This window comes from Pelodiscus sinensis, chromosome 5 (genome assembly GCF_052426305.1).
Source record: "Pelodiscus sinensis isolate ZL-2025 chromosome 5, ASM5242630v1, whole genome shotgun sequence".
In the NCBI taxonomy this organism is placed as follows: domain Eukaryota; kingdom Metazoa; phylum Chordata; order Testudines; family Trionychidae; genus Pelodiscus; species Pelodiscus sinensis.
Genome location: NC_143056.1, coordinates 132,012,149 through 132,153,816, shown reverse-complemented (window position 1 = coordinate 132,153,816; position 141,668 = coordinate 132,012,149). Strand labels below are relative to the sequence as shown.

General features: G+C 46.9%; 12 protein-coding genes and 1 pseudogene across 14 annotated transcripts; 2 read left to right on the top strand and 11 right to left on the bottom strand.

Moving 5' to 3' along the window:
* Window positions 1–17,826: 17,826 nt before the first annotated feature.
* On the top strand, window positions 17,827–18,807 carry LOC102461112 (olfactory receptor 5V1-like). The gene has a single exon (XM_006111823.3). It carries the CDS (start codon window positions 17,857–17,859, stop codon window positions 18,805–18,807), a length of 951 nt encoding a protein of 316 aa, XP_006111885.3. The 5' UTR covers window positions 17,827–17,856.
* A 10,332-nt stretch (window positions 18,808–29,139) lies between these two features.
* On the top strand, window positions 29,140–30,078 carry LOC102461352 (olfactory receptor 5AR1-like). The gene has a single exon (XM_006111824.3). It carries the CDS (start codon window positions 29,140–29,142, stop codon window positions 30,076–30,078), a length of 939 nt encoding a protein of 312 aa, XP_006111886.3.
* An 8,353-nt stretch (window positions 30,079–38,431) lies between these two features.
* On the bottom strand, window positions 38,432–39,379 carry LOC102461593 (olfactory receptor 5G25-like). The gene has a single exon (XM_006111825.3). The coding sequence runs from the start codon at window positions 39,374–39,376 to the stop codon at window positions 38,432–38,434; it is 945 nt and encodes a 314-aa protein (XP_006111887.3). The 5' UTR covers window positions 39,377–39,379.
* A 6,025-nt stretch (window positions 39,380–45,404) lies between these two features.
* On the bottom strand, window positions 45,405–46,921 carry LOC102461835 (olfactory receptor 5AP2-like). The gene has a single exon (XM_006111826.4). The coding sequence runs from the start codon at window positions 46,901–46,903 to the stop codon at window positions 45,959–45,961; it is 945 nt and encodes a 314-aa protein (XP_006111888.3). The 5' UTR covers window positions 46,904–46,921; the 3' UTR covers window positions 45,405–45,958.
* Window positions 46,922–57,094: 10,173 nt separating this feature from the next.
* Window positions 57,095–58,036, bottom strand: LOC102462054 (olfactory receptor 5G25-like). The gene has a single exon (XM_006111827.4). It carries the CDS (start codon window positions 58,031–58,033, stop codon window positions 57,095–57,097), a length of 939 nt encoding a protein of 312 aa, XP_006111889.4. The 5' UTR covers window positions 58,034–58,036.
* Window positions 58,037–63,885: 5,849 nt separating this feature from the next.
* On the bottom strand, window positions 63,886–64,692 carry LOC102462783 (olfactory receptor 5AP2-like). Its single transcript, XM_025186693.3, has one exon. It carries the CDS (start codon window positions 64,690–64,692, stop codon window positions 63,886–63,888), a length of 807 nt encoding a protein of 268 aa, XP_025042478.3.
* Window positions 64,693–74,965: 10,273 nt separating this feature from the next.
* On the bottom strand, window positions 74,966–76,449 carry LOC102463035 (olfactory receptor 5AP2-like). Its single transcript, XM_006111830.3, has one exon. The coding sequence runs from the start codon at window positions 75,947–75,949 to the stop codon at window positions 74,966–74,968; it is 984 nt and encodes a 327-aa protein (XP_006111892.2). The 5' UTR covers window positions 75,950–76,449.
* Window positions 76,450–85,018: 8,569 nt separating this feature from the next.
* Window positions 85,019–85,954, bottom strand: LOC102463274 (olfactory receptor 5AP2-like). Its single transcript, XM_006111831.2, has one exon. The coding sequence runs from the start codon at window positions 85,952–85,954 to the stop codon at window positions 85,019–85,021; it is 936 nt and encodes a 311-aa protein (XP_006111893.2).
* A 2,873-nt stretch (window positions 85,955–88,827) lies between these two features.
* Window positions 88,828–91,133, bottom strand: LOC102463508 (olfactory receptor 5J3-like). Of its 2 annotated transcripts, none has more exons than XM_014575609.4 (2): window positions 91,127–91,133; window positions 88,828–89,780 (listed from the first exon to the last, which is right to left on the bottom strand). In XM_014575609.4, the coding sequence occupies exons 1-2, from the start codon at window positions 91,131–91,133 to the stop codon at window positions 88,828–88,830; spliced, it is 960 nt and encodes a 319-aa protein (XP_014431095.4). The 2 variants fall into 2 exon arrangements, with proteins under 2 accessions (XP_014431095.4, XP_089634902.1); XM_089778776.1 differs by lacking the exon at window positions 91,127–91,133 and adding an exon at window positions 90,503–90,518 and having other exon boundaries at window positions 88,828–89,747.
* Window positions 91,134–97,732: 6,599 nt separating this feature from the next.
* On the bottom strand, window positions 97,733–98,710 carry LOC102456503 (olfactory receptor 5J3-like). Its single transcript, XM_006111806.4, has one exon. It carries the CDS (start codon window positions 98,708–98,710, stop codon window positions 97,772–97,774), a length of 939 nt encoding a protein of 312 aa, XP_006111868.3. The 3' UTR covers window positions 97,733–97,771.
* Window positions 98,711–105,845: 7,135 nt separating this feature from the next.
* Window positions 105,846–107,145, bottom strand: LOC149524402 (olfactory receptor 5J3-like). The gene is given in 2 exon segments (XM_089778230.1): window positions 105,846–106,383; window positions 106,386–107,145. Coding segments are annotated over 2 exon segments (954 nt in total). The 5' UTR covers window positions 106,807–107,145; the 3' UTR covers window positions 105,846–105,850.
* Window positions 107,146–111,902: 4,757 nt separating this feature from the next.
* Window positions 111,903–113,205, bottom strand: LOC149524401 (olfactory receptor 5G9-like). The gene has a single exon (XM_089778969.1). It carries the CDS (start codon window positions 113,069–113,071, stop codon window positions 112,127–112,129), a length of 945 nt encoding a protein of 314 aa, XP_089635095.1. The 5' UTR covers window positions 113,072–113,205; the 3' UTR covers window positions 111,903–112,126.
* A 5,747-nt stretch (window positions 113,206–118,952) lies between these two features.
* Window positions 118,953–141,190, bottom strand: LOC112544609 (interferon-induced very large GTPase 1-like; annotated as a pseudogene). Its single transcript, XR_016349740.1, has 5 exons — window positions 140,124–141,190; window positions 133,429–133,731; window positions 131,859–131,924; window positions 129,518–129,589; window positions 118,953–126,545 (listed from the first exon to the last, which is right to left on the bottom strand). The product of XR_016349740.1 is annotated as an interferon-induced very large GTPase 1-like (transcript).
* Between the last annotated feature and the right edge of the window lie 478 nt (window positions 141,191–141,668).

Genomic DNA, 141,668 nt, shown 5'->3' with positions numbered 1-141,668 from the left:
ACAATATGTTTCATGGTATTTTTTCTCTTCAGTGTTGCTTGTTACATTTTTTTATCAACGTGTTTTCTTGGTTTCTTCTTTTTTCCCACTCTCTTTCCCTCCCCTCTCCTTTTGTCTTTCTGAAGAGGACAAAAGAAAACAGGAAAGCAGGAGACACAAAAAAAGCTAAAAGAAAATCACCTTGCCAGACATTTAGGGTATGTCTAGACTACAGATTTTTGTCGACCGAAGTTTTGTCGACAGATACTGTCGACAAAACTTCTGTCGACAAAGAGCATCTAGACGACATCGAGTTCTGTCGACAAAGCAAGCCGCTTTGTCGACATAACAGTGTGGACGCAAAGGACAGTGTAGATGCAATAATGCCTTCTATCGACAGAACTCTGTCGATAAAAGGCGTTATTCCTCGTAGAATGAAGTTTACATACGTTGACAAAACTGCTGAGTTTTGTCAACGTTATATCGACATAACTCAAAGGCAGTGTGGACGCAGGTATAGTTTTGTCGAAAAAAGTCCACTTTTGTGGACAAAACCTTGTAGTCTAGACACACCCTTAGAGTGAGTGTGTTTTGAAAGCTACAAGCCAAAACTCTGAAATTTTGAATTTCTTAAAGCTCTGTTTTAACCTGCTCTAGTTCTGACCTGTCTGTTTCTGAGCATTCTGTGCTGTCACAACTGCGCAATATGATGTGCAGAGCCAAACGCCATTGATGCGAATTGGAGTCTTTCCATTGACTTCAGAGGGTGTTGGCCTGAGCCCTTATGATACACAGGGCTACAGGACCACAAAAGCTGCAAGGGAATGCAAAATCTGTCATATTGACAGAGGGATGGGCACGGGGTGGATCACTCAATAATTCCCTGTTCTGTTCATTCCTTCCAAAGCACCTGGCATTGACCACTGTCGGAAGACAGGAGACTGGGCTACATGACCCAGAATGGCTCTTCTGATGTTTGGTCCATTCTTACGGGACTTTGCAGGAAGAAATGTCAGGGGTGAGCCGTTTTTCCCCTGAAAATCTCAAGAACATTTGCTTAAAACATTCCGCATGGGTTTAAAATGAACGAGACCGTCATTCACTTGTTTTCAAAACAAGGAGCTTTGAAGGAAAACACATTCGCGTTCTTTAAACATTGCTGGTTTTCCCCGCTTGGCTGCCAAGGTCTGTAGCAGAATAATGGTATTGACACCAAAGGGCAAGGCCTGTTGCTGGTGTGAATCAGCCCTTGCTTCATGAATGCCATGGACCAAGTGGTCAGCTGGTGTAAATCAGCGTAGCTTCACAGCTGTCAATGGGCCAGATACTCAGCTGGTAATACCTAAGAAATGCTCTAGCCAACGAGAAATGCTCTAGCTACTCTCCAGCTCATGTCAATTGGCCATAAGCGCTATGTAATTCAATGGGGCCAGATACCCAGATGGTATAAATCCAAGATGCCCCTTTGGAGATTTTTTGTTAGTGGAATGGGTATCACTGATTTGGAGCTCCCGAGGGTGTAAACTGGTGCCGCTCCATCAAAATCCACAGGCCAGACCCCAGCTGGTGATTCCTGAACCAATTTGCACCCATCGAGGAGCCAATGGAAGGAGCACCAACAGGGGTGGCCCGTGGCTATAGGCGGACTCGGTTGCTGCCTAGGGTGCCGCCGCCCACGGCACCCAATGATGATGTCACGGGGGTGCCTGCCGATGACATCAGTCCATTGACAGCCCTGCAGGCAGGGGCGCCGATCGCGCATTCTGCCTGGGGTGCCAGCTACCACATTCGGCCTCAGGCCACTCCTGAGCACCGATGTACTGTCTTCTTGGTCTAACCTCTCCTGGATCAGAGTCAGTGGGCAATGGCACCTTTATGTGATGATCTAGGTGTTTGATCCGCTTTGGGCCAGGTGCAGGCTGGATGCCTTTTGCCAGAGCCACAATGAAAGATCCTGGGGCTTGTCTCATTACGGTTGCCACTGGAGCGCTTCCAGGTAGACGTTGCTGATGTTGACAGGAGGTTCTCTTCTTGGGCAGGGGGAATCATAGAATCCCAGGGCTGGCAGAGACCTCAGGAGGCAACAAGTCCAACCCTCTGCCCAAAGCTCCAGCCCCCTCCTCATTTTGGTTGCTCTCCACTGGACTTTCTCCAATATGTCCTGATCCTTTCTGGACTGGGGGGCCCAGAACTGGACACAATACTCCAGATGTGGCCCCACCAGTGCTGGATAAAGGGGAACCATCTCTTCTCTAGATCTGCTGGCAATGCTGCTCCTAATGCAATCTAATGTGCCATTAGCCTTCTTGTCTACAAGGGCGCACTGTTGACTCACATCCCTCTTCTCATCCACTGTCACCCCCAGGCCCTTTTGTGCCATGCATGAACCAGCTCTCTTCCCAGAATGAGCTGTGGCCCAGTTCTTCTCTATAGGGCTTTACTCCTGCCTGAGACTCTGTACTCCACATTCCCTCAGGTGCCCACTCTGTGTGTGTGTGGGGGGGGGGTCTCAGATGCACCAGGGCAGTATGGGAGCAAAGAATTTCAGTAGCCCCAGTCCATGTGGCGCTTCCGTGCTCAGCATTGGGCCCCTGTGAGTGTGGAACCATTGTTCAAACGAAGGCCTCTCCAGGAAATAAATGGTCTTGGGGCCTGGGACTTGCTTTAGGACAGAGATAGCAGGAGGAACCAGTCCCCCTTTGGCACACAAAGCTCACAGCATCTCACCCATCCGGTGCATGGCGTTCCACTGCGTGCTGCCTCGGGTGCCCACGGCTTTATGGGCTGAAAGTCACTCTGGGCCATCACAGGTGGAATGTGTATATGTAGAAGGCTTTAGCAGAGCTGTCTAGGGTGCACGGGGGCAGAGAGTGAGACAGCGGGAGGGTTGTAGCACTGTGGGACTCAGGGGCACCGGCAGAGCTGTGTGGACCGTCTACCACTGGAATGCCAGAGGTTGCAGGCAAAGAATGAGGGGGGTTCTTACAGGTCAGGACTGTCTATCTGAGGATCGTGTGTGGCCCCCATTGGCACAGTCTTGGCACACCCTGCAATACGTATTTGGTGCTGCAGGGGGCAGGAAGCTCTCTGGTGCCCTCTGCTGCTGCCAGCACATACCAGTCAACAACGTATTCGTGTGGCCTGCCCTTTGTAGCTTATGTTGTTCCAGTCAGTCCCCAGCCTCCAACTGTGTCTTCGCCCCACTCCAGCCAGCCCCCCAGCTTGGCCTTTCATTGTCCCTACCTGCCAACCCTCCCCCCCCCCCCCCAGTACCCCAGCTAAACGTCTTCCTTCCTTTCACGGTATCACCCCTCGAGCTAGGCCCATTATCCCCTCTCCAGCCAGGACCCCACAACTATGCTCCTCACAGCCTCTGTGGGCAGCACTCAGAAGACAGACCCCTCGTGTTGGCCAGCCCCCCCTACTTCCAGTGGGGCCCCTCACCCCCAGGCTCTGGTCAGTTCCCCAACCAGGCCCCCAGATGCCCTTGAAAAGTTAGATAACACAGAGAGCTCGGCCTACATTTAGAGCAAACTATGTGACACTCCACTGTATTTAACCTTATAATACCTCCCTGAGGTAGGGAGAAACCGTGGTCGCCCTTTGCAGAGGGGGAACTGAGGCAGCGGGAGACAAAGGCCCAGATTTCTAAGGTATTTAAACATGTTTTGCACTCAGCAGTGCAGTGCCTAATAGATTTAGGAACCTGCCTCACTTTTCCAAAGGGATTTAGGAACTTATAAACTAAAATCTCATTGATAGTCAATCGTACATGCATACGTGCCAAGAAATTACAATTTAGAAATGATATTCAGGCTCCTAAATCAGCTAGGCATTGCAACACGGAGCACGACACCACCAGACGCCCTTTACAGATCTGAGCCTAGGACAATCCCAAGGTTCCCCAGGAAGTCTGTGGCAGGGCAGAAACATGACCCCACATGGGGTGCGTCTGGACTGGCAAGATTTTGCGCAAAAGCAGCCCTCACCATCAGGCTCTGGTCAGCTCCCAGCCAGGCCCCCATATGCCCTTGAAAAGTTAGATAACACAGAGAGCTCGGCCTGCATTTAGAGCAGGGGAGGCGTTTTCAGGCTCCGGACGTCGATTGAGGCATCCGTGGCCCCGGTCGCCGTTTTCGAGCTCAAAAGTCAATTTCGGTCATCGATCCCCGGGGGGGAGCGTTTTCTGGCTCCTGATGTCAATTTCAGCCGTCGCAGCACAGGTCGGCATTTTCGACTTCAAAAGTCGATTTCTGCCATCGCAGCCGGGGGCGGGGGACGATCTAATGTAAGATTGTCAGTGCTCTTGTGCAAGAACTCTGATGCTCCCACTCAGGAAAAAGCCCTCTTACACAAGTGTTCTTGCGCAAGAGGGCCAGTGTAGACAGGGACAGGAATTTTTTGCATAAGAAAGCCCCGATGGCGAAAATGGCCGCCGGAGCTTTCTTGCGCAAAACCGCGTCTATACTGGGCACAGATGCTTTTGTGCAAAAGCAAATCTTTTGCGCAAAGGCACTTGCCTATCTAAACGCTCTTTTGCGGAAATACTTTTAACGGAAAAACTTTTCCGTTAAAAGTATTTCCGCAAAATCATGCCAGTCTAGACACAGCCCTCATCTAACAGTCTAACTCCTAGGCTGTCTATCCTCTCGACTAAAATGTGTTGGTGGAGATGTGTGTGTGTGTGTGTGTGTGTGTGTGTGTGTGTGTGTAGCTACATGTGGAGGTATCTAATATATTTAATTTGATGGAAACCAAGATGATGCAAATTAAGATTTTGATGCATTGACGGAGCTGGGGGCACATGAGGGAGACCTGCAGATTAGAGATGAGATGAACAGGCCTGGCAGACCAAGTGATCCAGGAACAGAAATATAAAAATAGAAATACCAGGTTCGAAATGAAGTGCACTGTCTAGTTGAGGAGTGGGTGGATTTTTGCAAGGTCCATTTCTGTCTTTAGCAACTGGTTTTAATTTTCTTTTTAATCTCGCTCTGAATCCATGCAAACTGTTACAAGCCTAGAAGCTGCTCCTGGCATTATGAAAATGAAGTCAGTGCACAGGCCCATAGATTTGAAGGCCAGAAAAAATCAGGATGATCCGACAGTCCGAGGTCCTGCCTGCCACAGGTCAGAAAATTCCAGTCATTCCTACAGCAAAAGGAATTCCTGTGCCCTATGGGAGAACCTGTTTGGTAACCTGTAGCCATTTCAGTTCAATTGTTCTGTCACTCTTTCACTGCTTTTCCCATGGTATTAAGAGGCATCCAATCAAGATGTGTCTGTCCTGGTTAAAGTGTGGGCAGAGGGTATGTGGAATATACAGAGCTCAATATGTCAGTCTGACATTAAGTGAATTAATAGTAATATATGATTGATTATTAATACAGTCACTAGAACAAAAGTTTTGAAATTCATCTGTATCGTCTGTGCTGATTTGCAGTCACAAATCAAATAATTAGTTTCTTTCTCTGCATGTTCCCTCTTAGGGGACTGGAGGAAATTACCAGCAGAGAATTCCCTATGAGGAATAAGCTAATGCAGTCGGGAGACTAGGTGTGTTGGTCCAAAATAATCACCCTGACTCTGGCACCAAAAGAAAAATGAAAATTCTCAGTAGGTTACACTTTCAGGTGCCTCTGTCTCGGGCCGGAGGGAATCAATTGACTGTAATTGACCCCGATTATTTTAATGAGCTCCCTTGGGCATAATTAGAAAGTTTGTGCCTACCACATGGTGATTACGTCGCTTTTCCAGGAAGTTTGAAAGTGAGATTAAATTGGTTCCTCTGTGCATCGTTAAAATCAGAATGTGCAAACAATTATTGAAACGAGCAGATCTAAGATAAATGACTTGACTTGATTGTTGTCCTAACTTAAGGGACTCTGAAAGGTTTCCTTAAAGCAACAGAGTCCGGTAGAGAGAGAAACAGGATGTATAAAGTGATTATTATTGCAAAAAGAAAGCTAGAAGTCCCTGGCCTATGCTAGCCACTGTGTTAAGCACTCTGTTCATCTAGCTGCTTTCCGCAATGCTACCACTGCAAAGCAGCTGTAAATTAAGGCTTAACTAAAGTAGGTTTCTAGATAACTTTGCTCTGCTAGAACAACACAAAACAACCGCAGCAGGCTGATGAATCTGAGCCACAGTCCCCATACCATGGAGAATAAAGATACCATGGAAGTATGTTTTGCAAATGTAAGACTATCTAACATCTGGCACCACTGCCCAGGCTAATGTCCTTGCTCCCAGCAGTCCTGCTGTGCGCACCTCTTCTTGTTTGTGTCTCAGGCTGCTCACCGCGCCTGACAGAACCATTGACAATATGGTTCTACGGCCGGTTGTGTCAAAAAAATCCACTCGCAAAGAGGAGGCAGCCTGAGACACGCACATAAGGGGCGAGGTTTTAAGCAGACAATGTGAATGGATTTGATTTTACACGGTTCAAAGGTATAGGAAACCTGAACAGAAATGCTTCGGGGTGAAAACCGTAGGCCATAATCAAAATATGCACAGATGTGCAAACGAGAATGAAATGTTGACACCGCTTTTAACGCCAGTACTTTTGCCCCTAATTAGCACTTGAACGAGGACAATTCATTAGGTGAGCAAAACCACCGAGGTACTGTCATCAAGGCCTAAAGGCCTATCCAGTTAGGTGAGCAATGCTTCACGGGTACTGCCGCCCAGTCATGAAATCTCATCATTGTTAGGTGAGCTAGGAGCCACCATCTTGGCTGATGGTCTCCTAACCTTCAACGGTAGCAATACCCGACAGGAGCTGCTTTCCAGGGGTGCAGCCAAATAACATTTACATACGCAGTACCTCACAGGTATTACCGCATAGGTTTGTGAGGCGAGGAGCTTTAGGTTAGCAAGAGGACACAAGTACTTCCGGGCAGGAATGAGGCCTAATTATTGTCAGGCGAGCAATAGCACGCCAGGTACCGATTTCTAGGGCTAAAGCGCAATCATCGTTAGGTTAACACTTGATGTGTAATACTCTGTGGGGATGGCTACATTATGGGTGTGTCTAGACTACACTTCTCTGCCGACAGAGATGTAGATTAGGCACATTGACATTTAAATATCCCATGCTTCATTAGCATAAAAATGGCCGCCGCTTTTTTTTGGCACAGAGCTTTGTCGGAAAAAAGCAGCAGTCTAGAGGCTGATCTTTCGAAAAATAAAGACTTTTTCGAACAATCCTGTAAACTTCATTTCATGAGGAATAAGGGATCTATCAAAAAAAGCTTTCTCTCCGACAAAGCTCCGTGCTGGAAAAAAGCAGCAGCCATTTTTATGCTAATGAAGTGCAAGATATTTAAATCCCTGCTTCATTAGCAATTTCGATGTGCCTAATCTGCATCTCTCTGTCTGCAGAGAAACCCTAAGAGCGGTGCCTGTAATTCACTGCTCACGGAGCCCTTTCCATATCAGGGCTGAGCGAGTGCATGTAGCTGGAGAGGTACGAGCAGCCGGAGGGGCTATCGACCCCCTCCGCCCCTAAGTACATAGACGTCTGAGGTAAATTGCCCAGGGAGGTTGTGGAATCCCCATCTGTGGAGATATTTAAGAGCAGGTTAGACAAATGTCTATCAGGGATGGTCTAGACAGTATTTGGTCCTGCCATGAGGGCAGGGGACTGGACTCGATGACCTTTCGTGGTCCCTTTCAGTCCTAGTATTCTATGATTCTACTAGGCATGCACGCATGGTGGTCAGCCCCTCATGCCATCCGAGCTACGCTCTATATTTAGTGCTCCGGCTGGATCAGAGCCAGTGTGGGTATGTCTCCTAAGCTGGGAATCATACCCCCGGCTAACATAGACACATACCTTGCCAGTGACCAATAACACCCAGGCAATGCCAAGTAGGCCTACGGCCTCATACTCTGGGGCTACGTCTACACTGGCATGATTTTCTGAAAATGCTTTTAACGGAAAATTTTTCCGTTAAAAGCATTTTCGGAAAAGCACGTCTAGATTGGCAGGACGCTTTTCTGCAAAAGCACTTTTTTGCGGAAAAGCATCCGTGGCCAATCTAGACGCGGTTTTCCGCAAAAAAGCCCCGATCGCCATTTTCGCCAGCGGGGCTTTTTTGCGGAAAACAGTACTGTGTTGTCTACACTGGCCCTTTTGCGCAAAAGTCTTTCGGAAAAAGACTTTTGTCCGAACAGGAGCAGCATAGTATTTCTGGAAAAGCACTGATGATTTTACAGGCGAGCGTCAGTGCTTTTCCGGAAATTCAAGCAGCCAGTGTAGCTAGCTGGCAAGTTTTTCCGCAAAATCAGATGATTTTGTGGAAAAACTTGCCAGTCTAGACACAGCCTGGGTGACTAATGCCACACAGATACTGCTGTGCAGACCTACGGTGTCATAATATGTAGATGAGCAATTCCACAGCAATTTTGCTATGTAGGGACAAGTCTCATAATCTTTACAGTAAAACTACCACATACATCCTACCAGAGAGGCTTGAATGCTAATGCAGTAGGGGAGAGAAGTAATACTTAGCTAAAGCCATCTCGGACTGAGGCCTACTAATCTGAGGTAAGCCATACCACAGTCACCAGTCACAGCAACCGCCCTTGTATTTCCCCCTCCCCTGCTCCTTTTCTAGGGTCCCAGCTCCTCGGCCAACATGTCTCATGGACAGAAATCTGCATCCCTCTCCTGCCCAGCTGGGGATTTTCCAGTTCTTTGCCTACAAATTGCCTCAACAGGCCAGCATCCCCACTTTGTTTTCTCAAAGGATTAGGAACAATGTAATTTCCAGCAGTTATAAATGACTTCAGTGGCCCGTATAGCACTTGTATTCTTAAAATTAAATCATTACAGAGAACACATACTAAAAACAACAACAAAATCTACACACCTGCTAATAAATTTAAAAGAAATCACCTCCCACATCCAGCAGGGCTCTGGTAGGAGTCAGTTCTTAGGGTTTTCTCCTGTGACTATTAGTTCATAACCAGGAGAATGGCATTGTGGAGATTGGTCCCCTGAGGATTGATTTAGGGGATCTAGTAAAGACCCACTAAATCAACCACCGATCGCGCAGGGGTCGATTCTGGTACAGCGAGAAGAGTAAGGGGAGTCAACAGGATAGTTTCTCCTGTCAACCTCCTGCAGGAGAGACACCACGGTAACTTGATCTAAGTTACATGGTCTCCAGCCATACAGCTGGAGATGCATACTCTAGTTCAACATTGCTCCCTAGTGGAAGCCTGCCCTCAGCTCAGATCTGGTTTCCCTGTGCTATTTTTGTAAAAAAAAAAAAAATTCTGTTGGGAAATTTCCCATCTGTTCTATCAATAATCTAGAGCAAGTTACCTCCCGCCTTTCTGTGCCTCAGTTTCCCTATCTTTAAAATGGGAACAATGACACCGCTTTCCTCAGTAAAGAGCTTTGAGAGCTCTTGGTGACAAACAGCACCTATGAGCAAGGTATTATTTCTTGTGATACTGCAATTCAGTTAGGTTCAGACCCCAACTTTATAGGCACTGAGCTATTCTGCTGATGCCCTGTGACTACACATGAAGTAGAAGGTGATGTTGACTCAGAAGAATAGGCCATTAGGGAACATTATAATGTGTTAACTCCAAGTCATCCAGCCTACTTCAGTTTAATATCTGCCCCTGGCTGAAAGTAGCTTAACATTTCTTACAGGTGCTGCCTTATTGCAACCCGCGTTCCTGGCAGCTCTTTTAATAGTTCCCGGGTGGCTTTTTCCACAGCTCAGCCACCACTTCACAGAGCTATGCACCACTGCGCACCCGCATACTTTCACCTCTGGCCCCCAACTCTGCTGCCCTGGAGCCCAATGGGACTTTTTGAATTTGATTTGAGAGGACACCTGATTAGATACACGATTATGATGAGGCCATGACGTGGTTCAGTTCCCGGAGCTCGTGGATGTGTCGGGCCCAGTTTATGCTGGGGGGCCAATGACTCCCAGTGTTGTCTGCAAGTCGTCATTGTCATTGTCAAGTCTAAGTCGAGTCTCAAGTCTTAATTTAAAAAATGTCAAGTCACTTTTGTACAAGCCATCGATATCCATAAATAACAATAATCACTATCTGTTTCCATTTATTAACATAAATCGTACTTGCCGTATTTGCTAACTACAAGTAGTCCAACTGGGAGGCGGGGCCATGATCGCCACTGAGGGCAGTTTGTTATTAACAACAGTGGCATTTTCAGACAATTTTTTCACCAAGTCGATTTAATAAAATGAGCAAGTCTCAAGTCGAGTCTCAAGTCACACACAATGAGCCCGAGTCGAGTCTCAAGTCGAGTCACGTAGGCGACTTAAGTCCGACTCGAGTTCAAGTCGTGGGACTCGAGTCAACAGCTCTGGGGACTCCTGCAGCAGGCAGGAGGTTATATCCCAGCTGTGCATCGAGTCTTGTGTTCTGGCTTTGTCACCCACGGGGGGAACCCTGGCCTGCCACCCTTTGGATCCCTGCCATGGGTATCTGACAGCTGGAGGACAGTCTGGCCCCACCCCCATGTAAAACTGGCAGAGGTGACCACATTTTGGAAATGTGGCCTGTTCCGTGGGATGGTTGCAGGCACCTCTACTGTTATAGGCCAGGAGCGGGAAAATTATGATCCATGGAATGCACCCAGCCAGCCCATGGGGATTACCAGTCTCCCAGCACAGTGGGGCTAAGGCATGCTCCCTGCCTGCCCTGGCTCTGTGCTGCTCCCAGAAGTGGCCAGCACATCCCTGCAGCCCCTGGGGGCAGGACGGTGGAAAGTCTTTGTGCCCTGCCCCGCCTGCTGTCACCGCTGTACTCCCATTTGCGGGCTAATGGGGGCTGCGGGCAGTGCCTCCTGTCAGCTGAGCACTTGGGAAGCCACCCAGGAGAGGTTTAAATGCCACCCAGCTGATTTGCAGACCGTGGGGGGGTCTACTGGTGGTGCACATCCACGCATGACTTGGTGCGCAGAACAAAATTTATTCTGCACATGGGTGGGGAAAAATTAGCTGGAACATTGGCTGTAGGGACAATTCCTGCAGATGACAGCAGGGCACAGAGACACCCCCACACACACCTTGCCACCTGGGTCTGCTGCTGGAAATGCCAGCTGCTTCCAGGAGCTACGTGGAACCAGGAGAGGCAGAGAGCCTTCCTTAGGCCTGCCTGACACCCTGCCACAGCCCACACCCTCCTCTTGCACCCTCCCCCCCGACCCAGATCTACATTCATGGCAGACCATACAATTTTCCTATCCAGCTGTGGCCCTCGGAACAAACATGTTTCCCACGCCTGTTATAGGCAGTGATTCTAGAAAGAATCTCCTTTCAGGACGAATGCGCCTGTACCTAACTTTACCAGTGTCAAAAAACTTTAAAAAACAATGAATACTCTAGCAGCACCTTAAAGACCAACAAAACATGTAGATGGTAACATGAGCTTTCGTGGGCACAACACACTTCTTCAGATGACTGGAGTATTAAAAGCCCAGATCCAAGAATAAATAAGGGAAGGTCGTGGGGAGGGAGGAGAAGAAGGGAAAAAAAGAGAAAAAAATAGTGACTAGGATTGTTCAAGTTACAAGAGACTGATAAAAACAATTTGCATCTGCATAAGTATCCATTGGTTGGTTGGTATGGTGTACTGGAATTGGGGTGGAGAACACTTTAACCTGCCTGGGCATTCATTAACGGATCTCAAAGTCAGTTGTTTTGGACCAATTCCACAAGCCAAATACACAGGGAAAAGTTGGCACTTAACTTCATTTACAAGTTTGATTCCTATCAGAGAGGAATGAATAAAGCTATCGCTGGCTCCCACACTACCTTCCACATCCTAACGACTTAACCAACCAACCAAACAATGGCTACTTAGGGACTGTCTACACCAGCCCCTTAGTTCGAACTAGGGTGGCTAATGTAGGCATTCAGAGTTGCAAATGAAGCCCATGATTTAAATATCCCGGGCTTTATTTGCATGTTCCCGTCCGGTCGCCATTTTTAAATTCCACTAGTCTGAAGCAACGGCCCATGGCTTCACGCGGCAGTGAAACGGTAATTCGAACTAAGTCCTTAGTTTGAATTAACTGTTACACCTCATTCCATAAATTTAAAAATGGCGACCGGACAGGAACATGCAAATGAAGCCCAGGATATTTAAATCCCGGGTTTCATTTGCAAGTTCGAATGCCTACAATAGCCTCCCTAGTTCGAACTAGGGGGCTGGTGTAGACATACCCTTATAGAGGTGCAAATTGTTCTTATCAGCCTCTTGTAACTTGACCAATCTAATTCCCAATTTTTTTCTCTTTTTTTCTTTCCTCCCCTCCTTTCTCCTCCTTCCCCCCACATTCCCTTATTTATTCTTGGATCTGGACTTTTAATACTCCGGTCATCTGAAGAAGTGGGCTGTGCCCACGAAAGCTCATGTTACCCTCTACATGTTTTGTTAGTCTTTAAGGTGCTGCTAAACCATTTGTGGTTTTTTTATGTTTTTCCAGTTACAGACTAACTCGGCTGCCCCTCGGAAGCTTTTTTACCAATGTGGCAAATCCCACACAACCTAACTGCTCACCATAACTGCTTATAGATATAGCTATTCTGTGAAAAAGGACATGTGGCTGGCCCAGGTCAACTAACTCAGGCTCACCCGGGGTCGTGGCTGCGGGGCTATAAAATAGGAGGATAGACACAAGGGCTTGGGGTGAGCTCTGGGAATAGAACATTAAAACTTGCAGGGACCTTGAGAGGTCATGGAGTCCAGTTTCTTGCCCTCACAGCAGGACCAAGCACCGTCTAGACCATCCCTGGCAGGTGTCTGTTCAACCTGCTCTGAAATATCTCCAGTGATGGATATTCCACAACCTCCCTAGGCAATGCATTCCAGTGCTTAACCACTCTAACACTGAGGAAGTTTTTCCTAATGTCCGACCTAAACCTCCCTTGCTGCAATTTAAGCCCATTGCTTCTTGTCCGATCCTCAGAGGCCAAGGAGAACAGTTTTTCTCCCTCCTCCTTGTAACACCCTTTTAGATACCTGAAAACTAATATCACGTCCCCTCTCAGTCTTCCCTTTTCCAGTCTAAACAAGCCCATTTCTTTCAGTCTTCCCTCATAGCTCATGTTTTCTAGACCTGTCATTTTTGTTGCTCTTCTCTGGACCTTCTCCAAATCTTTCTTGAAATGAGGTGCCCGGGACTGGACGCAATACTCCATCTGAGGCCTAATCAGTGCAGAGGAGAGCGGAAGAATGACCAGCAAAGGGGCCACAATATTATGAAGACCTTCAATGCACTTCTGCAATTGTGTGTGTGAAAAGAACAAAAGGGTTGTATGTATATGCAAAGGACTGGCCAGAGAACAGAACACTCTGGAAAATGTTTAAATTAAGATGTGTAGGCATATGAGACCACAAGGTAAGTTTCAGAGAGCTTGGGGGTGTTATTGATTTGGTTTTCCTGAAGGGACGCTTAGATTTCAAAAGTTTGGGAAACAAGACCTTATGGGAAAGTCTATTTTGAATCAAATAGACTGGAACCCACAGAGTTCTGGATGACATAACAGGTCAGTTCCATGTTTAGTTTTGTGATTCATTAATAAGACTAAGAAAAGCCTCGTGTGTTTGCCCATGGTAGTAACTGAAGTCCCTTAGGGGCTGTGATCCCTGGATATAGCTGCCAGAAGATATTTATGAAAACCTTTCACACTAAAAAAAAGATGCTGTCCTTTGTTCTCAAGGTAGGCAAACAAAGAAATTGTGATTTGACAACAGAACTAATTTTTATGCCAGTATATTTGACTGTGATTAATATTTCCATCTTGCAAATAAATAATTTGCTCTGTATAATTTGTTAATTTTCTAATTTTCTTTCAATTAATTAACAAAGTAAACTTCAAGCATATTTATTTGTATGTAAATTTGAGAATGGAAAAGCTAACATAATATCTTAAGTAAATTCATAGTGTTTATGCACTTATACCTCAGTATATATGATTGTTTCCAATGATATCTTTACAATCCTTTGAACTTCTATGATGTATTTCATTTGGGTTTATCAACCATGAAATGATTCTTTGGACTAGGTGGATGTCTTATGTAAGGGTGCCTCTTGTTATTGTTAATTGAAATATGTCAAATCTTAATGGGTCTGAAGTGTGTTTCAAGAGGTAATTTTTGTAACACCCTAATATTTTATACAATTTTTATATAAGTTAATATAATATAATGTTCAAGCTGTCTTGTCCTAGAAATTGAAAGAATGAGAAATAAATATGGAAAGCAACTTTCTCCCCTTCTTTGATTTTATTAAATTTATACTGATAGACAACTATAAACAAAATAAATTTCCATAGTTAACCACCCTTTGGACTAAACTCTTCTGTCCTTTTTATCTTGTTATAGAATGAACACTTACATTAGCATTTCTGACTGTGCCAAAGAATATGTTTGTGTGGCAAGTAAATCTACAAATAATTATATGTTTAGCATATTTGGTTTCATTTCTCAAATACATGTACAAAATTAGAGGTCATGTCAATTGTTACACATGCACAGAATGAAAAAAAAATGCACCATCAAAGTTTCTAAATAAACTCTTACAATTCTTGTGGCAACAGATAAATGCATTCATATTAATATTTATTAGTATTTTGTAGTTCTGTGGTTAGATGATTCTTCTAGGTAAAAGTTCCTGCTACTACTGTAATGAAAATATTTATCTTAGTCTGATCATAGTCCCATTTCAGCCAGTAGCAAAGCTTCCACAGAATTTAAATTGGGAAGGCTTGGGTGCCTGTCTTGCATGGTGCTAAATTTGTGTAATATCCCATTGTCTGAGTTTTGTATAATAAAACATCTTATAGTATTTGAACTATCTTGTCCTAATAATTACGATTTGTGATATTAAACAGATAAAAAATAAAATGGCCCCTCTCTGGTTTCTCTACCTGATCGCAAAAAATAATAATAAATGAATAATTAATCACTTGACTGACTGGACCCAAATTTGCCCTTTACTCTTAACTCGCTTTGATTTCCTGAATTATATAGTATGATTGCACTTACAATGTTTTTCAGTTCTATCGGTAATATCAGTTTAAGCAATAATGCCTCATTTAAATTATAGGGAATATCTCCCAAACCATTACCCTCGCTGTAAATGGAACGAATATTTCAAGTGCTCGGTCATGTGAGACTCAGGGCTGATATATTACCCTATGAAAGTTACAATCCTAAGATATTACCGAGGCAGGGTTTAAAAAGAAAGGGACATTGTATGGATAAAAACAACATCCAGATGTACTATGAAGATGGAAAAATGTAGACTTTTTTTGGCACAGATATAAACCTGCATTCGTTAGAGCAGAGATGAACCTCTAACCAGTGGGTGCTAGGAAGAAACTTTCTGCAAACAAGTTATCCCACAGCTACTAACTGCAATCTTTCTTGTACCTTTCTTTAAAGCAGCGGTTCCCAAATTTTTTGGCATCACGCCCCCCTTTTTGATTTTTAAAAAACCCTCACGCGCCCCCCCCCCCCAATAGCAGCAAAACTTGTTGAGCAAAAAAAGGAACTTAACAGGGCAGCAACACTTGATGGGGGGGAGGCTGGGTCGCTTCTCATGCCCCCCCCTCCCGGAATTTCTTCACGCCCCCAAGTTTGGGAACCCATGCTTTAAAGCAACTGGTACTGCCCACTGTGAAAGATTAGCTGAACTAGATTGTAGTAGATGAGAGACCTGATCCAATATGAGATGATCTAGATGGTAATGATCTGATCCAATAGTAGATGGTTTTAGTCCTGCCATGGGGGCAGGGGACTGGACAAACACACTAGGGGCAAACACACGAGGGGACCTCTCAAGAGTCCTCCCAGTTCTAGTGTTCTATGGGTCTATGAATTCTTATCTTTCTATATCTCAATAATACCGTGAGGCAGTGAGCTCACCAGGCAAAGATTTCAGAAACTAAAAAAGTGTTACAAGAAGGAGGGAGAAAAATTGTTCTCCTTGGCCTCTGAGGACAGGACAAGAAGCAATGGGCTTAAACTGCAGCAAGGGGGGGTTAGGTTTGGACATTAGAATAAAACTTCCTACCTGTCAGGGTGGTGAAACACTGGAATAAATTGCCTAGGGAGGTTGTGGTATCTCCATCTCTGGAGATATTTAAGAACAGGTTAGATAGACATTTGTCAGGGATGGTCTTGATGGTGCTGGGTCCTGCCATGAGGGCAGGGGACGGGACTTGATGACCTCTTGAGGTCCCTTCCAGTTCTAGTGTTCTATGATTCTGTCCTATGCAACTACAGGTTGAACATCTCGGCTATGTCTACACTGGCATGATTTTCCAGAAATGCTTTTAACGGAAAAGTTTTCCGTTAAAAGCATTTTCGGAAAAGCACGTCTAGATTGGCAGGATGCTTTTCCGCAAAAGCACTTTTTGCGGAAACGCGTCCGTGGCCAATTTAGACGCGGTTTTCCGCAAAAAAGCCCCGATCGCCATTTTCGCGATCGGGGCTTTTTTGCGGAAAACACTACTGTGCTGTCTACACTGGCCCTTTTGCACAAAAGTCTTCTGGAAAAAGACTTTTGCCCGAACGGGAGCAGCATAGTATTTCTGCAAGAACACTGACGATCTTACATGAGATTGTCAGTGTTCTTGCGGAAATTCAAGCGCCCAGTGTAGACAGCTGGCAAGTTTTTCCACAAAATCAGATGATTTTGTGGAAAACCTTGCCAGTCTAGACACAGCCCTCTAGTCCAGCACTGTCTAATCTGGGAAATTCCATGGTCCGGCATGATATTAGCTCACCAGATATTCACTTCTCATGGGTGTGGCCGTGTTCTCCCTGGTTCTATAAAGTTTGTTTACAGCCACCCATCTTGGATCAAAGGGTACGTCTAGACTACCGCGTTTTGTCGACGGAAGTTTTGTCGACAGATACTGTCGACAAAACTTCCGTCGACAAAGAGCGTCCAGACACATTGAGTTCTGTCGACAAAGCAAGCTGCTTTGTCGACAGAACTCCGTAGTCTGGATGCAACGTTACAGGCAATAACACCTTCTGTCGACAGAGTTCTGTCGATAGAAGGTGTTATGCCTCGTAAAATGAGGTATACCAGCGTCGACAAAACTGCTGAGTTCTGTCGACGTTATGTCGACAGAACTCAGCGGTAGTGTAGACGCTGGTATAGTTTTGTCGACAAAAGTCCACTTTTGTCGACAAAACTAGGTAGTCTAGACACACCCTCAGTGTTCTGTGCTGTTATTTAGCTCTGATTTACCCATAAGAGTCTTTTAAGAGCCCAGTAAACAGTGGAAGTGTTTGTAAAGCTGCGAGGCAATATTGACCTTCTGTGGTTCACCAAATTCTCTGGTTCAGCACAAGTCCAGTCCTGAGGGTGCCAGACTAGAGATATTCATCTTGTACAATATACCAGCTCGTTCACCTCAGCATTCCCCAATCAGTCAGGACCCGCTATAGGAAAGTGTGTGTGTGTGTGTGTGTGTGTGTGTGTGTGTGTGTGTGTGTGTGTGTGTGTGTGTGTGTGAGAGAGAGAGAGAGAGAGAGAGAGAGAGATCCTGAACAAACTAAACCAAAGACACTCTTCCCCCCTTTGGCCTTCATGGTCAACCTCTTGAAACACACATGCAAATAAATGCCATTGATATATTGTTGTTATCATTGGTACGTTTTTTTACTCGTACATAAATAAAAAGGTGTGGTGAAAATTAATTAATTTACAGGCAGGAATGAGTAAGGAGGCATCAAGCTGAGAAAGTTGAGAAGTGCCGATCTAGTTGAATGTGATGGAGCTGTCACGTTGATAGATGTGCATTTCATTCTTTCTTCCATGTCAGCCCCTGCAGTAACATCGTATTGGCAAAGGACAAGATGAAGGGAGCCAACATCACCATGGTGTCCAAATTCATCCTGGTGGGGCTGTCCGACCTGCCGGAGGTGCGCTTCCCTCTCTTTCTGCTGTTCGCTCTCATCTATGCAGCCACCCTGGCAGGGAACATCACCATCCTCGTCGCCATAGCAACGGACCTTCGCCTGCACAACCCCATGTATTTCTTCCTGAGCAACTTGTCCTTGCTGGACATCCTGTGTCCAACCATCACGGTGCCGAAGATGCTGGACATGCTCCTGTCGGAGAACAAGGAGATTTCATTTGTTGGCTGCATGCTGCAGCTGTATTTCCTCATCGACGTGTTGGGCACAGAGATCTTCCTTCTGGCCGTGATGGCCTATGACCGGTACATCGCAATATGCCAACCCCTGCAATACATGGCCATCATGAGTAGAAGAATCTGTGTTCAGATGGCAGCTGGTACCTGGATATCTGGGTTTCTTAACGCCCTGCTGCACACGTCCTTCACCTTTACGCTGTCTTTCTGTGGGTCTAATGAAGTCAATCAATATTTCTGCGACATCTCTCCCGTGATGGCTCTCTCCTGCTCCTCCACCTACACCAGTGAAATGGTGATCCTGGTTGTGGCCGGGGTCTTAGGAAGCAGTGCGTTCGTGATCACCCTAGTCTCCTATGTCTACATTGTCTTTGCCATCTTGCGCATGAACTCCGCCCCGGGCCGGCACAAAGCCTTCTCCACCTGCGCCTCTCACCTGACGGTGGTTGGCCTGTTTTACGGCACCACCATTTTCACCTACGTGCGCCCTTCCTCTCGCTACTCGCCAAATCAGGACCGGGTCATTTCTATGTTCTACGGGATCGTCACTCCCATGTTAAACCCCATGATCTATAGCCTGAGGAATAAGGAAGTGAAACGGGCCCTGATCAGAGTGGTCAGTCAGGAGAGATTTACAGGCAGGAGGGAAGATTAAGTCCTTGACGTCCCGGCACTTACATACTCAACTTTAACTTTGAGAGTCATTCCACTAATGTCCAGGGGACCCCTCTTGTGCTTAAAGCTAATCACAGGCTTAAACACTCTGTTGGATCAGAGACTTCCTATCTGTTGCCACGTGTTGCAATGCCCCAGTCATGGAAACCAATGGGTGTCTTTCCATTGTAGGAGCTGGAAGAAGCCCTGAGAAGGAAAACTCCTTTCCTCTCCTGGCCAACCTAGCAGGGGACAAATCCAGTGCTGACGGCATGAGCTGTCACAGCTTAAACTACACCGCAAAGCTTTTCTAGATGGGGGCTGTAACAGGCTCACGGAGCCCAGTGATTGGCCCAGAGGGGAGCATGTAAAGCCCACATTAGGTTTGCTTGTGGTGGAATTGGCCTGGCTAATGGCATAAGGGCAGCACTTCCAATCAATGGCCACTATAAGAGATGGGCAAGAGGACTTGTTGTCCTTCAGAAAATGTTCCATTTCTTATAGAGTCCCAGATCTCCAGTTGGCGCCTGAGGCGGAATGCCTGTACAGCTGTTTTTCAGGGTAGTGTTTGAATAGACCTGTGGCTCTGCTTATACCGGTTGGGGTGTTAATAAAATTCATAAAAACTCTTTGAATCTCGCCAACCTTTTTCTTCATAAATAATCTCTCAGGAGCCACAAACAAATGAACCTGTTAAACATGGGTGACTGGGAGGTGTAGGTTGGGCCATGCCAAGGAACAGGAAGGGGCGGATGAGGGGGTACCCCATTTAGCAATCAAAATGTTGGGAGGGGGCGGTGTACCTCCTGGATGCTACCATGAGTTGCCTATGCTATTAAAAATGGCAAATGTATTTGACAAGCTGCAGCTGTGCTCTTCACATATGGAGGTGGGCACCTTTATCCTTCTGTTAGAATCATAGAATACTAGAACTGGAAGGGACCTCGAGAGGTCATCGAGTCCAGTCCCCTGCACCCATGGCAGGACCAAATACCATCTAGTCATCCTTGACAGGCATTTATCTAACCTACTCTTAAATATCTCCAGAGATGGAGATTCCACAACCTCCCTGGGCAATTTATTCCAGTGTTTGACCACCCTGACAATTAGGAACTTTTTCCTAATGTCCAACCTAAACCTCCCTTGCTGCAGTTTAAGCCCATTGCTTCTTGTTCTATCCTCAGAGGCAAAGATGAACAAGTTTTCTACCTCCTCCTTATGACACCCTTTTAGATACCTGAAAACCGCTATCATGTCTTCTAAGTCTAAGACCTTAAGTCTTCTCTTTTCTAAACTAAACAAAAAGGGCAAGTTGATGGGAACTAAATGCAGTAGCCTTTGGGAGGAAAGATGACAGGAGGGGGGATCACCCATCTTGTGCTTGTACTTTTCCGCTATCTGTGGTGGGGGCTTTGTGTGGGAGAAGGCATTTGTAGTCATGTCGGAGTGAAGGAAACATTACTCGGGAGAGCTCGGAGAGCCGGCAAAAGGCAAAGAGGTCCCTGAAATCGCCCCCATTCCTCTAAAACCTGGGCCAACCCATCCTGCATGGAACTCAGCTGATCGCAGGATACCCTCCATTGTTCAAATGTGCCACTAGATGGGGGAACAAGAGGTGCCCATTTCAGGGAGATGTCCGGGGTGCACTCGAGGTCTTTCCTTCTTGCTCTGCCAGCTGTAATAAAAGCTCCTTGCTGGGCAACCCTCTAATTTTTCCTTCAGTTTGTATGTGAGGCGCTGTCTCTAAATTTCTGCCTGCCAGGAATGGGGTGCGTGTGTGTGTGTGTTCTTTTGTCCCTTGTATTTTTCTTTTCCTCAGCTTCCCCCAAAGCATTGTCTGGGAGGGTCATTACTGCTCCCTCATCAACTCTTTTTCCTGGAGCGAGACATCTCCTTCTGCATCTCACAGACTTCTCCAGTCCTTTATCTTCTAACCTCGCTGCTCCTGAATCAGAACCTACCAAATTCACATGAGGGGAAACCCTGAGATCAGGGCTGGCCAACCCATTTAACAAAGAGAGCCAAAACAGCAGCGGAAAAAATTTGAACAGCCACACCAGAATTGTCAAACAAAAGCAAAAAAAAAATCAAATTTAAAAAAAAAAAAGGAGGCTGCGCCTTTAAGATGGCCATCGTCTTGGGTGCCATTTTTAAAACCTAGCAGCTCCGACCCGGTAAGCACAGGGAAGCCAGGGATTGGGGGAAAGCTGGCGGGAGGCGGGGACTATTGAGGGGTGTGCAGGAGAGGCTTCACGAGCCTCACTTTTGGGGGCAAGAAGCTGAATGTGGCTCACAAGCCATGGGTTGGTCATGGCTGCCTTCGATCAAGGCCTGTTGAAAAGCAGCCATCTCATACCCCAGGTTACCTGTCACAGTCACAGACTTCCTGCGCCGGCGTCTCCCTGTCACGCTCTTGCTTCTGTGTTGCCGGACCTGTGCGGCCTGAGCCACATGGCTACCCCAGAGAGCATCTGACTCTGTGGTCAGGGTTGCTGCTTCCTTTTCTTTCTTAACGGGTTATTTCTCCACCTCCCCCACTTCTGCCTTCCACTGTCCAGTCTCTTTATCTGAGCCTGTTTCTACCACCCACAACCCCTGCAGCCTCTCTCTTCGCCTTCACATTTGGAACTTTCCATTCGAGGCTGGCCCAGGTTTCCCCGTGATTAGAGAGCTGCAGGAATGCCCTGGGACCAGTGAATCCTAGAATCCTAGAACCATCAGGCTGGAAGAGGCCTCAGGAGTCAGCAAGTCCAGCCCCCTGCCCAAAGAAGGATCAACCCCAACTCAAGCATCCCAGACAGGGCTTGGTCAAGCTGGGACTTAAACACCTCTAGGGATGGAGATTCCACCCCCTCCCTAGGGAACCCATCTCAGAGCTTCCCCACCCTCCTAGGGAAAGAGTTCTTCCTAATATCCAACCTACACCTCCTTCCCCCGTAACTTGAGACCATTGCTCCTTGTTCTGCCATCACTGAGAACAGCCTCTCTCCAGCCTCTTTGGAATCTCCCTTCAGGAAATTGAAGGCTGCTCTCAAATCCCCCCTCACTCTTCTCTTCTGCAGACTAAATAGACCCAACTCCCTCAGCCTCTTCTCATAAGTAATATGTGCTCTAGACCCCTCGTCATTTCTGTTGCCCTCTCCAATGCGTCCACATCCTTTCTGTATTGGGGGCCCCTGAATTGGTCACGACATTCCAGATGTGGCCTCACCAGAGCCGAATTAAGGGGAATAATCTCATCTCTAGATCTGCTGGTGGTGCTCCTCCTAATACACCCTAATATGCCATTAGCCTTCTTGGACTATTCGATTCATCCCGGGTTCATAAACATATTCCTAAAACCATTCCCAACCTTTCGTTCTTTCCCAATGTTCCCTTTCCTCCTGACATATTGCCTCACCCAACCAGGCTACCAGCCTGAGTTCCAGTACCAGAATCTGTCTGTACGTTGACTAGGACATGGGGATTACAGAGTGTGGTTCCACCCCACCTCCCTCTAATCTACACTGCAGCCACCCTGAGTATGTTTCTAGCCCATGTGATGGTGGCGAAAAGCTTGACATGACCTGAGTGTCATCCAAAGGCTGCACACACAGAAGGCACATCAAAAGGACCTCAATTTTTTTAAGCCACTCTCATCATTTTATGGGGCCCATTTTTATTTTGATGAGCGGGGGATATTTAAATCCCCACTTCTTTGACTATGTTGGTATGTCTAATTTACATGCCTCTGTGGGCAGAAGCACGTAGTCTAGATATACCCTAAAAGTGCTGTCATTTGGGTTGGGTTATTAATATTAGCAGAACTGACTAAAATGGGGCGTGTGTGTTATGCAGTCTTGCCTTAATCTTTGTATTTATGCCCATCCGTGTGAAAAACTATTTGCATATATTTGCATATATTTGCATATATATGCTACCACACTTAAGTTGCGGCCCTCAGCATGTTTTGTGAGTATTATTGTGGCTCCTGCGGCTTCCAAAGTTGAGTAGCCCTGGTCTAAGCAATGGGCTAGGAAAATACGCAATTAGTAACAATCTGAGTGGATATGAGGGGGGTAACACTGCTTTTTGCGATGACATGAGGTGAGGGGATTTGCTAGCATGACTGCAACCTGTGCGGCTTTACGGGGATGAACTGGCAGCATGACAGAGACAATTCCTAGATTGGTGGTTCAACGAGAAAACACGTCTGGAAAAGCCATTTTTCCAGGGTGAACCATTCAGAAGTGCCTAAGGGGGTGACAAATACAAGTCCCAGGGAAAATATTAGCTTCATTTCATATACCGAAGAATGGAGGCATATAGGGAAGTACTCACATTTAAAAAAAAATATTCTTTAACTCTGAGTGCCCATATTTAAACACCTAGGCTGATATCAACCAAGCCTTATTGACGTTTTCAGCCATGTATCCATAGCGCTCAAGACACTAATATCAGACAAAAAATGGTATCCACATCCAAACTACAAAAAACATCTGTGGCTATCAAGTGAATAGCCACAAATCGGCAGGGCTTCTAGATACAAAGTTTGTGTCTGTCTCCAGGCTGTGATCCACAAGAATGGTCCATGGATATAACGTGGATAGCCACCGATTTGCAGGGCTCTAATTAAAAGGAACCAAATATGAATCTGTTTCCCAGTATATGTCACTTTTTGCACCTTCTGAGGTGAGTTGCCTCAAGAGCATCTGATCAGGATTCAGGGGACGGGAGTGGAGGAATGGGCCAGTTCTCTTTGGAACAAAGAAAAGGGGAAGAAAAAACAAACGAACTTGGAAGTCTGATAAACTTAAAAAACAACAAACGGTCGGGTAGCACTTTATAGATTAACAAAACATGTAGATGGGACCATGAGCTTTCATGGGCTCAGCCCACTTCTTCAGCAACTGGACACAGCACGTCTTTGTGTGCTGCTCCCTTGGGGACCAGAAGGTTTTAATGACCCCACCTGTGTCTGCCCTGAATTGTGAAATGCTTGGGCTCTCCAAGGAGTCTCTCCCTAAATGCTACAGAAATAAGTATATAAATAAACTCTGTGGCATCCAAACGCAATCCACTTTCCAGCCAATAGCAACGGATGCCTCTCGTCTGCAGGTATGTTGAATTGCTCTGGTTCCCATGGAAGTGGAATAAATATTCTCTTTTGGTTCTGGCAATTCGAAGTAATTCTGATTCCAAGCCAGGTCTTATGGAGATCAGATTTATGGACTTTGGAGTTCTGATTTTTCTCAGAAGGCTACACCCTCAGCTGGGGATACTCCATTAAAGTCTACTTTCCATTTACATTAGGGCTACGTCTAAACTGGCATGATTTTCCGGAAATGCTTTTAACGGAAAAGTTTTCCGTTAAAAGCATTTTCGGAAAAGAGCGTCTAGATTGGCACGGACGCTTTTCCGCAAAAGCACTTTTTGTGGAAAAGCATCCGTGGCCAATCTAGACGCGCTTTTGCGCAAAACAAATCTCAGCTGTCTACACTAGCCCTTTTGCGCAAAAGTTTTGCGCAAAAGGGACTTTTGCTCGAACGAGAGCAGCATAGTATTTCCGCAAAAAGCACTGATTTCTTACAGTAGGAAGTCAGTGCTTTTGCGGAAATTCAAGTGGCCACTGTAGACAGCTGGCAAGTTTTTCCGGAAAAGCGGCTGATTTTCCGGAAAAACTGGCCAGTCTAGACACAGCCTAGTTGAGGATCTGGCTAACTAGCAGAGAGCAGTAACTCTATTGTAGTTGAGATTGAAATTCATTTACTGCTGAACAGATTGTTTTTCATTGTGCTCTAAAATCCACAGCCTTGCGCAGACTCTCGAAAATTGTGGATCCTCATAGGATTAGAGGCTGAAATGTGGGATGTGCAAGGGAGAGCCCCTTGAAAAGTCACTTGACATCAGAACTGTGCTATTCTCATCATGTTATTTTGGGCACATCCTCGGCACATGAGGGCTCTGCTCCTCCCTGGACTGCTCTCACCTCCTCGGGGTTGATCCCACTTAGTGTCTCTCTGAGAAAAGGAAAGTCCTTTGAGGGAAACTGGCCTGGGCAGCAGCGGTAGGACACTGATGAAAGCCAGCAGGTCTCCAGGCCAAGGGAGAGGTCAGAATAGAACTGAGGCGTGTGGGGAAGAAAGGGTGTCAAAGCCCTGCAGAGGGGAGTCTAGGGGAGCTTCCGCTCTCCTGCTACCCCCAAAAACCTCCTCACCTCCACGCTCCCTATTTTTGTCCCTCATCAAACAAGAAGCCTCAATGACGCCGTGTTGACACTCACACTTGCACTCTCGGCCTGCAGGAGGCCAGGGGGTTGGAGGACTGGCCAGTGCCGCACAGACAGAGAAATAGGAGACCAGGAAGCAACGTGGAGATAACAAAGGGACATTCCTCTACTGTGCGCCGAGGCCCAGGGGTCGGTGGGGAAGTCCAGCCGGGCTGTGGAATGTGGAGCTGCTGGAGAATACTCGGAGCAGAGAAAGGGGCGAGGGGGCTTGACTCATGGGCCGGAGACCCTGGGCCCAATCACACTTTCTTTATGCACGTTGAAATCGTTTCAGCAGGCAACCCCAGAACCCAGTGGGCAGAGCGCTCACCTCAGAGGCGGGAGAAACCTATTTCAATCCTTTCTTCCCCCTCTCACAGGCAGGGGGGAATTGAGGCTGGGTCTCACATATATATCTAAGGGAGGTATCGGCACTACAGTCTCCTTCTGCAGGAGGAAGCCCGAGGCTAATTCATTCCCTTGACAAACTACTATGTCAGGAGAGGGGTACCACTTGGTGGAACACTGGGCACCTCCTTTCATGCCTCACTGTATGTGCCTACCTCCGATAAAGGAGCAGCACTTAGCAAATCAGCAGGCCCCGTTGGCTAGCTTAGGGCTCCCCACTTAGCATCATGCTGGCTGTTATGGACTGCAATTTAAGACATCATAGAACACTACAACTGGAAGGGACGTCAAGAGGTCATCAAGTCCAGTCCCCTGCCCTCACGGAAGGACCAAGCACCGTCTAGATCATCCCTGATAAATGTCTAACTGGGAAAAACTTCCTGCCTGTTAGGGTGATTAAACACTAGAATAAATTGCCTACAGGAGATATGTAGGAACAGGTTGGACAGACACCTGTCAGGGAGGCTGTGTCTAGACTGGCAAGTTTTTCCAGAAAATCATCTGATTTTCCGGAAAAACTTGCCAGCTGTCTACACTGGCCGCTTGAATTTCCAGAAAAGCACTAATGTAAAATCATCAGTGCTTTTCCAGAAATACTATGCTGCTCCCATTCGGGCAAAAGTCTTTTTCTGAAAGACTTTTGCCCGAAAGGGCCAGTGTAGACAGCATAGTTCTGTTTTCCACAAAAAAGCCCCGATTGCGAAAATGGCGACTGGGGCTTTTTTGTGGAAAAGCGCATCTAGATTGGCCATGGACACTTTTCCACAAAAAGTGCTTTTCCAGAAAAGCATCCTGCCAATCTAGACGCGCTTTTCCGAAAATGCTTTTAATGGAAAACTTTTCCGTTAAAAGCATTTTTGGAAAATCATGCCAGTGTAGACGTAGCCGGATGGTTTATATGGTGCTTGGTCCTGCTGTGAGGGCAGGGGACTGGACTTGATGACCTCTCGAGGTCCCTTCCAGGTCTAGTGTTCTGTGATTCTATCGTTCTATCCAACCTGCTCTTACATATCTCCAATGACTGAGATTCCACTAAGCAATTTATTCCAGTGTTTAACCACCTTGACAGTTAGGAAGTTTTTTCCTTGTTGGAGTTTAAGCCCATTGCTTAGTCTCCTCTCCTCAGAGGCCAAGGAGAACAATTTTTCTCCTCTTCCTTGTAACAGCCTTTTAGATACTTGAAAGCTGTTATGGCCCCCTCAGTCTTCTCTTTCCAGACTGAACAAACCCAGTTCTTTCGGTCTTCCCTCATATTTCCTAGACCTTTAATCATTTTGTTGCTCTTCTCTGGACCCTCTCCCACTTCTCCATATCTTTCCTGAAGTGCGGTGCCCAGATTGGACACAAGACTCCAGCTGAGGCCTAATCAGTACAGAGTAGAGCGCCAAGGAGTCCTGTGGCACCTTATAGACTAACTGAAGTGTAGGAGCATAAGCTTTCGTGGGCAAAGACCCACTTCGTCAGATGCATGTAGTGGAAATAGCCAGAGGCAGGTATAAATATGCAGGCCAGGATCAGGCTGGAGATGACGAGGTGGATCCAATCAAGGAGGATGAGGCCCACTTCTAGTAGCTGATCTGGAGGTGGAGAGAGTAGAGCGGAAGAATGACTTTGTGTGTCTTGCTCATAGCAATCCTGTTAGAGCATCCCAGAATGTTGCTTGCTCAGCTGAGGGGGAGCTGCCTAAGTTCACTTCGTGGATTTCAGCCGCTGAGTCTCAACACAACAGGTCCATGGACATCACACCCCACCACTGCTCCCATGGAAGTGACTAGCACTACCAGCTAAGGTAAGTTGTTATGCAAGAGAGAAAAGGAATGGGATCAGATTCTCTGACTGAAGGATTCTTCGCCAAAGAATCAACGCACACAAAACAGACATAAGACTCTCTCACAGAGAGAAAGCTGTTGCTTGCCATTTCAGCCAGACTGACCATTCCCTCAATGACCTTAAAACATGCATATTGCTTCAAAAAGACTTTAACTCCAGACTTCAACGAGAAGCTTCAGAATGGTCATTCATGCTTAAATTTGACAGTTTGGCTGTGTCTACACTGCACCCCTTTTCTGGAAAAGGGATGCAGATTAGACACATCGGTATTGCAAATGAAGCAGGGATTTAAATCTCCCACACTTCATTTGTATAAACATGGCTGCCGCTTTTTTACGGCTCGGGGCTTTGCTGGAAAAAAGTGCCAGTCTAGACGGGGATCTTTTGGAAAATAAAGCCTTTTCCAAAAGGTCTCTTATTCCTCTTAAAATCAGGATTAAGGGACCTTTCAGAAAGGCTTTATTTTCTGAAAGATCCCTGTCTAGACTGGCACTCGTTTCCAGCAAAACCCCGAGCCGGAAAAAAGCGGCAGCCATGTTTATACAAATGAAGCGGGGGAGATTTAAATCCCTGCTTCATTTGCAATACCGATGTGTCTAATCTGCATCCCTTTTCCGGAAAAGGGGTGCAGTGTAGACACAGCCTTTATGTATGGGTTTAAACAAAGACTCTAATTATCTCACCCATTACAAAGATCGCTTCCCCAGTTATCACCCTTAATGTCATTACCTCACAGAAACTTCCCCTGTTATCACCCCTATGTCATTACCTCACAGACACTAACCTTCCCCCCTCACTCCCACTCTGTTCTAAAATTTGATTTGTCAATTTCACATGCGTTCATTTTTTTGATTGTATCACTTTGGTATATATGGTTGTGTTGATTTTCTTCCACATATTGATCTGAGGAAGTGGGTCTGGCCCATGAAAGCTCATCACCTAATAAGCCATCTTGTTAGTCTTTGAAGTGCTTCATAGTCCTGTCTCCTTTTTCCCAGAAAGACAGGGCTCTAATACTCTGCTTGGGAGAAACATGGCCTTGCAGCTTGAACGGCAGTGTCACTAGGGTAATGTGAGGTGTGGAACCAGAGGAAGAGAGTTCATTTTCTGGAGGGACCAAGTTCAGTGCGACGTAAGGAGCGCAAGTAGGGGGCCATGCGGCTTGTGCACCAACGCTGGAGGCACTGCCTGGAATGCTAAATGCAGCTCTCTTTCCTGCAGCTCCCAGCCTGCCCTTGTTGCTCTGCCCCCCTTACTTCTGTCCCTGCCCTTCCCCACTCTGCAGAGCTCTGGCCTCAGTCTGGGGCCACAGCTGAGCGCTGCTGCAGAACTCCGGCCTCTGACCAGTCATGTACCCAGTGGCCAGGTCCCTGCGACTAGCAGCCAGGAGTCTGAGTCACAAAGGGGTTCCTATGTGCAGACTGGAAGCCGGTGCCAGGCCACACTGTGCCCAAAGCCAGGAGGTTTTAAATTAAATTAATGGAGATTGCCTATCTCCTAGAACTGAAAGGGACCTTGAAAGGTGATTAAGTCCATCCCCTGCCTTCACAGCAGGACCAAGTACCACCCCTGACAAATTTTTGCCCCAAATGGCCTCCGCAAGGATTGAACTCACAACCCTGGGTTTAGTAAGCCACTGCTCAAACCACTGAGCTACCCCTCCCGCAACACAACAGCCCCAGAGGTGCTGCAGCTGTATCCACCCCTCTGTTTTCCAACCCTATAGCCTAGAGTTTATGCTCTGTGGAAAGTGACAGAGTTTGGGGTGTTTGCATTCAGCCCCTATTTGTCTCCTCCTCCAGTGTCCTCCTCGCATTCTTGTCTGCGGAGGAAAGTGCACCTGGAATAATGGCAGAGAGGAATCACACTGTCATGACCGAGTTCGTCTTGCTGGGATTCACACAAAACCCAAAGCTGCAAGTCGTCCTCCTTGTCATATTTCTGTTCATCTACCTGCTGACCCTTGTGGGGAACCTCACCTTGGCCACTTTAATCAGGATTGACTCCCAGCTTCACACCCCCATGTACTTTTTCATCAGCAACCTGGCCCTCCTAGATGTCGGTTACACCACATTTCTCACATCCAGCACGCTGATGACTTTACAGTCTGCGAGGAAAGCCATTTTGTTCACTGAGTGTGCTCTCCAGTACTGCTTCTTATGCACCGCATTGACCTGTGAATGCTACCTCTTGGGGGTCATGGCCTACGATCGCTTCATTGCCATCTGCAACCCACTGCTCTACACTGTCATCATGTCCACACGATTCTGTATAACACTGGTGCTGGGGTCATACCTAGTGGGCTGTCTGAATGCAGTCATTCAAACTATCTTTATATTCCAGTTGTCCTTCTGCCACTCCAATGTCATCAATCACTTCTTCTGTGACATGCCCCCTCTCCTGAAGCTGTCCTGCTCGGACACCCGCACCACAGAACTTGTGCATTTCACCTGTACCGTTGTGGTGGTAACATCAACTCTCTTGATCATCCTTGTCTCCTATATATACATTGTGGTTGCCATCCTCAAGATCAACTCCGCCAAGGGCCAACGCACAGCTTTCTCTACCTGCGCCTCCCACCTAGCAACCATCTTCATTTACTATGGAACGGGCTCTTCCGTGTATTTACGGCCCAGTTCAAAGTACCTCATGGACCATGACAAAATCATCTCTTTGTTTTATACCTTTGTGATCCCCTTGTTGAACCCCCTGATCTACAGCCTGAGAAACAAGGCAGTGAAAGAGGCCTTTTCAAGGATGTTGGGTCGGAAGATGTGTTCGTGGTGAATTTGAATGTTGGGAATGGGTTTAAAGAAGAAGCGGGAGAGACGAGGGGAGGGAGTTCTCTACATCACTCATTTGATGTTTGTGGATAATCAATCTTGTGCCTCCTACGTCTAAGGGTACGTCTATACTTGCTCCCTTGTTTGAACCATGGATGAAAACGCAGCTGACCAAAATTGCTAATGAAGCAGAGATTTAAATATCCCGCACTTCATTAGCATAATCTCGCCCATGCGCTATTCCGTTTGCCAGCTGATTCGAACCAGGAAGTGCACGCTGGGACGCGTTAGTTCAAACAAAACCCCTTGGTTTGAAATAAGGTTACAGGCAGTCCCCGGGTTATGTACAAGATAGGGACTGTAGGTTTGTTCTTAAGTTGAATCTGTATGTAAGTCGGAAATGGCGTCCAGATTCAGCCGCTGCTGAAACTGACCGCCAGTTCCGACTTACATACTGAATCAACTTAAGAACCCCAAGCGTCCCCAAGTCAGCTGCTGCTGAAACTGATCAGCAGCTGATTCCAGGAAGCCCGGGGCAGAGCAACTCTGCCTCGGGCTTCCTGTAGTCAGCGCTGGTCAGTTTCAGCAGCAGCTGACTTGGGGACGCCTAGGGCAGAGCAGCTGGGGTGCTGCTGGGTTGCTCCAATATCGCCGCTCCTCGGCGCTACTGGACCAACCCAGCAGCACCCCAGCTGCTCTGCCCCTGGCGTCCTGATTCAGCCGATGCTGAAACTGACCAGCAGCAGCTGAATCAGGACGCCTGGGGCAGAGCAGCTGGGGTGCTGCCGGGTTGGTCCAGTAGCACCCAGAGCAGCGCTGCGGGACCAACCGGCAGAGCCCCAGCTGCTCTGCCACAGGCATCCGGAGAAAAGCCTAGTCTGCTGGGGGGGGGGCGTACTAGCTGCGCCCCCCCCCCCCCACCCCAGCAGACCAGGAAGACGCGGGCGGCGGACCGAGACGCACCGCGGTGCTGCCGCCTGGGTCCTCCGCAGCTTTGCTCCCCGTCTCCCTGGTCTGCTGGAGACCAGCAGACCAGGGAGACGGGGAGCAAAGCCGCTGAGGACGCCAGCAGCGGGACAGCCGCAGGGCGCCTGGGCTGCTCCGCTGCCGGCTTCCCCGAGGCTTTGCAAAGCCGCGGAGGGGCTCGGGCAGCGGGGCAGCCCAGGCGCGCTTCCCCGAGGCTTTCCCCACTTCCCGAGCCCCTCCGCGGCTTTACTCCGCATCTTCCTGGTCTGCAGACCAGGGAGACGCGGAGAAAGCCCCGGAGTACACGGGCGGCAGGACCACGAGGTCCCACAGTCCGTGTCCTCCGGGGCGAGCCCCGTTCGTAACTGCGGATCCAACATAAGTCGGATCCGCGTAAGTCGGGGACTGCCTGTACTTCCCTTTTTTTGTCAGCTGTGATTCAAACTAGCACACCGGCGAGTTCATGCTAATGAAGCTTGGGATATCTAAATCCCTGCTTCATTGACTATTTTGAATGCCTGCATTTGCATCCCTAGTTCGAACTAGGGTGTAAGTGTACACATTCCCAAACAGAAAAGAGACAGAATCACCAAATCAAGTATATTCCTCAAAACTGACATATCTGAGCGACTCTTGAAAGAGACTGAGCCAAGGTAAGCAAGAAAAATAGGCTGACCCTGGAACAGGATTGCTTCTCAATAAACCTTACAGAAAAGAGATAAAACAGAGACATTTGGAGTAGCACTTTGCTTTGGCATAGCTAAATCAATGTTTAAGTGTTAGAAACAAGAAGAAAATGTGTCAAATAACATTGACTGTAACAAATTGACTGTCGCTGTTTTTGTTAAAACTTAGCAAATTAAAAGAGTTTATAGGGATGAAGAAAAAAATACACTTGATGAAATTCCCACTTAAAAAAATTACTAAAAAAAAATAAAGGGAAAAGTTTTAGCAATCCCCTTTTTTAAGAAATCCAAAATAAACATTAACTTCATAAAAATAACACTGTATTTTTGAAAAATACAATAATTTAAGTGAAGCATGTACCTTTTCCTTATTTTACAAAAAATTAATTGACTTAATAAAACCACATTCAGTTAGTATTATAAAATACTAGCAGCTCACATCCTTATTTGCCTTTTAGATTTTGAAAATTTGAGACATTCACACCAGTGAATAATTTGGAGGACTCTAGTCATTTTTAGAAGATTCCATTGCAGAGTTATACCTACAGTAAAAGACATGTCTCAATGAGCCATTTTGGAGAATTTCTTCACTGTTTTACACAATGCTAGTCCACTCGTGTACAACTATGTACTTAACCATCAGCAGCCCGTTCTGTTTCATGGATCTGCACATAGAATTTATATCTTCTAGTTGCCTGGTTGTCTCTGCTAAAATGTTTGAATGAGTTTGTTCCTCTAATGATCAGCTGACAAAATTACATACAAACAAAACATCCTCATTAGAAGTAAATGACTTCAATCAAGTTACGTTTACTCAGAATTTGGCCCTGTATGTGCCTCTGGGATAGAAAGGACAAACACAGGCATGGTGTTGAGGCTATTGCATTAGCTTTATCAATGTTTTCTGTATGTTGGTAAGCAAAAACTCAGGAAACATGACAATGTCAGACTGTCATATGAAAAGGTGTGCAGAGACTATGCAAAGCTCTTTGTATCAATACGTGTTATATGCATTTGTGTGTTCTGGTTTCACTGGGTGGGTTTCCAGTGGAATCTGGACTCACTAGAGGGTGAGGCCATGTCTACACTAAAAGGCAAGATCAAATCACGATATGCATGTTAATTACATAGCTGGAGTCAATGTATCTTGTTTTGAGTTTTCCCACCATCCCCACAGCAGGAGGCCAATGGGAGAAAATACTCCTGTCAGCTTCCGTTACTCCTCACAGGCGCAGGAATACTGGCTGCCGATGGGAACACCCTCTGAGTTTGATTTAGGGAGTCTTAACAAGACTTGCTAAATCAAACTGTGGAAGATCAATCGTGGAAGCGTTAATCTTCTGTTTAGTGAAGATCTAACCTAACTAATGCAAAAGCTAGGGTTTGACACTTTGCCTTTTGGGAAAAGTGGCAGTAATTGTTTTTGCCTGTTTGAAGAGACCTGAAAAATAGTCTTTAAAGTATAAAGGTTGGATTGAAACCAAGCTGAGGGGCCTTGATTTTGACAAAATCATAGACTATTAAGCTTTGAAGAGACCTCAGGAATCATCTGGTCCAACCTACCTGCTCAAAGTTGGAACAACCCCAATGAAACTGTCTTGCAAACTCGCACAAACCATTCATCAAGGGGGCAAAAAAAAAAAGGTGGAGGGATTTGAATACTAAAATCTACCAGGTCTCCATATGGAAGATGTTTGGCTCTTCATAAGGCAGATGTGCTTTCCTTAGACCCTTTTATGATCAAATAAGATATATTTTATCAGTAAGGCTTTTTGTCTTTACATAGAGGCAGGTTGCTTTGTGAAAGCTGGTTGGTCACTGAGATTCAATGGCATAGCTTTTGAGAGAGAATGCAAATTCAGGGGTTGACTAAGGTCAGACCTGCTGCGATAGAATCATAGAATCATAGAGCTGGAAGAGACGTCAAGAGGTCATCAGGTCTGGCCCCCTGCACAATGCAGGACCAATCCAAACTAAATCAACCCAGCCAGGGCTTTGTCAAGCCAGGACTTAAAAACCTCTAGGGGTGGAGATTCCACCCCTCCCTAGGGAACCCATTCCAGCGCTTCCCCACCCTCCTAGGGAAAGAGTTTTTCCTAATATCCAACCTAGACCTCCCCCACTATAACTTGAGACCATTCTTCCTTGTTCTGCCATCCATCACTACTGTGAACAGCCTGTCTCCATCGTCTTTGGAACCCCCCCTTCAGGCAGATGAAGGCTGCTATCAAATCCCCCCTCACTCATCTCTTCTGCAGACTAAACAAATCCAAATCCCTCAGTCTCTCATCATAGGTCATTTGCTCCAGCCCCCTAATCATTTTGTTCGCCCTCCACTGAACCCTCTCCAATGCGTCCACATCCTTTCTATAGCGGGGGGCCCAGAACTGGACACAATATTCCAGATGTGGCCTCACCAGAGCCGAATAAAGGGGAATAATCACTTCTCTGGATCTGTTGGCAATGCTCTTCCTAATGCACCCTAATATGCCATTAGCCTTCTTGGCTACAAAAACATAAGAACGGCCGTACTGGGTCAGACCAAAGGTCCATCTAGCCCAGTAGCCTGTCTGCCGACAGTGGCCAGCACCAGGTGCCCCAGAGACGGTGGACCGAAGACAATGATCAAGCGATTTGTCTCCTGCCATCCCTCTCCAGCCTCTGACAAACAGAGGCCAGGGACACCATTTTATCCCCTGGCTAATAGCCTTTTATGGACCTAACTTAAGGACACATGATTGACTCATATCCAGCATCTCATCCACTGTAATCCGCAGGTCCTTTTCTGCTGATCTGCTACTTAGCCATTGAGTCTCCAGCCTGTAACAATGCTTGGGATTCTTCCGTCCCAAGTGCAGGACTCTACACTTGTCCTTGTTGAACCTCATCAGATTTCTTGTGACCCAATCCTCTAATCTGTCAAGATCACTCTGGACCCTATCTCTGTCCTCCAGCAAATCTCTCTCTCCCCTTAGCTTGGTGTCATCTGCAAACTTGCTGGGGGTACAATCCATCTCCTCATCCGGATCATTAATAAAGATGTTGACCAAAACCGGTCCAAGAACTGATCTTTGGGGCCCTTTCAGGGCCTATATCCTAATTCCCAGGCCAAGTGTCTCCCTGCCCTGAGAGAGGTGATGGCTAGACACCTGAGGCATTAAGTCACAGATAATACAATTTCTTGTGGTGCCCTTAGAAATCTTTATGATATGAAGTTCAAAGCTTATGTAGTATTGCGGGCTATGATAGCATATAATATCTCCAGGGAGGAGTTCTGATATGAGGTCTGGGAGTTCAAAGGACTACACTGTACATGTCCCCAGACAAGAATGGACTCTTTTTGGGGACAATAAGTGTGAAGTGGATTTCCTGAGAAATATATAGATAGAGGTTAATGCAAATTCCCCATCTCCAATTATGCAAAAAATAAAAGTCTTTTCATGATATACCCCAAGGAAAGGCTCTTTTCTTTCTGATTAGCTGGTCCTGGAGATCAAAGACTTGAATTGTATAGAGATGCACGTCTCTGCCCAAGAGAAGTGATGGCCAAAGGGCTGGTAGACTAGAATGTGCTGGACCGTGGAAGGGGAAATACAAGTGCAGTTGCCCTGAAATGTGACAAGAGCATCCTCCAAGCAGACCATAGAAATGGTTACTCTGAAAACATCACATCTGTGTCTGATATTGGCGTTGGAAGGGGATAGCCACAGAAAGGGAACGGGCAGATTTGTAAGGGATACTTAGCCCATCCTGTGCAATCAGCTGCTTTGGTAGGAGAGATTTCCACCAGTGTTCCCTTTAATTTTTTCCCTTCCTGTTCACAATAATGTTTGTGATGTGTGGATGTGCACCACCGGTAGAAACTCATGTTGCTGACTATGGGCGCTCTGCTAATCTGTCGGGTGGCTTTAGGCTATGTCTACACTAGCCCCCTAGTTCGAACTAGGGAGGATAATGAAGCATACCAAAATTGTAAATCAAGCCTGGGATTTAAATATCCCACGCTTGATTTGCATGTTCCCAGCTGGTTGCCATTTTCGAATTCCACTAGCCCGGAGTAACTGCCCGCATCTACATGCAGCAGTTAAACGGAAGTCCATTTTAAAGCCCTTACTCGAATTAGCTGGTAATCCTCCTGCAAGGAGGTTTACCAGCTAATTCGAATTAGGGGCTTTAAATCGGACTTCCATTTCACTGCCACATGTAGACGCGGGCAGTTACTCCGGGCTAGTGGAATTCTAAAATGGCGACCAGCCGGGAACATGAAAATCAAGCGTGGGATATTTAAATCCTGGGGTTGATTTGCAATTTCGGTATTCTTCATTAGCCTCCCTAGTTTGAACTAGGGAGCTAGTGTAGACATACCCTTAGAATCTCTCCTGAGTGATTTGCACGAGCGCTCAGCTTACAGGGAACAGTGATTCCCACCTTGGCCAGGAAGGGGTTAAAGAATTTCTCTGGACAAATTCAGCCCCCGCATGGCCCACCTGTGCAGCAGCTTGCCCCCGGAGGAGGGAGGCTCCAAGCCCAGTGCTGCGTGGCGGTAAGAGGGACGTAGAGCTACAGCTCCCTCACCCCACAGAGCTCATGCTTGACCAGCTGGCCCTCTGGCCCTCTGCAGAGATGGAGGAAAACATCTGTAGTTTGCTTGTCACTGGCACCCAAGAGGCTCATCCTCATAGTGTAGACAGAGCCTTGCAGACACTCACAGAGATAGGAACTCAGCTCCCTTCACATGGGGGCTCTCATGGGCCACATCCAGCCAGCAGATTATCTTTCACTAGCCCTGGGGTAGGAGCAAGCTGTGGGCTTGGGAACTTGGCAGGAGGGTGGGGGAAGGGAATGCAGAGGACTGGGGTACAGAGTCTGGGCTTGGAGGGAGCTGCTGACCTAACTCTGTGCCTTCGTGGGTCCCAATATGGTCTCCTGCTGATCCCATTGGCTGTAACTTTGGCCAATGAGAGCAGCAGGGAAAGCCCATCATTATACTGGTGTTCCCCCCAGCAATCTGGGTGGCAGGGAAGTGAGAAATGCAGCATAGAGCCACTTCTTCTGCTTTCTCTTCACACTCTCTCCTGCTTCCCCCTTCCCCACTAAGAAAGCCCTTGATTATATCGCTGTTCCCCCAGCTGATCTGAGAAATGCAGCATGGTTCTGCTCGCTGCCTCTTTTGAGCTGGTTTAGTGGGGTTGGGGCTTGGCCAAAACAAGGCCAGAGTGCTGCGTGCTCCCTGCTCCAAAGGTGTGTGTGTGGGGGCGGGGGGAGACATACTGCACTTTGAGAGCCACTGCCTTAAGCCCGTTGCAAAATCCAGCCTAAATAATTAACTGCAACTTTGTGCTGAATTCAAAGTCGGGGCTCTTTGAGTGTCTGGAGCACTGGCCATCACTCCCTTTGTGAGGTTTCTTACTACCCTGGTGAGGAATCTCAGTGAGACTTTCCTGGAGATTGTCTTAGTCTGGATCAGTTCCTCACTTCTCACTCCAGGGGATTTATTATCCATATTTCTGCCAGACCCCTGGATGCAGGAGACCCAAGACTTCAATGAACCCAAAGTTAAAGCAATTCAACCTGCAATTTTTAGAGTTTCTATCCCACAAAATATATTTGACATCTTCACTTTTTGTCTTGAATTTAATCAAAGGAGGTAGAGAAGAAGACAGAAATTATCTTATTGCCTCTATACAAAACCATGGTACGCCCAGATCTTGAATACTGCATACAAAGGTGGTCGCCTTATCTCAAGAAAGACACATTATCATAGGAAAAAGTTCAGAAAAGGGGAACAAAAATGATGGGTTTAGAACGGCTCCTATATGAAGAGAAATTAAAAAGATTTGGACTTTGCATCTTAGAAAAGAGGAGATGACGGGGGATAGGATAGAGGTTTAAATAATCATGGTTGGTGTGGAAAAAGTGAATAAGGGACAGTTATTCACTTGTTCCCATAACATAAGATCTAGGAGTCATCACATAAAATTAATTGGTAGCACTTTTAAAACAAAGAAAGGGAAGATTTTCTTCATATAGCACACAGCCTGTGGAACTCCTTGCCATAGGATGTTGTGAAGACCAAAACATTAACAGGGCTCAAGAAAGAACTTAATAAATTCAGGGATGTTAGGTCCATCAATGGCTATCAGCCAGCATGGGTGGGAATTGTGTTCCTAATCTCTGTTTGTCAGAGGCTGGAAAACGGTGATAAGGGAGGGATTACTTGATGGTTCCCTATTTTGTTCATTCCCTCTGGGGCATCTGGCATTGGCCACTGTCAGTAGACAGGCCCCTGGGCTAGATGGACTTTTGCACGTTCTTATGATTTTTTTAAAAACGTCAACATTTTCCAAATCGGAAAAATTCCGTTTTCAGGCCAGCTCTTCTCACTTCTGTTCATGATTATATCAAGAAACTTTTTCTATTCATGATTATATCAAGAAACTTTTTGTATGGGAGACAGTTGACCTACGCAACTCCACATATTGCATTCAACATTCCTTCGGTCAAATTTCTGCATCCCCAATGCAAAAAATCAATGGGAGAAACTCTCCCATCAACTTCCCTTGCTCCTCATGACCCTGTGCAGTAATGGGGTCAACAGGAATCACATCAGTAGCTGATTAAGTGAGTCCTTACTAGATACACTAAAAGGAACTCCAGGAGATTGATCTCCAGATCATCGATTTCTGGGTAAGTGAAGACAAGTCCTTAGATCCAGTGAGGAATAATTTTCTGGTATATTGTCCTTCTCAGAGCATCCTTCACCTCCTTGTTCCTCAGGCTGTAGATCAGGGGGTTCAACAAAGGGATCACCAAGGTATAGAAGACAGACACCACTTTGTCGTAATCTGATGGGTTGCCGGAGGTGGGCCGAAAGTATATGAAGAACAGAGCCCCATACAAAATGGACACGGATGACAGGTGAGAGGCGCAGGTGGAGAAGGCTTTACGTCTGCCCTCATTGGAGCGGATGTGCAAGATGGCCAGCATGATAGAAATGTAGGAGACAAGGATGACCAGGGAAGTGCTCATTCCAGCTAAAGCAGTAAAGACACAATGCACAATGTCACCCCTGAGAGTGTCCGAGCAGGAGAGCTTCTGGAGCGGAGCGATGTCACAGAAGAAATGATTGATTATGTTGGGACCACAGAAGGACATGTTGAACAAGGTGCTTGTGTGCACCACAGTATTAATAGAAGCATACAAATAGGATGCTGCTACTAGTCGTATACAGACCTTCTGGGACATAATGAGCGTGTACAGCAGCGGCTTGCAAATGGCTACAAAGCGATCGTACGCCATCACGGCCAGAAGCGAAACCTCAGAGTACGCACAGAAGGAGTGAAAGAAAAACTGTGTGGCACAGCCAGCAAAAGAAATGACTTTATACTCCACTAAGAAGTTCACCAATGTCTTAGGGGCAATAGTGGAAGAATATGTGATGTCCACAAGAGACAAGTTACTGAGGAAAAAATACATGGGAGAGTGTAGCCGCGTCTCCATCCTGATTAAAGTGATCATGCTGAGATTCCCCACGAGGCTCATGGTGTAGATCAGCAGAAACATCCCAAAGAGGACAGCTTGCAGTGACCGACTGCCTGGGAATCCCAGAAGGATGAATACGGACACTCCACTGTCATTGCCTTGTGCCATATAGTCCAGATGTGATCAGCGCTGCTGGGGTAGAGGAGAAACACAGACAAGTTAAAGCTTTCAAATATTTCATGAATCAAGATTAACGATATGGGCCGTGTCCAGACTCAGGGTTTTTTTCGGGAAAAGTAGCCTTTTCCCGAAAAAACTTCCCCTGCGTCCAGACTCAAGCCGGGTTCTTTCGAAATTATTTCGAAAGAACGCGGCTTTTCTTTCGATGGCGGTAAACCTCGTTTCACGAGGAAGAACGCCTTCTTTTGAAAGTTCCTCTTTCGAAAGAAGGCGTTCTTCAATGTAAATAGGGCTTCTTCAAAAGAGAGCATCCAGACCCGCTGGGTGCTCTCTTTCGAAAAAGCGGATTGCTCTTTCGAAAGATCCGCCTGCAGTCTAGACGCGATCTTTCGAAAGAGGCTCTTTCGAAAGATGCTTTCGAAAGAACCTCTTTTGAAAGAAGCCTGCAGTCTAGACATAGCCATGGAGTGGAAGGCAGCTACACCCATTGTGAAATACAGTAGAAAGTCAAGATACAAAAGAAACTTTATGTCTGTTCCAAGATTTCTCTGCTTTTAAAGAACAGACATTTCAAAACAAAACAAAATAGAAAGGACAGTTCCGAATTTTAAAACTCTGCCTCCCTAGTAGGTATTTTCAAATATAGGCTCATGGTATGAGATGGCTTGGCATCATTAGAAAGGATGTAGAGCAACCGGAATGCTCCCAGAGGTCAGTGTCAAGGTTGATCAAAGGGATGGAATGCAAACCATGTGAGCAAAGTTTGGAAAAAGAGATTAAAGAGGAACATGAGAGCAGTGACCAAATACGTGAAACAGTGCCATAAAAAAAAGTGGAGACAAGTCGTTCTGTCTTGCAGCAGACGGCAGAACAAGAGGTGATGGGAGCACACTACGATCCCATGAACGATAGGGCAATGGAAGAGAGCGGCCAAGGGAGGTTGTGGAATCTCCTTCACTGGAGATTTTCAAAAGGAGCCTGGATAAAATCATAGACGATGAGGGTTGGGAGAGAACTCAGGAGGCATCGAGTTCATGAATCCCAACTCAATCATCCCAGACAGGGCTTGGTCAAGCACAGACTTAAAAAAACTTTAGGGGTGGAGATTCCACCCCCTCCCTAGGGAACCCATCCTAGGGCTTCACCACCTTCCTAGGGAAAGAGTTTTTCCTCATATCCAACCTAGGCCTCCCCCACTGCAACCTGTGATCATTGCTCCTTGTTCTGCCATCTGCCCCCACTGAGAACAGCCTCTCTCCATCCTCTTTGGAACCTCGCTTCATGAAGTTGAAGGCTGCTCTCAAATCCCCCCTCACTCTTCGCTTCTTCAGACTGAATAAGACCAGTTCCCTCAGCGTCACCTCCTAGGTCAAATGCCCCCAGCCCACTAATTATTTGTTGCCCTCCAGTTTGTCCACATCCTTTCTGGAAGCGGGTGGGGAGAAGGTGCATAAAACTGGAACAATACTCCAGATGTGGCCACCCAGTGCCAAATCAAGGGGAATCATCACTTCCCTCGATCTGCTGACAGTGCTCCTACAAATGCTCTCCAATCTGCCGTTAGCATTCTTGGCAAGATGTTCATGCTATAGGACTTGGGTGGGTTACACATAACAAGTCTTTGGCAGGCGGCTCGGCTAGAACACACCCCATGTGGTCCTTCTAACCCTGTGATTCTGAGAGTCTGTGTTCTCTGCAACAACCTAATACTCAAGTGAAAGATGGAGGAGGTGTTTGAAAATCAGCCTCATACTGGCATTCTAGCACCTTTCCATCAATCAGGAATCAGTATATCTTCACAATGACACGTCAGCCAAAAGCTCCCATTTGGCATAAAGCCCCGGGGTAAATCCAATAAACAAAATTCTTTTTGAGATAGCGAAAGTAACAGTCACAAAGGGGAGGTGTATATCATTGAAGGGGATATGAAGAAATGGAGGAGTTAAGCAAAGAGAGGCTGTATTTACACCAGGGTTGAAACCCTCCCACCCTTTTTGGCCCCCGGAACTAGCATGGAAGTGTTGTAGCAGAAGTAACAAATAGGTTAGGAAGAAATCCCGCTTCAAGAGAAAAAGAGTTTGGTGTGCAGCGATGTAAAAGAAAATCTCTCCCTCCCTTTCTCTCATGCTCACGTAGGCAATAGCCGATCACACGCCCGCCACGCTGGGTGTCAGACCTGGGCTCCAAACAGAACCTGAATGCCTACACAGCCGTGAATTGACCTGGCCTCTAGAGACTCTCTGACATTGGAGGGTTTTTTTCCTTTCTGCTGTGTTCACATACCTTGTAGCTCTGTTAATCTCTCTCATTTGCCCAAAGGATGTGGAGATAGTGGGAAGACTAACCTTTGTTTCTCAGAAGAGATTTTGAAAGCAGACATGATGCAGCTTTATGGTGACTACATACCTGGTAATGCCCCGGTAGCAGCGAGTGCCAGTCAGAAAGCATCCAGCGAGACTCTTCCTTGAAATCCAAGTGGGTCCAAATATGCTTGTTTTTCCACTGCAAGCTAATGAGAAAATCTGAAATATACACGTCCTACATTCATTGCATGATCTCTGGGTATCCACCCTGAACCTGCGAGCCCTTCTATCAGAGCCGAGAATGGGGCATTGAGGAAAACCAGAGCTGCCCATTCTGTATGGGACCTTCTATCTACATAGAGAAACCAGCTCTCTTTAGGGCTGTCAGTGTGGAATGTTCCCTCCAGTAGAAACCCTGCTTTAAGTTTTCATTCAAAAAATATTTGTTGTTCAATAGCATGAGCCACATTTAAAAAAAAAAAAAAAAAACCCAAGCCTTACATCTTGATTACTGGCAAACAAGAGATATTTTTTCTTTTCTTTTTTTTTCATTGACAGAGTTTATGCCATAACTTAACTCACTAAGTCCCATTAGGGCTAGATTCTTCATTCTTGTATCTTACTACCGCTCTAGTGAAGTCAATGGTGTAATGATAATCGACAACAGCTAATGGTCCCATATATGAGCCCCTCCCAAAAATCACATGTTGTATTCAGGTATTTTAGGCTTTTTATCCCATTTGATTGCAAATATACAGAGATCATCAAAAATCCATCATTTTGGTGCTATAAGAATCACCATGTAGAGAACAGAAAACAATTTCTGTTTCTTAGTGGAAAGAATGGATGTGGGTGTATTTCTCAGGTGTTAGAAGAAATGGAAGCATTTGTTTTACTCACGTTATTCTTTGTCCTGTACTGCCTGTTGCAAGACAGACATCTCTCTTTCTTGGATTCAAAAGCTGTAATAAGAGGTGGGGTGTATTTCTTTGCTCTACTGGCATTTGGAGACTGAATCCCTTAGGGCTTTCAACCTCAGGTCAGGCAGAAACAGCATCATTAAGATGCCCTTTAGGTCACATGGGATCAGGAGATAGTTTGATACCAAAGTCTGATCAAGTTCTTCGAAGTGTTGTGACTTCTCTGTATCCCTTTCCCCTGATTTATCCACTCCACAGATCTGCAGCTCCCCCAGGAAGAACGACTTCCAGTCAGAAATCAAGCTGGCAAAGTTTATTGCAAATGCATTTCCTGGTACAGTTATTTAATTATTTTTAATTGCTGAGAAAACAAGAATTGAGTTCTTCGGGACACTGGTATTTTGAGAGCCCAGAGATGGGATACAGGAGAAGCAAAGACCTGTACAGTGGATCAAGACTGAGGTGTCTCTTCGGGGATGTCTAAAAGCCTTAGATTGGCATAACAAAAATGGCTGAAGATCAGAACTGAGGGGCACTGACCGAGTCAGGGGGTCAGAAAAGGCTGCGATTGCAGAGTGTGAGGTATACCAAGATTGAGGTGTGTTAGCTGAGGTGCAACCGATTTTGAGAGAGGATGCAAATTCAGGGGCTGGACTAAGGTTCAGACCTGCTGGGATAGAATCATAGAGCTGGAAGAGACCTCAAGAGGTCATCAAGTCCAGCCTCCTGCACAAGGCAGGAACAATCCCAACTAAATCAACCCAGCCAGGGCTTTGTCAAGCAGAGACTTAAAATCATCTAAGGATGGAGATTCCACCACCTCCGTAGGTAACCCATCCCAGCGCTTCATCACCCTCCTAATGAAATAGTTTTTCCTAATATCCAACCTAGACCTCTCCCACCGTAACTTGAGACTGTCTCCATCCTCTTTGGAACGTCCCTTCAGGCAGATGAAGGCTGCTATCAATTCCCCCCTCACTCTTCTCTTATGAAGACTAAAGAAACACAAATCCCCGAGACTCTCCTCATAGGTCATGTGCTCCAGCCCCCATCATTTTGGTTGCTCTCCGCTGAACCCTTTCCGATGCGTCCACATCCTTTCTATAGTGGGGGGCCCAGAACTGGACACAGTATTCCAGACATGGCCTCACCAGTGCCAAATAAAGGGGAATAATCACTTCTCTGGATCTGCTGGCAGTGCTCCTCTAAATGCAACCTAATATGTCATTAGCCTTCTTGGCTACAAGGGCACACTGTTGACTCATATCCAGCTTCTCATCCACTGTAACCCCCAGGTCCTTTTCAGCTGAACTACTACTTAGCCAGTCGGTCCCCAGCCTGTAACAATGCTTGAGATTCTTCTGTCCCAAGTGCAGAAATCTACACTTGTCCTTGTTGAACCTCAGCAGATTTCTTTTGGCCCAGTCCTCTAATCTGTCAAGGTCACTCTGGACCCTATTCCTGCCCTTCAGCATATCTACCTCTCCCCCTATCTTAGTGTCATCTGCAAACTTGCTCAGGGTGCAATCCACCTCCTCATCCAGGTCATTAATAAAGATGTTGAACAAAACCAGTCCAAGAACCGATCGTTGGGGCACTCTGCTAGAAACTGTAAATCCCAATAAATTCCAGGGCCTACCTCCTAATTCCCAGGCCAAGTGGGCCCCTGCCCAGAGAGAGGTAATGGCCAGACACCTGAGATATAAGGTGACAGATAATACAATTTCCTGTCGTGTCCTTGGAAAAACTTACGGTATGAAGTTCACAGCTTATGTAGTTTTGCGGGCTATGATAGCATATAATATCTCCGGGAGGAGTTCTGATATGAGGCTTGGGAGTTCAAAGGACTACACTGAACATGTCCCCAGACAAGAATGGACTCTTTTTGGGGACAATAAGTGTGAAGTGGATTTCCTGAGAAATATATAGATAGAGGTTTATGCAAATTCCCATCTCCAATTATGCAAAAAATAAAAGTCTTTTCATGATATACCCCAAGGAGAGGCTCTTTTCTTTCTGATTAGCTGGTCCTGGAGATCAAAGACTTGATCACCATATTTGGGGTCGGGGAGGAATTTTCCTTCAGGGTAGATTGGCAGAGGCCATGTAGCATGGGGCACAGATCACAGCTGGAGGATTCTCTGCATCTTTGGGTCTCCAAAGTATTCGAAGGCTTCAATATCTGATATATAGGTGAGAGGATTATTCTAAGAGGGGTGGGTGAGATTCTGTGGCCTGCACTGTGCAGGGGGTCAGACTAGATGATCATAATGGTCCCTTCTGACCGTAAAGTCTATCAGTCTATGAATTGTATAGAGGTGCACGTCTCTGCCCAGGAGAAGTGATGGCCAAAGGGCTGGTAGACTAGAATGTGCTGGACCGTGGAAGGGGAAATAAAAGTTCAGTTGCCCTGAAATGTGACAAGAGCATCCTCCAAGCAGACCACAGAGATGGTTACTCTGAAAACATCACATCTGTGTCTGATATTGGCGTTGGAAGGGGATATCCACAGAAAGGAAACGGGCAGATTTGTAAGGGATACTTAGCCCATCCTGTGCAATCAGCTGCTTTGGTAGGACAGATTCCCACCAGTGTTCCCTTTAATTTTTTCCCTTCCTGTTCAGAATAAAGTTTGTGATGTGTGGATGTGCACCACCGGTAGAAACTCATGTTGCTGACTGTGGGCGCTCTGTTAATCTGTCGGGTGGCATTAGGCTATGTCTATACTAGCCCCCTAGTTCGAACTAGGGAGGATAATGAAGCATACCAAAATTGTAAATCAAGCCTGGGATTTAAATATTCCACACTTGATTTGCATGTTCCCAGCTGGTTGCCATTTTAGAATTCCACTAGCCCGGAGTAACTGCCCGTGTATACACGCGGCAGTGAAATGGAAGTCCGATTTAAAGCCCTAATTGAATTAGCTGGTAATCCTCCTGCAAGTTTGAAGTAGGGGGCTAGTGTAGACATACCCTAAAAATCTCTCCTGGGTGGCCGCAGGAGCACTCAGCTTAAAGGGAACAGTGATTCCCACCTTGGCCAGGAAGGAGTTAAAGAATTTCTCTGGGCACAATCAGCCCCAGCCTGGCCCACCTGTGCAGCTGGTTGCCCCCAGAGGAGGGAGGCTCCAAGCCCAGTGGTGCGTGGCGGTGAGAGGGAAGTGGAGCTACAGCTCCCTCGCCCCACAGATCTCATGCTTGCCCCCTGGCCCTCTGCAGAGGTGGAGGAAACCTCTGTCGTTGGCCTGTCTCTGGCACCCAAGTGGTTCGCCCTCACAGACCCGCTAAATTGAACTCCAGGAGATCGATCTCCAGAGCATCGATTTCAGGGTAAGTGTAGACAAGCCCTTAGATCCAGTGAGGAATAATTTTCTGGTATATTGTCCTTTTCAGAGCATCCTTCACTTCCTTGTTCCTCAGGCTGTAGATCAGGGGGTTCAACAAGGGGATCACCAAGGTATAGAACACAGACACCACTTTATCGTAATCTGATGGGTTGCCGGAGGTGGGCCGTAAGTACATGAAAAACAGAGCCCCGTACAGAATGGACACAGCTGTCAAGTGAGAGGCGCAGGTGGAGAAGGCTTTACGTCTGCCCTCATTGGAGCGGATCCGCAAGATGGCCAGCATGATAGAAATGTAGGAGACGAGGATGACCAGAACAGTGCTCAGTGCAGTTAGAGCAGCAAAGACGAAATGCACAATGTCACCCCTGTGAGTATCTGAGCAGGAGAGTTTCTGGAGCGGGGGGATGTCACAGAAGAAGTGATCGATGATGTTGGGACCACAGAAGGACAGGCTGAACAAAGAGCTTGTGTGCACCACAGCATTTACAGAGGCACAGAAATACGATGCTGCTACCAGACGTACACAGACCTTTGGGGACATAATGAGTGTGTACAGCAGCGGCTTGCAAATGGCTACAAAGCGATCGTATGCCATCACGGCCAGCAGCAAACCCTCAGAGTTCACAGAAAGGGAGTGAAAGAAAAATTGCGTGGCACAGCCAGCAAAAGAAATGACTTTACACTCTGCGAAGAAGTTCACCAGAGCCTTAGGAGCAATAGTGGAAGAGTATGTGATGTCCACAAGAGACAAGTTGCTGAGGAAAAAATACATGGGAGTGTGTAGCCGCGTCTCGATCCTGATTAAAGTGATCATGCTGAGATTCCCTGCGAGGCTCATGGTGTAGATCAGCAGAAACATCCCGAAGAGGACAGCTTGCAGTGACCGACTGCCTGGGAATCCCAGAAGGATGAATACGGACACTCCAGTGTGATTGCCATGTGCCATATAGTCCAGATGTGATCAGCACTGTTGGGGTAGAAGAAAAAACACAGCCAAGGTTAAGCTTTCAAGATTTCATGATTCCAGATTAACAATATGCAGATATCTGCATTGGAAAAGACAATAGAAAGTCAAGATACAAAAGAAATTATGTTGGTCTGGCTGCAAGAAATTTGCAAACAAACTAATTTTGTGTGAGTCTGTGCCAAGATTTCTTTCATTTTAAAGGACAGACGTTCCAAAATGAATCACAACAAAATAGAAAGAACAGTTCATTATTTTAAAACTCTGCTTCCCTAGCAAGCATTGGCTTTTTCAAATATAGACTCATGGTAGGAGATAGCTAACTATCATTAGAATGGACGTAGAGCAACTAGAAAGGTCCCAGAGGTGAGTGTCAAGGCTGATCAAAGAGATGGAATGCAAACCATGTGAGCAAAGTTTGGAAAAAGAGATTGAAGTGGGTTATGAGAGCTGTGTCCAAATACTTGAAACACTGCCATAAAAAAAGATGGAGAAAAGTTGTTCTGTCTTGCAGCAGATGGCAGAACAAGAGGTAATAGGATCACACTACAGCATTGTGCATTTAGATTCAATCTCATTAAAAGATTCCTAACGGTAAGTAGGCGAGGGCAATGGAAGAGAGCTGCCAAGGGAGGTTGTGGAATCTCCTTCACTGGAGATATTCAAAAGGAGACTGGATAAAATCATAAACAATGAGGCCTGGAAGAGCCCTCAGGAAGCAATGAGTTCTGCCCCGTGCCCAGTTCAGTACCAACCCTAACTCAATCATCCCAGCCAGGGCTTTGTCAAGCCCGGACTTAAAAACTTCTAGGGATGGAGATTCCACCTCTTCCCTACGGAACCCATCCCAGTGCTTTACCCCCTCCTAGGGAAAGAGTTTTTCCTCATATCCAACCCGGACATTCCCCACTGTAACTTGAGACCATTGCTCCTTGTTCTTCCATCAGTCACTACTGAGAACAGCCTCTCTCCATCCTCTTTGGAACCTCGCTTCATGAAGTTGAAGGCTGCTCTCAAATCCCCCCTCGCTCTTCTCTTCTGCAGACTGAGTGAGACCAGCTCTCTCAGCCTCTCCTCATAGGTCATGTGCCCCCAGCCCACTAATTATTTGTTGCCCTCCAATTTGTCTGCATCCTTTCAGTAGTGGATGGGGGTGCACAAAACTGGACGCAATACTCCAGATGTGGCCTCCCCAGTGCCAAATAGAGGGGAATACAGTAATTGCTCGCTTAACATGTGCCCGCTTAACACATTTTCACGATAGCACGATTTATTTTTTAGGGAGCATTTTTTGAAGAAGATGACCGTCCCCACAATAACACGATTTCCCCAACCCGCTGGCTGGTTGCCGGCAGCTGCGCAGGGCTTCCCCCTGCCTCCTTGCATCTGGCAGAGGTTCGCTGCTCACCGCGCTGTTCCCCGGCAACCCCTCCTCGCCGGATGCAAGGAGGCAGGGAGAACCCTTGCACAGCTGCCAGCAACCAGGCAGCTGGGGAAACCCAGCTGCCGGCTGCAAGCCCTCTCCCCTGTCCTTCCCTTTCCTTCCCAAGAGCCAGACACTTCCCCTCCCTGCTATAACCCAGTCCCCTTTCTCCCCAAGCTTATGTCCTGATCCCAGCTGCTAACAAGTGCAGGCTGGAGCCGTGAGCGCAAACACAACCCCCACCTTTTCCATTATTTTCAATGGGAAAATTGACCCCACATAACACGTTTTCACTTAGCATGATCATTTTCTGAAACGTATCTACTGTGTTAAATGAGGAATTCCTGTAATCACTTCCCTCCATCTGCTGGCGATGCTCCTTCTAGTGCAGCCCAATCTGCCGTTAGGCTTCTTGGCAAGAGGTGCATGCTCTCGAAAGCCGTTGGACTTGGGTGGGTTAGACATAACAAGTCCATGGCAGGAGGCTAGGCTAGAACACGCCCCATGTGGTCCTTTCTAACCCTGTGATTCTGGGAGCCTGTGTTCTCTGTAACAACCTAATACACACAGGAAAGATGGAGGAGGTGTTTGAAAATCAGCCTCATATTGGCATTCAAGCACCTTCCATCAGTTAGGAATCAGTATATCTTCATAATGACAAGTCAGCCAAAAGATCCCATTTGGAATAAAGCCCCATGGTAAATCCAACAAACCAAATTCTTTTTGAGATAACCAAGGTAACAGTCACAAAGGGGAGGTTTATATCCCTCAAGGGGATATGAATGAATGGAAGAGTTAAGCAAAGAGAGGTTGTATTTACACCAGGGTTGAAACCCTCCCACCCTTTTTGGCTCCTGGAACTAGCATGGGAGTGTTGTAGCAGAAGCAACAAACGGGTTAGGACAAAATCCCCCTTCAAGAGAAAAAGAGTTTGGTGTGCAGGGATGTAAAGAAAATCTCTCCCTCCCTTTCTCTCACGCTCACTTAGGCAATAGCTGATCACACGCCCGCCACTCTGGGTGTCAGACCCAGAACCCGAGGCTGTGTCTAGACTACATGCCTCTGTCGGCAGAGGCATGTAGATTAGACACATAGGCAAAGGCAAATGAAGCCGCGATTTAAATGATCGCAGCTTCATTTAAATTTACATGGCTGCCGCGCTGAGCCCGCAAACAGCTGATCAGCTGTTTGTCGGCTAGCGCACTAGTCTGGACGTTCCCCCTGTCGACATCAAAGCCCTTTGTCGGCAGCCCCGTTATTCCTCGTGGAATGAGGTTTACCGGGGCTGCCGACAAAGGGCTTTGATGTCGACAGGGGGAACATCCAGACTAGCGCGCGAGCCGACAAACAGCTGATCAGCTGTTTGTCGGCTCAGCGTGGCAGCCATATAAATGGAAATGAAGCCGCGATCATTTAAATCGCGGCTTCATTTGCCTTTGCCAAAAAAACAAATCTACATGCCTCTGCCGACAGAGGCATGTAGTTTAGACGTACCCTGAATGTCTACACAGCTGTGCATTGACCTGGCCTCTGAGACTCTCTGACATTGTCAGTTTTTCCTTTCTGCTGTGTTCGCGTAACTTGTAGCTCTCTTAATCTCTCTCGTTTACCCAGAGGGTAAGAGACAGTGGGAGGACCGACCTTTATTTCTCAGAAGAGAATTTGAAAGCAGGCATTAAGCAGTTTCATGGTGAATACATACCTGGTATTGCCGCGGTAGCAGGGAGTGCCAGTCGGAAAGCATCCAGCGAGATGTTTCCTTGGAATCCAAGTGGGTCCAAACGTGCTTGTTCTTCCACTGCAAGCTAATGAGAAAATCTGAAATATACACGCCTTATATTCATTGCATGATCTCTGTGTATCCACCCTGAGCCTGCAACCTTCTTTCAGAATCGAGAATGGGCTGTTGAGAAAAACCAGCACTGCCCATTCTGTATGGGACCTGCTATCGACAGAGAGACCAGCTCCATTTAGGGCTGTCAATCTAGAATGTTTCCTCCACCACAAAACCTGCTTTAAGTTTTAAATGATAATATTTGTTGTTCAAAACCATCAACCACATTTTAAAAAAATCCCTTATAACTTGATTCCTGGCAAACGAGGGGTATTTTTTCTTACAATTTCCTTCTTTCCCCCCCGTTGACCGAGTGTATGCAATAACTTAACTCACTAAAGCCCATTAGGGCTAGATTCTTAGTTCTTGTATCTTTCTACGGCTCTAGTGAGGTCAATGGTGTGATGACAATCCACAACAGCTGATGGTCCCATATATGACCCATCCAAAAAATCACATGGTGTATTCAGGGTATTTTACGCTTTTTATCCTATTTGATTGCAAATATACAGAGATCATCAAAAAACCATCATTTTGGTGGCATAAGAATCACCATTTTGGGAATAGAAAAAAATTCTGTTCCTCGGTGGAAAGAATGGATCTAGGTGTATTTCCCAGGTATTAGAAGAAATGGAAGCATTTGTTTACTCACATTACTCTTTGTCCTGTACTGCCTGTTGCAAGAGAGACATCTCTCTTTCTTGGATTCAAAAACTGTAATAAGAGGCAGCGTGTATTTATTTGCTCTACTGGCATTTGGAGACAGAATCCCTTAGAGCTCTCTACCTCAGGTAAGGCACAAACAGCATCATTAACACGCCCTTTAGGTCACATGGGATCAGGAGATAGTTTGATACCAAAGTCTGATCAAGTTCTTCGAAGTGCTGTGGCTTCTCTATCCCTTTCCCCTGATTTATCCACTCCATAAATCTGAAGTTCCCCCAGGAAGAACAACTTCCAGTCAGAAATCAATCTGGCAGCGTTTATTGCAAATGCATTTCCTGGTACAGGAATTATTAATGATTTTTTAATTGCTGAGAAAACAAGAATTGAGTTATTCGGGACACTGGTATTTTGAGAGCCCAGAGATGACTACATGAGAAGCAAAGAAATGTACAGTGGATTAAGACTGAGATGTCTCTTCAGGGATGTCTAAAAGCCTTGAATTGTAATAGCAAAAATGGCTGAAGATAGAACTGAGGGGCTCTGACCAAGTTGGGGGGGTCAGGAAGGACTGCAATAGCAGAGATTTCATGATTCAAGATTTGAGGTGCATTAGCTGAGATGCGACCCATTTTGAAACTGCTCAGCTCCGATAATGGCCCCTTCTGTTTTAAATACAAGTGAATTAAAGAAAAAATTCTAATCCTGTTTATTACATTAAAAAATAAAAACCAGGAGTGTATTGAACCTTCATTTCCTCTTCAGAAAAGAGAAACAGCAACAACTGTGTAGAATTCTCAGGGAATTAGACCTACACGTCTAAAGTAGTGTTACCTCTTTTGAGCCTCAATACGTAGCCAACGTTCAGGGTCCTGTAGATTGTCTCCATTGGGAGAAACAACTGACGATAGATTTAGGAATCTTTGATGCAATACTGCCTACTTTTGGAAAGAACGCATATAGGCCTGGTTCTCTGAACTAAGCAGAACTCAAACAGCAGGACACTGTTTCTTTGCTCGCATTTCCAAAGCCGAAATAGCCAACACGGTATGCAAAACCTTTCCCTCTCTTGTCCTCTTTTATGGTTATGCTTGCTCTGTTCAAAGTACCTCATGGACCATGACAAAATCATTTCTTTGTTTTATACCTATGTGATCCCCATGTTGAACCCCCTGATCTACAGCCTGAGGAACAAGGAGGTGAAAGAGGACCTTCCAAGGAAGTTGTCGGAAGATATATTCTTGGGGAATGTAAATATTGGGAATGGGTTTAAACAGTAAGTGGGAGAGACGGAGGGAGAGGATTATCCACATGACTAGTTTGGTGCTTGCTGATAATCAAGCTTGTGCCTCCTGTATCAAAAGAAACTAAGGATCAGGTTTGCCAGGGAGGTCTGCACTGAACAGCTATGTGTTGGCATCTCCTCTGGTAGCCAGCGACTCAGAGATGTTCAGCTCCCAGTTGGGAACCATTTTGTGCCAAGGCCGTGTTGCCATCCTCAAGAGAAGGGCCCATTGGTCCAGTGGTTTAGGCGCTGGCTGAAGACATGGAAAACCTGCTTTGGTTTTCTTGATCCACAATGGACTTCTGGTTTGAACCTGGGCTAGTCACTTAGCCTCGCTGTTCTTCAGTTCTCCATCAATGGGGATGGTGGCATGGGCCCGCCTCCCCAGAGTGCTGAGAAGGGAAATACATTCATGAAAAAGACAGGGAAGTGCTTTGAGACCTACTGATATGACAAATAGGCATTAATTATTATTCATGTATTAAGTGTTTTAGGAGCTTGGGTTGGATCCTCTAATAATGAGAGTGGCTAAAGAAATCATTCCTCTACTGTTTATTTTCTAGAGTTTGTCTGTCTGTTCAAGAACTCCTTCTAAATGGTAAAAGCTTGGACCACCAAATTTGATACACAGCTTCCCCTGATCCTCACTTAGAGCAAGCTCAGGGTTTCACTGTGCCAGGAAAAGAGACTGTGCCTAGAATGGGATTGTGTCTCATAAAACCCAACAGGAAAGAGACAGAATCGCCAAATCAAGTATATTCCTCAAAACTGACATATCTGAGCGACTCTTGAAACAGACTGAGTCAAGGGGAGCAAGAAAAATAGGCTGACCCTGGGACAGGATTGCTTCTCAATAAACCTTACAGAAAAGAGATAAAACAGAGACATTTGGAGTAGCGCTTTGCTTTGGCACAGCCACATCAATGCTTAAGTTTTGGAAACGAGAAGAAAATGTTTCTAATACAATTGATTATAACAAATTAAAAGAGTTTACCGGGATGACGAAAAAAAATACACTTGATGATATTCCCATTTAAACATTACTACAAAAAAAATAGTGAAAAGTTTTAACAATCCCTTTTTAAGAAACCCAAAGTAAACGTTAGCTTAATATAAATAACACTCTATTTTTGAAAAATACAATAATTTTAATTAAGCATGTAGATTTTCCTGAGTTTACAAAAAATTAATTGACTTAAGGATGTGATCAACACCGGGTAAATCTGCTGATATCGTATATATAGTATCCCAATGTTTGTGAGTCTGTAACACTGAAATGCTGGCTATTCCCTCTGGGTGGCGCTGTTGCCTGAGTCACGTCCTTCACCTCCTGCCGTAGAGCTCAGCTGACTTCTGCGCCGCTCAGCCGGGCCGCCGCAGGGAAGCAAGTGGTACAAGCAGACATTTGTGCGCTGGAGTCCTCATGCAGCCACCCCAAGCGCCACGGCGGGAGGGGAAGGGGGGCGGGGTGGTGATGTACACAGTCAGGGGGCAGGGTCTGGCCATGAACATCACCGCCCCGCCCCCCTTTGTATCTTCCTTCACCTCCCGCCGTGGTGCACGGCTGACTTATACGCCGCTCAGCTATGCCGCCATGGGGAAGCCTATATGGACCACTGCTGAGTGGCGCCGTAGTCAGCCGAGCGGCATGGCGGGAGGTGAAGGGGGGCAGGCATTTCCTGAAAAATATGAAAGTAGAGGTTTATGCAAATTCCCCATCTCCACTTATGCAAAAACTAAAAGGCTTTTCATGATATACCCCAAGGAGAGGGTCTTTTCTTGCTGATTAGCTGGCCCTGGAGATCAAAGACTTGACCTGTACAGAGATGCAAGTCTCTGCCCAAGAGAAGTGATGACCGAGGGGCCAAGAGACTAGAACGAGTGGTCTTGCTGGAGCATCGAGGTGGAAATACAAGTGCAGTTGCCCTGAAATGTGACAAGAGCATCCTCCAAGCAGACCACAGAGATGTTTACTCTGAAAACATCACATCTGTGTCTGACATTGGCATTGGAAGGGGATAGCCACAGAAAGAGAACAGGCAGATTTGTAAGGGATTCTTAGCCCATCCTGTGCAATTGGCTGCTTTGGTGGGACAGATTCCCACCAGTGTTTCCTTTACATTTTTCCATTGCTGTGCAGAATAAAGTTTGTGATGTGCCCCCAGACAGGTGTAGATGTGCACCTCTGGTAGAAACACATGTTGCTGGCTATGGGCGCTCTGCTAATCAGCTGGGTGGCATTGGAATCTCTCCTGGGTGGCTGCTCGAGTGCTCAGCTTACAGGGAACAGTGGTTCCCACCTTGGCCAGGAAGGGGTTAAAAAAAATGTCTCTGGACACAATCAGCCCCAGCCTGGCCCACCTGTGCAGCCTGTTGCCCTCGGAGGAGGGAGGCTCCAAGCCCAGTGGTGCGGCGTGGAGGTGAGAGGGAAGTAGAGCTACAGCTCCCTCGCCCACAGATCTCATGCTTGCCCAGCTGGACCTCCGGCCCTTTGCAGAGATGGAGGAAACCTCAGTCATTGGCCTGTCTCTGGCACCCAAGAGGCTCATCCTGACTCTTGCAGGCACTCACAGAGCTAGGAACTCAGCTTCCTTCACACAGGGGCTCTTGTGCGCCACATCCAGCCGGCAGATTATATTTCTCTAGACCTGGGGTCTTGGAGGAGGGGAAGAGTGGAGTGCGGGGGACTGGGTACAGGGTCTGGGCTTGGAGGAAGCTGCTGACCTGACTCTGCGCCCCTTTGGGTCCCAATATGGTTTCCTGCTGATCCCACTGGCTGCAACTCCAGCCAATGAAAGCAGCAGGGAAAGCCCATCATTACACTGGCATTCTCCCCAGCAATCCGGGCAGGAGGGAGGTGAGAAACGCAGCACAGAGTCTCTTGTGCTGGTCTTTCTGCACACTTCCTCCCGCTTCCCCACCAGGAAAGTCCATATTATACTGCTGTTCCCCCAGCTGCGTTGTGTGAGAGGGAAGCAAGAAACGCAGTGTGGTTCTGCTCTTTGCCTCTTTTGAGTTCGTCTGGCAGGGCCAGAGTGCCAGTGTGCTCTCTGCTATGGGGTGGGGTGGGGTGGGAATACGGGGAGAGGTGGGGATGGTGGAGCACATTGCATTTTGAGAGCCACTGCCATAAGCCCATTGAAAAATTCAGCCTACATAATTCAAAGTCAGGGCTGTTTGAGTGTCTGGAGCAATGGCCATCACTCCCTTTGTGAGGTTTCTTACTGCCCTGGTGGGGAATCGCAGTAAAACTCTCCTGGAGATTGTCTTAGTCTGGATCGGTTCCTCACTTCTTGCTCCTGGATATTTATTATCCATATCTCTGGCAGACACCTAGACGCAGGAGACCCAAGACATCCATGAAGCAGAAGTTAAAGCAATTCAACCTTCAATTGTTAGAGTTTTTATCCCAAAAAATATTGACATCTTCACTTTTTGGCTTAAGTTTTTTTAAAAAAGGGGGTAGAAAATAAGACAGAAAATATCTTATTGCCTGTATATAAAACCATGGTATGCCCACATCTTGAATACTGCATACAGACGTGGGTGTCTTATCTCAGAAAAGATATATTGGCATTGGAAAACGTTCAGAAAAGGGGAACCAAAATGATTAGGGGTTTGGAACGGGTCCCATATGAAGAGAGATTAAAAAGACTAAGGTTACATCTACACTAGCCCCCTAGATCGATCTAGGGAAGCTAATGAGGGTGACCAAAATTGCAAATCAAGCCCAGGATTTAAATATCCCGCGCTTGATTTGCATGTTCCCGGCCAGTTGCCATTTTAGAAATTGACTAGCCCGAAGTAACTGCCCGTGTCTACACGCGGCAGTGAAAAGGAGTTTCCAGTTTAAAGACTCTAAATCAAATTAGCTTGTAAGCCTCATTGCAGGAGGAATACCAGTTAATTTGAGTTAGGGCTTTAAATCGGAATCCCATTTCACTGCCGCATGTAGAAGCGGGCAGTTACTTCGGGCTAGTCAATTTCTAAAATGGCGAGCGGCCGGGAACATGCAAATCAAGCATGGGGTATTTAAATCCCGGGCTTGATTTGCAGTTTCAGTCGCCCTCATTAGCCTCCCTAGATTGATCTAGGGGACTAGTGTATACGTACCCAAAGGGGGAATATGATAGAGGTCTATAAAAATTGTGACTGGTGTGGAAAAAGTGAATAAGGGAAAGTTATCTACTTGTTCCCATAACATAAGAACTAGGCATCACCAAATAAAATCAATAGGTAGCAGGTTTAAAACAAACAAAAGGAAGTTTTTCTTCACGCAGTGGACGGTCGGCCTGTGGAACTCCTTGCCAGAGGATGTTGTGAAGACCAAGACATTAACAGGACTCAGGAAAGAACTTGTAAACTCATGGAGCTTCATTCCATCAAAGGCTATTAGCCAGGATGGTGTCCCTAATCTGTTTGTCAGAGGCTGGAAATGGATGATAGGAGAGGGATCACTTGATGATTTCCTGTTCTGCTCATTTCCTCTGGGGCATGTGGCATTGGCCACTGTCAGGAGACAGGATACTCGACTAGATGGACTTTTGGTCTGACCCAGTCTTGCCATTCTTAGGTTCTTCTGATATTTTTAAACTTCAATATTTTCCATAGGAGAGAAATTTCGTGTTCGGGCCAGCTCTTCTCATGGCTGTTTATTATTAAATCATGAAACTCCTATCCTGAACTTTTTCTATGGGAGAAAGTTGACCTAATCAACTCCACCCATGAAAATAGTGTAGCTGCAGTTGACATACCTTAGGTCAAATTTCTGCATCCACACTGCAGGAAGTCAACGGGAGAAACTCTCCCATCAACTTCCCTTTCTCGTGACCCTGTAGAGTACCAGGGTCAACAAGAATGACATCAGCAATCAATGTAGTGGGTCCTTACAAGACTTGCTATATTTAACTCCAGAAGATCAGTCTCTGGAGCATAGATTTCAGGGACAGTGAAGACAAGCCCTTAGATTCAGTGAGGAATAATTTTCTGGTATATTGCCCTTCTCAGAGCATCTTTCACTTCCTTGTTCCTCAGACTGTAGATCAGAGGGTTCAAGAAAGGGATCACCAGGGTATAGAACACAGATACCACTTTGTCGTAATCTGATGGGTTGCCGGAGGTGGGGCGTAAGTATATGAAGAACAGAGCCCCGTACAGAATGGACACGGATGTCAGGTGAGAGGCGCAGGTGGAGAAGGCTTTACGTCTGCCCTCATTGGAGTGGATCCGCATGATAGCCAGCATGATAGAAACGTAGGAGATGAGGACAACCAGGGCAGTGCTCATTCCAGCTAGAGCAGCAAAGACGAAATGCACAACATCACCCCTGTGAGTGTCCGAGCAGGAGAGTTTCTGGAGTGGGGGGATGTCACAGAAGAAGTGATCGATGATGTTGGGACCACAGAAGGACAGGCTGAACAAAGAGCTTGTGTGCACCACAGCGCTAATAGAGGCGTAGAAATAGGATGCTGCTACCAGACGTACACAGACCTTCTGGGACATAATGAGCGTGTACAGCAGCGGCTTGCAAATAGCTACGAAGCGATCATAAGCCATCACAGCCAGAAGCAACACCTCAGAATTCACAGAGAAGGAGTGAAAGAAAAATTGTGTGGCACAGCCAGCAAAAGAAATGACTTTATGCTCCACCAAAAAGTTCACCAGAGTCTTAGGGGCAATGGTGGAAGAATATGTGATGTCCACCAGGGACAAGTTGCTGAGGAAAAAATACATGGGAGTATGTAGCCGCGTCTCCATCCTGATTAAAGTGATCATGCTGAGATTCCCCATGAGGCTCATGGTGTAGATCAGCAGAAACATCCCAAAGAGGACAGCTTGCAGTGACCGACTGCCTGGGAATCCCAGAAGGATGAATACGGACACCCCAGTGTGATTGCCATGTGCCATATAGTCCAGATGTGATCAGCGCTGTTGGGATAGAAGAAAAACACAGCCAAGGTAAAGCTTACGATTAACGATATGGGATAGAAAGCGGATACCCCTATTGTGAAATACAGAAGAAAGTCAAGATACAAAAGAAACTCTTGAAACACTGTCATTGAAAAAAATGGAGAAAAGCTGTTCTGTTTTGCAGCAGATGGAAGAACAAGAGGTAATGGGACCACACTACAGCATCATGCATTTATCATAGAATCATAGAATCATAGAATAATAGGACTGGAAGGGACCTCGAGAGGTCATCGAGTCCAGCCCCCCGCCCTCAAGGCAGGATCAAGCTCTGTCTACACCATCCCTGACAGATGTCTATCTAACCTGTTCTTAAATATCTCCAGAGAGGGAGATTCCACCACCTCCCTTGGCAATTTATTCCAATATTTGACCACCCTGACAGTTAGGAATTTTTTCCTAATGTCCAATCTAAACCTCCCCTGCTGCACTTTAAGCCCATTACTCCTTGTCCTGTCCTCAGAAACCAAGAGGAACAAATTTTCTCCTTCCTCCTTGTGACACCCTTTTAGATATTTGAAAACCGCTATCATGTCCCCCCTTAATCTTCTTTTTTCCAAACTAAACAAGCCCAGTTCATGAAGCCTGGCTTCATAGGTCATGTTCTCTAGACCTTTAATCATTCTTGTCGCTCTTCTCTGCACCCTTTCCAATTTCTCCACATCTTTCTTGAAATGTGGCGCCCAGAACTGGACACAGTACTCCAGCTGAGGCCTAACTAGTGCAGAATAGAGCGGCAGAATGACTTCACGAGTTTTGCTTACAACACACCTGTTGATACCTGTTGATTTAGACTCTATCTCATTAAAAGCTTCCTAACTGTAAGAAGGATAGGGCAATGGAAGGGAGCTGCCAAGGGATGTTGTGGAATCTCCTTCAGTGGAGATATTCAAAAGGAGGCTGGATAAAATCATAGACGATGAGGGTTGGACAAGACCACAGGAAGCCTCGACTCCTGCCCTCTGCCCAAAGCAGGACCAACCTCAACTACATCATCCCAGCCAGGGCTTGGTCAGGCTGGGACGTAAAAGCCTCTGGGGATGAAGATTCCACCACCTCCCCAGGTAACGCATCTGAGAGCTTCATCACTCACCTAGGGAAAGATTTTTCCTAATATCCAACCTAGACCTCCCCCACTGTAACTTGAGACCATTGCTCCTTGTTCTGCCATGTCACCACTGAGAACAGCCTCTCGCCAGCGTCTTTGGAACCCCCCTTCATAAAGTTGAAGGCTGCTTTCAAATCCCCCCCCCCCCCCCACTCTTCTCTTCTGGAGTCTGAATGAGACCAGCTTCCTCGGACGCTCCTGGTAGGTCATGTGCCACCAGCCCACTAATTATTTGTTGCCCTCCAATTTGTCTACATTCTTTCCGTAATGGATGGGAGGGTGCACAAAACCGGATGCAACTCTCCAGATGTGGCTTCCCCAGTGCCACAGAGGGGAATATCACTTCCCTCGATCTGCTGGCAATGCTCCTACTTATGTACCCCAATCTGCCGTTAGGCTTCTTGGCAAGAGGTTCTTGCTGTTGATAGCCATTGGACTTGGAGGGGTTAGACATAACAAGTCCTTGGCAGGCAATTCGGCTAGAACGCGCCCTATGTGGTCCCTTCTGGGAGTCTGTGTTCTCTGCAACAACCGAATACACAAGAGAAAGAGGGAGGAGGTGTTTGAAAATCAGCCTCAAACTGGCATTCAAGCACCTTTCCATGAGTTAGGAATTGGTATATTTTCACAATGACACGTCAGCCATAATCTCTCATTTCGCATAAAGCCGCAGGGTAAATCTAATACACAAAATTATTTTTGAGATAACCAAGGTTACAGTCACAAAGGGGAAGTTTATATCCATCAAGGGTATATGAAGAAACAGAAGAGTTAAGCAAAGAAAAGCTGTATTTACACCAGGGTTGAAAGCCTGCCACGTCTTTTGGCCCCTGGGACTAGCATGGAAGTGTTGTAGCAGAAACAACAAGTGGGTTAGGAAAAAGTCCCCCTTCAAGAAAAAAAGAGTTTAGTGAGCAGGAATGTAAAGAAAATCTCTCTCTCCCTTTCACTCGGGCAATACCCGAACACATGCCCATGGGGCTCAGTGTCAGACCTGGAATCCAACCAGAACCTGAATGTCTACAAAGCCGTGTATTGACCTGGCCTCTTGAGTATCTGACATTGGAGGTTTTTTTTCTCCTTTCTGCTGTGTTCACATACCTTGTAGCTCTGTTAATCTCTCTCATTTCCCCAGAGGATGTGGAGATAGTAGGAAGACTGACCTTTGTTTCTCAGAAGAGATTTTGAAAGCAGACATTAAGTAGCCTCATGGTGAATACATACCTGGTAATGGCCCGGTAGCAGGGAGTGCCAGTCAGAAAGCATCCAGCGAGATGCTTCCTTGGAATCCAAGTGGGTCCAAATGTGCTTGTTTTTCCACTGCAAACTAGTGAGAAAATCTGATATTCATTCCCTGATATCTGTGTATCCACCCTGAGCCCACAAGCCCTCCTATCCGAGCCGAGAATGGGAAGCTGAGGAAAACCAGGGCCGCCCATTCTGTATGGGACCTTCTGTCTACATAGAGAGACCAGCTCTCTTTAGGGCTGTCAGTGTGGAATGTTCCCTCTAGTAAAAAACCTGCTTTAAGTTTTCAATGAAAATATTTGTTGTTCAAAAGAATGAACCACATTAAAAAAAAACCTTACACCTTGAGTCCTGGCACATTCAGGGTATTTTAGGCTTTTTATCCCATTTTATTGCAAATATACAGAGATCAACAAAAAATCCATCATTTTGGTGGAATAAGAATCACCATGTAGAGAATGGAAAAAAAATTGTTCCGCAATGGAAAGAATGGATGTGGGTGTATTTCCCAGGTATTAGAAGAAATGGAAGCATTTGTTTTACTCACGTTACTCTTTGTCCTTTACTGCCTGTTGCAAGAGAGACATCTCTCTTTCTTGGATTCAAAAGCTGTAATAAGAGGCGGGTGTATTTATTTGCTCTATGGCATTTGGAGACTGAATCCCTTAGCGCACTCAACCTCAGGTCAGGCACAAAGGGCATCATTAACACGCCTGTTAGGTCACGTGGGATCAGGAGATAGTTTGGTACCAAAGTCTGATCAAGTTCTTCGAAGTGCTGTGGCTTCTCTGTATCCCTTTCCCCTGATTTATCCACTCCATAAATCTGCAGCTCCCCCAGGAAGAACGACTTCCAGTCAGAAATCAATCCGGCAACGTTTATTGCAAATGCATTTCCTGGTACAGTTAGTTAATTTTTTTTTAATTGCTGAGAAATCAAGAGTTGAGTTCTTCGGGACACTGGTATTTTGAGAGCCCAGAGATGGGATACAAGAGAAGCAAAGTGTTGTACACTAGATCAAGACTGAGGTGTCTCTTCAGGGGTGTCTAAAAGCTTTGGATTGGAATAGCTAAAATGGCTGAGGGTCAGAACTGAGGGGCACTGACCGAGTCAGGGGGTCAGAAAGCAGAGAGTGGGGCATATCAAGATTGAGGTGCATTAACTGAGATGCAATCGCCTTTGAAACTGCTCAGCTCTGAGTAGGGTCCATTCTGTTTTAAATGCAAGTGGATTAAGGACAAAATTTTAATTACATGAAAGAAATAAAAGCAACCGTGTACTGAAACTTCAATTTCTTCTTCAGAAAAGAGAAAGAGCAAGAAATGTGTAGAATTCACAAGGAGTTTGACTTCTATTTCTAAAGTAGTGTTACCTCTTTTGGGCCTCAATGGGTAGCCAACGTTCAGGGCCCTGTACATTGTTTCCATTGGGAGAAACAACTGATAATTGATTTAGGCATCGTTGATGCAATGCTGTCTATTTACAAATTGTGTATAAAGTCCTGGTTCTCTGAACAAAGCGGAACTCAAACAGGACACTGTTTCTTTGCTCGCATTTCCAAACCTGAAATAGCCAACACAGTATGCAAAACCTTTCCCTCTCTTGTCCTCTTTTATGGTTATGCTTGCTCTGGAAGTATCTGTGGCTTTTGGCCCTATCCTGTCCATCTGGTCTTTTGGCGGGGAAGGATCCTTTTCTTCTCAAACACCCAAACACAAAAGCTTCCCCAACCACTGTCTTAGCCCCAGTATGTATGTGTGCATTCTGTTATTCTAGACCCAGATTATATTTTATATTTTAATAAAATATAAAAATAAAGAATGAAATAAGGTTGAACCAAAACATTTTTTATCATTGAAATGATACATTTTTGCCTTCATAAAGCAAAATGTTTCTACGGGTATGTCTACACAGCCAAGTTTTTTTGAAATAACAGCCGTTATTTCGAAATAACTTTCCTAGCATCTACACAAGCCAACTGCTATTTCAAAATTAATTCAATATAGTGGCGGGCTTATTTCGAAATTGGTAAACCTCATTCCACAAGGAAGAGTGCCTATTTCAAAATAAGCTCTGTGTAGATGCTCATTTTGAAATAGGGAGCCTCCAGCCTTTCCCAGGGTGCCCGGCTGGCCACCCTGGCCACAAGGTAACTCCTGATCTTATGCCCTAATGGAACCAGTCTGGCTGGCCTTAAATGCGATTCAGCATTCAAGTAGTGTGAATGCACATTTCAAAATAGTAAAAAGCTATTTTGAAATGCATTGTGTGTGGCGACACGTTATTTCAAAATTAGATATTTTAAAATAACTATTTTGAAATTAGAGATTGCAAAACAATGCTGTAGTGTAGACATACCCTACGTTATTAAAATGAAATGACTAGACATCATCAGAATGAAAGCTCTTGTAGGTCACGAGCTTTAGAAGTTCAGAATTGTGGTTTTTGTAGGAAATGTCAAAATATTGGCTGTGACAATTTGGAAGTAAACTTTTTTTTTTTTTTGAATTTGGGAATTTTCTGAGAAACATGTAGCCTTCTCCTGAGTGTCTCTTTGTAGCCTGGAGGTAACCCTGCAAGTGGCCTCTCATCTGAGTTTCCATTTTGGGTAACTTCAAGCACTTTATTTCAGGCTCTTCTTTAAAAAATAGTCACCCTGGGAGTCCGTTCCCTAGGCTGCCTTCCAGGTGTGCTGGGGAGGAGGAAGGACTGACTGAATACCCAACATCTGGGTTCTCCCTGGCTTCCATATCATCCCAGTGCCTGAAGTCCTTGTTCTCCCCATAAGCCAGTATTCTCCATCATGGAAAACCTCCTTAGCTGTCCCCTTCCATCTCTGTGCCAGAATCGGCCCCAGCCCTTCCTTCAGAGGTGTAACTCTCACCGTGTGACATTGGCCACACTCCTCTGGGCTGGAGCAAGAAGACATTTCCCTCTTCTCTTCCTGCTGCCTTCTTTCTCACCATGTAAGACCCAGCGAGAGGGCTAAGAGCAGTAAGATCTCACGTTTGCCTCATTGCCACAGCTAGTTGGGAATTCTCCATTGTGAGGGTCGTCCTATAGAACAGACCTTTCTCACAACATTTTAAGGGGGAAATGTTTATTTTTGATTAATTGGTTTTGTTTTCCTTTTGAGAATTCAAAAGGGCAACTCCCTAGCTATCCTCTTGAAAAGCTCTTTCCAATCTCATGTTCTAACAACACAGTGGAAGTGGGAAGAGCCTCAGCCAGACAGCCAAAAAATTCCATTGTGGTTTTCCCAAAATTGAATTTTTCAGAATTTCTGTCCCACAAAATACTATGAATTTTCAATGTTTTGTCCCAAGTAAGGAAACTTTTTTTATTAAACCTCTACATTTTCGAAAAGGAGAGAAATTCCATTTTCAGAGCAGTGCTTCTCACTTCTGTTTCTTAATAACTCATGAAACTCATCTCCTCAGCGAGAAATAATTTTCTGGTGTATTAGCCTCCTGAAGGCATCCTTCACCTCCTTGTTCCTCAGGCTGTAGATGAGGGGGTTCAGCGTGGGGATCACTAGGGTATAGAACACAGACAACACTTTATCATAAAATGCTGAGTCGATGGCTATGGGCCGTAAGTACATAAAGAGCAGAGTCCCAAAGAGTATGGACACAGTTGTCAGGTGGGAGGTACAAGTGGAGAAGGCTTTGCGTCTGCCCTCACTGGAGCTGATCCGCAAGATGGCCAGTATGATAAAAACATAGGAAGCAACAACAACCACGATAGTAATTAATGCGGGTATGGCAACAAAGACGAAATGCACAATGTCATCCATGCGCGTGTCCGAGCAGGAGAGTTTCTGGAGCGGGGGGATGTCACAGAAGAAGTGATCGATGATGTTGGGACCACAGAAGGACAGGCTGAACAAAGAGCCGGTGTGCACAAGGGCACTGACACAGGCATAGAAGTAGGATGCAGCGACCAGCTGAACACAGACCTTTGGGGATATAATGAGCGTGTACAGCAGCGGCTTGCAAATGGCTACGAAGCGATCGTACGCCATCACGGCCAGAAGCAAACCCTCAGCATTCACAGAGAAGGAGTGAAAGAAAAATTGTGTGGCACAGCCAGCAAAGGAAATGGCTTTCCTCTCTGCTAAGAAGTTCACCAGAGCGTTAGGGACAATAGTGGAAGAGTAAGTGACATCGACCAGGGACAAGTTGCTCAGAAAAAAATACATGGGAGTGTGTAGCCGCATCTCGATCCTGATTAAAGTGATCATGCTGATATTCCCTGCTAGGTTCAAAGTAGGAATAAGATCCTCCGGAAAAGGGCGCTTTTTCCGGAGGATCAGGGCCAGTGTAGACGCTCTTTTCCAGCTTTTCTAAAAGCGGCGGACATTTTTATTTAAATGCTGCGGGGGATATTTAAATCCCCCGCGCATTTCCCTATTGCGATTTCAAAAATTACCATGCCCCTTCCGGAAAAGGGGCCAATATAGACATAGCCAGGGTGTCTGGGAGGACCATATCCCCCACTGTTCAGATCCTGAGGTGCCCAGCTGATGACCTGCAGGCAGCAGATGTTATAAAGTGCCCTGGTGGTCCATGCTTCAACACAATATACTGACAGCTCATTCAGGGAGTGAGGAAAGCCCTGGAACAATGTTATGAGGGGGGGGGCATTGAACCAAACTGTAAACCATGTATGATGGAAACCACTTCAAGCCAAGAAGTACAGCTTACTTCTCCCCACCACCCCAAGCACCATTAGCTCCAGCACTTATGAGCCAATTCATTAGTGCTTTGTCATTACTTTACAGCATTTTACACAAGGGTGTAAATAGAAAATACTGTACCTAGAAACAACCCAAATACGTACAAAACAAGCTGAATTGAAAGTGTAAGTCACCCAATACTGGTGACTCCAAATCTTATTAAAATGTGTAGAATCTACTTGGCCCCACTGTTTGGTTTATGGGGCCTCCTGTGTAAGAAGGATGGGTACCCCTGTAATCTGGTCCTTTCAGACAATTTCTTGTGGCCCAGATCCTTGGGAGCTAGGGGTCTAAATAAGGAGCTAAGCATGGTCATATTAGATGTGTGGACTCCCATGGGGAATGCTCCAGTTGGATTGTGCTTCAGAACAGGTGCAGCAGTGAAGGCAACTCTGAGCTGTGTGAGGGCTCATTGGGCCTTGGGCGACCAAACAAACATGGCAGTCTTGTGGAGGAGAGCTCTTGTGAGGGTTACTTGCTTTGAGAAGCCTGGGCCAAAGCAACAGGACACTGGTGACGCCTAGGAAATACCGTTCTAGGGGTATTTCAAGCTTCTTCCCAGTTGTCAATGACTTCCACCTCACTTGGATCAAACTTAACACCTTCTGGGTGGAGGAAGTACCCTAAAAACTCTGTGGAGAGTTGGCTGGAGGTACACTTATCCAATTTTGTGTAGAGGCCACGCTGCTGCAGCCTCTCCAGGTTCTGCTGTGGTGCACGTGCTACTCCAAAATTGGAGTATGTCATCTAAATTGATAACAATGTCTGGATCTGGAATGTGCCTGAATACATCACCGATGAAGTGTCGCAAGGTGACAGTCAGTCCAAATGGCATACCAATTAAAGTGTCTATAATGGCCATAAAAATATCTATCTTCCATTTGTCTTCAACCCAAATGCATGTTAATTGTAAGTCCTTACAGTGTAGTTTGAGGAATACCTGTGCAGATTTAGCATCTTGCATCGCCCAAGACACTGCCCACAACCTGCTGGGCCCAAGCTGTTCTTGTTGGTCCAGGTTGGGACAGGGCTTCGCCTTGGGGTTGGTACATTGGCACTAACCCCCTAATCCGTGAACAGCGCATCAGGGGCAAAGCACATTCCCTGGCCTTCCCCAGCTGCAAAGCCCTTGGTGGGATGGGGAGAATCCCTCTGGGAACTGCAATGTCCATGGGGCAGAAGAGCGGATTCCCTAAGGTTCCTCCTGAAATTCAGGGTCTCTCTAGAGCAGAGCCAGTGACTTTTCTCAGGGGCTTATGACCTGGGTCTCACAGGGCTTTCAGCCTCTCTGTCCCCAGCCTGGTGCCTATTAGTGCCGGTGCAGAGCCCTGCAGATCTCTGTCTGAAAGTGCCATCCCGCACTCTCTGTGGAAAGGCCCTAGTGTTGTACAGCACAGGCAGCTCTGGGAAAGCATAGCCAGCTAGGTCCAGGCTGGGAGGATACAATAGGAACATGGTTCCTCCAGTTTCTCCTTTGCAGCCCTCCCCACTGATACCCTCCCATTCTGCTCACTTCTGCTACAGCTTGTCAGTGGTGAGGGGCCTATGTTGGCAGGCTCCTAAGCATGATGTACAGGCTCTCAATGTAGGTCTTGTAGAGAGCCTACAAGAGGGAGCACCCATCAGGCATAGAATTTGGGGCTGCACCAATCAGGGGGTGATGAAGAGGGTTCTCTGGGGAGCCCAGGTAAGACCCTCAAAACACCTCCTTTCCGCTCTCATTTATATTCCTCCAGGCAGGGCCAGGTAATCCATTAGGCACAATAGAAACAGTGCCTAGGGCCTAGAAAACAGTTTGAGGCTTGTGAAAAGTTTAGGGCCTAAAAGGAAGTTCATGACTGACTCCCAAATAAGAAAACTGATAATCAAACTCAGTAACATGCTATCTTCAGCCCACAAACAACATCTAGAGGCAATGCTGGAGCTTTTAAGCACTCTGTGAGGGTGTGGTCTGGCCACACCCTAACCCAGAGAAACCACAGAGAGGTCCTCCAAGCAGGCAAGAGTGGCAGCAGAGGAACCGGCCAATCAGAGGCCAGGAAAGCCTACAAATGGAGCTGCAAAACAGCACAGCCTTTAGTGTAGGGTAGAGCTGAAGCAGGGTAGACTGTGAGGATGGGGGAAGTCCTGGGGGGCACAGCTCTTGTGAGGGGATAGACTGAGAGGAAACAAACTTAAGGGACAGATTAAGCGAGAAGGCACTGAGAAAGGCCCTTGTTAGAGGTGTACCCTCTAAGGGGTTTGTATTTCACACAGGGTGTGGCTCAGTCAGAGGGCTGAATAGCCAAAAAGGCTTTTTAAAGAGACTATGCAGGAACATGCACTTTACCAGATGGAGGTGCTTGTGGCAGGTGAGTGATGCCCCTTTATGTACCTTATTGTATGTGCAACTTTTGGGGTAGGTACTGCTGCTTTGGGGGGCGGGGGGGTCAACCTAGCCCCGAATGAGGTAGTATCACTGCCTATCCAGAAACTCTGGATTTTTTTAAAATTCTATGCTACTGTAGCTCACAGCCCTGACACCCACAGCCAGCAGACAAGCAAGAAGGTCATACCTTATCTTCCACTGCCTAGTTACTTTTAGCAGGGGGACCCCAAACTCCTCCCAGTCCCAAACACCTGCAAAACTACCTGCCCTGAAGTGTCCAGCCCTCTTGTTGAACACTTGCAGAAGTTACATTTGCTGTTCTGGTAAAGAGACTGTATGTTGCAGTTGATTAACATAATTAGGGGGTGATAAATGCTCCAAAGCACTGAGTTGGTTTATGGTAAAACATAGTTTTTTAACCAAAGGACCTAGGTTTAAATTATATCAAGTAAAAAAGATTTAAAATGGCTACAAACCAACAAAAATAAAAGTTTCCAAGATTTAATTGAACAAGAGCGTGAGCTGATTAAGTTAAAAATCTTTCCCTACTCACAGCAATTTCTCTGATGTGATTGGTTGTTCTAGCTAGGAGCCACTGTTAAGCTACATTTACACTGGCGGCTTCTTGCGCAAGAACTCTTTTGCAGAAGAGTTCTTGTGCAAAAAATCTTGCGGAAAAGCACATGGCAGTGTGGATGTGCTCTTGTGGAAAAGATATGCTTTTGTGCAAGAGCATCCATGGTAGTGTGGATGTTCTCTTGCAGCAGAAAGCTCTGATGGACATTTTAACCATAGGGGCTTCTTGCATAAGAAATTCATGTTGCCTGTCTACACTGCCGTCTTATGGACGAGCTCTTGCGCAAGAAGGCTTATTCCTCATGGGGAGAGGAATAACTCTTCTGGAAGAAACCCTCTTTTACAATGCTGTACTGCAAATTTACTTGTGCAAGAACGCTCGTGCAGTGTACACAGCAGGCAAGTTTTTGCGCAAGAAGCTGCCAGTGTAGACATTGCTCTACAGAATCAAAGTGCTGGTTTCTTTGGTCACTCAAGAGACAGATACGTTTTGGGTTCTCCCCTTTCTTTTTATACTCCAGTAAACCTTCGAATTGCATTCGTTGAGGGGTGAGCCCAAACAAAACCTCTCCCTTGCTGAGCCGTAGAGTCTTCCCAACATGCAGCTCCCCTGTCTCAAGAAGCAGGAAGGCTTCCTGGTGCAGTCTCCATGCTTGTTAAGACTGTAAAATGACCACCTGTCCCCACTTGCTCCCCTGATCGCTTTGTTCACCCGGTATGTGACTGCTTTTCTGTCTCTGGTCACACCTTCTTATTTTAGAATGAAGTACCATGAATTGTTCACACAGTCTGCATTTTACAAGACTGAAAATTAAAGTGGGTGATATTAAGCATATAGGCGATAGGGCATTTCTCCCTTATATAATCTAATTTCAAGGTCTACAATTATAAGAGTGCATAGGGCCTAGGAAGCCTAATCCAGCCCTGCTTCCATGGTCATTTAGCAAGAGTTCATGGCCAGAGGCCTGCTGGCTCTTCAATCTTTGCCCTTAGCAATTCTCTGCACAGCGCTTAGTTCTCAGCAGGGTGCCGGGCAACTAAACAGTACAAAATGGGAGCTAGGCACCCGCATGGAGTCCTGCCAGCAGAGCACCTAATGAGGAAGGAAGGCCAGGATGAACCTCAGAGGGAACCTTCTGGAGGGAAGGGGCCCAGATATTTAACCAACAGGGGGTGAAGGCTTTTCTGGGACAAGACCCCCCTGTGAGGGTGGGGATGGAACAAGGGGCAGGGCAGACACCCCTGCAAAGGGGGAGCCTGCAGGCTCAGGGCTCACACCCCACTGAGGTGCTGCTGGCCCTTCCGGAGTAGGAAGAGCCGCTTGTGCTGGAGCAGGGCTCACCCATCTCCGGCTGGGGGCTCTTCCATGGCCAGGCAGGTGGATGGCTCCTGCTGGCCCCTGGAGATGGGATCCTGGCTCCTCTGTTCCCTGTGAAGGAAGCCCCAGAGATGCCTTGTCTGGCCTCTCCTGGGTCCCTCCTGCCGATGTGCAGCCTGGGCCTCCTCCATGCTGGCCCAGAAGGGGACTCAGGGCCTGCTTGGGGAGCTGGTGCCTTCCTCCTCCTCTTCACAGTGCAGGGAAGGTCCATCTCTTCTCCTGACCCCCGTCCTCTTCCCCACCCACAGGGGCAAAGGGGCTGCTCTCTTCCCAGGGAAGCCAGCTGCTGCTTCTCTCTGGCTCTGAGGCCACCTGCCCTGCCTTCCCCTTGAGCATCTGCCTCAGCTTCTTCATGCTGGAACCGAGTGGGAAGAGCTACGAGTCCGGGTTCAAGGCAGCTTCTCAGTAATGGCTCTGCCCCCACTTCTGCTCTGCTGGGGCAATTTCCCCTCCCCACACACCACCACAGGACAGGCTGCTCCCAAAGCTGCCCCTCGCCCCTGGGCCCCTGTGACACCGAGGGAGTCTCGCCCTTTCAGAACAGTGGGGCTTGCAGTTATTAGCATGGTTGCCAGGGAGACTTGGTTCTTGGGGTGGTTACTAGGGAAAATTGGTTTCTGAGGTGACTTGGTTCCTGGGCTAGTTGCTAGGGAGATTTCATTCCTGGGGTAGTTACTAGAAGGGATGGCCTGGGAGCCCTATTGCTGGGACATTCCCACCCCACTGGGGCTATGTCTACAGTGGTGCAATCTTGCGCCAGAAATATGCAAATGAGGCTAAGTGTGGAATATCGCCAAGCCTCATTTGCATATCTGATGAGCCGCCATTTTGCAGAAGAGGGTCTTGCACAAGGAGCGTCTACACTGCCCCTTCTTGCGCAAGAAAAACCCTCTTGCGCAATGACGCGACACTGATTATTTTCAGGAAAAAGAGCATTGCGCAAGAGGGTTTTTCTTGCACAAGGGGCAGTGTAGACCGCTCCTTTTGATGCAAGAGCCTCTTCTGCCAAAATGGTGGCTCATTAGGTATGCAAATGAGGCTCGGCGATATTCCACGCTTAGCCTCGTTTGCATATTTCTGACGCAAGATTGCGCCAGTGTAGACAAAGCCTGGGAGTGTCTCTGGAGAATAGACTGCAAGAAACAAGCTGCCCAGGCCAAATGAAGGACTGCAAGGGGCTGTGTTAGGAAATCAAGTCTTATTAGGAGTTCCTCCCTATTTCTGCCCCTCTCCCACCAGCTCGGGGAAGTCTCTGAGGAAATGCTCATGTGCCACTCACTTGCACTAGAAAGGTAGAACTGGGCTGGTGGATGCTGGATCTAATCCAGCCCTGCTTCCAGGGACAATTAGCAAGAGTTCATGGCCAGAGGCCTGCTGGCTCTTCAATCCAGAAAATCCAGTTTCGACTGGTCTTTGAGCAGCCAGTGCCTGAGGGGATCCAACATGGATTCCTAGGTCATGGGTCACAGACTCCATCTTAGTTGCCCCTATTAACCTAGTAAAACACCATCATAGCATGCAACATTAACTAGGTAGAACAAGTAAATCGTATGTAAACAAAAAACACCCTAACAGGGCTTGTTCCCAGCTCTGCGCTCTCCCTCCCTTGTTCTTCAGCAGCTCCATCAAACCAAGGGAGCAGGGGCTAGAGGCACCTCCAGTTCCTGGCACAGAGAAGTTGGATGGTGACCTACCCAGAAGTGTGTGGTGCCCTTCCCGGTGCCCATGGAGAACATGCTGTGCAGGACAGCGCGAAGGAAGCAGGATTCCTGCTCCAGCAGTGGTTGCAGTGAGCTGGCAAGAGAGGTGCCTGGGTAGCACCAGAGTGGCCCTGGCATTGCTCTGGGACATAAAATGTCAGGGAAACTAGGCCCTGGCCAGCTCAGAGACATGGGGGTGCCAACGAGCACAGTGACCTGGCTGAAACTGCAGATCCAGTCAATGGCAGGGCTGGAATAGGGCCCCTTTCCCTCACCCCACCACTGGACCCTGCTGCCCCTCTTGCATGACCTGCTCCCTCCCATCATCCTCTCCCTAAGGCTACTATAATGTTGGAGTGAAATCAAGCCCCGGCCAGCACAAGGTGAATGTTCCCATCTCCTATGCAAATAGCCGCAATTGGGGTAACCTAGGAGAGCAGGATCTGAGACTCTTGGCTCCAGGGCTAAGCAGTCCCGGAGTTAGGAAGGGGACAGGAGGCTACCAGTACCTGATGTGGCAAACTGTAGCCATGGAGCTGGAGAGGCTAGAGCTGTGCTCCTACTCCAAGGTCAGGTGATCAATCAGGTCCTGGGAAGCTCAGAGACAAAACCATCTATGAGATTCAAGCCCCAGTGATCCCCAGGCACGGCCCAGGGAAGGGGTCAAACTGACCTGGAGACACAGCCAGTGTCTTTGTGCCATCCTCCATCCCCCCGTACATATACCACAATCTAGCACCCCCATTCTTCCCATCCTTCTACCTAATTCCCTCCCTCCTCTCGGGTTCAGCTGCCCCACCTACCCTACAATCACCCCACTGCCAGCTCCCAGTCAGTTTCAGAACTTCCCCCTTCCCTGCCCTCCCAGCCCTCATCCCCAGAAATCTGGGTCCTCTGCTTCCCTCTCCAGCCCTACTCACTCCTCCGCTGGCCCAGGGAAGGCCTCTCCAGGCATGGGGTCCCACTCCCCGCAATACTCCCCATGAGGGCTGCTTTGGAGCAGCACAGCTCCAGGGTGTCCTGCCCCTGCATCTGAGCTGAGACGCGCAGGGTGGGGATCGTCTCAAGGAAGTGGAGCTGCTTGGCCCTGTCCTGCACCCACTAGGAGTGGAGGTGGGGGAGAGAGACCGTGTCTGTTAGGTAGGACCTCCCTGCTGCACCCAAAGCAGCTCCAGAGATCATGAAGTTGGACAGGAACCCCCTTCCCAGAACCACAGTATGGCCTTGCTCAGGCTGGGTTTGTCACTGGGACAGTGTCTGGGGGGGAGAGGGGACCCTGCCTGTGTGGGGCAAGCACCCCCTCGTGGGGGTCCCAGGGAACATGGGAGAAGTGCCCCCAATGGGGGATATGAGCTTTTCTGGGACAAGACCCACCTGCAAGGGTGGGGATGGAACAAGGGGCAGGGCAGACACCCCTGCAAAGGGGGAGCCTGCAGGCTCAGGGCTCACACCCCACTGAGGTGCTGCTGGCCCCTCGGGAGTAGGAAGAGCTGCTTGTGCTGGAGCAGGGCTCACCCATTTCCTGCTCGGGGCTCTTCAGTGGCCAGGCAAGTGGATGTCTCCTGCTGCCCCTAGAGATGGGATCCTGGCTCCTCTGTTCCCTGTGAAGGAAGCCCCAGAGATGCCTTGTTCGGCCTCTCCTGGGTCCCTCCTGCCAATGTGCAGCCTGGGCCTCCTCCATGCTGGCCTCAGGGCCTGCTTGGGAAACTGGTGTCTTCCTCCTCCTCTTCACAGTGCAGGGAAGGTCCATCTCTTCTCCTGACCCCCGTCCTCTTCCCCACCCACAGGGGCCGGGCAACTGGCTGCTGCTTCCCTCTGGCTCTGGGGCCACCTGCCCTGCCTTCCTCCTCAGCATCTGCCTCAGCTTCTTCATGCTGGAGCCATGAGTCCGGGTTCAAGGCAGCTTCTCATTAATGGCTCTGCCAGCTCTGCCCCCACCTCTGCTCTGCTGGGGCAATTTCCCTTCTGCACACACCACCACAGGGCACGGAGCGTGCCAGCCACATGCGCCGGCAGCGGCTCACAGGGCAGGCTGCTCCCAAAGCTGCCCCTCACCCCTGTGACACCGAGGGAGTCTCGCCCTTTCAGAAGAGTGGGGCTCACAGTTATTAGTGTGGTTGCTAGGGAGATTTGGTTCCTGGGGTGGTTGTTAGGGAGACTTGGTTCTTGGGGTGGTTGCCAGGGAGACTTTGTTCCTGAGGTGACTTGGTTCCTGGGGTGGTTGCTAGGGAGACTTGATTCCTGGGATGGTTGCCAGGGAGACTTTGTTCCTGAGGTGACTTGGTTCCTGGAGTGGTTGCTAGAGAGACTTGGTTCCTGAGGTGACTTGGTTCTTGGGCTAGTTGCTAGGGAGACTTGGTTCCTGGGGTGGTTGCTAGGGATATTTGGTTTCTGAGGTGACTTTGTTCTTGGGCTAGTTGCTAGGGATACTTGGTTCCTGGGGTGGATGCTAGAAGGGACAGCCTGGGAGCCCTATTGCTGGGACATTCCCACCGCACTGGGAGTGTCTCTGGAGTACAGCCTGCAAGAAACAAGCTGCCCAGGCCAAATGAAGGACCACGAGGGGCTGTGTTAGGAAATCTAGTCTCATTAGAAGTTCCTCCCTATTTCTGCCCCCTCCCACCACTCAGGGAAGTCTCTGAGGAAATGCTCATGTGCCTCTCACTTGCTCTAGATGAGTAGAGCTTGCCTGGTAGATGCTGGATGTTGATTTGTCCCCGTCCCTTTTCCTCATGTAGCCTGATCTAAGAGTATGCTAAATTCTAATTACCCACCTTTAGGGTTGACGGGTTCTTTGTCCCAGGATCAGGCCCAGTATTCAATTATTCTGTGATTGGGAACCCTGATGTGCGTTGTTGCAACACTCACAATATAGAAACTCTTGAATATTTGCAGTTTATTAATATGGTTAGCACAGTCACAAACACCTCAATTTCATAGGACAGGGAATGTACATTCATATTTCCTTACCATATACTTACATCATTCCTTCTAGAACAATCTTAGGTGTTAGCCCATCATCTTTCTCATTACCTTCACCTTCCCCATCATCACCATGGGCCTTCGTTCTGATCCTTTCAAGGACTACATCTTCTCCTCTCAATTGCCCCTTGTCTGGGGTCCCATTTTTATACCCAGTGACACTGACAATAACATGTTTGGTGCATATTCAGTAGGGGATGTTTCTAATGCTTGGTCACGAGCTGCACATGGTTCTCTCCCTCCCCCCCAAAAGTGCGGTTCGCAAAGCCACCCCTATTGCTCATGAAACCTCCTCTGTGCCCCTGAAAACATCCCCCACCTCCCGGCTCCCTGTGCTCACCGGCTCCATGTGCTGTCTGGTGCAGCCATTCAAGATGGCGTCTTCAAGATGGCAGCAGCTGGTGGGAGCGTGATGTGGCAGTACTTTTTTTTTTTCTCGGCAATGTTTTCTCCATGGCTCTTTCTACTATATACACAACTATTTTGGCTCTTTGCCTATAACGGGTTGGCCTCCCCTGGATTATGGCATCTCATGCATAGGGTGCATGATGTGGGGTGCGATGGGTCTGTGTGACAGGGAAGAGGTGTAGCCACAAACCCCTGTGTAAATGTACTGATCTTCAGCCGGGTCAGTAGCTAATAGAAGGCTCCTAAAAATGAAAGTTCTGCAAATTGTTAATTAAAATGAAAATACATTAACAAGCAAAAAAAAATCCTAATCTAATTAGCATTGGTCAGTAATCCATTTATTGATTCAAGATAAAGTCTCCATATTTACAGAGAAAGGACTTTCCTGTCTTGTATCCTCCTAAAAGCCTCTTTTACCTCCTTGTTCCTCAGGCTGTAGATCAGGGGGTTGAGCATGGGGATCACCAGGGCATAAAAAACGGAGATGATTTTGTCCTGGTCCATGGAGTACTTTGAGTTCGGCCGTAAATACATAAAAATGGCGGTCCCATAGAAAATGCTGACGGCCATCAGGTGGGAGGCACAGGTGGAGAAGGCTTTGCGCCTGCCCTCCGTGGAGTTGATCCTAAGAATAGCGACCAGAATGCACACGTAGGAGATGATGATGGTCAGGACAGTAGATAATGCAATTACAGTAGAAAAGATGAAATGCACCATGTCTGCGATGTGCGTGTCGGAGCAGGACAGCTTCAGGAGGGGGGGCCCATCACAGAAGAAATGATTGATGACGTTTGATCTGCAGAAGGACAACCGGAATATAAATACAGTCTGAAATGTTGCATTTGCCAGGCCGACCAGGTACGACGCCAGCACCAGCAGCACGCAGAACCGTGTGGACATAACGGTGTAGAGCAGTGGGTTGCGGATGGCCATGAAGCGGTCGTATGCCATCACTCCCAGCAGGCAGCATTCACAGGACACTGCAATGCATATGAAGTAGAACTGCCCCGCGCATCCAGAGAATGTAATAACTTTGCTCTCCACTACCAAGAACATCAGTGTCTGGGGAGCGATGATGGTGGAGTAGCCGACATCTAAGAGGGCCAGGTGACTGAGGAAAAAGTACATTGGAGTGTGAAGCCGGGAGTCAATCCGGATCAAAGTGACCATCCCGAGATTCCCCACCAGGATCACCAGGTAGATCAACAGAATCACCACAAATATCACGACTTTGAGCTGCTGGTTGTCTGTGAATCCCAGCAAAATGAACTCGGTAACAATGGTGTGATTCTTCTCTGCCATTTCTCCCAAGGGTGCTGTCCCGCACAGGTGAGAGAGTGAGTCCGACATAGAAAAAAGAAACAAAGGTTGAGTGTCAATTCTTTGGTGTCATTCTGATTCACCGTAGGGTTAAATTTGAGGCAGTGGATGTGTCAGGTTTCCATAACCTTCCCATGTGGTTCTCTGGTCAGAGCTAAGAGAGGTGTAAGGCTCCGTTATGGGATTTGAACGTACAGCCATGGGTCTCTTAGCTCAGGCAGTGGGAAAAAGGAAGAAGGTGCTCCCAGCAGGTAGCTGGCCTGCCACAAAATGCCTGTCCCTACTGTGTCTAGTATTTGTATGTAGTGGAGCAGCTTCATTCGGAGAGACTGGAGCCCTCATCAGAGCATGCCATAGCCCACTAGGTAGGGCGCTCTGCAGAAATGAGAGACTCATTGAAATGGTTTCTGTCTGTCTGCAGGACAGTGCTCCTGGCCACGGGGTGTACGGTGCAGAACTCCTGAGAGGGGCAGGACTTTGGACAATCTCTCATTGCCTAATTCCCCATTCGGCATACTGGCTTTTGTGGATATCGTTTCTAATCTGCTTTCACTCCCCACTCACAGGAGGAGATCCGGGATCCCTACTCAGGCTTTGTGAATCCTAGAAATTCTCCAGGGACTCAAAAGTTAGGCAGCGTAACACTGAACACACCAATGCTTCAGCCTCATGGTGAATCTGGCCTCGTTTTACGAGGCATAATGGATCTATCAGAAAAGGCTTTCTTTAGCGATAGATCACCCTCTAGACTGCCACTTTTCTCCAACAACACTCCGTGCTGAAAAAAGCAGGTGGCCATTTTTATGCTAATGAAGCATATTTAAATCCCCACTTCATTAGCAATTTCGATCAGCCGGTAGACGGGTGCAGTAAGACATATCCTTAGAGACTGATTCTATATATCTGTTAGACTGAGGACTAATAGTTCCTAATAAATTTGTTTGTCTTTAAAGTGCCACCAGACTCCTTGTTGTTTTGCACGGACTAGCACGGTTACCTCTCTGAAATCTAGTTTTAATGTTTCTAACCTTTATTTTTCCGAGTGCATCTCACCAGGGAAGAACTTAGGCCAATGTCTCTCAAAAGTCAACCTCCCACGCCATGCCCCTGCCTGTGAAAAAGGAAGGTTTCCCTACAACACTGCTTCTCTCTTTCAGCAGATTCCTACTGTGACTAGACCCACATTTAGAGAATATAAATCTAGCAAATGGACAGTGTGGAGCAGGATGAGGACGCAGATAAAGACTGATGAGCTGGATGCTCAGCTAGGATGGATGGGAATTGACTTCAGTGGAGAGACATTGCTCAACAACTGAGGATCCAGCTTTCCTAGAACAGCCACCTCCAATCACTTGTCCATCATTGCTGCACAAAATTAATGAAGCGATCACAACCCTTGGCTTCCAGATCCATGTAGCACATGGGCAGCCTGGACACATTTCTGTGCAATCAAAATACATTTTCAGAAAAACAGAGATAAATATCTGAGACGCCCTTTATTTTGCAATACGTTATCCTTACCTAAGCAATCACCTGCCTTTGCCAGCCTAGGGCTGGCACGGCCATTGTTTCCCTTGTCACTCTGCTATTCTGCAAGAGAAAACAACAATGTGAACGTGCTGTTCAGCTCATCAGGACTCTGATTTCCGTGCGTCTGGTCTCCACATAAATTAGCTCTCAGTGACAATTGTATCCCCGGGCCAGAACCAAAAGAGAATATTTATACCCCCTCCTTTGGGGTGTGAGCAACACACCCACAAGCTGGAGATGTCTGATGTTCTTGGTCCCAAATGGGATTATTTTTGCAGGTTGGAAGGATGGTTTATATTTGCTTTGGTGGCACAGCGGGACAGACTCCTTGGACTGCTGCAGGGTTGGAACATCAGGTCAGACCCAGGTGGAATTATTAGCACATCTTTCATGGCCCTGGGGGATAGCCACACGTGATTGTGTGGCCTCCAATACTCTGCAAACTCCCTGGTGATTCTTTCCTCTGGTTTTCAGGTGAACTGGCTACTTTTTCCTCCGAGAGGAAACTTGAACAAGCCTTCCAGTGCTATGCAGGAGACACGGTCCTTCCCTTTCCCTGTCACACTGTGGGAAATGTTGGGAAAACCACTTTGTCGTCGTCTTCCTGCACATTGGGGATATGAAAGCTTCCCTACCTCACAAAGCTGCTGCGAGGATCCATGCACCACAGTTTCTGAGATACTCCAGCGATGGAGGCAGTAAAAGCAGAGCAGAGCCAATAACTGATTTCTCTCTTCTGAACTGAGAGTTTTCCTACACCTTGGTGGCTTCCTGTTCTCAATGGCTACGTCTAGACTGGCATGATTTTCCAGAAATGCTTTTAACGGAAAAGTTTTCCATTAAAAGCATTTTCAGAAAAGCGTGTCTAGATTGGCAGGACGCTTTTCCGCAAAAGCACTTTTGGAGGAAAAGCGTCCGTGGCCAATCTAGATGCGCTTTTCCGCAAAAAAGCCCCAATTGCCATTTTCACGATCGGGGCTTTTTTGCGGAAAACAAATCTCAGCTGTCTACACTGGCCCTTTTGCGCAAAAGCTTTTTGGAAAAAGACTTTTGTCCGAACAGGAGCAGCATAGTATTTCCGCAAAAGCACTGACAATCTTACATGAGATCGTCAGTGCTTTTGTGGAAATTCAAGCGGCCAGTGTAGACAGCTGGTAAGTTTTTTTCCAGAAAAGCGGCTGCTTTTCTGGAAAAAGTGGCCAGTCTAGACACAGCCAATGTGTGAGAGAGATATAGGGATTGAGGTGATGTCTTTTATTGGCCCCTCCTTTGTTGGTGGGAGCAAGACCATGTTCTGAGCTGATACAAAGATCTTCCTCAAGACCTGGAAGGAGCAGAACCCTTTTCCCACTACCCCCTTGAGTTACTGTAAGTATTTACTATCTGCATCTTACCATTGACCTCAGGTTGTTCCCTGGAACTGAAAAAGTTGTCTGAGCTGGGCTGGTATCCCCAGCTTCCCCAAGGCAATAACTAGCCACTTTGGAACTGTCATGACTTTCTGAAATGGAGGCACAGGCACTGGAGACTCAGGGTGATCTAATCACAGAGACCCACGCAGGACTTTTCCCTCATTCTGAAGTCGTGAAGCAGCTGTTCACCACCCCAGTTTTCCAACATCAAGCCATCTCACCACATCATTCTGATTCTCCTACACCACATGTGGCAGTCCTGCTAGGATATGCCTCTGGGTGGACTGAGAGTCACCACATCTGTTCCATGGGGCAAGAATGGATTGTCAGTCACCCATCACGGGCAGACCTCTTTGTCACATCAGAAAGTTCTGTCCAGACTCCCTCCAGCATCTTGCCAATTGCCCATCCCATCACTCCTTCCTGCGTCCTAGGGCCAGTGTTGGAGCCAAATCTGTACTTTCGGCAGTGGTCGTATTTTAAGTTTTGTTTGACTTTTTTATATAGCGACATTCTTACTAATATGTATACACTGGAGAGAGTCCAGCAAAGCAACACAAATTATTAGGGGCTTATGAGCTACAAGGAGAGGCTGAGGGATTTGGGCTTTTTTAGTCTACAGAAGAAAAGAGTGAGGGGGGATTTGAGAACAGCCTTCAACTTCCTGGAGGGGGGTTTCAAAGAGGATGGCGAGAGGCTGTTCTCAGTGGAGGCAGATGGCAGAACAAGGAGCAATGGTCTCAAGTTGTAATGGGAGAGGTCTAGGTTGGCTATTAGGAAAAACTCTTTCCCTAGGAGGGTGGGGAAGCACTGGGACGGGTTCCCTAGGGAAGTGCTGGAATCTCCATCCCTAGAGGTTTTTAAGTCCCAGCTTGACAAAGCCTCATCTGGGATGATTGAGTTAGGGTTGGTTCTGCTTTTAGCAGGGGATTGGACTCGACTGCTTCCTGAGGTCTCTTCCAACCTTAATCTTCTTTGGTTCTATCATGCTACGTGTGAACAAAAGGGCTCTTAAGGACAAAGACAGACAATGTGTATGCTGCTTTTGCCTAAGCCAGATGGGTTTGTTAATAGAGTGCGAACAGATAAGAGCAGTAAAAGTGTGACTGGGCATGGTGGGTGCACACACTTGAAGACTGCCTCAACTTCTATCTCCAGGCAAGGTCAAGCAACCAGTGGGGAGGGGCAAAGGGGATTGGGAGGGAAGGTAAAACACTAAATGGCCAGAGAAATGCCTACCCTGACCATGACACAGGCCTCACTCCTTACCCCTCCCATGGGGTACAAAAGAGGTGGAATGAAGACCCCAGACTCATGACCTTCCAAAACTGAACATAACAATCGTGAGACCGAGGACACGGCCTTTTCTATGTAATGAGGCCTACTTAGAAGGAGGGGAATGGGACCCTGAGCAAGAAGGCCCTGTGTTGTCAGAGTTGTGGGACACGTTGTTTGCTGGAAACGAATCCCAATAAACACTGCGTTGTCTACACTTAAAACTTCACGTCTTCTCCTCGCAGCATGAGAGGAAGCAGAGGTGTGAGGGGGCACTATTTGAATTACGGGAGGTGGGCCCGCCTGTTTCTAAAGGCCCCTCCCTTTGTGGGAGGGACCACTGGGCCTGGAATTCAATTGATCACTGGGGACAAATGATGAATAGCAGGGTCAAGAGTGCGGGTAAAGGTTTAAAACGAGGGAACCAGATAGGGACACTGAGCAGAGAACCTTGGACAGTGCCCACTGCTCCTTGAAGCAGTCCAGGAGGAACTCTGGGCAGATACATGACATTAGGGAAGAGCAGAATTAGGCCCCACAGTTCAGAGCACCCCCTTGTCCAGCGTCTTCCTCCTGGTGTTATAAATGGCAATTTTTGCTAGACCCAGGAAAAGGGTAATGAGGAGGTTTAGTGACTTTGTGGGGCCATGGATGGGGTGTGCATAAATGAACAAGTGTGGAGAAAAGTGCAGCCAGAATCTCAGCAGGAGGTTCTGGAGGAACCAGACAAGCGGCTGCAACCTGGCACATTCAGAGCTGGCGTGCGCCAGGTTTTCCTTCAGGCCGCAGAAGGGAGCAGGTGTCGGGGATATGAGTGAACCGCACCAGGTACTCGCCCATGCAAAAAAAAATAGATAATTGATTAAACTACAGGATCACCCATGGGGCTCTTTCACAAGTTGGAACTTAAGCCAACCAACAAAATAAAAATGTAAACAAACCAAATAAACTGCGACAGATTTCAAGGAGTCAAACCAGTGGTTGTCAACAATATCTGGACCATGGTCACACGTTAAACAGAAAACAGTGTGAGGATCTCCTTGCCGTAAGTTTTCAGAGGCCGTCTTCCTATCTAGCCATAAAGAAAGGGATGATGTGTACAACTCTTGGAAATCATTGGGGACCTCCCCTTTGGGAAGGCAACCACCATACTGCAAACACCATGTCTAGCCATCATTGGAGATGTCTAAGAGCCGGTTAGGCTACACCTGTCAGGGATGATCTAGACGGTGATTGGTCCTGCCGTGAGGGCAGGGGACGGGACTGGATGACCTCTCGAGGTTCTTTCCAGTTCTGTGATTTCTATGACACCCCTTTGAGAAGGCATTTCCCATATTGAGACCCCATGACTGAAACAAACCATCCTAATTGCACTATGTAGTGGTGTCCCCATCCTGATTTTGCTCAGGCTAGCATTGCATCAGAAGACTCAACTGCACATCATTCAGAGTAAGGCTCCAGGCCGACAAAAACTAATGCACATAATTAGCTTTACTCATGTGAGTAATCTCATTGAACGCAAGTGGATTACTCACCTGAGGAAATTTAAGCAACCACACAAACACTTCCAGGACTGGGTCTATAGTGTTGAACTAATGCCCACTGCACTTCTTGGAATAGCTTCATGGATTCCAGTGGTTAATAGCTTGAATGCTTAATAAATGACATGACATGATATGATATTAATATTTATTTATATTTATATTTATTAAACGGGTATAGTTTATTCAGATTTATTTTGAAAGGGAAAGGGCAGGTATATTTTGCATGAACACTTGTCCGCTGGGGGAAGGTTTCTCAGTACAGTACATTCAAATTGCCTGAACTACAATAAAGTCACCAACACATTTACTTCTTCCCTTTGCTATCAGAGCAAAAGTGTTAATACTGACATTTTTTCTATATAACGGGTCAGACATTGTTTTCTTAATTATTCCCGATGCGATCTCTCGTCTAATTACTTCATGATAAAACTACTCCAAAACCAACATTTTAATGATGCCCAGAGCATCTTCTTATAATCCCTGATAACTGGAGTGTTCTAAGAGATTCTCAAGAAATGAAGTAAATATGATGCTTCTTGGCATAATAAGATTGTAACCAATGCTAGATAATCTCACTTCTTGTCTTTCCCTTCTTCCTCTTTCAGGATCTTCAAGTTTGGGACCAATTTCATTTCTTGTGGCCTCTGTTTACACCAGGGCAGGATTTGGTCCACTGTGTACAATGCTTAAGAAATAGCAACTCAAAGCAGGTCACTGAGGGCCTGAGTCTGTGGTCCTTGCTCATATGGACTGCTACTTTTGAGAGTTGTCTCATACAAGTCACATGCTACTTGATGTGAATAAGGCAAGATAGAATGAGGCACCAAACAATCTAAGGACTATAGGACACACTAACATAGACAAGGATGGATTTTTTTTCAAATATCTCCATGTGCTAGAACATTTATAAACCACTACCTGGACTACCACTACCTGGACTCTGATGTCCTTAAACATGCTGACTAGCACTCTGCTCCATGCATGGTCTCGTTGACATCCACAGGGCTACTGCAGAGAAATGTGCCAGTCAAAGTGACATCATCTGGCTATAAGAAGCCACATGGCTATGAAACTATGTTAGGGAGATAAATCAGAATCTCCTATAAGAGTTGCAGTGTGGAAATAGCTTGAAAAGAACACCCTCCCCCCAAAAAACAATGTAATACTCATAGAGCTTTATGTGTATGCAAAATTAATATGAATCTATATTTCAGTGGAATTGAACTCTGGTTAAGTTGAACAAAATTGGCCCAAACGCCTATCTGGTGTAAATCACCACAGCTCCACTGATGTCAATGGGCCAGTTGATGTAATTTGGAGTTGCTGTATTGTTTTTATCTTGCCTTACTATTAGCATCTATCCAGGATCTTCCCCCCTCCCATCACTTTGATCTGCCTATTGAGCATCCTATATAACTAGTTGTAACCTATTGTTTGGCAGTGTTCTCTGAGTTTAGCAAGTGACACTCCACCCTGCGCTGCGTGTGTAATAAACTCTCCTGCTTGCTTCACATACGGTGTCCAGATTGTTCCTTCACTATGAACGGGTAATTTGATTTGGTTTTGCCAGGGAATGACTTTTTGATTAAACAAAATATCCCTCCCCGTCCCCCTCTGATATTTCCATTTTCATTTAAACTTTTTCCATTTTCCCAGTTTTTTTAAAAAGTCCATTTTAAACTTTGCAGGGATCAAAAACTTGATTTTTTAAAGAAAAGGATTACAAAAATTAAGCAAAATTTTGACAGAAGCAAATGTTGTTATCCCATGGGTGCTGAAGACATTCCCAAGAAAATAAAGTTTCCTAGCTTGGTCTATCAAAGACACCAACCTACTGCCAGACTAATGCTGTTAGCTCCAGTATAACTACTAAATGGCAACTAAAAAAATGAGCTGTCCTCCTACATTGTCCAGCAGATCCACTGGGATATATTGTTTATTCCTTCTCCTGAACCCTGCTGTGCAGTATTGATGTCATGTTTCTCATGGACGCAGTCTGGAGGCAGCTAATACTTAGCTCTAGTCACCTTCTACAATTCAGCAAAAGAAAAAAATGCAATGGAAAAGTGTGGGCCATGGATAATGGACAGATTATTTTTTATAAACTGGGTCCATCTTTGTATGATGTGCATTTTTAAGAGTTTGTAAATTCAGGAATGAGTAGGGAGGATATGGATGGTACAGATGCTATAACAGTGGGATGTTAGATAGCATGGTTGGGACCATTCTACTGAACATAGAATCATAGAATACTAGGACTGGAAGGGACCTTGAGAGGTCATCTAGTTCAGTCCCCTGCCCTCATGGCAGGACCAAATACTGTCTAGACCATCCCTGATAGACATTTATCTAACCTACTCTTAAATATCTCCACAGATGAAGATTCCACAACTTCCCTGGGCAATTTATTCCAGTGTTTGACCACCCTGACAGTTAGGAACTTTTTCCTAATGTCCAACCTAAACTTCCCTTGCTGCAGTTTAAGCCCATTGCTTCTTGGTCTATCCTCATAGGCCAAGATGAACAAGTTTTCTCCCTCCTCCTTATGACACCCTTTTAGATACCTGAAAACGGCTATCATGTCCCCCCTCATTCTTCTCTTTTCTAAACTAAACAAACCCAATTCCTTCAGTCTTCCCTCATAGGTCATGTTCTCTAGACCTTTTATCATTCTCGTTGCTCTTCTCTGGACCCTCTCCAATTTCTCCACATCTTTCTTGAAATGCAGTGCCCAGAACTGGACACAATACTCCAATTGAGGCCTAACCAGTGCAGAGCGGAAGAATGACTTCTCGTGTCTTGCTCACAACACACCTGTGAACATGGGAATAATAATTTCCTGCATTCAATTTGCCTTGGGTACAATTAGTTGTAAATGAAGATTTACAAAGGAACCTGACCCTGATATTCCTTTCCATCACAGAACTTAAAGCACTTTCCAAAAGAGAAATGTGTTCTTCACCCCATTCTGTAAAGAAATGTGTCATGCCCCAGCGTACCTAGACCTTTCATGGCAGAAAGCTCACATTTCTTGTATTCTGAGCCAATGTCTTAAGTCAGTGACTTACACACTGGTCTAAACTGAATCCCTTCCAAGGCAATATAGCAAACCATGGAAAATGCAGGGGTTCACGGCATGTCTTTCAGGTGGCAAAGGGCCATCATTACAGAGTTGGGAAACCACAAATGGATTTACTAGCTGCTTAGAGTAACATTAGCTCTCTCTCTGAGTCAAGTCATGGACAATTGGTAGGTCACAGAAGTCATGACAGCGATCAGACAATTGCTCTTTCCCTCCTTTCTTATTTAATAGTCAAAACCAAACCCAGTGATTACAGTCACCAAGTGAAAATCTTCCTATCCAATGTCCTCCTCAGGGCATCCTTCACCTCCTTGTTCCTCAGGCTGTAGATCAGGGGGTTCAACATGGGGATCGCCAGGGTATAGAAAACAGAGATGACTTTGTCCTCATCCATCAAGAAGCTGGAACTGGGCCTCAAGTACATAAAGGTGACAGGCCCGTAGAAGATGGTGACAGCCATCAAGTGGGAGGCGCACGTAGAGAAGGCTTTTCGCCTGCCCTGAGTGGAGCGGATCCTCAGGATGGCGGTAAGGATGTACAGGTAGGAGACAAGGATTGTCACAACAGTGCTGATGATCACAAAGGTGGAGAAAGTGAAGTGAACAATGTTAGTGATGTAGGTGTCGGAGCAGGACAGCTTGAGGATGGGGGGCACGTCGCAGAAGAAATGATTGATATTGGAGCCGCAGAAGGTTAAATTAAAGATTAAGCTTGTCTGGACAGTTGAGTTCACCAGGCTGAGCAAGCATGACATAACCACCAGCAGGACACAGACTCTCTTGGACATGATGACGGAGTAGAGAAGCGGGTTACAGATGGCTATGAAGCAATCGTACGCCATTACAGCCAGCAGGTAGCATTCATTGGACACAGCGATGCAGAAGAAATAAAACTGCATAGCACACCCAGTGAACGAAATGGCTTTTCCGGCTGTTACAAAGGACATCAGCATCCGGGGAGCAATGACAGAGGAATAACAGACGTCTAAGAGAGACAAGCTGCTGAGGAAAAAATACATAGGGGTGTGAAGCCGGGAGTCGATCCTGATTAACACGATCATCCCAAGGTTCCCTACCAGGGTGGCAATGTAGATGGTGAGGAACACCACAAAGAGGACAGCCTGCAGCTTTGGATGGTCTGAGAATCCCAGGAAAATAAACTCTGTAAAGATGGTGTGATTTCCCTCAGCCATTTAGGACGGTCTTGAGTCATCTTCCCTGCATATAAAAAAGGAAACAGGAGCCTAATGAGTGAAGTGTGGATACCTCACAATAATTCAGGCTGCACCTAGGAAATTGTGTAATGGAAGTAAACTAGTTGCAGGAAATCAGGGAGTGGTCCAAATTCTCCTTATCTACCTTTTCCAGAGCAGTCATGATTATATAGAGCTCTGTCCTATCCCCCCTTAGTCTCCTCCTTTCTAAGCTGCCAAGTCCCAGTCTTTTTAATCTCTCTTCATATGGCTCTGCTGCTGTTATTCTGTCTGTTCGCTCCCAGCCAACATACATGCCTCTACTGAGTGCCTGCGTTATAAGCCAGGGGTACCAAAATGTTTTTCTCTGAGACCCAATTGTGCACCTGCAACTGGCACCACGGCCCACTATGAATGTGTGCCCCTTGGAGAGGGGACTTGTGGGGTGAATGTAGCCCCTCACCTAATCAGGGGCCAGCAAAAGAGTAAAGGGGCCAGACAGGTGCCACGGTCAGTCCTCACCCTCTTACTCCTCCTCAGTAGCCCACTGAATTCCTTGAGCTGGTCCCCTGGCAGCCCTGGCCCCATCACCCAGTATCCTGGTGCACACCCAGGGCTGTCCTTAGGGAAAATGGGGCCCTGGAAAAACGTATAGTCTGGCATCTCTGGCTCCTGCTGCCTCCTCAGCTATTTCCCATTATTCCTATACTCCGCTTCCTCCTCCATTCCTTTGCCCCAAGTTCCCTTCCTCAGCCTCCCATCCTAGGTCCACCATGCTGTTTGCCTCTTGACCCTGGCGGCTGGAGATTGGTGGCTGCTGGCAGGGTGCCCAGCTCTGAAGGCAGCACCGCTGCTAGCAGCAGCACAGAAGTAAGGCCAACATCAGTGGCTCCAGTCAAGCAAGTGAAGGTGAACTCCCATCATGGTCCCCTTCTGGAGTTTCCCTCGGCATAAATAGGGTAGCACAACCCTACAGACAGCTCTGCATTCTGTGACCACTGGGACTGGGGAATCAGGGAGACAGAATCCAATGGGGCTGTCCCCTGTAGAAATTGGAAATGGTAGAAAACCTACGTTTAGGTGACAAATAGGCCACCGAAAATAAGAGGTTGTTTTCCGATGGAAGCAGCACAGGGTCTCTCTGGCTGTGTCTAGACTACACCGCTCAGTCGACAGAGAGATGTAGATTAGGCACGTCGAAATTGCCAATAAAGCGGGGATTTAAATATCCTGCACTTCATTGGCATAAATATTTTTAATGGAGCTTTTTCGAAAAAAACAGCAGTCTAGACGCGGGTCTTTCGAAAAATAAACCCTTTTTATTTTTGAGGAATACAGGATCTTTCAAAAAAGGGTTTGTTTTTCGAAGATCTGTGTCTAGACTGCAGGTTTTTTCTATAAAACTCTATTTCGAAAAAAGGGGCAGCCATGTTTATGCTAATGAAGTGGGGATTTGTTTATGCTAATGAAGCACGGGATATCTAAATTCCCGCTTCATTAGCAATTTCAACATGCCTAATCTACATTTCTCTGTTGACAGAGAGGTGTAGACTAGACACAGCCTCTGTTTCTGGGAGAGTTCTGAGCTATCCAAATTCACCCTAGGCCAGATTTATGGCTCAAATTTGTGCTAATGCTAAGTAAAATCCAAGTCAGAAGCAGAGTTTCCTTTCCTTGTCTAAGGGCTTGATTAAATTAAACTGATTCAACTTTGTCATATAAAGGGTGAGTTTAAGCTAGAGATGGTGAGAAACCTCCCCCCCCACACACACACACCAATGGAAAATGTCAACTTTTTCAGGAAAAAGTGGAAATCAAAAGTTCTCAGATGGAATCTGAAAAGATAATATGAGAAACTAAAATGTTGATTCAGAAAGGCTGCCATGATGCTTCATAGGAGCTATAGTTGGGGTATAAATCACCATGACCCCTTTTTCTATGGGCCAGGGTCCCTGGCTGGACTACATTTCCCATGAGGCAACACTCTTCTTCCTCATCTCTTGCGGAGAAATCTTGCTACATCAGTGGAATCACATCCCCACACCCCATCATGGGAGATACATTCTAGCTGGGGAGCCCCGATCCCAGAAGAACATGGGGGCACAAGCGACAAGGAGTCCTGTGGCACCTTATAGACTAACAGATGTATTGGAGAATAAGCTTTCGTGGGCAAAAGACCCACTTCGTCAGATGCATGTGACAAAGTGGGTCTTTGCCCACGAAAGCTTATTCTCCAATACACCTGTTAGTCTATAAGGTGCTACAGGACTCCTTGTCGCTTTTGCAGATCCAGACTAACATGGCTACCCCTCTGATACATGGGGACACAAGACATCTGACTGCCACCGGGACAGATCCAAACTACAACTCCCATTATGTCCCCTGGCCGCATTCTTGAATACAACACTGTTAATTTCTACAGACATTTTTCAGTTCTGGGCACACTGGATTTTCAACAAACGGCTGACATTTTCTGCAGAACATAGATACTTTTTGGAAAAAAGGAATCACATCGTCAGAAACCTAATTAGCCCTAATCAAAACAGCTCATTCTTTTGTACCTCTTGCATTAAATTGGTTCCAGAACTCATCAACCCAGTGCAATTTTCTCATGTACACAAAGGCCAAGATGATATTGTAAAGCCAGATGCCAACCAGCTGTAAAGCGCAAGGAAAACCTAGGGGGAAACGTGTGTTACAACACTCACGTCATCAAGAGACATGTAATCACATAGTTGTGTAAAATGTAATTAACCATTTATTTCTCAACCAACATGTATAAAGCACAATATGTAAAACCACGGCACAGAAACCACATTCTCTCATGATTCCATTTGTTCTTAGCAACTGACAGGTTTGCCTTGACTACCAAACTAATTAAGGAATATTGTCCTCTTCAGGGCATTCTTGACCTCCTGGTTCCTCAGGCTGTAGATCAGGGGGTTCAACATGGGGACCACCAGGGAATAAAACACGGACGAGACTTTCTCTTGTTCCTGTGAATAGCTGGAACTGGGCTGTATGTAGCTAAAGGTAATAGAGCCATAGAAAACAGTGACGGCAGTGAAGTGGGAGGCGCAGGTGGAGACGGCTTTGCGCCGCCCCTCGGCAGAGCGGATCCGCAGGATGGCGGAGAGGATATATGAATAGGAGACGATGATGAGGAGAAGCGTGACAAAGGCTATTACCCCAGAGAAGGCCAGAAGCAAGGTCTCGTTGACACGGGTGTCTGAGCAGGCCAGCCGCATCAAGGGAGGCAAGTCACAAAAGTAATGGTTGATGACGTTGGGCCCACAGAAGGACAAACCCAGCAAGCCACAGGTGTGTGTCAGGGCATTCAGGAGCCCCCCGGTATATGAGCTGGCTACCAGGCAAATACACACTCTCTGGGTCATCACAGCAGTATAGAGCAGCGGGTTACAGATGGCCACGTAGCGGTCGTACGCCATCACTGCCAGGAGGAATCCTTCTGTGGTGACAAACACAGCAAAGAGGAATACCTGGGCGAGACAGGCAGAATAAGAAATCCCTTTGCTCTCCATTAGGAAGTTCCCCAGCATCCTTGGCGCGAAGACTGAGGAGAAGCACAAGTCGACGACAGACAAGTTATTGAGGAAGAAGTACATGGGGGTATGGAGATGGGGATTGAGTCTGATGAGCACAATCATCCCGAGATTCCCCACCAGGGTCAGCACGTAGCTCGCCAGGAACACTAGGAAGAGCAGGACCTGCAACTCTGGGCGATCCGTGAGCCCCAGAAGGATGAAATGGGTCACCCTGGTGTGATTGTCCGCAGCCATGTACACATCAAGATCTGAAGCCATCCCTACCGGGATGACACGAGGGAGCCCCTGGAAGAAGGAATGGTCATTGCATGAATTACATCTGATGGACATTGGTAGCATCTGTGCAGATGAAATGGTTGGGATCATCCATTTGTAGCCAACTAGCTCTAGTGCAGCGACATTTAGGGCAATAGTACAGGTTGAGCCTCTCTAGACGCTTGAATAGTTATTTTGGAATAACAGCCATTATTCCGAAATCACTTTGCTGTGTCCGCACACTTTGTCAGATACTCAAAAGCATCATCATGTGCTTCATGCATCTGATGAAGTAGCTTCCAGTCTACAAAAGCCTAGGATCAAATACATTATGGCTACTTTTCTTAGTCTTTAAGGTGCCACAGGACTCCTTGTGGTTTTTGCTTAAACAGGTTAACACAGCTACCCTTTTGAAACTTGCTAGGCATGTGAGTCTAGTCACTTACACTGCAGTGATCACAATCCGGTCCTACATAAATCAAGCCAGTGGATTCATAGAGCACTTCATGGATTGCTATGAATGGCTTGGCTTCTACATAAGGGACTTGTAGTTTGATTGATACAGAGGCATCTGGTTCACAGGGAGTGATACATGCGGTAGATGGAAACGTAAGAATGGCCATACCGAGTCCGACCAAAGAGCCATCTAACCCAGTGTCCTGTCTTCTGATTGTGGCTGGTGTCAGGTGCCCCAGAGAGAATGAACAGAACCGGGAATCATCAAGTAATTCCCTGTCACCCATTTCCAGCCCCTGACAAACAGAGGCTAGGGACACCATTCCTACCCATCCTGGCTAATAGCCATTAATTGACCTAACTTCTATGAATCTGTCTAGCTCTTTTTTGAACCCTGTTAAAGTCTTAGCCTTCATAACATCCCCTGGCAAGGAGTTCCACAGGTTGACTGTGCACCGCAAGAAGAAAAACTTCTTTTTGTTTGCTTTAAACCTGCTACCTATTCATTTCATTTGGTGGCCCCTAGTTCTTATATTGTGGGAATAAGTAAATAACTTTTCGTTATTCACTGTATCCAGACCTGTCATGATTTTCTAGACCTCTATCATATCCCCCCTTAGTCTCCTCTTTTCTAAGATGAAAAGTTTTTACATTTTTTTAAACTGTTCATATGGCAGCTATTCCAAACCCCTAATCATTTTGTTACCCTTTTCTGAACTTTTTTCCAATGCTAATATATCTTTTTTGAGATGAGGCGACCACATCTGTACCATGGATTCATACAGAGGCAATAAAATATTCTCTATCTTATTCTTTAACCCTTTTTTAATGATTCCTAATATTTTGTTTTCTTTTTTGACTGCCACTGCACACTGAGTGGATGTTTTCAGAGAACTATCCATGATGACTCCAAGATCTCTCTCTTGAGTGGTAACAACTAATTTACTCCCCTTCATTTTGTTGGGATTATGTTTTCCAATGTGCATTACTTTGCATTTATCAACATTACATTTTATCTGCCATTTTGTTGCCCAATCACCTTGTTTGGTGAGATCTTTTAGAAGTTCTTCACAGTCTGCTTTGTTCTTAACTATCTTGAGCTGTTTAGTGTCAGCTGCAAATTTTGCCACCTCACTGTTTACCCCTTTTTCAGATCATTTTTGCAGATGTTGAATAGGATTGGTCCCAGTACGGACACTGTGGGACACCACTAGTTACCTCTCTCCAATTTGAAAACTATTTATTCCTAGCTGTTGTTTTCTATCTTTTAACAAGTTATCAATCCATGAGAGGACTTTGTCCACATGCTCGTTGAAAACCTCAAGGAGCTTTAGTAGATTAGTAAGGCAGGATTTCCCTTTACAGAAACCATGTTGATTTTTCCCCAACAAATTATGTTCATCCATGTGTCTGACAATTCTATTCTTAACTATAGTTCCAACTAATTTGCCCGGTACTGACATTAGAAAGAATAACATCTGAATGGACAGCAGCAATGGGAGACCTTGAGAAAGAAGCAGCTCTTCAGAGTGAAGGGAAGAACGGTTGCCTTTGCAAGCATAAGGATAGGCATGAAGCCACAAAGTCAGGGAAGGAGATAAAAGGAGAATTTGCTGCATAAAACGGGACATGGAAGAAAACAAAGAGGTTGTGAAAAACAGTAGCAAGACTTAGAGGCATGTGAGGGCCACAATTACCTAATACCACAAAGGTATCTGAGCTATTTAGAGTTTCATATGATATTTACAGATGGATTGAACAAGCCCCTGAAGAAGGAAGATCAGATTTAAATCTAGACCTAGATTTTTCAATTCAAGTTTGTCTCTGTGTCTACAGAGCAAAGAAAACCCCATTGCTGGCCCTCAGGTGATGGAGCCCTTTCATTGCGATGTAGACTTCTGGGCTACGGCTGGCCTGAGTTCTAGGAGTCTCCCGTCTTGCAGAATCCTAGAATCGGGGCTCCAGCCCAAAGCCAGGTGTCTGCAGAGCAGTGAAACCTCCCCTCAGCCCAATCTCTGTGAGCCTGTCTTGGCCAGCACCCGTGTCTCTTTGCTAGATCCTCTATGTGACACAAACCAAAGCTCAGAATTGCCAAACCTGCAAACTCTGGGGAAGCAGGGACTTGGAGTAACCGACTGAGACAGTCAGCGAACGGATTGGTTTCAGGATCTTCAGGCTGTGATGTCTGCTTCTGCTGTCCTTTCCCCCCAATGGTAAATGCAATCAACAATTTGAGTTCTGGGACACCGTTTGTCAGCATCGTGACTGCAGGCAGCTGCCCTTCCAAGTCGTAGCTACATCCCGGTCTCAGAACGGAAGGGAAAGAACAAGTCCACCCTGGCTGAAGTGCAGAATGACTGCCTGTGGGTGAGACAGAGAGCTCGCCCTGGAACCCAACAGGCTCAGGAGGAGGTGGGGTGTTTATACTAGTTCTGAGTGGCCATCAGGGACAGGACAGGATCCCCCGTCGTGCGGCTCCACTTGCAGTCTCAACTCAGGCACTGCTGGGATCATTAGCACGTCCTTCTGAGAATCTGCAATGGGCCCAGCCAGCCAGCTCATCTCCAAAAGTTGCACGCGCTCAGATAGTCTGTTTATGCCTCCTTTGTTCCATAGTGATAGAAATGTAGCCATGTTAGTCTGGGGTAGCTGAAGCAAAATGCAGGACAATGTAGCACTTTAAAGACTAGCAAGATGGTTTATTAGGTGATGAGCTTTCGTGGGCCAGACCCACTTCCTCAGATCAAATAGTGGAAGTGTTTGTTCCAGTGACGGCTCTTTCCACAGCTGCGCCTTGTCATCAGAAAACTTACACTGAACAAAAGCCCTTCTCAACCAGGCGTGACCAGTGAGGAACGCTTGCATCAATGATTCCTTGTCCTGCAGCCGTACATCATCCTGTGACCAGGACTTATGGATAGAGGAGGTCAAAAATTCCCCATGGACCCTTGTTACTCCATTTAAAACAGTGCACATGCATTCTGGGGGACAATTAGGGTGTCACCTGCAAACTTCATGTTTGCATTTGCTAACTTCCAAGGGCTTGATGTTCCAACCTCAGAATGTGTTTTTAGAGATAATATTCTCTACAGAGCGATGGACTGGGGATAGGGCTGTTACACTTTACTGATTCTTAACCGGAAAAAAAGTATGATACAAGTATCCGGTTAGTCTCTCTATATTATAGCCTCTCTGGATTTAAAGTGGACGTTGTTGTTAATGATTCAAAACACTGGTTAATATTTCGGACTGCTTTTTATGAGTCGTTGCAGACTGGTAATTACTTGACGCCAGGAGCTGCATGTCTCTCTGCAGCATTGTGAGGTCAATTTCTGGACAAAAAGTCCCAAAATTCTGTGACAGCAACCTCCAAGTTTCCATATGATATAAAATAAGACACAGAATATCTTTCTGCCCCTGTATAAAACTATGGTACGTCCACATCGTGAGTACTATGTACAGATGTGGTCTCCTCACCTCAAAAAAGATATTTTGGCCTTGGAAAGGGTTCAGAAAAAGGCAACTGAAATGATCAGGGGTTTGGAACGGGTCCCATATGAGGAAAGGCAAAGCAACTGGGACTTTTCAGTTTGGAAAAAAAGGAGACTGAGGGGGAATATGATAGAGGTATATTAAATCATGAGTGGTGTGGAGAGGGTGAATAAAGAAAAGTTATTCATTAGTTCCCATAATATAAGGACTAGAGGACACCAAATGAAATTAATGGGTAGCAGGTTTAATACTAATAAGCAAAAGTTCTTCTTCACACAGTGCATAGCCAACCTGTGGAACTCCTTGCCAGAGGAGGCTGTGAAGGCTAGAACTATAACAGAGTTTAAAGAGAAGGTAGATAAACTCATGGAGGTTAGGTCCATAAAAGGCTATTAGCCAGGGGTAGGAATGGTGTCCCTGGCCTCTGTTTGTCAGAGGCTGGAGATGGATGGCACAAGACAAATCACTTGATCGTTGTCTTCGGTCCACCCTCTCCACACACACACACACACACACACACACACACACACACACACAGCTTGAAGCTCTTCCATTCACATGAGGTAAAGTTGTTTGATGGGTAGTTCCTCTGCCCCATGTTCCTCCCAAAGTCGCTTTGCTCCAACCCCTTGGTCTCCCATCCTGTGATGCTTCTCAGATGACCCGGATCAGTTCCTCTTTGCCCTCTGGCCAGGTCTACACACTAATAGGTAAGGTTGAACTAAGATACACAACTCTAGCTATATTAATTATGTAGCTGGTGTCAATCTATCTCCCATTGTGTTTTTGCACCACACAGCGGAAGGTCGATGGGAGGAAATGCTCCCATCGGCTTCCCTTACTCCTCGTGAGGAGCAGGAGTACTGGCGGTGACGGGGACGCCCTCTCAGTTTGAATGAGCAGGTCTTCACTAGACCCGCTCAATCGAACCCTGGAAGATCGATTGCAACAACGTCGATCTTCCACGTAGTGTAAACAAGGCCTCTGTGTGACAGAGAAGATGGACGGTTGTACCTGGTTTAACTGGCTCCTTTTGACTCCCAAGGCCTGGTCTCTTACAGTATACTCCAAGATGCCACCAGACTCCTGTCACTCCCTGTCCTCCCCTAGCTAATGTAGGACCTGGGCCCAGGCTGTCTGGGGCAGCAGACTGTATAGTCCAATTAACTCCCCCTTGTGGGGGAATCTGGCAAGTAAGAGGCAGATGCAGGGAATTCCCAGCTGGGCAAAGTGGCAAGAAATGAAATTGGAGGTATTGAGCTGCTCTATGGTATCCTGGGCGCGGGGAGGGGGAGGGCGGGGCGGGTGGATTCCCACAAGCATGAAGTCCCCGGGGTGCTGGTTAAGATGAGCTGGGTTGCTAGTGTGTCTCGGAGCTGTTGTTTCAGGCAGCCTGCAGACTCAGGCAGATGGGTCTGCCTTGGGCATGCATTGCTGGTCAACTTCACAAAGGCTAGACACCTGAAGCTGCCATTTTTCTGGGAAAAGGGTGAATTTCATGGCAAATTCAGTGGCCATAGAACCTCACTAGTACAGAAGGACTAGTGCCAGCTGGAGGTTTCTTTAACATATCCAGAAGGTAGAAATGTATCAGCTGAGAAAGACAAAATCATGCTTGGGCTATACCATTGATCCAATAGCGTGCTCTAATATTTTTCATTGAAACTTCATGCAAGATAAAAAGGATGCCCCTTTGTGGGCTGGGAAAAGTGCCTGGAGGAAGTTGGATCCGAGTGTATTTCTTGTTGAGTTCTGTCCTCTTACTGTTACTCACAATGGCTAAGTAATGGTGTTTGCCCACCATTACTCTCCAGGCCACTGAGCAGAGCTTAAGTGTATGGCATTCCCACGGGGGAAAAGGATCTTCACTACAGCTGGGCAAAATTCTTTGGTGCAGCTTTTTTCCAGGGAAAAGTGCTGATTCAGCTCCACCAAAAATGCTTGCAGATTTGTGTTGGGTTCACCAGATTTTGTGGGCTTGAAAAACATCAAGTGAATTCTTCATTTTCCCACTGGCAAACCTTGATGTTCAGTGTCTCACACATGAGTGGAAGAGGTGAACACACAACTCTACATCAGTGTTGGTGAGAAGAAGGGCTTGTTTGCATTGGAAATCTAGTCCAGAGCCCACGAAAGCTCACGATACCATCGACGTTTTTTGTTAGCCTCTAGGGGTGCATCTGCACTGCACCATTATTTCGAAATAACAGCACAAGCGTGTACACAGCCATTCTGTTGTTTTGAAAAAATGTTGAAATAACAGACAGCTTATTCCGAAATCTGTAAACTCGTTCTACAAGGAGTAACGCCTCTTCCGAAATAGCTATTTCGAAATAAGGCATATGTAGACGCTCCACTGCTGCTATTTCAAAATAGCCCCTCACCAGGGCCATTCTAAGTCATTCCCCCCAGTGCCTCATGGGCCTCTAAATCGACATAGCCTGTATTGGACTAATTTTCAGGCTTCACTGCAGTGTGGATGTCCTATTTTGAAATAAGATATTTCGGAATAACTATTCCAGAATAGCTTATTTCAAAATCAGCATACAGTGTAGATGTACCCTAAGGTACTGCAAGACTATTCATTGTTTTTTAAGTTTTTTTCTTCTATTACAGACTAATGCAACTACTGCTCTCAAACTTTTATTTCTGAGCAAGATAATATATTAATTTAAGGCACAAGAGCTTTTCTGGAACAGCTCCTGAGATGGATGCTCTTAATCCACTGGATGAATCTAACCCAGAAAAAGCCATTCATATTTGGGAGGAAAAGTGGCCATATGAGGAGTTATATGAGATCACTGTAAAGTCAATTTCCTGTGCTAGCCAGTGCTAAAGCAACAGAATTGTATCATTGGTGAGACAAGGGCTAATTAATACATAGCAATGATGAAGGGGAAAAAAGTTGCATGATCAAAATAGTCATGTGAATACCTGATTTCTTGGCTGGCTGGCTATTTTGAAACAGAAATGAAAAATGGTTGGCTCAAATGTCAAAAATTTTGGCCGACTGCCGAGTCAAATGAAACATTTTGTTTGATCAGAAGTAATTTTTTCTAGTTATCTTTGTACATAAAACAGAAGTACATTTTGAAACAAAAAAGTCTTTTAAATGGAAAACTAAAAATAGTCAGACCTTTTTACTTCCGAACAATTCAGCTCATTGGACACAAATTGACCAATTATTTCAGCTAAACCAAATCTGCAGAAAAACAGTATTTTGGCCCAATTCCCATTCCTGCAAAGAGGTTTAACAGGTAGTTTGAAATAGGGCTTTATTTCGAGCGCCCGTTTCATTGCCGCGTGTAGACACGGGCAGTTATTCCGGGCTTGCAAATTTCAAAAAATGGCACCCGCCCGGGAAGATGCAAATCAAGCGTGGGATATTTAAATCCCAGGCTTGATTTGCAATTCCGAATGCCGACATTAGCAGCCCTATTCCGAAATAGGCTTACAGACTGAGCATTAATTGTAGCAACAATTATGTTTTGAGGACAGGTTATTTAATTTTTTATTTTTAATCTAAAATAACCTCTCAAGGCACCATTTTCAAATAGATTCATGATCAAGAAACAAGGAAGGGTGTCTATACTCCAACAGCCACCTCGTGACAGGATGTTTGATGTTGTGAAGACCAGGACTTTACCCCGGTTCCAAAAGAACTAGGTAAATTCATGGAGGTTAGGTCCATCAATGGCTATTAGGAACGGTGACTCTAACATCTGTTTGTCAGAGGCTGGAAATGGATGACAGGGGAGGGGTCACTTGATGATGCCTTGTTCCGTTCACTCCCTCTGGGGCATCTGGCATTGGCCACTGTCGGCAGACAGGACACTGGGCCAGATGGACCTTTGGTCTGACACAGTTTGGCCATTCAGATGTTCTTATGACACTAGATAACATTGTTCCTCTCAAGCAATTACCATTTGCTACATCTGCTTTTTGCATTTTCTTTCATTCCTGTACAACATTTGGACCACACAACCTATAGTCCCACCCTTCTTCCCACTGTTCTTCCCCATTGGCTAGAATTGTCCTGGTGAACGAATTAGCTGGGGATGCATTTCCAGTCTAGCACCCTGCTCAGCGCATCTTTAACCAACTTGTTCCTCAGGCTGTAGATCAGGGGGTTCAGCATGGGGACCACCAGAGTATAAAACACGGAAGAGACTTTCTCCTGCGCCAGGGAGTAGCTGGCACCGGGCTGTATGTGGCTTAAGCTCACGGGCCCATAGAACATGGTGACGACGGTCAGGTGGGAGGCGCAGGTGGAGAGGGCTTTGCGCCTGCCCTCGGCGGAGCGGATCCTCAGGATAGAGAGGAGGATGCACAGATAAGAGATGACGACAGTCAGGAGGGTGGATAAGGCAATCACCCCAGAGAACGTTACCAGCAGCATCTCCTGCACGTGCTTCTCAGAGCAGGCCAGCTTCAGCAAGGGGTTCGTGTCGCAAAAGTAATGGTCGATGGTGTTGGGCCCGCAGAACCACAGCTGCAGCAAGCCGCCGGTGTGCGTCAGTGAATTCACGAGCCCCCCTGCGTAGGAGCTGGTCACTAGAAGAACACAGACTTTCTTAGACATGACAGTAGCGTAATGCAGGGGGTGACAGATGGCTACGTAACGGTCGTACGCCATGGCGGCCAGCAGGAACCCTTCGGTGGTGACCAACACGACGAAAGAGAAGTGTTGGGTGAGGCAGGCCGAGTAAGAAATGCTTTTACTCCCCGCTAGGAGGCTCCCCAGCATCCTGGGCGTGAAGACCGAGGAGTAGCAGAGATCAACGATGGAGAGGTTACTCAGGAAGAAGTACATGGGGGTATGGAGTTGGGGGTCCACCTTGATCAGCACAATCATCCCAAGATTCCCCACCAGCGTCAGAACATAGGACACCAGGAGCAACGCGAAAAGGGGCATCTGCAGCTCCTGCCGATCCGTCAGTCCCAGGAGGATGAACTGGGTCACCACGCTGTGGTTGCCCTCGGTCATTCCTATAGCAGTACAGAAGACCAGACCTGCCACGACAGCGAGAGCGAGCCGTGTGAAAGAAGGAAATTTCTTAGCATGAATCAAATCTCAATGACAGCACCGGGCTTGGGAGTAGATAGTGAATATCTTACAGGAAGCCAGCCACCCTGAAGTCTGGGAAGAGTTGGGAGAGGTCTTTCATTTTACACTTATTTCGCCTTCAGATTTTCAAGGCTGCTGAGGAGAGTTTGACATCCAAGTCTCCGTAAAATTGACTGGAATTAGCATGAAGTTTCTGAAGGGGAGTTTCCCAATTCATTATCCCAAAATTTCCTCAATGAAATATACCAGCATCTGTTTGAGTTCATGAGCTTAGTATAGGTTGAATCTCTCTTGTCTGGCAACCTCTGGTTCGGCAACATCCGTGATTTTAATTAGTCGGATATCCACTATCATGGACGGGGCCAAGTTTCCCGCAGTCCCATAAAGTTTGTTTACAGCCACCAGTCCTGGCTCTCAGTGTTCTGTGCTGTTAATTAGCTCTAATTTGCCCCTTAATGTCTTCTAAGAACCCAGTGAGCAGAGGAAGTATTGATAATGTGCTAGACAATACTGACTATTGGCAGTTCTTTCTGTTCTGGTTCTGGTTCTTTCTGGTCCGGCACCGGACAAGTCCCAAGGGTGCCAGACTAGGAGAGGTTCAACCTGTACTTCCTACTGTTAGCTCACTAAAGGTAAGTTAGAAAGAACTCTTACTTCAGATCCTATCGTCTGAGTTCAGACTTCTCTCAAATAATCCTTTTAGATGACTACAAAGTCTCAGAGAGGTAGCCATGTTAGTCTGTAACTTTAAAAACGAGTAGTCCTGTGGCACCTTTGAGACTCACAAAAATGCATAGGATCATGAGCTTTCATGGGCAAAACTCACTTCATCAGATGGGGTGAGTTTTACCCGTGAAAGCTCATGAGCCTGTATATTTTTGTTAGTCTCGAAGGTGCCACAGGGCTACTCAATGTTTTACAAATTCTCAGTCGTCCCCCAATTGTTGCTGCTTTGTAACACAACCCCTGGCAGCTTTGCTAATCCCAAGCATTTAAAAATCACTAATCAGCTTTCCAAAAATCATGTGATTGGCTTAAAATTGGACGGTCTTTTTAAAACGATACGGAGTTTAGAGAGGGGCAGGGGATAGGTAATTCTCTTTGGTGCAGGATTTTGATCATTTAAAATTTGTTTGTGTTAGGAACAAACCCCCAGTATTTGAAAAGTCTCTGGAAAAGGGAACGGATCTCTATAGCCATGGGCCTTGAGCATTCTGCATATAGGGCAGCTCCAGGGATGTGGACCCAGAAAGCAGGAAACCGAGCAGGAATCTGATCTCACCAGTTTTCTCACTTTGGTAGCACTGCAGTGAAATTGGCCAATCTGGAGGAAATGTTCCAATTACTCACCGTCAGAAAATAGGAATGAAACTGTGTTTCACTGGAATTTTTCTGACCAGTTTGAATTCTGTTCTTTTGACTTGCCTGCTGGATTTTGAGGCTCTGAGGTGGGTCACATTATCAAGCTTTTCCCAGCAACCCCGGGGGCTAGAAACATACATAACATTTCTGAAAGTCTTCAGTGATCACGTGACAGAAGGAGCTGCATGGAGCTTTAAGAGAAGCACCAAATTTTGGGAGAGTTGGCAACAGTGCTCACAAGCTAATCTAAGCTCTACGAGCTTTCTGGCCACTTGTCATCAATCCAGATTGCCTTCATCTACCAGTGGTGTTCAGTTTAGAAAAGAGAAGACTGAGAGGGGACATGATAGTGGTTTTCAAGCATCTACAGAGTGTTACAAGGAGGAGGGAGAAAACTTGTTCATCTTGGCCACTGAGGATAGACCAAGAAGCAATGGACTTAAGCTGCAGCAAGGGAAGTTTAGGTTGGACATTAGGAAAAACTTCCTGCCTGTCAGGGTGGTGAAACACTGGAATAAATTGCCCAGGGAGGTTGTAGAATCTCCATCACTGACGATATCTAAGAGCAGGTTGGACAGACACCTGTCAGGGACGGTCTAGATGGTGCTTGGTCCTGCTGTGAGGGCAGGGGACTGAATTTGGTGTCCTCTCAAGGTCCCTTCTAGTTCTAGTGTTCTATAAATCTATGATTCTAGACTGAGATCAACTTTTAATTCCTGCTTCTTCTGCGGACTCCCTGAATGATTTTGGTCCAACCAGAATTTCCTCTTCGCCTCAGTTCCCTCTTTATAAAACCTGGATAACCATCTTTGCTTTCACCCACCCTCTTCCATCTTGTTTATGAGACTATCTGCTCCTGGGGGCAGGAACTGTCTCTTATTGTGTTTCCAGAGAAGCTAGCATGGTGGGACACCGATCTCTGACTTGTAGCACAACAGTACACGCCATACATTTTACAATCCTGACCTCTCTCTATAATTGACTGTCACCCAAGTCTAGAATCTGAAATCCTCAAAGGTTGCCCAGATCAGATCTCGATCCAGTTCCAGATCGGGAGCGTGTAACTCAGATTCATCTCTACGTATAATAGTGGATTCTTACCTAATATTCATCTAGACGTTTGTAGGTCTTCCATACGCTGCGTCCATTTTCACTGTTGTGTACCCTGAGACAGAAATATAAACCAACAAGCGAGTTAGTAAAATGTTGACAGTGCTAGCATCACACTTCCAAGGAGACGGGGAAAATGGCAAGTTATGTCCAGGAATCAGAACAGCAGGAAAGTTGTTATCCCCCTCCGCTGAAGGACTGACGCCGTGTATCATCGCTGCGGGTGGCAGAGAGCGTTCAATCTTTGCATCCCTTAGGGATCACGGTAGGGCATCGGAAACCATGTTTATATTCATGTCTGTGGCATTTGGGGATTGAGTCTCTGAAGTGAGTCAAACTGCAGTTTCAAACCCGGCACAAGGGGCTCATTACAAAGCCCTCTCTGGTGCCCTGCCCTGCCTCCAAAAGTTGAGCACGCTGAGTCGATTTGTTGTTTGCCTTGACTCAGTGTAACCCACACGCCTAGTGTGGTTACTGAGCAATGCAAGTGGCACCTAGACCACAGCAACATGAACTCAAGGGACTATGCAGCAGTTTAAAGACTAACAGGATGGTTTATTCGGTGACGCGCTTTCGTGGGCCAGTCACGCCAATTTTCTTCCACTATTTGATCTGAGGAAGTGGGTCTGGCCCACGAAGCTCATCACCTAATAAACCTTCCTGTTAGTCTTTAAACTGCTGCATAGTCCAGTCTTGTTTCAGCACGTCTGGCTAAGTGCTGGGCTGAGTCCTGCAAGCAGTGAGCTGTCCTTGGTCCTGTTGCTTTGCCAGTGAGCCAGGCATCTGTTCAGGCTCCAGGCAGCAACTGACTACTCAGGGTACATCTAAACTACACCCCTTTTTTGATAAAGGGATGTAAATTAGATGTATCAAAAGTGCAAATGAAGTGAGGATTTAAATATCCCACACTTCATTTGCATAATGGCGGCCGCGGCTTTTTCTTTTTAAACGGGCTTTTTGAAAAAAAACGGCAATTAAATGGGGCATTTTCAACAGAAATGCCCCGTTTTGAAAGATCCCAAGGGGTACAGGATCTTTCGAAATGGGGCATTTCTGTCAAAAATGCCCCATTTAATTGCCGTTTTTTTTCAAAAAGCCCCATTTCAAAAAAAAAGTGGCAGCTGCCATTATGCAAATGAAGCATGGAATATTTAAATTTCCACTTCAATTGCACTTTCGATACATCTAATTTACATCGCTTTATTGCAAAAGGGGTGTAGTTTAGACATACCCTCAACTTCAGTAGGTTTCCCGTATAAGGTGGTGTTTGTGTGACCATCATTTAATTGCACTGTAGTGTCCAGGAGATGGATTTCTTGTGTGGACTGGTCCAAGCAGAGGTTGATAGTGGGTTGGAAATTGTTGAAATTCCTGTGGGATTCTTCAAGGGTCTCCTTCCCCTGCGTCCATATGATGAAGATTTCATCAATGTCATGTAAATAGAAGAAGGGTGCTAAGGGATAGGGAGCTGAGGAAATGTTGTTCTAGATCAGCCGTAATAATATTGGCAGACTGGGGGGCCTGGCAGTAGAAGATGGGGTTCAGAAGAGACATTGTAAAGTGGGAAAGGACTGACTGAATGGGAGAAAGACACTGGTTGTGCCGAAAGATGAATTCTCAAACTGGAGGAAGATAGAAGGGGAGTTCCTGAAGGGTTGGTCTTGGGACCAGGGGGGCGGCAGAATAGCCAGGCCCTGGGGCAAGATGTGTGTGTGGGGCTCTGAGATCCTGGAATGGGCGGGGCCTTGAGTGGAACGAATGGGGGCTACCAGCCCTCAGCACTGCTCTTAGTGCTGCTCCCAGCATGCCTCACTCTGCTCCCCCTCTGCCTAAGGCAGCCCGGAATGTTCCGCGTGGCACGTGGGCGTGGCTCTGAGCACCGTCACTGCTGTGGTAGTGGCAGCAGTGGCCGGGATCCCTGGGTCCTATTGAATCTCCAAGCCTGCAGCAACTGCCCCATTTGCCCTTCTCCTCACTGGCGGGCCTGCTTAGGACCAGCCTTGTTCAATAATTTTATGCATGGCCTGGGAACGAGAGGTAGGAATGTGCCAATGATACACAGCGAGGGAGGCAACCTCCCTATAGAGGAGCATCCGACTCTTCTGCAGAAAGCTTTGACTTGACCTTGAACTGAGGGCCAAAGGGTGAAATTGAACTGTGCCAAGTGCAAGGCCATGTGCTCGGGGTCTAGGAATAAGAACGTCTTACAGTTGGGCGCGGCTGGGGAGGAGGGAGATTGGGCTGTGCGGCATGGTGCCAGGGTGACTGGGAGCCACCGTGGTAATGTGGCTGTAAGGAGGCAAATGCACGTGACTGTATGATAGAGTTGGATGGTGGGGTCGCTTGTGATGACGGGAGCAGGACCCCCTTGTGGTGTAGGACTTCTGTGACCAATGCCAATGTGTCAGGCCTAGCAGAGGTTAGGAAGGGACAGCTTCCCGCCCAGGTATTCTTGGGGAGGTTTTTGTCTTGAATCGCCTTCCTCTGCAGCATCCAGGATGGTTAAGATTGGAGATGGGACCTTGAATGGAGTGGGGTGGTGCGCTACGGTGGTGCGGGTTGTTTGCCGCATTATTTGGGTGTGTCTCACTCAGGACCTAGGGACCTCAAGAACAGGGGTACTGTTCTCTGATCAGAGGGTGGCTGCTAGGTGGGGTTGGTGCATGGTTGGTGGGTGACCCCTTGGCTTGGGGAGACATGTCCCACCCCAGACCCACCTGCCACAGCCCTGCCCACCACAGCCCTTGCTTCCCCCCCTCCACTGTAGCCTGCCAGCGCCTTCCAAGACTCCTCTTCCTCACCCCTTGCAATGTGGCTGCTGGCTCTTGCCCCCTTCCCTGCCCCAGAGTAGCACCCCCAAACTCAGCACGGCCACAGCCTCCCTGGCCCTGGAGCTCCTGAGAACCAGCAGCTGGGCAGCCAACACTGACTTCCCCAGGAATGAAGATGGCTCCTGCATTTGGAAAGCAGGATAAGGGACCTGTGGAAGGTAGGGAGGTGGGGTGGGTTCTTGAGTGGCATAAGGGATACGGCGTTCACCTGGGGAGCACATTTGGAAAGCAGGATAAGGGACCCTCTGAAGGAACAGAGGTGAGGTGTGTTCTTCAGTGGCTTAGGGGATAGAGCTTGAATGGAGTGGGGCCTGACACTGGTCATTGGGTCATACTTCTGGGGCATGGTGAACTCTTTGAGAGGTGGCCTCCCCAGAGCTCCAGAGAGCTGGCCAGCAGGCCTGCACCCCCAGCCAGCAAGGTCCTCCCTGTAGCCGAACCCCCAGCCCCAGCACTGTATGGCCAGAGTGGCCCTAGCCCCAGGAAGACAGGCGATGCAGCCCCCAGCTTGCCTGCCCCGGCCTCTGGTATCACAGCAGCAGACAGGTGGGGAGGGTCTGGGGGACTCCAGTGGAGAGTGGGTGAGGCAGTTTGGTCAGGCATGCCTTCCCTTGCCTAGGACACCCACCACCCAGGGGCTGGTGATCTGTGATGCAGGCAGGCAGACAGGACGATCTACTTGCCTTAAACTCTCTGACTACGGGGGGGGGGGTGTTTGTCAGAAGCCGTTTTGGAAGCCAGAGGCTCTGTTCCGAAAGCAGAGCAGGGCAGACTGAATTCAGAGTGTCTCAGAGCTGCCCGTCTCGCCCCATGGGTTAGGCTGGTGGTTCAGCGTTAGGGACCAATGTAATGCTTAACTAGACTCACTAAATGGAACACCTGGAGATGGATCGCGGCAGAGGCAATCTTTGGTTTTGCGTAGACAAGGCTTAAGAAACCAAGCATTCCAAAGTCAAGAAATCCAAAGCTTGGGAGTTAGTTTTTGCCTTCAAAGATGGTCTCACTTTATACATTTATAAAATACGTGCTACGTAAAACTACAATACAAAAATGCAACATACCATTTTTATTGTACACACAGCAAGTGACAGCTCAGGATATAGAGTCAGGCAGATTTTTACATCAACACGAGATCTACAAAATCTGCTAATTTTTGAAGCAAATCGATTGTTTTTGCAACTTAGACGATAAGAACATAAGAATGGCCATACTGGGTCAGATGAAAGGTCCATCTAGCCCAGTAGCCTGCCTGCCGACAGTGGCCAGCACCAGGTGCCCCAGAGAGGGTGGACCGAAGACAATGATCAAGCGATTTGTCTCCTGCCATCTTTCTCCAGCCTCTGACAAACAGAGGCCAGGGACACCATTTTTATCCCCTGGCTAATAGCCTTTTATGGACCTAACCTCCATGAAATTAAACTAGATACTTAGAGCTAAGGTTTTGTCTTTACTAAAATGAAAATACGAAAAAGAAAATTCAAATTAATGTGTTTGGATGTGTTAACTTCTTAGGTGAAAGAGACAAGCTTTAGAGCAAGATCTTTTCAAAGAAGAAGAGTTTCCAAAGTTGTCCTGGTAAAGGGTATTACCTCACCTAGGATCTTACAGCATTCAATGAACAGAGGACATCAAATAAGGGCAGCCACAAAATATATGTGCTGGGTGATACTTTTCACCTCTTTGTGGAAATTCCCTGGCTTCATAGCAACAGTGGGATTTCGATCTCCTACCATCTTTCCCCATTGGTTACTCTGAATTATGCTAGGATAGGAACTGACTGAATAAACATTTTCCTCTGTATTATTTTCTTCACAGCACATTTCACCTCCTTGTTCCTCAGGCTGTAAATGAGGGGGTTCAGCATGGGGATCAATATCGTGTAGAACACAGAGGCCATTTTGTCCGTGTCCATGGAATAGCTGGAGGTGGGTCGGAAATACATGAAAAGAATCGTCCCATGGTACATGGCCACAGCGGTCAGGTGGGAGGTGCAGGTGGAGAAGGCTTTGCGCCTGCCCTCTGCCGAGCGGATCCTCAGCACGGCGAGGATGATGAGCCCGTACGAGACGATGATGATCAGAACAGTGCTCATTTCGAACAAACTGCCAAAGATGAAAACCAGGACCACGTTCACATGGATGTTACTGCAGGAAAGCTTTAGGAGAGGGGTGAGGTCACAGAAAAAGTGGTTGACAACATGGGAGTCACAAAAGGATAACCTCAACAAGCCAATTGTGTGGATCAAAGAGTTCACCATGCCCCAGAAGTATGACCCAATGACCAGCGTCGGCAGACTTTCCTGGTCATCGTGACCGTGTAGAGCAGTGGATTACATATGGCCACATAACGGTCATACGCCATGGCAACTAGGAGGAACATCTCGGTGGTGGCAAATATAGCGAAGAAGCCATATTGCATCATGCATCCGCTATAAGAAATGGCTTTGGTCTTCTCTAAGAAATTGGCCAGCATCTTAGGAGCCACGGTGGAGGAGTAGCAGGCATCGAGGAAGGACAGGTTGCTGAGGAAGAAGTACATGGGCGTGTGGAGATGGGAGTTGATCTGGATTACCAAGATCATCCCTAAATTCCCCAGCAGGGTGATAACATAGATGAGCAGAAACATGACAAAAAGCGGGAGCTGCAGCTCTGGCCGATCTGTTAGTCCGACGAGAAAGAACTGAGTCACCATGGTATGATTGCTGCCAGCCATTGTCTTAGCTTCACCCTTAGCTATAGGGGTAATAAAATAGGATTATTTGTTTAGCATTGCAACCAGGGCCTGATGGTGCTAGGTGCTGTACAAATACAGAACAAAAGGATGTTCTCTGTCCTGAAGAGCTCACAATGTATTTCTACAACATCAGACAACAGATGTTTACAGGAAGATAGATCAGGTGAGACCAGGCAAGCAAAGAAATTCTGTGGATCTGCATGATCGATGGTGGGCATAGAATGTCACCTAATCCTATTACAACCCATGTTGGTCTACATAGTACCATCGGCTGGTGGACAACTTCCATCAGCTGGTTACTTCCCTCTGGGTGTTGTCACCGATTCCAAAGCCTCCTTATCTAGGTATCAGCTGCACAGTGTTTCCCGGCATGCGTTAAAGCAAAAAAATAAAGATTAAAATTGGTGTTCTGTCCTCCAGGATCCAAACAGCAGCTGTACACAAGTTTGTTGTCTGTCAACTGCTGCAAAGTCCTGGGGGGGGGGGGGGGGAGAGAGAGAGAGAGAGAGAGAGATTGAACTTGCTGTCAAACCCCAGACAGCTTCATCAGCTGTTTCTAAATCACTTTCAGTCTCCCAGGTGTCAACTCACAGGGCCATGGACAAACAGGATTATGGATTCACTTCAACACAGAGTCGATTAGGGGTAGTCTATTTTATTAGTCAGCAAGCACTACAGAGCAATGAATATACGAGTAAAAGGCACTTGGAATGCTTATGTCCCTTCTACTGTGGAGAGACCCATCCCTGGTCCTCACTTCAAGGGCTGTGGTCAACATGGCTCCAGCTGGGGCAATCCAGGGCACCCTGCGAGGTCTAGGTCCCTGGTGAAACTCACCAGGCACGGGACTCCCCACACTAGTTATAAAACAGTTGTTTACAGGGTGTGCGCGTACTGGCCCCACGCCACTCTTAACCTTCTCATGAAATTGAAATCAAGGTCAATGTGATTTATTCCTCATTGCATTCCCCACTCAACTGCATGAGCTGCAGCCGATAAAGGCTACCTGGTGTTTCAGGTTCCAGGGCTGAGATATAGGGCTGGGAATTTCCATCTTCAGCTCTCGGACCTGTGGGGCAACTTACAGCTTACACTACACCAGGCACTGGCCATCTGGCTAGGGAACACAGCCCCCTCATTGAGTTGAGGCTAAAGGGATGAATGAATTTGTAAAAGAGCTCATAGACTCACATTGTTCTCTCTGCTTTCTTTTTATTCACAACGAGTTGTACTTTAGGAAAAAACCCTTTTATATACAATGGAGTCATTCAGAAAGATCCTAGATCAGAAGATCCTCTAAGCATGTGCCTTGCTTTACACACACCCAAGAGTCCCAAATGGACGGGATCATCCGGGTGCTTAAAAAATGGGCACTCAGATCACAGTAAAATATCACTCACATGTAAGGAAGTGTGCCACAATGTAGCCCGTGAGTAGTAGTAATCATTTTTGTATTGTGCTCGCACCCACATCCCTACTTAAGGATCAGGACCCAGCTGTGCTAGGAGCTGAACAAACACAGAACAAAAGGACAACATGTTTATCCGTTAATACAGGAAAAGAGATAGCAGGTGGCTACAGCCAGAGACATGGGAGAAGAAAGCAACAATGAGGCATTAGTTGTCATTTTCAAAGGCTTAATTTTAGAGTGGGAAGATTATGTAGGTTAGACATAGTCACATTCATTTTTGATCATTTGGGGCCTAGAGTACTCACAGCCCATGGAAAAAATCACTCCACAAAAATATTTCCCTCATTTCACTAAAAAGAACATAAGAAAGACCAGACTGGGTCAGACCAAAGATCCATCTATCCCAGTGTCCCGTCTGCCGACAGTGACCAATACCAGATACCCCAGCGGGAATGAACAGAATAGAGAATCATCAAGAGGACCCATTTCCTGCCTCTGACAAACAGAAGCTAGGGACACCATTCCTACCAATCCTGGCTAATAACCATTGATGGACCTAACCTCCATTAATTTATCTAGTTTTTTTAAATGCTGTTAAAATCCTGGTTTTCACAACATCCTCTGGCAAGGAGTTCCACGGGTTGACTGTGTGCTGTGTAAAGAAAATTTTCTTTTTGTTTGTTTTATACCTGCTACCTATTCATTTCATTTTAGCCTAGCATGTAGCAAGTACTTACTTCAAACTTTTCAGATCACATTGACAATAATGACTTAAGTAGGGAGAACCTTCTTTCTTCCAAGCTGGTGTAATTCTGCACTGCACGCACAGAGAACACCAGGTAGGATTCTGGACCTAAGTATATTCTCCTGAAGAAAATAGAGTATTTATCTCATTATTTGTCCCGGTTTGGTCCCTCCTACATCCTGTCCGATTGTTTTTCACCTGAATAATGTTTGTTAAACTGAGAACGCATTGTCATCAACACAGACATTGTTCATAGAGATGTGTTTATTTTGGTGAAGTTTTCAGCCCAAAGTTTTCTGAGTTTTAGGCTGCATTTTCTGGTCAATTCCAGAGAGAGGAGAGAGAGAAAGAGAGAGGGAGGAGAATGGAAAACCTGTCCTTGTTGATTATCAAATGGACTTTTTAATATAATTTTATTTTGTGGAGCCTTTTGGAAGGTTTCATTTTCATTCCAATGAGGAATGGAGACAAATTTTGAAACCTTCAAGGTTGTCATGAAACAGAATCTACATTCCCTGGCTGTCTCTAATCTAGGAACCCAACCTGCAGGAAAGAAGCAACAAACTTACCGAACGACTCCACACTGAAGGAACGGTAGGATGTGAAAGGCCTTGTATGTATATAGCAGTGCTTGGCTTAGATCTGTGTATCAAGGCAAGTCACCTGAAATCTCCACATTTCCTCTTCTACTCCCAAACAGCCTCAAACTAAGCAATTCCGATTCCCACCCTAGATCTTTGTTCTGGCTGCAGAATAATTGTTCTCAGAGGAATTATGCTGGGAGAAAAAGAAATAGAAGACTCTTTTCCTAAAGACCCAACTGGGAGAACTCTCACCATGGTGATATAGCCTCATCCAGGGGTAGGAAATAAATTTTGATGGGGGCCACTCCTAGATTTTGGTAAGAAGTCAAGGGCTGTACTTTTCTATGGAAGGGATATAGGGTCTGGGATGGAGGTTAGGTGCAGAAGGGAGTTCATAGTAGGGGACTGAGGTCCAGGAGAGTCTCTGGGGCCTGAGAGAGAGCTTGGGTGAAGGAGGGAGTTGTAGCTTGGGGTGCGGAGTCTGGGAGGGACTATGGGTTCAGGAGAGAGTTCTGGCTGGGGGAGGTATGTAGGAGCAGGTACAGAGTCTGGGAGGGAGTTGTGACCTGGGGCAGGGGGGAGAAGCGTGCAGAGGGTTTGGGGAGTGACCTGGAGCAGAAGTTTTGGGGGCAGGGTCTGGGAGGGGTGCAGGAGAGGATTCTACTCTGGAGGAGAGACACAGGAAGTGGTACAGGGTCTGGGAGGAAGTTGGGTGCAGGAGGTTGGGGTGCCAGAGGCAGGCTCTGGCTGGGAGGTGCTTACCTAAGCCGCTTCCACACAGCAACCCCCTCAAACACTCCGGCTGGTTGATCCATGTGGCTCTCGGCGTTCCGAGTTGGGGAGGAGGCTTCATCCGCTGCCCCTGCCCCCAGCAAAATCTTTCAGTGCCTGATGGCTAGAAACCGGTCAAAGAGAGCTAAGAAATTGTGCTGCACTATCCCCGCCCCCAGCAAAATCTCTCAGCTCCCATTGGTTGATTTCTGGCCAATAGGAACTGAGAGATTTTGTTGAGGGCCAGGACAATGTGCAAAGCCCACAGGCCATATCTTGCTCACTCCCCGACTTAACACATGTCTCGCTCAAGTCTTTTGTGACCACAAACTGGAACTACAGGCCTTGTGTGCCACCTCTCCTGGGTCATGTGGCTTTGGGAGCTGTAATCAGGGAGAAGCCAAGCCACCATCCAACCAGAGAGCACCAGGCGGACTCAAGGCCACTGAGCCACAGATCATGCCAGGCATGCAGGACACTTGTGTTGCCATGACAAAGGGTAGGACTGTACCCACCCAGCCCTACCATCCACATAATTATTGCTTCCTCCCACCCGGCACTGGCTCATATTGTCTCCACATGACCCTGGTGCAGTCAAGCCTGAGTTGATAGCAGAGAATCTTGCAGAGCCTACCTGTATACACCTTGCTGCTCCGGCAGCTTCTAAAACACGGGACACTGAGAGCACTAGAAAGCTTACAGACTGTTTAAAGCTGTAGTGACCAACTTGCTAGGCCTAGCCACATGTGGCTATTTGGCGGGTTGAGTGTGGCTAGTTGGCTTCAGAACTGGTTGGACAACACGAGTTTAAAGGAAACTCACTTTATTCTTGTAAACTACAGCCAAGGGATGATATGATGGATTACCTGCCATGTATCACCACGCTGGTCTTTAGTATTATAATTTTAGCATAGCCAGTTATGTGTGAGAGGTTTCAAAATCATATCCCTGCCCCAAATAGCTTACACTCTCAATATCACACAAGAGTCGGTACAACACAGCCACTCGTACCTCCATATTGCAAGAGACAAACAGAGGCAAAGGGAGATTAAACCCAGATATTTAGGCACCTAAATCCCTTTTATTTCAATGAAGGGATTTCAATTTCAACTGAAATACCTTAAACAAAATCTGGCCCTACGTGAATTGATCCAGGTCACAAAGAAAGACTGCAGTGGAAAAGAAATTTAAACGGAGACCCCCTCAAATCTTAGGCTAAATTCATAACCTCTGGACCATCCTTCCTTTCTTACGTGTATGTCTTTCTGTCTGTCTATCCAAGTACATAACTATCTATCTATTGATCCCCAGATAAAAACATGTATCTTTCTAGTGTCTACCTGCCTGTTCCCAAACATAACCATCTATCTATAAAAACACTTCTCCATACATACCTACCTTTATTAATATTATGGTGATTTTAGGTGGGAACTATGGGACCAGAGGTAAGAGCAGTGGAAAACAAAAATTATTATATTCCAAGCATCTCCTCTTTATATCATCTGCTGAATTAACCAATAGAGTTCAAAAAGTAGTGGAACGAACAGTGGAGATGCCTGTATTGCAGCTATCACATACCAGTACCTAAGGGAAAAGCTGGAAGACTGTCATGGGACATTGTCTTTTAAAAAAAAATGCCACCTTCCTTCATTAGCTGGCTCAGGCTCTGTTTCCGTATTGTTTTCCCCTGTAAATTGCATAATAAATGACATTTCTGCACTTGGACTTAATGAGTCAGAACTTAGCTGATAATTGCACGCCAATATTGATCAGTAAAAAAAGCCATAATTACATAAAACGAGGAATAATTTTCTGGCGTATTGTCCTCCTCAGGGCGTCTTTCACCTCTTTGTTCCTCAGGCTGTAGATCAGGGGGTTCATCATGGGGATCACCAGGGTATAGAACACGGACACTGGTTTCTCCAAGTCTACTGAGCTGCTGGACGAGGGTAGCAAATAAATAAAGGTCAGCGTCCCGTATAACATGGAAACGACCGTCAAATGGGAGGCGCAGGTGGAGAAGGCCTTGTGCCTGCCTTCTGGGGAGCGCATCCTCAGGATGGCAAAGATGATGTACAGGTAGGAGACAAGGATGATGAGAATTGTGCCGATTGTTTCTACGGCCGCAAAGATAAAATGCACGAGCTTATGGATGTGAAGGTCAGAGCAGGAGATTTCTTGGAGCGGGCGGATGTCGCAGAAGAAGTGATCGAGGGCGTTGGAGGGGCCAAAGGACAGACTGAACACGGAACAAGTGTGCACCACGGCATTGACACAGGCGCAGAGGTACGCGCCCACCACTAGTTGGAGGCAGACTCTCCTGGACATGGTGACGTGATAAAGCAATGGGTTGCAGATGGCCATGAAGCGATCGTAGGCCATCACGGCCAAGAGGCAAAGCTCGTTGTTGGCACAGAAGGAGAAAAGGAAAAACTGAACCACGCACCCAGGGAAAGAAATGCTGTTCCTCTTTGCTAAGGAAATGGCCATCGCCTTGGGGGCAATCACAGACGAGTAGACAACATCTAAGAGCGACAAATTGCTGAGGAAAAAGTACATGGAGGTATGGAGCTGGGAGTCAGCTCTAATCAGTACGATCATCCCGACATTCCCCACGAGGGTGCAGACGTAAACGGCAAAGAAGAACACAAAGAGGAGGTTTTGCAGCTTTGGATTGTCTGTTATTCCCCGGAAAATGAAACCGGTCACTGTGGTACAGTTCCCTGGAGCCATTTATCCTGAGCAGAGAAGAGGCAGAGGGGATACAAGTAATGAGTACCACAAAAAGAAATCCAGTATACAGTGAAGATTTGTGTTATCTCTTAAGAAATGCCTGAACATAAGAACGGCCATACAGGGTCCATCTAGCCCAGTGTCCTGTCTGCTGACAGTGGCCAATACCAGGTGCCCTAGTGGGAGTGAACAAAACAGGGAATCATCAAGCGATCCCTCTCCTGTCATCCATTTCCAGACTCTGACAAACAGAAGCTAGGGACACCATTCCTACCCATCCTGGCTAATAGCCATTGATGGACTTATCCTCCAGGAACTGATCTAGTTCTTTTTTGAACCCAGTTAAAGTTCTAGTCTTCACAACATCCTCTGGCAAGGAGTTCCACAGGTTGACTGCAAGCTGCATGAAGAAATATCTTCCTTTTGTAGCAGGTTTAAAACAGAGAAAAAGACGTTTTTCTTCATTTAGCGCACAGTCAACCTGTGGAACTTGATAAATTCATGGAGGTTAGGTCCATCAATGACTATTGGTCAGGATGGGTAGCAAAGGTATGAAGGTTTTATCCAACACACACTGAAGCCAATGGAAGCTTTTCCATTTACTGCAGTGCACTTTGAGTCAGGCTTGTTGAGAACATGAAATCTGACATTAAGAGCTAACAGAGTGAGAAGCAAGGAAAGGTAACAGAGTATCTGGACCTTTTGCAATCCCTGAAAGATACTTTGACGGCACATAGACTAGTAAAGTTCACAAAGAATTAGAAATGTACCTGAACTGAAAGGGGAAAAACATTCCCTCTTTTAATGAACTACTAAATACGAGACTTTAAATGCATCAGAATCAGGAAATTGAAAGCACAAGATGTCTGTGACAGCCTTAACAAATGAGTAGAAACAGAATCCATACCAAAACATATGACCTGGTCACTGGTCAACTTAGCCAATATAATATAGAGCCAAACCCAAACATATTTCTACTTGGGCTCTTACCTTAAATCTCTTTAAAGGTAAAGGTAAGGAGCCAGATCCTGAGCTGATATAAAGTGGAATAAGTTAAAAACTCTTAAATCAGTACTTTAATAGTTGGGGAACATTTTTGTGTAAAGTCTTACAAATTACAAATAAAGACGTGGGGAACAACATAGTTGCATAAATATTCGGTCACTTTCCTGAGAGATGCAAATGCATAAAATGGCCTAATTGGTTGCTTTCTATTACAGCTCCTATTTTTTTCAAATTTCCCCATCTATGATTATGAACAAGGTCACTAATACCAAAGTTCTTGTCTTTCTTCATGAGACAAAGAAACACCAAAGCTAGAAATTAAAACATGCATATGAAAAGGGAAGCAGAAAGTTATGTTCATCTTTTCAAGCCCTGTTTCTTGCTAATGTGACTATTTTGGTGCTAGGTTTACAGGATCTTTTACTTTATCAATGTGAAAAATTAACACACACACACACACACACACACACACACTTTTCAATTGTCCTGTTTGGATTAAGCATATTTCCCTGTAAGAGGAAACCGTAAGAAAGCTTCAAGAAAAAAACATATTTTTACATTAAACAGACCACTGTAAACTATATTTTCCCACCAAATGGACATTTAATACATTATTATACAATATATCCTTTAACTGATCTTAGAATATCATCCACTCTTACCTTGTTCTAACACACAACAGCCAGAACACTTTCAAATGCCGTGTTCCTGTTTTACTGTGATTTAATGTGGGACAGAAAATAAATTAATTCAAGATTCAGTTTCAGAAGAGCCAAAATTGCTAGCAAAAAAACCCCTAATTTCTAAGTGAATCACACTCATGCTGTAGCTATTTGGAGAAAGTGAACTGAAAAACAATGGCAAAGAAAAAGAATCCCTTTAAAAAGATAGAAGGGAGCATTTTGGAATTTCTGAAGTTTGTTTGCTTGCTCAGAAGCAACTGACAATTTCAAATATATTTTCCAAGTCAGCATTTCTGAAATGCCGATAGCAAAGTTGGCAATAACAAATCTCACTTTATTAATATAGCACAACCACCAGATCCAGCAAGGAAGTGTGTGGAGAGGCAGATAATCTGTCTCATATAAGAACTCTAGATCCTTTCTGTAATTAAAACCATTAGGAGCTGTGCTATTTATAACAAGGCAATTAAAACCACAGTTTTGGACTACAATCTGATTACATTCAATAAACAGCATTTTTGTTAAAGTCGATAAGATTATATTCCCAATGGTCAATTCTCTATTAACTCAGGAGATATGAGTGAACAGCAAAGTTAAGTCAACGTGGCTACATTTAAACTATGGGTGAGCCCCTCATGCCCGCTTGGGCCCCTGGTACCTTGGGCCACTTAGAACTGGAGTTATGCTATGAGGAAGCAGAGGCAGCAAGTGAGTTTGAAAAAACTTCTCCCTTAGTAGCCAAGTACCCTACTGAACACGAAGTAAAACATCTCTCTGTCTCGCTCTCTCACCTGCCTAGCATCCAGTATCTTATCCTCCTGATCAACACCTGGCTACAAATGTCTAGAACGGCTCCATAGATAATACAAACTGATCTTCACCGAATGGGTCACAAGGAGACTTTGGGAGTAGGAAATGCAGATCAAACAGCATCAAAAAATGCTTCCCTTAGAAGCTAGAAGGGTCCAGATGTGCCTGTTTCTTCTTCCACTTCAAGCAAAGGAGGAAATCTGAAATACGCAAGAGCCATTTCATTCCATTATTGGTTTGCATCCACCTAGAACCCATGAAACCTTCCTTGGGGCAGAGACTGGTGCATGGGGGAAGCCAATACTGCCCCTTCCATACTGCACCATATTCGTTCACCATCTGCCTTCTCCGGGGCTGTCGATTGGGAATAGTCCACGCTGGGAAACTTTAAACGAACATGTTTGATATTCAAATAAATAAAACACAGTTTTAGAAAAAAATCGCCATTAAAAAAGAGGCCATTTTAAACAGACTCATTTCTCTTTCATTTGCACAGGGGGTGAAACCAGTTTACTCACTAAAGCACAGCGGGCCAGATGCTGGGTTGGTATAATTGATTATTGACACTGATGGAATCATGACATTGACACCAGATGTTGATCTAGTCTCATACTTCCAAACACAGGCAGCATTCAGAATACTTTAGGTGGCTTGTCCCATTTCACTGCGAGTTGCATTGTGGGAGAAAATGAAGACAGCAGTTTGTGGTCCAAAACATCAACATTTTGAGAAAAACCATCTTTTATCTCAGTAGACAGGATGGGTTTGGGGGCTTTGTCCAGGAAGTAGAACTGAAAGACAAACCCAGCACTCACCTTAGTCTTTGCAGCGCAATGATAAAACTTGCTGCAAGAGAGGTCTCTCTTTTTTGAATTCAGATGGATGGGGGTAGGGGTAATTGGAGGCAGGGTTTCTTTGTTCTACCAACACCTGGGGAGAGAATTCCTCAGAGCTCTGAGACTCAGGTCAGGCACAAAGCATGGCTCATTAAAATAGCAGAGATGTCTCCTGGCAGCAGGAGGTAGTTAACCAGGAGAAAATGGTCGTCAAGTGTTGCTCATGTTCTTGGACATGATGATGCTTCTCCTTCTCTTTCCCCGTTTTATGCAGTCCTGAAATTGGAAAACCCTCCCTAGCAGGGAGCACGTCCGAACACGAGTACACAGGAGATGCACTCCCCGATGTCAATCACCGTGTCGAACTGTGATCGCGGTCTCTCCCAGGCAGTGGGTATCTGCAAGCCGCACGGCGACCAGGCTGGTGGGGTGGGACATTCCGGGTTTTACTGCGCTGTGCGGAGAGGGAAGGAAACGTTTGAAGCAGGAGCAGGGGAGGGTCCAGGACTCCAATAAAATGCCAGGAACTGCACCCTCTCATTCAGAGCCAGACTGGGCCCTTGCCAGAGAGTCTGCACGCATCACTGAGCTGAGCCCTAGCGGGTCCTGATCCAGCAGGATAATGAGGGTGATGCTGCAGCTGGGAAGATATGAGGCCCCTGCAGGCCAGGGTGTGGTCCTCACATTACAGCGGGGACCAGACAGCCCTCTGGAGTAGCCAGCTCTGGGCGGGGCAGGGGAATTCTGTGTGGGAACAGCCCATCCCAAATCACTGCCCTTTCAGCTGCTCCATTGAAGTGGGAGGAGAGTGCCCTTCTCTGGGTGTTACAGCAGATCTGCAGGGCCCCGATTCACAGAGGGGGCATGTTTCCCCTCCCATCATCTCACACAAGCTCCTCCAGGAGCCTAGATCAGCTGGGGGAGGGGATTTGACCGCAGCAGGTGGGGGATCAAGCTGTTACATTGTGTGTGGCCAAAGGAAGGTTAGAAATTCTGGCATAGTTGCTGGTGGCCCCCCAAAAACATCCCATTTAACTTTCCCATCTCAGTTGGCCAGGGAGGCTGCTTGTTGGGGTGGTTGGGTGGTGAGTAGCCGTATTAATCAGGAGGGGTGCACTGGTTGGCAGAGGGGATAGGCTCTCCCATCCAGATCCCAAAAGGCATTCCAGTGCCCTTATACTCGTCCAGCTTAAGTCTGTAAGGAACTGGATTACCCTACACCTATTTAATTCCCCCTGGAATCCAAAATGAGTGTCCAAGTGTCAGTTCCTAAACGGATTTCATAAGAACATAAGAACGGTCGTACTGGGTCAGACCAAAGGTCCATCTAGCCCAGTATCCTGTCTGCTGACAGTGGCCAGCACCAGGTGCCCCAGAGGGGATGAACCGAAGACAAGGATCAAGTGATTTGTCTCCTGCCATCCCTCTCCAGCCTTTGACAAACAGGCCAGGGACACCATTTCTATCCCCTGGCTAATAGCCTTTTATGGACCTAACCTCCATGAAATTATCTAGCTTCTCTTTAAACTCTGTTATAGTCCTAGCCTTCACAGCCTCCTCTGGCAAGGAGTTCCACAGGGTGATTGTGCGCAGTGTGAAGAACTTTCTTTTATTTGTTTTGAACCTGCTACCCATTAATTTCATCTGGTGCCCTCTAGTTCTTATATTATGAGAATAAGTAAATACATTTTCTTTATTTATCCTCTCCACACCACTCATGATTTTATATACCTCTATCATATCCGCCCTCAGTCGCCTCTTTTCTAAACTGAAAAGTCCAAGTCTCTTTAGCCTCTCCTCATATGGACCTGTTCCAACCCCCTAATCATTTTAGTTGCCCTTTTCTGCACCTTTTCTAATGCCAAAATATCTTTTTTGAGGTGAGGAGACCACATCTGTACTCAGTATTCAAGATGTGGATGTACTATAGTTTTATATTGGGGCAGTAAGATATTAAAAAAGGGGTAGAAAATAAGAGAAAGAATAATTCCTAGCATTCTATTTGCTTTTTTGACCGCCGCTGCACACTGCATGGGCGTCTTCAGAGAACTATCCATGAGAACTCCAAGATCTCTTTCCTGATTGGTTGTAGCCAAATTAGCCCCCATCATACTGTACGTATAGTTGGGGTTATTTTTCCCAATGTGCATTACTTTACACTTATCCACATTAAATTTCATTTGCCATTTTTTTGCCCAATCACTCAGTTTGGTGAGATCTTTTTGAAGTTCTTCACGGTCTGCTTTGGTCTTGACTATCTTGAACAGTTTGGTATCATCTGCAAACTTTCCCACCTCACTGCTTGCCCCTTTCTCTAGATCGTTTACAAATAAGTTGAATAGGATTGGTCCTGGGACTGACCCTTGGGGGACACCCTCTCTATTCTGAAAATTTACCATTTATTCCTACCCTTTGTTTCCTGTTTTTTAACCCGTTCATTTAACTGGTCCAATTTGCTGGTGTATGTCGCAACTTGGTTTGGTGATGTGATGGGATCCCCCAGGGGTTAAAGCCGACTACCCAGTGCAAACTACTGGATGATGGTGAAACAAATGATTTTTTATTAAGCAAACCGATTCTTTTATTAAAACCAAATGACTTTAAAACGAGTTTTTAACAAGTAATTGCCTAGTGCTTTTACAGGCGGGAAAAACTGAATCAAACTGCACTTAACTGATTACAAACTTTGTGATTATAATTCGATTATATTAAATCACTATCTCTAATTCGCTTAAGGCAGCGCAGCATGCAAGCAAAAAATACAAAAACAAAGCCAATATAATGATAATAAAAACTCCGTTCACAGCCAGCTCCTCTATGGTTATTTTAGGGCAGCTGGTGGAGTTAGTCATTAATCTACCTCTGCAATTTAACCACTCCTGGGTTTCTATTTCTAACGCTTATACTTGGCCTAAATACAACACCACTACACAACGCAAGATTATACAATTAACACAGTGTGGTTAATAGAACTCAGTTAGGGTATGTCTACACTAGCTTGTTAGTTCGAGCTAGGTAGGCAAATGAGGGCAACCAGAGTTGCAAATGCAGCCCGGGATTTAAATGTCCCGGGCTTCATTTGCATGTTCCTGGGCGCCGCCATTTTTAAATCCCCCTTAGTCCGAACACCGTGCCCACGGCTACATGCGGCACGGAGTAGGTATTTCGAGATCCGAATTCAAACTACTGTTACTCCTCGTAGAGTCTCACAGGGGGTCATGGCTGAAACTCTACTCGAGGCCTCCCAGATGAGCACAACCTCCCGATGTGCTCGTCGAATGGCACTGAGGTCTGGCTGCTCACAAGCCTTGACGAGCCAATCAGCCTCTGCCCCCCACCCTGGCAGGAAAGTCTCCCCCTCGCTCTCACAGAGGTTGGGGTCATGGAGCAGGCCGCATTGCTGAGGTCCAGGCAGGTGTCAAGTTCCATGCACAAGGGTCTGCCTCTTGCCACAGCTTAGCCTTCATTTATATTAGCAGAGTCTTGACCATTTCTGGCTAGGCCTCTGGCCTCACACCAGGCCTGGGATATGTGGGCTTGTGTTCTAAGCCCACCTCTTACTACGGTGGGCGTGTATTGCGTTTGTAGCTCAAGTTAGGAACATTGAACTGTGTATCTATCATTGCAGATTTGCTGCTTTGGGGTCTCTCCCACTGATCAGATTTCAGGGCTATGGTGGCCCATTAGCAAGAGACAATGGAGCTTAACCTGATGTGTGGGTCAGCCTAGGAAGCACAGAGACAAGGGCCTTACAGAGACATGCGACTATGTCACTTGCTATGGGAATCCATCTGTATTTTTTCCATGAGAGCGGAAGGAAAGCTGGGACTGAACACAATGGATTCTTGCCTTCTGCAAATCCGATTCAGGGTGAGATAATCCACATGGTCAGTTCTCCTCTGGAGCTGAACTCAAGATGACTGCTGGAAACATCCAACCACTGAACAGGGGAAAGGCCTGGACCCATCTGTCCAGTGTGTGCAATGATGATTGGAGCAACTTTCAGGGTGAGGTATGACATGTCACTAGCTTCTTGAGTGTATTAAGCTTAGCTTGTGTGTGCTGGTGTATTTGGCTTGAAACCCTTTTTGGACTTCATACAATCACTTTTGTTTATTAATAAACCTGGTGGAAATAATTGTTACTAGTGGGGGTGGAGGGCAAAGAGTCTGAGCATAGCTTCCTTTGTGTCAAGAAAGAGGACCGATCTCACTGGTATGGAGATCTGTACCACGTAAGGGGGATTTATCTAGGGTGCACGGGGCTGGGTATGAAAGTGCAGGAGGCAGATATCTTGCTGTACTGTTTTCTGTTAAGGTCTGCAGAGGCATGGCCCACCTCTTGATCTGTGTTGCAACAGGCTAGTCTCAACACATTGGATAACAATCTGAAGTGTGTTTTGACCATCACACCCCAATGCAGTGAACGCATGTGGGGAAAAGAGCAGATGACCCTGCAGTTAAAGACTGATCACAATAATGCCCAGGCAAAAAGGCATTAAGACAAAGTGAATTAATAGGGGACATTAACTGGTTACTAGGTGTCACTTTTGCTTCAGCAAAATACATGTATGAGGCGGCAAATAGGTTAAAAATAGTTCATTATAATAAAATTTTATAGGCAGTTTTGAATGTTTCATGCATTTCCAGAAGATCATGTTGTGGGAAATGCCACAACTATACTGTGTTTCCCGATATTGCTCTTTTTATTTGCAGGAAATAAACATTCATTTGATTTATCAAAATTCCCAGCTAACTGAGGATTTATGAAAAGTCTGGAACTCCAATACATGTAGACTCAGACTGTCACTTATCTTTGTCAAAACCATGACCTCCTACTCTCTTTAGCTCTGTGAGAAGGTGGATTTGTAATGAAAACTCAAAATGACGCAAAGTAGCACATTGCAGGCTAATCACACATGGCAGTGATTGCTCACCCAAAAAATAGATGTGGAATGAGCAGTACTTTGGAGCGAGAGATAGGAGCAGCTAGACATAGTTGAGTGAACATTCCTCATCAGTAAATATGGAGAGCTTTAAATGTCCACTAGAAATAAGATTATTTGTTTGTCAAATATTCTTTAGTACCATATTAAAGCCTGGAGATATTGATATTTTTTAAAACCTTCTAAGTGGCATAGGCATCGGAAAGGAAGACAGATGTGGAGATGTGTAAATCCCACACACTGTTTAGTTATGGGTGGGTAAGTGTCAGCTCAGAGTTCAGTAGATCTCTGGTCGTTTTTCTATTGGGAAGCTGCTCTCGCAGACAACCAAATACTGTATTAGAGTCTGTGTCTCTTTTGGAGGTTTGTCTTGTTTTCAATTTACTTGGGGTTTGTGCTCTGTCCTCCTGGTGATGTGTTAGTGGATCTCAGGCACTAGGCCTTGCAACCCCACTTAAACAGACTCTCACACACTCTTTACTTCATGTTAAAAACTTGCTTGATGCTCTCCAGTGCCTGCTCCTTAGTAATGGTGCCCCAGTCCTCCGGGAGATCGGCTGGTTTAGCGTCATACTCTTCAGCAAACTGGTGATTGAACTTGTAAAAAACAAACTTCCAGTAACTGGAAGCTTCTATGCTGGGATCTGGCTGAATGCGCCAGTCCGGGTAATAGTCACGGTACTCTTGGTAGGGATGATCATTCCATTCTGTGTCTGAATTCTGGAATGTACCATTGCCAACCACATCCGACGAGCATATGCCATAGTGAAGCTTTTCATTATACAAAGTCTTATATTCCCCTAATCCTAGAGGCCGATGCACTGAAGCAAAGTGCTCCTGGTGACCAGGGGCGCCTGCCTCACAGGGGACCTTACAGAAGGGACACTGCTTCCCACAGCCGAACACTCGCTTGAACATTTCAGCCTCGGGTTTCACCGACAGATGGGAGAGTTTTGACTCAATGTCTGTACTTTTCAGATCAGCTAAGATTTTTTCTTCCAGATTTGGAAGAAAAAGCTGTATAAAATCAGAAAACTGCTCAGCACTGGCTGTATTTAAAAATTGCATCTCCACTAAATTATCCCTGGTAATCACTAGATCTTTCTGTAGCCCTTTGCATACAGAATCTAAAAAGTCAGAGACTTTGGTGTTCTTTGTAGCACTGCTGATTTTAATAGCCTCCCTGACTTTCTCTTTCATTGAGGACAGAATCTTTTTCTCCATGTCTCCCAAGGCTGTCGTCTTGCTGTAGCGCTCTAAAAGTTGTGTCCCTATCCAGCTTTTGACAAAATCTTCATATGTCCTAATATATTCCATGTAGCTCTCAAAGTTGTCCTTCTCCAACAACTCCTTCAGCAGCTCAAACTGAAAAAAACCACGGTTGCTGTACGTAATGGATTGCGAGCCGCTGAGAACGTCGTCCACTATTTGCACCCCAAGTATCCTGTTGACATACTCTACCAGGGCAGGTATGAGACACTGATCACAGAAATCCCTGGCCAGTGTTTGGCTCCCATCCTTTTCCAAATAAAGGGCTGTAAAAGTCTTGAAATACTGAGGTTTCAGCTTCTCCAGGCGTTGCACAGGTTCATTTTCTTTGATGAAATCTTCATGCATCTTCTGAAATGCATGAGCTGCTTCCCCCAAAATGTGAAGCTTCAGATCAACTTCAAAATGAGAGGTAGTGCAAAGTTTTAGAACATCCTCCTGTTTTAGCCTCTCATTAACCATACGCAGCAGCTCTCCACAGTAGGTTTCATCATAATCTGTTTCCGATTTAACTTTTTCTTCAATGTACTTCATGCATTCTTTCATTAAAGATTTAGCAAGCGCTTCAGTTTTACCATAACTGCTCTGTATGAAATATTCAACAACTTTTCTGTGCCATTTCAGGTCTAAATATTCATCTTTAATACTGAAAGATTTTATCCGGTAACACAGCAGGTTTGGTACTTGTTGTAGTATCAGCTTGACAGCACTCCCTCGGTTCTCCAGATCTTTTCTTAGCTGGAAATCCAGGTCTTGAACAACTTGACGTTTATGCAAATGACTGGGCTTTAACTCAGACAAGGTGCCTTTCCACATCCTTTCAAATTCTGTTTTCAGTTTCTCATCGTCTAGCTTCTGTTTTCTGTTCCGGCATTCGGCCAACAGCCTGTCAACTTTCCCTTCAATTGTCTGCTTGTACGTGGACAGGATAGTGCCTATCTTGTGCTGTCCCCTTCAGATTCGAATGGCTTCCTCACATTTACTGGTAGAATAATTTTCAAGTTCTCTTCTGAGGCTGTTTGCGCTCCTTTTGAAATCTTCTCTGTACTTTTCTATCAGGTTCAGATTTGCAGTTTCACCTTTAAAATACTGTTCTAAATGATCCAAGAGCTGCTGTTCTTCCTGCTGTAGTTTCTTCTGTGCCTCACTTTTTAATTTGCCTAAGAGGTTGCCCTCTGGTTTGTCTGCCAGATGATTCTGGATGAAAGTTTCCTTTTCGGATATCCAGAGATGCATCTCCTTCCGGAACCCCCATTCCCACTCAGAATACTTCATAGTCAGCAAGTTGTAGGCTTCAGCTACAAGGCTGTTTCTGAAGCTGAAGATGAAGTTTTCATGTTTCACTGAGGTCCACAGGCTTCTCACCCATTCAATAAAGTCAGGAATACTCTTGGCAGTTCTGTTTCGTGAACGGTTCTCCATGAATTCAAACAGGTATTTCTTTAGCTCACACACACTCTCACTGTATCCAGCGTTCACTGGGGCCATGGGCGGGACTCCATGCCATAGCCCAGGGATGTACCAATTGTGTTTTTCTGGGTCATACTCCATGATATCAGAAAATGTCATTTCCCTGCTTTGCTTTTCCATCCTGGCTGCAGCTCTGGTCATTTCATTCAGCTGCTCCAGGAGGTGTTTCCGGTCCCTCATGTTCTGCTCATGCGCAGACACATCACTGACATTCTGATGCACAAACTGGCAATTTGGCTTTTGTCCGATTTCCTCCATCCTGAGGAAGGCATGGACTGCGATTTGCAGAACGTCCTTCATTTCGGTGGCGTTCTCCATGGCCATGTTAACAATGGTGATATCGCTCAGTCCTATGACCACAGTGGCCAGCTCATTGTCATGTTGGTAACTTTCCTCCAGCTTGGCCAGTTCGGGGGCTTTCAAGCCTTCGGTGTCGATCACCAGGATGAAATCGCAGCCACTTAGCTTCTGAACAGCTTCTGTAACTTTAATGAGCGTCATGAAGGCTCCTCGCGTACATCGGCCGCTGCTCACTGCAAGCTGCAGGCCAAACATGGTGTTGAGGAGGGTGGATTTCCCAGTGCTCTGCACTCCCAGCACCGTTACAACCAGCATCCTGGACCTTTCCCCGAGCTTGGCGTGTAGCTGAGTCAGAACATCGGTCACCCACTGCAGCGGGATGTTGGAGGCATCTCCATCAATCAGCTCCACGGGAAACCCTTCCAGCATCAGCTCAGCCACAATACCTGGGATATGGATGAATTGTCTTTGGCTTTCTGCCATTTTCCCTGCTTTAACCATCGAGCATTCAGCCTCATAGAACTGCCCGAGCTCGCGCATGAAATGCTCCACCCCGAGGGAGCTGTCAGATATTGACTGATCTAATTCTTCCAGATGTTTTTGGTCTGCTCCTGGAGTTTCACATTTCTCTTTATACTCCGCCCGCATCTTAGAAAGACTTTCCCTAGCAGTGTTATCCAGGCTAAATTTCATCCACTTCAGGAAGTAATGTTTCTCCATTGGAGACAACTCTCCTATTTCCATGATAAACTTGATCAGACCACCAGTAAGGTCACACTCATACTGCTGTCTGCGGATCTCTAGCCATTTCCGTTTCAGCTCAGACTTATAGTCTTCAGTGGCCTTGTCCCCTTGCCTTTGCATTCGGCACTGCTCTTTCTCCACTTTACCCAAGTTTCTCCATGGATCTCTCTGGAGTCTCAGATTTTCCCTTTTGTATTTTGCGACGTCTCTTATTTCTGCAGTGATTTCTTCAGCACGTTTCCTCGCATGCTGACATTCCTGAGAGTCCTCATCCACCTGCATTCCTAGCTCATGAGCCATCACGGCCATGGCTTCCAAACTCACTGTCCTGGGAGAGGAGTTCACTATATTTCTCATAGTGGACTGAATCATTTTCACGAATCCTGCATTATTGATGCTGTTGTTTTTCACCAGTCGTTGTGAATTCCTCAGCTTCAGCACAGGGGCCAGCTGATTAAGGAATCCCTGAGTTTCTTTGAGTATCTCACTCTTGCAGTTGAGGATGAAGTAATATTTAGCAGTTGACTCTTTCAGAGAGGAGAGCAGGGCGTATTCTCTCTGACTGATGCTCTCAGTGATGATGAACACCGCTGAGGAGACTTCTGTTAAAAAGCTGAACTGGAGCCAGTGTGACTCAATGTCCCCGCGCAGGTTTGTAACTGCGACAGGCTCGGGGAAAAGATCTGAACTTTCCTTCCCAGCAGGGAAATACCAGGCAATTTCAACCAGCCCCTCAGCGATTTCCCGCGGGACGTCCCCAGACTCCATGTCCCAATGCACAAAGAAGTCGTGGTGCTGCTGGGCGGGGCTGAGAACCTCGTTGAGGAGCTGGGACTTGGAGAAGCGGCAGCTGCCCAGCCGCACAAAGGAGACGGTTGGCATTTGGGTGAGCACCAGGCTCTCCTCCCTGAACCCTCGGCTCTGTGCCAGGGAGTGCGGCCGCCACCTCCTCACAATGTCCCGCATGGCCCACAGCAGCAGGGTGCCCCTGGGGGAGTCGAGGGGGGGCAGCAGCAGAGGCAGGGCAAACTGGCACATGGACATTTTGGACAGGATCTCCTGCTGCAGGAAACTGTCCGAGCAAAGCAGCACGGCGCAGAGAACGTCCAGGGGGTGCAGGGAAACTTTCATCTCAGCATCACTAAAACAGAAATTGTCATCAGTATACAGATCCTCATCATCAGCCATTTCTTCTGCAGGCGCCTCGTGCCCAAGGCTCGTGTTCCTGGCCGTGCCATTCAGAGCCATGAGCTTCCTCATGAAATGCCACGGTAAATCCCCTAATGCCTCTGGAACCCTGGGCTTTATGCTTTCTGGGCAGATCTCCAGGACGTCCCTCAGCCCGATCTTCCTGCATCTGTGCTGCTCCAGGTTTAGTCTGGACAGAACATCTTGGGCTGCTTTACTTCCCTCTGCAAATACCAGTGAAAACAGAGTAAATGTTCCGAGTACAGAAAGCTGCTTTGTATAGAGTTTACCAATTCCTTATGCTGGCTGATGTTGGGGGCGTCATGCAGAGGTAACTGTAATTTAAAGAAAAGCAGAACCCAGCAAGTGACAGATGTGAGAAGCATCCTGAGCCCAATTCATTTCTTATATACAGGCAGTCCCCGGGTTACATGGATCCGACTTACATCGGATCCCTACTTACAAACGGGGTGAGGCAACCCCCCACTAGCTGTGCCCCCTCCCCCAGCCGACCGCCGAGACGCGCCACAGTCCCGCCACCTGCGTCCTCCGCGGCTTTTCTCAGCAGACACCTCAGCTTGAGAATAAAGGACTGAGGGAAGTGAGGTGTGGGAGAATAAAACTGAGCTCTGGAGAAATGTTTGTCTAGAGTTTCCCCTACAATATGTACCAGTTCCGACTTACATACAAATTCAACTTAAGAACAAACCTACAGTCCCTATCTTGTACGTAACCTGGGGACTGCCTGTATATTGGTACAACAGTAAAACCAATGGGAGTGTTTTAGTGCAAATGAACTATCGTTTGGCCCATTATGAATTCCATAAAGGCTGTGATGGTTGGCATGCTTTGGGCCCATTCCTTACCCTCAGAGCAGGGAGAAGTAGGGATGTCAACTAGTAGTTGACTAGATGATTAACCAGTAATCCTAGGCTTATCAGTTAATCTAGTCAGCGACTCCTTTCCCCCTCCACTTGCTGCCTGTGATACAGAAGCATCAAGGGGGGGAGCAGGAGCTAATGCTGGGGAGAGCCAGTATAAAAGCTGGTTCCCCCCAGCACTCCCCCTGCACTGTTACCTCTATCAGAGTCAGCAGAGCGGTGGGTGGTTACGGGGGCCAGGGGAGGCTGCTGCAAAATCCGAGTAGGCACCTGAATCCAGATCTCCCACCTCCCAGGTGAGCTATGAGGCTATGAGGTATACTGGTAGAGGTCTCTTATTTTCTCCTACAAAAGCTGTTATCCTCTGAGTAAAACATTAAACTGTCCTTGAGAATGAGAATGAGCCAATGGCAGGACAGTCAATAAATAGACTGTGTTTCTCTCCAATACAGGTTTCTTTCATTTTATGGGTTTGCTTTGTTTAGCTGTGGTCCTGTGGATCGCTGCTTGATTTCTGTTATTAAACAGGATCTCCGACTCTCTCTGACTCAGTACTTGCAAGAAGGGAAGAATCGGCTCTAAAGCCAGCCAGTGGGTAGGTTGGAATTTTCCCAGTTTACTGGGTGGGGGCTCAAGCCGGCTATAGTCCTTGTGTTGAAAGAACCTCCCTAGATATTGAACCCGGTCCTTCTGGTTGCCGACTGCCACCGGCAGAGGGTTACATGTTTGTGCAGTCTCAGCCTGCAGGGAGGGTCAGATTTAGCGGGGGCCATTGGGTGACTGCCCAGGGAGCTGTGGTTGGAGTGTGGCGCTGACAGGGAAGTGCTGTGAATGTGCAGAGGCAAATCAGAATCCCCCCGCTTCCTGTCTGTGGAGGAACATGGCTGGTGGGGGAGGGCAAGGTGATGCACAGACACTGCTGTCTCTTTCCATGTTCCTCCATGTCCCCCTCTGGGGGTGAGAGCAGGAGCAAGAAGCAACAGGAGGGTTCTGTGCATCCAGGTCACTTCCCCTCCTCCCCCCGGGCTGGCTGTGCAGGAAGCATCAGGAGCTGCTTCCTTCCCCTTACACAGCCTAGGAGGGAGCCCTTATATTGATCCTCACTCCATGCGTCACTGGCAGAGAGAAGCAGCATCTGAGAGAGGCTGTGCAGCTGCGCCTGTTTTCAGTGAGTGCAGGGATTAAGCACAGAAAAGGACTTTCAGTGGTTAAAGGGAAAGGGGGAGAGTGTAGGGGTCGGGGAGCAGGAGGTGGGGCTGGGTTAGGGGAGAAGGAGGCACAGAAGGGGGTGAGGAGGGATTAGAGAAGGCAGCCCAGTGCAGACAACCCCATAGGGGACAGACGTGATGGGAAGTCGTAATCTCAGGCCCTGAAGTCAGTTAGGAGCTCTGGAAAATGTCCCCTTAGCCCAGTACAGTGTCTCCAGTTTTGTCTCAAAGCCTTTTGGTCTGCCCCAGCATTAACCTTCTCACTTGGAGCCAAGATGGTCTCAGCTGCTAGGCAACCTCTGGGGCATTTCTCAGTCGTGTTGTAATTAGAACTTCGCTCTATTTGCTCGGCAGTTTGTGCAGTTGTGACAGTTCAGTCTCTGCCTCAGGCAGTCTGTCCATCTGTGGGTCCATTTGTTCAAGAACGCCTCCTAAGCGGCAGCAGTAACGACCGAATCCGGTAGGCAGCTTCCTCCTACTCTGACGTAAAGCAAGGTCGGGGTTTGGCTGTGCCAGGAAAACGGGAAGTGCCTGGAATTCCATTGTTTCCCATAACACAGAGAGGGAGGGGACTGAGAGGAGGGACAGATACTCTCTGCAGTGACCACTGGGGGCAGTGAGCACAGAGGACAGTTACACTGTAGAGTGACCACAGGGGGTGGCCGTACCAGGAAGGGAGTGGCCAGCTGGGATCTCGGCTCTCCATATTGCCAGCCATTAGCTAGAGTAAGTGGCCTCCCTGCCCCAACCCCTCTGCCCTCCAACTCTTGACTGCAGCATTGGACATGGGTGGGAGCACGACTGGGGTAGATCAGCACGGCCCCATCCCCCAGCCTTCCAGGGGCTGCACCCCTCCGAGGAACTGCAGGGCCAGCACAGTCCTGGTCCCCCAGAAGGAGCTGTTGGCAGAGCAGCGTGGTCACAAGGATCCTCCATCCTCGGAGTAGCAACACCGTTGCTGCTGTGGGTATCCCCAGTGAGACCTCCAGACTTGGCAGCCCCCAGCCCTGACTCCTGCTCCCCCCACCCTCTGCCCTGAGCCCCCACAAGGACCCAGACCACACTGGGGAAAGTCTCTAGTGTTAATAAAGAAAGAAGGAGAAATACCTGGGCAAACTTTCGTCTTCCCAGAGAACGTGCCATGCTGAGTTTCTGGTTCCTGTTTCAGGTGTAAAGCAGCTAGCAAGAGAACCAGAGAAAACCATTATCAGTGCTGATTTATAACAATCTTACTTCACAATTGCAACCATTTATTGTACTGCACTTCCCATGTTTCCCTCCATTTGAAAGGGGGAGAATCTCCCCAAAAGCACAGGGGAGTTCCCTTTTCCCTTCCAAGGCACTTGTCCACCTTGTGTCAAACTCTTACAGATGTGTGTGTGAAAAGCCCTACACACATTCTTTATACAGCACCTCAGCCTTGAGGAGCTGTCATAGCCCTTACCTTGCAGGGGAAGTGACATCTCTCTCTCAACCCACCTAGTTAGTGTCCACTGATGCAAGGGCAGGATTGGTTGGTTTCGAGTCAGTCAGAGGAGACAGGACAGCAGGGATAGGGAGATTTCAGGGAGGAATAAGAACAGTAGCTTCATCACACTCACTGCCTTGCACCATGGGAAAGTGAGCTAAGTCATAAAATACTGTTTATTATTGTCTGCGCTGGCCACTCAGGCTGTGTCTACACTACAAAGAAAAGTCAGAAAAAGACACGCAACTGCAATTTACGGATCTTTTTCCACTTTTCTTTGGAAAGAGGTTTTTCCAACATTTGGCCCATCTACACTGGGCCACATGTCAGGGGAAAAAGCTCTTTTGAACCTTCTTTCTGTCACATAGAAGTCAGATGTGGGTCCTGCAACTTAGCAAGTCTGGGAAGGAAGTTTCCATCACTGGCGTACCCAACTTAGCAGAGTTTGGTACCCTGCAAGCCCAAACAGCACACCCGGTAAACAACTGGGCTATGGCTACACTGAGAGTTTTCTTGGCAAAAAATATGCTAATGAGGGACTCATTTGCATGAGTTGCAATCTCATTTGCATATTTTCTGCCAGTCCGTTTTTTCACGAGGGTTTTTGCACAAAAACCAGCAGTGTGGACATTTTCCTTTTACGTGGAGTCACAACGGTGCACGGAACCGTGTGGCTCACGTCCGAACATTGCATGGAAACCAGTCAGGGTCCCGGAGCGCAGCTGCTCACCGGAGGGGTCACTGCAATGCCCAGTTCCTGCCTTCCCTGACTTTAGTTCCCCGAGACTGCCCCTTACCCCGTATGCCCTGCTCCCTCGGATCCCCGGCTCTCCTGTCTGCCCACCTCTGCCCCTGCCTGGCTCCCGGACTCCTCATGCCGCCCAGCATCCCAGACACCAGGCTGCTGGGGTAACCGGGCTCCCAGACGCCCCTGGCTGCCTGGCATTAGATCTCCAGTCTCCCGTTCTCTCTGGGAGACCAGACCTGTTAGTGTATGTCAAAATGCCTGCCACAGGCATCAGGATGTCAGAAATGCGGGGTAGGGAGGGTTCCTCATAGGTAGAGCTGTCCCATCCATAGGACAGTTTGGGGTGGCTACCTCAGGCCCTGTACTTTGGGTGCCCACACAGCGGCCTCTGCAACCATGCTATGAAAGGGTCTGAGGGATACATGGGGGGAAGGGGCCTAGTGTGGGGTGGTGAGTTCTGGGAGGGGTGCAATCTTAGCAGGAGCCACACACTTGGAAGCCCCGTGCAGCTGGCTTGCAAGCAGGGAAACTTGTAAGCGGCAGTGGCAGAGAGGAGGCGAGAGGCAGGCAGCTGTTTAAGGCAGGCGGGCGGCGGTAGGAGGGTCGGCGGGGAATGCTGCCTGCCTCTCGCCCCCTCTCCGCCACCACCTCTGGGCAGCTCCAATTGTCCGGCTGGCCGGAGCACTTCTGGTTCCAGTTGGTGCTGGACTATCAGGAGTGCCGGACCACTGGATGCCGGACAACTGGAATTTGACTGTACTTGCTTTCTCTGTAAATGCATCTAACTGCTGCTTTTTAAGTAGAACTGTCCTATGGTGTAAATAGCAAAGTGGGGTGTTCTGTGCTTTGGGGGCAGAGGATCTGGAGTTCTGTGAGAGGATCAGAAGCTGGACACTAAAGACAGATGCTTAGAAGCCTCAGGGGCTGGTTTGTTTCTATTGCTAATCTGCACAGGTACAGCAGATTCTGCTTGGGCTGAGAGGGGAGTGCGAGTGTTGTCCATGGCTGGTGGTGCCTGGGAGCTGGCCCTGGCCGGCACAGACAGAGCTTCCGCACACCGAGGGCTGGTGGTAGCAAGGTGCCTCACAGCCCCGTCACCCCCAGGAATGGTCAGAGTTTCTAGAACAGCTGTTCCGTAGGCTGGCTCAGGGTTCCAAATGTAGCCGTGTTGCATTTGATTAATTAGAAGGGCTCAAAAAAAGGTGAAATCAAAGGGCTAGAAGAGGAAATACCTTTGGGAAGGTCTTTGTCCCCTGAGTTTGGGGCTTCGTGAAGTTCTGGCACAAGACTTAAACTATCTAACAAGGGAAGCAAATAAGAGAGATTATTGGAATGCAATGAATTCTAGTTACTTTACAAATTGATGGAGACCTATTGAGTTTCCTTCCATTGCAAGTGAACAGGAACAATGTGGGAATGAGGAAACGTCAGTTTAAAACCTTTTAAAATAATAAGCAAGCCTAATGGGGTTGCTGGGAGCAGAATTCTCAACTCCTCATTTCATGGGTCCCATTTCAAATACAGAAATTCAATTGTTATTTTCCCACCGACTGCCCCCTACAAGGGATGGAAAATGCTGTTTAAATGGTTAACCTGTTAAATGTAGGGTTTAAATGACAATTAACCTGTTAACTGATAAAACAAGGCTGGGGCAGCGAGCAAGGTGCGGCTTACAGCCCGGGGGCGGGGGGGAAAAGCAGGGGAGGCTCTGCTGGCCCCATCCAGGTGATACTTATCGGGTAACTAGTCAACACCCCTTCCCACTACAGTGCAACCCTCAGCTCTGTCCCCACAGTGGGATTCTCCAGAAGCAAAGGGAAATCTTGCTCCCCGAGCCCCGCTGCATCGGAGATCAGAATTTTGGACACAGCAGCTTCTCCTGTCTCAAAGGGGAGGGCCAGGGTAGTGTCGTGCAAAACAGGGGAATGCTTACAAAAGACAGCCTCGCATTGCAGGCTCTTTGTCGATGTGCACGCTCAATGCTGGAAAATGGGGGAAAGCTAAAATTGAGGGTGTTTACACTGTTTTTATATAGGGAGATGTACCATCTCATAGAGCTGGAAGGGACCTTGAGGGGTTATTCTAGTCCAGTCCCCTGCCCTCATGGCAGGACCAACTACCATCCCTGACAGATTTGCCCCAGATCCTTAAATGGCCCCTCAAGGATTGGACTCACAACCTTGGGTTTAGTAGACCAATGCTCAAACCTCTGAGCTATCCCTGCCAGTGCATGAATGTAATTGCATGAGAACTGAGTTCCGCTGTCTTTCTTGATTAAGAAAGGCTGTTTAAGAGAGAGGCACACCCAGTATGTTGTAACTGTTTAAGAAAGAGAGGCACACCCTGTGTGTTGTAACTGTTTTCTTAATCAAGAAATCCAGAGGAATTAAGTTCTCAGGCAATTACATTCATTCCTGTAAAAAGTGTACTCCAGTCCTTAATGAGGATGGTACAGTTTTCCTTCACAGCCTTGTCTAGTCACAATTAGTTACTGAATTTGCACAGTTTGTGAATGTTTTCATTTGGCAATATTGCTGTACATTTAAGTGCACAAGCTGAGTCAAAGAGCCCTAAAAAATCATCATTGCCTTAAAAACGTAAGATTAAAAACTTTTTGGAGTTTTAATGGCCTTTGAGTATTTAGGGTTACGTTTTATAGTTTTTCTTTGCAGTCATGAGAACTAGAATGGTACTTTTTATTTTAAAGCAAAGCTGAGATGGTGGTGATCACCCAAACTGAAAACAAATAGTTAGACACACACACACAGCACACTCCATGCATACATTGTGCAAGGTTCTTACCAGATCCTGTCTCAAAAAGTTTCCCCAACAGATCTCTCCTGTTGATGGATTTCAGCACATCCGCTGTCACTTCCCGCCCATAGTCTTCTCCATAGTAGCTGAGTAGGTCTTGAGTTATTTTCAAAGGTGTTGCTTTTTCTAGTTTACTCATGGGGATATTGTCATAGCCCTTCTTCAGCTTACATTTGTTCAAATAGTGACTGAATTTCTCAAGGTTATCCCCTGTCAGTTCCTCAAGTGTCTTATGCATGCAATCAGTCACAGTTTTCTTCATGTTGTCCTCTTCTCAGCTCTCTGAGCAGCCTGTGGGGGAAAAGGCAAAATCGGGAAATGGCTTGTTCACAGAAAAAGCATCAGGACAAAACTGGAACTTAGGATGACTCAGTAGTTCCTAAACTTTTCGGCACCACGCCCTCTTTTTGATTTTTGAGAAACCCTCATGACTCCCCCGCCCCCCAAAAATAGCAGCAAAACCTGGGGTGGGATTGATGGAGGTGTGTGGGGCTGAGTCGCCTTGCGCCCCCCCTGGAATTTCTTCACACACCCCTCCAGGGGGCACGCCCCGCATTTGGGACCCATGAGCGTTCTCTTCACCTCAGCTCCCCTCCCTCCTGGCCTACAGCTCTCTCCAGTCACGCAAACAAGAATGGCAGCACATTCGCGCTGAATCCCAAATGGAAACTCTCCTACAAAACACTAAATTGGTTCCTTCCCAGAACCAAGACTAAGCTAAGACAAAGCTGGGTCAGTTAGGCCACTAGAATAAAATCTATCAGATGAGACGAACACAGAAGAAAAGTTTCAGGAGGGTAGCTGAGTTAGTTGTTTTTTAAGTTTATCCTGTACAGACTAATACTCTGGTAGCACTTTATAGATATGTCGATGGGATCATGAGCTTTCGTGGGCACAGCCAATTCTTCAGATGACTGGAGTGTTGTATGTCCAGAACCAAAATAAACGGGGGAGAAGGGAGGGGTTGGGGAAAAGGAAAAAATGGGAGGGGAGGACAAAAGGAGGCAGTGGGTATATAAATATCAAAGGGAAAACCGAGCTGGTATGTAAAAGGCAAAACTGATAGAAGAAAAGAGCAGGGACAGTAGTGACGTCATCCAACATTTTTCTAACCGAAAAGGGAATGAGATCGATAGTAAAATGTGTACGTCCCACTCTCCAGTTTCCCCCAGTTTGCTTCTTCCGTTCTTTTGTATGTGGTCTCACAGAAGGGGCAAACGAGGGTCAGACCAAAGTCCATCTACCCCAGCATCCTACCTGTATGTATCCCTGCCAAACTAGTTTTCATTTCATGCGTCTGATGAAGTGGGCTCTGGCCCACAAAAGCTAATGCCCAAATGAATGTGCTAATCTTTAAAGTGGCACGTGGATTCTTCGTGGTTTTTGCTGAAACAGACTAACACAGCTACCCCTCTGTGACTTGTCTTCTGACAGTGGCCAGTACCAGGAGTTCTAGGGGGAATGAAGAGAAGGGGGAATCAGCAAGCGATCCCTCCCCTGTCCCTTATTCCCGGCTTCAGGATAAACGAGGGGAGGGACACCATTCCTGTCCATCCTGGTAAAGATAATTAAATAATTGAGACACAGGTACAGACATTACATCCCGTCACATAATTAGGGGATGTTTTAAGGCCCTAAATCAGCACTCCTGGTTTGTAAAATCCTGGTTTGTAGGTTTGCAGCCCCACCTACAACCCTGCCCCCTCTGCTGATGTCCTGCCCCTTCCCCCACAGGGAGGGGAAGAGGAGGGGCAGTGTGCCAAGTGTGTGAAGACCCCCCACCACAGGAGGGAAGAGCGTGTGCACCCCGGCATCCCCAGAGCAGTGGGAAGGGCGGTGGCTCCAGCTTCTCCAGCTCCCAGAGCAGTGGGAAGGGCAGTGGCTCCAGCTTCTCCAGCTCCCAGAGCAGTGGAGAGGGTGGGCAACATGCAGGCTGAGCCACCGAGGAACATGGGGAGGGCAGATGCCAGGAGCAACAATACTCCACAGCAGGTGTTTTGGGGGTGGAGGGTGAGAGGGGCCAGGCTGGCGGTTTGGGAAGGCAAAGCCTTCCCCTGCCTAAGCCACTGGGTGCCCATGGAGCTGCACTACATGTCCACACAATGTGTCCCTGGCTACAGTCTTTGAACGATGCACCCAGGGTAATTCTGCTCTTCACCAAGTTGTTTTGCAGAGAGAAATGAGTGTCCGAGAGAAGTGAAACTGTTTCCACTGCCGCAGTGATCGCCTGCTACTTAATTTCTTGCCTTGTCTCTTTATTAGTCTTTTTCTGCCATTTCTTCCCTTACTCCTGGTTTGCTTCTCCTGTGCTGGTCTGCAAAGTCATTACAGGCTGGACCTCTCTGGTCCAGCACCCTTGGGACCTGACCTGTCCTGAAAGAGGGGAATTGCTATATCAGGAAAGGTCCCCTGCCCCTAGCCTGCCAGCCCACCTCCCCTTATGGCCTGTGGTGCCCCACTGCCCCCAAGCTAGGCCCCACTGCTGTCCAGACTGGCCCCAGCCCCCCCAGCTACCTGCCCAGCTGGAGTTCCACAAGGCTGGAGCTCCTTGACTACCAGGGCCAGAGAGCCCTGACTGCCACCAGAGCTCCATGACCACTGCCCGTCCCGTTACGGCTGGGCCAGAGCTCCCTGCCATGCCACCCACCCTCCCTGGGATGGAACCACCAGCCCCTCCTGCCATACTCACCCTGCCACTAGACCTCCCTCTTCCTGAGCTCTGTGGCTCGGGGACATGTGTGGTCCTGCCATAGTAGGGGGTCAACAAACATGTGGACAAGGAGGATCCAGTGGCTATAGTATAATTAGATTTCATAGAATCCTAGGGCTGGAAGAAACCTCACCGATCCCAACTCAATCGTCCCAGCCAGGGCTTTGTCAAGCCAGGACTTAAAAACCTCTAGGGATGGAGATTCCACCCCTCCCTAGGGAACCCAGCCCAGCGCTTCCCCATCCTCCTTGGGAAAGAGCTTTTCCTAATCTCCAACCTAGGCCTCCCCCAATGTATCTTGAGTCCATTGCTCTAGGGATGTTAAATATCAGTTAATTGAATCGTTGAGTAACCTCATGAATTCTTAGCAGTTACTCGACTATTCTATAGTCCCTGGAGGTCACTAGGCAGCCAGTGTGCTCCAGCCTCACTTCCCCTAGTCCTCTAATCTTCTCTTCCAGTGACCAGTTTGCACCTAGTGCAGATTAAATCCCTTCTATCTTCCTGTTTTTATTAAGTACAAAAAACAGGATTTAATTAGTTGCAAGTGAAAACAGGCTGATCAAAGTACGTTCTAATACACTAAGGCTACGTCTACATTGGCAAGATTTTGCGCAAATAATTTTAACGCAAGAGTTTTTGCATTAAAGTATTTGCGCAAGAGAGCGTCTACACTGGCATGTGCTTTTGTGCAAAAGCATCCGTGCCAGTGTAGACGCTCTCTTGAGCAAGAACGCTCCCATGGCCAGTTTAGCCATCGGGCTTTCTTGCGCAAGAAATTCATGTTGCCTGTCTACACTGGCCTCTTTCGCAAGAAAAGTTGCGCAAGAGGGCTTATTCCTGAGCGGGAGCATCGTAGTTCTTGTACAAGAAGCCCTGATTTCACATATTAGAACGTCAGTGTTGCGCAAGAGCTCCCCGCCAGTGTAGACAGGCAGCATGTTTTTGGGCTCCCGGACTGTCTGTGCAGCGCTGTGTTCCCCAAGCCCTCAGCCCTCAGCCCTCAGCCGGGCTGGGCGGATGCAGCCGTATGCTTCAGGCTCCCGGCAGAGGCATAGTGAGGGTTACCAGGTGAGCTCTTATTGCTGGCTGTGGAGAGAGGAGGAGGGGTTGGATATGGGCCACAGGAAAGCAGGGTCGGGGCAGTGGAGGTGCCCGGGGGAGATAGGGAGGGGAACAAGCTGGCGGAAGCAGGGCTGGCCAGGGGAGATCGCGGGGGTGGGAACCAGCTGGCGGGGGCAGTGAAGCTGGACAGGGGAGATCGCGTGGCAGGGCTGGCCGGGTGGGAGGGCAGTGAGGCTGGCCAGGGGAGATTGCGGGGGGAGGGACTGGCTGGCAGAAGCAGGGCTGGCCGGGGGGTGGGAGCGCTGGGGCTGGCCAGGGGAGATCGCGCCGGGGGGTTGAGGGGAGAACCGGCGGGCAGAAGCAGGGCTGGCCATGGGGGGGAGCAATGAGGCTGACCAGGGAAGATCGCGGGTGGGAGGGAAATCAGCTCACAGGAGCAGCAGGGCTTGCCAGGAGAGATCGGGAGAGAATCAGCTGGCGGGGACAGCCGGACTGGGGTGGGTGGGGAGAATCGGCCAGCAGCGAGCAAGACAGTTGAGGGCACACGGAGATCCTAAATAAAAATTTAAAAGCAGTGCCTATTAAATATCCTCGCTACTGACAGTGAGGTTTAAAGGCACTGCAATGTGTCAGAATCGAGAGAACCTGGTGTATTCACCATCCGGAATGAGACTATGGATTAAAAATTCCAAAGATGGTGTCAGCTTTCTGAAAATAAATGAGCCCCTTTTCAATACATGAAGTGGTGGTGCAGGGTTTTATTGGATTACAGTCCATTTTTTCAATCCATATTCCCTTAACTTGCTGGTAAGAATATTGTGGGTGGCCGTATCAAAAGCTTTGCTAAAGCTGGCTCTGGGGGGAGACCCAAAACACCATATTTGCATATTCATAATTTGCTTAATGAATATGCAAATATGCAAATGAATGTTGCCGGTCCTTCAAAAGCTCATGAATGGATTTACTGGTCCCTGTGTCAAAAAGTATGGGAACCCCTGCCCTACGTAAAAGAATAAATGGACACAAATCAGATATTAGGAATCATAGAATCATAGAATAATAGGACTGGAAGGGACCTCAAGAGGTCATCGAGTCCAGCCCCCCGCCCTCAAGGCAGGACCACGCTCCGTCTACACCATCCCTGACAGATGTCTATCTAACCTGTTCTTAAATATCTCCAGAGAGGGAGATTCCACCACCTCCCTTGGCAATTTATTCCAATATTTGACCACCCTGACAGTTAGGAATTTTTTCCTAATGTCCAATCTAAACCTCCCCTGCTGCACTTTAAGCCCATTACTCCTTGTCCTGTCCTCAGAAACCAAGAGGAACAAATTTTCTCCTTCCTCCTTGTGACACCCTTTTAGATATTTGAAAATCGCTATCATGTCCCCCCTTAATCTTCTTTTTTCCAAACTAAACAAGCCCAGTTCATGAAGCCTGGCTTCATAGGTCATGTTCTCTAAACCTTTAATCATTCTTGTCGCTCTTCTCTGCACCCTTTCCAATTTCTCCACATCTTTCTTGAAATGTGGCGCCCAGAACTGGACACAGTACTCCAGCTGAGGCCTAACTAGTGCAGAGTAGAGCGGCAGAATGACTTCACGAGTTTTGCTTACAACACACAATGCAATGCAATATACAATGCAATATACAAAAACCTGTAGGAGAACACTGCAATCTCCCTGGACACACAGTAGCAGATTTAAAGGTAGCCATCCTGCAACAAAAAAACTTCAAGACCAGACTTCAAAGAGAAACTGCTGAGCTACAGTTCATCTGCAAATTTGACACCATCAGTTTAGGATTAAACCAAGACTATGAATGGCTAGCCAAGTACAAAAACAGTTTGTCCTCTCTTGGTGTTCCCACCACCACATCAGCTGCTAGAAGTGGGCCTCACCCTCCCTGACTGAATTAACCTCGTTATCTCTAGCCTGCATATTTATACCTGCTTCTGGAAATTTCTACTACATGCATCTGACGAAGTGGGTCGCCCATGAAAGCTTATGCTCCAATACATCTGTTAGTCTATAAGGTGCCACAGGACTCCTTGTCGCTTTTGCAGATCCAGACTAACACAGCTACCCCTCTGATACTTGACACCTAATTCAATGTTCCTTGTAATACATTACTAACCTTTCTTCTTCATCACTCTCAAAACAGCATTATAGAGGCTCAGTCCAGCTCATTAATTTTACATGAACCCCACATTGATCATTGCTATTTACTGTAAGGAAAATTTTGTTTACCTGGCCCATCCCAACTTCACAAGGCAGAAGACACTCAGATACCACAGACAAAAGCAGGCTATAAATAAGATCCCAAGAGGCAAGGGAACTGGTGTGTATACACAATGCAGCTTGGGGGCTGATAAGCCCAGGTTAAGGTTGATAAGCCAGCCTGTTTCCCCCCACAGGGCCAAAAGTATTTCTGATTCTTCTGAAGTGTAACCATGAACCTGATTTTCCAACATACTCCAGGTTAGAGGCAATTTTGCTTCCTCAGTTGATAGTACCCACAATTTGCACCTGCAATAGAATCAAGAGGAAGCATTGGTGGAAAAAATTGCGGGCCCAATTTATCATGGATGCAAAATTTTACCTGTGAAACTGGAGGCTCAGTTTTAAAAAATCAAACCCATCGGATTACAAAAGACTATTTTTTTAAATTAAATTCATTATTAATTCTCACAGACCATATAGCAACATCCTATATTAAATGAGCCTTATCACTGAAAAATGCCATACAAGAGGCACCATGGTCCAGTGTGTCCTAAACTTCTGAAAGCCGAGGTACTGTACATAAAATGAAACCAAACATTGCTTCTCCCCACTAACACTGCCATCTAGTGTTAAAGACCAGCCATAATTTAGATTTTCGTAATATACTTTCTCTTCTTCCTTACATGCGATGTAGTTTGCAGTGCTGACTTTTCAAACAGGATCACAGGCATTTGAGTCAGTCCCCATTGGAATGAATGGGACAGCTCCCACCTCTCCAACCTATTATTTCAGGATCTCTGCAAATGCAGACAGACCACAGCGTCATCAGTTATCAACTTTATCTTGATGCATTTCTCTGCAACCATTAACAACTAAACTTACTTTGCAAAAAATGAAAGTTAACACCAGGGAAGAACTGGATCTCTGCATGTGCCCCCAGGACTCGTCCTTCATGCCCCACTATCAGGGGGCTGTGCCATGCACTTTGGGGAACACTGCCATGGGCAAACACTCCATTTAGTGACATTGACATAATAAACCAGCCTCGCGACTGCCAAGCTCCATGTAACTCAAGTGCTGAGAGAGCCCAAGACAACTCAAAATGGGGGCAGTTTATATGAATGATCCAAGGCTATGGGGTACCCTTCCCCCTCTGGTCCATGGTATCTGCCCGCCCACAATTCTCCTTCAACCTTACCTTGTGGTGTCTTCCTGCAGCATAGGACTGGGGCTTTAGTACCTTCTTCTTGGATCTGTGATGCACAGAACTGCTCTCCCCCAGGGATATTTGGGAGGCTACCCCCTCGCTCGAGTCCTGACAGCTCAGCAGCAGAAACATGGAGCAGAGAGCTGGGCTGAGGATGCTGCTCCCCCACTAACGTGTCAAGTAAGACTCTGTGCCCTGGCCAGGCAGGTGAGCTCAGCCACAGGGCCAAGCAGCCCCCAGACCATGTTTTCAGGATTTAGATAGATGCAGATCTACAAGGCATGTCCCTCCCCTGGGCTGCCCTGGCCCAACGCGCAGATCCACCACTGTGAGTAGGGAACCCAGCACCAACTCCATGGCCCAGTGTAGCACAAACGCAGCAGCCCACTGCAAACAGGACCCATGATGTGGGTTGGAGGGGCTTAGAAACTAATTCTTCACTGACTGCCTCCCAGAATCCCTCCACCTGCTCCTCCAAACTCCTCTTTCCCTCCAGAACGACACCCATTTCCAACTCCTCCTCTCCCAGCTTCCCTCCTTCCCCTGCCCAACTAGCCCCTTCCCCGACTTACCCCCTTTCCAATTGTTCCCCCTCTCAAATTAGCCCCTCCCATAACTGACTCCCCCCGTGAGTCTCCCAAAATTGAGCTCAATCTCCTGGAGGCTCCTGAAGACAAACCAGGAGATCGGCCATTCAAAGTCCGGCAGTGCAGGGGGCTGAGGCAGGCTCCCTGATTGCCAGGGCTCCACACAGCTCCTGAAAACAGCCACCAACCCACAGCCAACAGATGGGGCACCCTCAGGGGGTCTCCACATGCTGCCCCCAGGAACTGAGGTCAATGGAGCTGCAAGGGCAGTGCCTGCAGGTGACAGACGTGTGTGTGGCCACCTGCCCCCACACCTCAGGGTTAGCGGGGAATGATGTGCTGGCTGTTTCCAGGGCAGGCAGGGCACCTGCCTCAGCCCCACTGAACCTCCAACTGGGATGTGGAACTGCCCAAATTTATGTGGCACCTGGCTC

What these genes read in the sequence shown, in the direction of transcription:
- LOC149524401 (XM_089778969.1), bottom strand. Translation starts at nt 113,071, where the DNA reads ATGGCTCCAGGGAACTGTACCACAGTGACCGGTTTCATTTTCCGGGGA.
- LOC102463274 (XM_006111831.2), bottom strand. Translation starts at nt 85,954, where the DNA reads ATGGCTGAGGGAAATCACACCATCTTTACAGAGTTTATTTTCCTGGGA.
- LOC102461593 (XM_006111825.3), bottom strand. Translation starts at nt 39,376, where the DNA reads ATGGCACAAGGCAATGACAGTGGAGTGTCCGTATTCATCCTTCTGGGA.
- LOC102462783 (XM_025186693.3), bottom strand. Translation starts at nt 64,692, where the DNA reads ATGATCACTTTAATCAGGATCGAGATGCGGCTACACACTCCCATGTAT.
- LOC102463035 (XM_006111830.3), bottom strand. Translation starts at nt 75,949, where the DNA reads ATGTCGGACTCACTCTCTCACCTGTGCGGGACAGCACCCTTGGGAGAA.
- LOC102456503 (XM_006111806.4), bottom strand. Translation starts at nt 98,710, where the DNA reads ATGACCGAGGGCAACCACAGCGTGGTGACCCAGTTCATCCTCCTGGGA.
- LOC102461112 (XM_006111823.3), top strand. Translation starts at nt 17,857, where the DNA reads ATGAAGGGAGCCAACATCACCATGGTGTCCAAATTCATCCTGGTGGGG.
- LOC102462054 (XM_006111827.4), bottom strand. Translation starts at nt 58,033, where the DNA reads ATGGCACATGGCAATCACACTGGGGTGTCCGTATTCATCCTTCTGGGA.
- LOC102461352 (XM_006111824.3), top strand. Translation starts at nt 29,140, where the DNA reads ATGGCAGAGAGGAATCACACTGTCATGACCGAGTTCGTCTTGCTGGGA.
- LOC102461835 (XM_006111826.4), bottom strand. Translation starts at nt 46,903, where the DNA reads ATGGCACATGGCAATCACACTGGAGTGTCCGTATTCATCCTTCTGGGA.